The following is a 109,277-nucleotide window of genomic DNA, read 5'->3' as shown; positions in this document are numbered from 1 at the left end:
CACGAGATTTCTATCAATTACATCCATAATGGAAAGATATGGAAACGAAATGAGATGGATGATATTGATGACGTTTTCTCATACCTTTTAGCAAAGGAAATAAATGAAGAAAACGAAGATCCAGAACCAAAGTCTGTATATGAATGTCAAAAGAGACATGACTGGATAAAATGGAAAGATGCAATTCAAGTCGAATTAGATTCGCTTAACAAACGAAATGTATTCGGACCTATTGTGCTCACACCCAAAGATGTAAAACCTGTTGGGTACAAATGGGTGTTTGTCCGAAAAAGAAATGAGAAAAACGAGATTACAAGATACAAAGCTCGTCTCGTAGCCCAAGGTTTCTCTCAAAGGCCAGGAATTGATTATGAGGAAACTTATTCTCCTGTTATGGACGCAATCACATTTAGATTCCTGATGAGCCTAGCGGCCAATGAAAATTTAGAAATGCGTCTCATGGATGTCGTTACGGCATATTTATATGGATCATTAGATACTGATATCTATATGAGAATCCCAGATGGATTTAAAATGCCAGAAATGTTAAGTTCCAAACCTAAAGAGTTATGTGCAATAAAATTGCAAAGATCATTATATGGGTTAAAACAATCTGGACGAATGTGGTATAATCGTCTCAGCAAACACTTAACAAAAGAAGGATACACGAATGATCCTATATGCCCTTGTGTTTTCATAAAGAAAACAACATCCGGATTTGTGATAATCGCGGTGTACGTTGATGATCTTAATATTATTGGAACTCAAAACGAAATCCAAAAGGCATCAAACTATCTGAAAGGAGAATTTGAGATGAAAGATCTCGGGCAGACAAAATATTGTCTAGGATTACAAATTGAGCATTCTCGAAAGGGTATATTTGTACACCAGTCTACATATACCAAACGAGTATTGAAACGCTTTAACATGGATAAAGCAACTCCTCTTAGCACCCCGATGGTCGTTAGATCACTTAATGTTGAAAATGATCCGTTTCGACCATCTGAGGAAAATGAAGAAATACTTGGTCCTGAAACTCCATACTTAAGTGCAATTGGAGCTCTTATGTATCTTGCAAATTGTACTCGACCTGACATATCTTTTGCCATTAATCTTTTAGCGAGATTCAGTTCGTCTCCTACGCGAAGACATTGGAATGGAATTAAACATGTCTTTCGTTACCTTCAAGGAACAACTGATTTAGGCTTGTTTTATCCTAAAAGTTCAAAAGGTCAAATGATTGGTTTTGCAGATGCAGGTTATTTGTCAGATCCACACAAAGCTCGATCCCAGACAGGATATGTTTTTACAATTGGAGGCACCGCCATATCTTGGCGTTCTCAGAAGCAGACACTTGTTGCTACTTCTTCAAATCACGCTGAGATCATTGCACTCCATGAAGCAAGTAGAGAATGTGTATGGCTAAGATCAATAAGCCGACACATCTGTTCAAGCAGTGGGATTGACGAAAATACGGAGCCAACTATTCTATATGAAGATAACGCGGCATGTGTTGCTCAAACGAAGGAAGGATATATCAAAAGCGATAGAACCAAACATATACCTCCGAAGTTCTTCTCATACACACAAGAGCTCGAGAAGAATAAAGAGATTGAAGTAACATATGTTCGATCTTGCGACAATGCAGCCGACCTCTTCACAAAATCACTCCCTACCTCGGTATTCAGAAAACACATCCATAACATTGGGATGCGCCATCAGAAGGATCTATGACTGTTCATTCAAGGGGGGGAGCTTACGTAGTTGTACTCTTTTTACCTTACTATGGTTTTCCCCATTGGGTTTTCCTGGAAAGGTTTTTAACGAGGCAACAAAGACGTTAAGCGAGAGCGGATAGTGACACCGGCCCCCAAGGGGGAGTGTTACGAAAGTCAAAAGCAGCGGCCACCGAAAATGTTGAAATAATTAAAGATGTGGGTCCCGCTGCACTATTTGCACAGTAGATTTTTTCTCTATATATACGATCGAGTTCGATCGTTTAGAAACACACCATTTCACTCTTCTCTTCTCTCTAATAATAATCTTTCTATCAGTGTTAAGATTTCTACGGGTATAAAATTTTGCCCTTATTTAAATTTTTGCGATACAAATAAATTCCAGTTCTTTTTATAACAAGAATATTCTAATATGCGATCAGATTCAGTTTAGCGATCTCTAGTTGCGAAAAAAATAGTTGTGATTCATGATAAAGGGCTTCTTGATTTTTAGCTTCGGTTGATTCTTGCACACGAAGCGAAAGGTACGACCGCTAACTTGTATTCTTTAAAGGTGTCCATCTCGTAACTGGCTTTTTCTTCCATGATTTTATTACTTATGGCTCAGATCTGCTTCACCCCTGCTGTCTTTAAGCTTAAGATCTACTCTCTATTGAACTCTCCATAATGTCCCAGATACGCATACCACCACAGCGCCAGAAACGACTGGTGGTTCCATTTTTACGCTCTCGCCCTTTCTAAGGTGCCTCTGCGGCTTTTCTTTTGGAGGAAATACATACACTTTACATTTAGGGTATCTAGGCTAATGAGCTCTAATAAGCCTCTACTTAGTCTAAGAGGGTCCGGCTTAAGATAGACAGATACGGGTGGATTCAGATTAAAGTATCTTTACCTTTTGTATATTACGATCCATCTTCAATAGAAATAGTTGATATTTTCTATTGTTTATCATTTTTACATATAATCTTCTGTCTAATACAAACTATATATGTATTGTTCTTTTTCTAAACTGATTTACATAAATAATAAACTTTTAGTTTATACATAATTTAAAACTTATCATAAATGATATATAAAACATCCATATTTTCAATTATTATAAGAAAAAGTACTTTTTGAAAATCCTTCAGGTTTATATATAGGGACATATAAATCGACCATCTAAACATTACTAAATCAATTTCTAAATATTTCATGGATTTCATACATCTTTGAGTAGAAGTTTATTACAAAAAATTTCATCTACGATATGTACCAGTTAGAAACTATTATTTTGTTATTATACAGTCACAAAGTAAAACTAACTTTTCCATCACAAGTTCGTAATTAAGTGTGACGAGACATACAGTCATAATATGGTAACAGATGTTAACCAAATGTTAATTTGTCACAATTTTGTCATTGATTGCGACAAAACTTAGATACCATTTGAATCATCACAATATTGTGTCGAAAAAGCTACTCATCTGTGACACAAAAATTTGGTCACCATAACGTATCTAAAATGTCATAAATTTGTGACAAATATTTTTTGTATCAAAATTTAGTCACAATAACATCATTTTCTTGTAGTATTATGAGCTGAAGAACCTTCGTTCCAAGATTGATGGGAGCTACAATGAGCTCAACAACAAATTTTCACATCTTACTTCTACAGTCAAAAATTTAGAGAATCAGTTTGCTTCCATGAACATTCACCAGAATCGCCAGCAATGATCTTTACCTGGAAAATCTGATCAAAACCCCAAGGAGACCAAAGCTATCACCCTTAGGAGTGGTAAGCAGTTACCTCCTACAACCCTCACCAGGGATGCTGAGAAACTAGGTGAGGAGGTGGCCATCAACTTAGATGATGAAGTGGTGATTGTTGATGAGAAAATCAATGATGAAATCTTGGAGAAGATTGCGGAAGCCAAAGGTAAAGGAAAGGTTGGGGAAGAGAAGAAAACAGTGAAAGATGGTGAAGTTGTTGCTCCAGCAAGTGAGAATTCTTTTGTTCCTCCTCCCTATGAACCCAAACTTCCATTTCCTGGTAGATTCAAGAGGCAGCTGCTAGAGAAGTACAAAGCTCTGTTTGAGAAGCAAATGAGTGAAGCTCAGGTTGCAATGCCCATCATCGATGCTTTCATGTTGATTTCTCAATACAACAGGTTCCTGAAAGATGTTGTAGCTGCAAAGAAGAAGGAGATGGAAGGCATGACGATTCTTACCCATGAGTGCAGTTCCATCATTCAGAGGCTTGATGTTCCAGAGAAATTAGAGGATCCAGGATGCTTCACACTACCTTGTGCTCTTGGACCTATGGTATTTGAGAAATGTCTCTGCGATTTGGGAGCTAGTGTCAGCTTGATGCCTTTGTCTGTTGCAAAGAAGCTTGGATTCACTCAGTACAAGAAGTGTAGACTCTCTCTGGTGTTAGCTGATCGTTCGGTGAAGTACCCTGTGGGCATCTTAGAGGACCTCCCTGTGAAGATTGGAAGGTATGAGATACCTACAGATTTTGTGGTGCTTGAGATGGGTGAGGAGCCTCAAGACCCATTGATTCTAGGAAGGCCATTCTTAGCTACAGCAGGAGCTATTGTTAATGTGAAGGAAGGCACGATTGATCTCCATTTCGGTAAAGAGAACATCCTCCACTTTGACATCAAGGGGAAAATGAGAAAACCAACTGTGTTCGGGCAAGCCTTCTACATTGAAGAGATGGACACTCCTGCTGATGAGCACCTTGAAGAGTTACCACCTGAGGACGACGAGGAGGGAGCATCTCCCTCTACTCATTCCCCATAGAAGGTAACCCACTACTTTCCCTTGTATATATCATTTCGTTTTTGCATATTAGTTTTCTCTTTTTGGGTATCTCTCTCTCATTGACAACACATAGACTGTGTCATTTAAGTTTGGGGGAGGTACCAAGTATTTGATCATGTTTGCTTTGATGTTGTTTCATTGAGTCATGCATTGCATACCTATTTGCATTAAAAAAAACCATTTAGGTTGCATTTACTTGCATTGGGAGCAATAATTTGAAATGCCTTGTAAAGAACATTACTTTGCACCTGAGTAGCTTATGCACCTCTCAAAAAGACTTGTATGCTTCGAGCCTTGAAAACTCTTCCTGAAACTTGTTGATTGCTGAAACTCAACCTTTGAAGCCAACTACAACCTTGTTTGAACTGAACGAACTTAATGTTTCTTGCTTATGGTCCCTTGTGTACTGAGTCATGGATATACACACTTGAGTTGTCACATCCTTTATGCCAATCTTTTTGACAAACTCGAGTGGTACACCATTCCCAAAACCCTTCCCTCGTTTTGAGCTTTCATTATTTGATGAGTGAGGCCTTTTTCAGAAAGCCTTACATGTGCATAATGTTGAGAGTATCGGGAACGACAATGATGGGTCTTCATTCTTGCTAGATTAGGCACTCTATTGTCTAGCTATAGGTGGGGGTGAGTGTTGTGACTATGGTTTGGAAGCATGAAAAGTTCGAAGGAAAAGAATAGACTCTTTGTGTTTAAATGGATAATCTTATTGGAATTAATAGATACACGTCTAGCTCGAGTTTATGAAAAGTCTTGGCCCCTGAAAAAAAAAGAATATAAAAGAGAAAAAGAAAAAAATAATATATATATAAAAAAAAAGAGAAAAAGAAAGAAAAGGGGGCTAGCAAAGTTGTTTAGAGCTAAGATTTGTTTAGAAGTTGAGAAAATCCTTTATAGATTTCAAAGAAAAAGAGTTTTATGTGCAAAGTATTCTTGGGATCTTTTGGTGAGAGATGAGAGTTGGGTTTGACATTGGGAAGTGATTGTGTAACTTGTATGTTTGGGAAAGGGTAGAACAATGGAGATTGAGCATTGTATGCATGAGTTGGTCCCTTTCTTAGATATATTATGTGCAATGTCAAGGCTACTTGTTTTGAGAATAAACCACTTTAAAAGATCATGGATTTTGAACCTCTTGACCCACTTGAATAAAAGTCTTCCCTTGCTCAACCAAATGATTTGGACCGATTGACCATTTGCAAGAATTCACTTAATGTTTTATGCTTAATGAATGTGAGAGTTGGTTGATTTGAATGTGTGGATGCTTGATGATGAGTATAAGGGCAAAAGGAGTTGAGATAGGCCTAGAAAAGCGAGAGTGTAATAAGAGAGTGTGCTCAGGTTGGATTAGATGTTGAGTTGAGTGCTAGTTGTGTTTCTTTTGGCTATGAGCTCCCCACCTTAAAACCTCTCTTCCTATGAGTTCTAGAAAGTTCACTTGTGGACAAGTAAAAGAACAAGTTTGGGAGAGTTGATATCTTGCATATTTACATTGTTTTATCCATTTATTCATGTGCATTTTCATCATATAGATTAGGATTTAGTCATGTCTAGGTTGCATTTTGCATACATATGTCTCTATTAGGTATTGGAGTACCACATGGAGTTCTTGGAGATATTTGGGTGCGTTTGGAGCTCAAAAGAGGTGATTAAGGTGATCATTGGACGAGCAATGCATGAGATCGACCTACCGGAGCGACGCCATGAACTCGCTCGCCATTTACGCTTCGGAGCGACCTCCTAGAGCGACAAGGCGAAGTCGCTCCAGCTCCTAGAGCGACCTCACCACAGCGACACCCAGAAGTCGCTCGGGTTGTGTCGATTTGAGAGCGACGAACAAGCCGGGAGCGACCTCCTAGAGCGACACCCGAAGGTCACTCGCGTCTATGGTTTCTGAGCAAGCCGGGAGCGACGTCTTCAGAGCGACACAGCCAGGTCGCTCGCGAGGAGACGACCCGGGAGCGACGTCTTCGGAGCGACACAGCCAGGTCGCTCGCGAAGAAACGACCCGGGAGCGACCTCTCGCAGCGACGTGCCGAGGTCGCTCCGCATCGTCTATTTGGTCGAATTTATGATTTATCAAGGGCTTTTTGGTCATTTTATTATGCACGTTTTACACTTTCTAAACCTATGTTTTAAGGACCTTTTGTAGCCACCGAGGCAGGAATCTCCTTTCTGGAGAACAACTAGTAAAACTTCTTTTGATTCAGATTTCATTGTTTTCATCTTGTGTTCTTGTTGATTTCTTATCTATTTCTCTACATGATTAATCTGAATTCCAATATGGGTTTAAGAGGAATCATGGAGATTAGTGAGTAATCACCTTTTGAATTTATGGGTTAGGGAGATTAAGGGTGATTAGGTTAGTTCTAGGATGTTTTAGTGTAGATCATTCTTGTTCCTTGCTAGTAGAGTATTCATAATGCATCTTCTGAGTTGGCCACTCAAAAGTTGATCAATAGGCATTTTCTACCCAAAAGGTGTTTGATGAAATGCCTGAGACAACTCTCCTAGGCTTTTAGTATACTTTGCCAAAGACATTTGTTGTTAAAGGTGCTAAGATAGCTAATAGACTTGCTAGTAATGATTGCTTTCACATTATTCAACCAAAGACATTTGATGTTTGAGATATGTTAGCAAATGAGCATTCATCTAGACATAGAGCTTGCTTAGAATTGTGTCTAGGCTTAAGGTCGATAGTTTGATTGATCATTTGCCATCCTTAGTTCGATACTTGATCACCCAAGGTCTAATCCCTATGCCCATGAGTTCTCTTTTCCCTTAATCAAGAAAGTATCATTCTGTAATTGCTTTCTAGTATTAGTAGTAGTTTAAAACCCATCTAAATCATTGGTTGCACTTAGATTAAGTGAGTACTTGCATTCTCGGTGCTTTGATATCCCTCAGAATTGGTTCGACAATCTTTTATACTGCAACATTTGTCTTAGGAGCCTTGAAAAATCCTAACATCAAACTCATACACTTCAAACTTACCAACTCTCTCTGTCTGGTGATAATAATCGGTAAACCTCAAGATTTTGAAGCTATAACATGATTTGTTCTTGTTTCCGTATCCTAGAAAACACGTTTGGTACTCGGTGTAACTGTTAATAGGTAGCCTTGATTGGATCCACCTGGTTTGACCAGTACAAGGGTTCCAAACCACAAGTCTATTGTCTTTGGTCGTGCATAACAATAAACCTTCACAGTGAAAGGTTTTATATATCTCGACATCTTCTGAATCCTTTAAGCTCAGAAGTTTTCCTGTAAACGTAATCAATTGATCATACCTATTGTGGATTCCATGGAAATCAAAACTGAATGAATAAACCGATTTATCTTTCTTTAAGACCATCTGTGTTGCTGCTTTGCACAAGTGATTCTTGATAAATTTGTAATCTTTGAATAAAGCGTTCCATCGTTTACAAGTGAATCGCAACTGCTTTACAGATGTGGGAGGAACCCTAGAAAGTATTTCTGATTCCAATTCCCATGGGAGACTGGGGATCACCATTATTGGTTTCTGACCTGAACTCCCAAGGAAGAAAGAGAGAGGAGAGGATAGAAGAGAAAAGAAGAAACCATAATATTCTTTTTTTGGTAAACTAGCTTTGTAATATTCACCGTAGGTATATACTTTCTATGTACAATACAGAGGGTATAATAGTCAACGACATAAGAGCATTATTATTAGGGGTTTTTAGGGTGGAGTTCTTCTATTCCGCTAAGAGCCGGTTCTTAGTTTTTTTAGTTAAAAGATAAGAGACGGGTTCTTATATTCTGCTAAGAACCCACCCTAAGAACCTGCTCTAAGCTTCCCCGAAAAAATAGCAAAATGCATGCACAATACTACATGTTGGGGTGGAGAGTCGGTGATATATGTCTCCGCTTTTGGACCGAGAGATGGGTTTGCCTGAGAATGGGAAACTTCGAATTAGATTCCATATATTTCGGTCCAGTTCAACTGTAGTTGTAGTAATTTGGTGACGTGGCATGAAGATAATTTCTGATTGGTTTTAAGCTGATGTGGATAGACTCACATTTTACATTTTCTCCTTTTATTATTGTTAGATTTAGTTAATACATTGAGTTGATTTTTACTACCTTACTACGCTTCAGAATTTGGGTTTGGGTTTCAAATTCTTTCTTTGAAAAGAGTTTTTTTTTTTACACTTCAGTCTTTTAAAAGAGTTACATTATGATTATGAAGTAATTTCATTTATAGGTTTTACATTTCGCTATTATATTTTTTTTAATATGGAATACATCATCATATAATCTATGTTTTTATTACAAATGATGATAAACTACTTGTAATATATGCATTATTATATTTTAAAGAAAACATATGTTATACTAATGAAAAAAATTACGACAAAATTATTTCCATAACATTTGAATTGAGGGATAGTTTTGCATGTACGACATTTTCAGTGGACATGTTTTCTCTACATATACGACTACAGCGAGCAATTATGTTTACAATATTCTAAAATTTTTGATAAGTTTGTATCCTATAATTCGTAAAAAAATTGAATCTTATTTGTTATGTAGAAACCGTTTAACTTTGACCATTAGACTAGTGTTTCCACAAGTTTCTATTATATGAGCAAAGTTATGTTTTTATACCATTAATTCAATCTAAGCTACGCCCAAAGCATTATATATGCCATCGTGGGTTTATAAGTTTTATGTAGTGTTGTATTTTATAAATCTGTTTTTATTTTGAAGTTACACAAACTCTTTATATCCATCCTATCGGTCACTAATAATTTCATAGATTACGTTTCCACCTTCAGTTTATCGTTTGTTCTGTGTAACTCATGAAACAAGGTATATTTGGTTTATCTAGATGTTTATGTTCTGAGAGATAATGTCAAAACTTGAAGAACATACGCTGAGAATTGCTCTGCAAGACCTCCGTCTTGATGAAGGTGACATATGTTACTGGTGATTTAATTCAAGTCACTACTAAAATTAACAATGTATACAAAATCTTTATGTATATGATAACTTTGCCGGCTCAGAAACTCATAACAATGGTGTGTTTTATCATAAAAACTTTTATGTGTTGTTTGTTAAACGATTCACAAATGTAAAGACTGTTTAGCTGAGGACTGAGATCTCTGCGGAATACATAAAAACACAATTTACACAATAAAAGTAATAAATTGTGAATTGGTGTATGTTTGCAGGTTCCTGGTGCAGAAGGAAACTTTGTGTTGATAAAGGACGCATATTACAAGAAACCAGACATCTCAAAGCTTCCATTTCCAACGTACTTAGCACCAGAAGATGAGGATCCATCAGTATTAGAACCGTTGGTAGCAGATCTCGGAGAAGTTGACCCATTTATGTTGGCAGAGTGATGAAAAGGACATGATCTTGATTTTAGCTTTATTTTTTTTCATTCTTTTACACGCTTGTGGAAGACAAGAAATGGAGTCACAGAGCTAAAGCTTTTTTTATTAATTTATTTAGTTGTTTGGATGCATAAAATTCAAAACGATAAATATAGAGAAATTTAGTCTCAGCATTTTGTTGATTCTCGATGCTTATGAGCTTGAAAATAAGCAATGAATAGACAGAAGTTATGTTTGGCTTCGAGATCGTGCAAAGAGACATTGTTTGTTCTAAAGATTATCATTAAGATATAAGTAGTTTGGAAAAACTGAATCCAGTGGAAACTAGAGCTGTCTCGGAAGCAAGACCAAAGAGAGCGAGGATGATTCATTTCAGTCACCTTTCGTCAAGCAAGAAGATCAAAATGTATACTAGATGATCAGTTTCATGGTCTCTTGTCCAGTGCCGTGACTACCTCCACACCTCTGTTGATGCAACTGATGTAACGTTTAAGTCTTTTCAAGTACCTTGACAAAGCTGGTTGAAGACACTTGTTAGGAAAATGTGGTGCAGGTTACTACACAGAACACGTCTATGTGCAAACGGTGAAGACCATCATGATGCTTACTGTGATGTGTTTAACGCTAGGATCTGTAGCAAGCAATGTGTACTTTACACTAAAAATAGAAAATTGGATTAGTATTCAAGACAACGGATAGATGATAATAGGACCCAAGAAAAGGTTGGCGCTGCGCTGTCGTAAGGCCCCGTTTTGTCATTTGTTAAACTACCGAATATCTGTCTTTTTTAAAATTAAAACTAAATATTAATATAGTTTGAATAAAAAAAAATTAAAAATTGAAAAAAGAGACCAGTTCACCTGACAGCTTCTTCTTCTTCTTCTCTTTCCCTTTCTTTCACGCTCTCTCTGTTTCATGTCTAAGGGCTTTGATAAAGTCCTAACCTTTTATCTAATTTTTAACTTCTGTTTTCTTCTCAAAGTTTGTTTCTTTTGTTTGGATGCGGTAAAGCTTTTGTTTTAGGCTTCTCCGGCTGAGCGTTTCTCGTCGGAATCTCAATATCTCCGGCGACATGGCTTCCAATCTCCCGATGAGTCCTCAATTGGAGCAGATCCATGGTGAAATCCGTGACAATTTCCGAGCCCTCGCGTATGCTTTTCTCCTTTTTCTCATTCTCTATCGTGGTTACAGTGCACTGTGATGATATGTTTTGAGTATCTCTGAATCTCGTATGCTGAGTAAAATAATATTTGTCGGTTAGAACCTGAGTGCTTGTCATTATGATAGGATTTGTGTGTGTTTTTGTTTGATGAGTAATATAAGAGAAAGATTGTTCTAAGGAATTGTTCACACCATTATCTTTTTGTGTTGTGCAGGAATGGTTTCCAGAAGTTGGATAAGATCAAGGATTCATCTAGACAAAGCAAGCAGCTTGAGGAACTTACTGACAAGATGAGAGAATGTAAAAGGTAATATTGCCCTTTGCCTCTTACCATCATTCTTCTTTTTCTTTCTTTGACATGGATGAGATTCTGTATAATGACAAGGAAAAGTTACTAAATTCTTATCTCTGTCAGGTTGGTGAAGGAGTTTGACCGTGAACTCAAGGATGAGGAAGCTAGAAATTCTCCTCAAGTAAATAAGCAATTGAACGATGAGAAACAATCCATGGTCAGTTAAGTTAATCTTCCGATATATTGATGAAATTCATCAAAGACCATACATTTATTGTACTACTACTATGCCATGTATCTTCTTTAATGTTCCGCTTTGCAGCATTAATCATATTCCAGTTTGACCAATTGTTAGTTGTGTTTGTAACCAATTGGATATCTAAAGGGAGATCTTGAGTGTCACTTTGCATCTCCCATCATTTCATTCATAGGTATTTTTTTAACTTCTCTTGTGTTTGACGTTACAGATCAAGGAACTCAACTCTTACGTTGCACTAAGGAAAACGTAAGTTGCTTCTATCCTTCTTCTTTAATAAGCAGATTACTTAAATCTCCTACCTCTCCTTTTTGAGGTTTAATGATTTGGTCTCTCTGATACTCAGGTATATGAGTACACTTGGAAACAAGAAAGTCGAACTATTTGATATGGGAGCTGGAGTCAGTGGCGAGCCCACAGCTGAAGATAATGTTCAAGTGGCTTCATGTGAGTCCTCCTTATTCATGCTTCTCTATTTAGATATGAATTTTCCTAGAACACCATCAAGAGATTGACATGCTTAATGTCACTTTTATGTATAGCTATGTCAAACCAGGAGCTTGTTGATGCTGGAATGAAAAGAATGGATGAGACCGATCAAGCCATTGAGCGCTCAAAACAAGTAAGTCACAAAAACAAGTGTTATTCCCTTTCAGCTATTGTTACTATACCTTTTGGTAACACTCTTGTTCCTATTCAGGTGGTGGAGCAAACACTCGAAGTTGGAACTCAAACTGCAGCTACTTTAAAGGGACAGGTAATAAATAATGCAAAGCAATCTCCATCTCTTTCCTTGTTAAAATCTTATGAGTAAAGTCTCAATCATTGAAAAAATATTGCAGACGGATCAAATGGGGCGAGTGGTTAACCACTTGGACACGATTCAGTTCTCTATCAAGAAGGCTTCGCAGCTAGTGAAAGAGATAGGAAGACAGGTGGCTACTGATAAATGCATAATGATGTTCCTGTTTCTCATTGTATGCGGTGTTGTAGCCATTATCATAGTGAAGGTACTTTCTTTGCTTTGCCCATTCCATTGAAAGTTTGTGATTTTACTCGTTAGAGAGTTGTTGTAACTCTTGGTTCTTTGGTCTTCAGATTGTACACCCGAATAACAAAGACATAAGGGACATACCAGGATTAGCTCCTCCAGCACAATCAAGGAAGCTATTATACTTGAGGAATCAAGAATATATGGGAAAATAGAAAATCTTTGTTTGTATATTTAATTCACTTTGAATGAAAGGAAATTGCATCTTTGAGGTTCTATATAATTCATCTGCATTGCGCTTTTTTTTTTTCATTTGTTTACAAAATGGCGTTGTGTGCTTTGATAGTTGCCAAGGCTTGGGGGGGTTATTGATGTTCCATGTTCCTCTGTGTTTTGTTTTAACGTAGTCATTTAAATCTTGGTTTTTTGATTGGAGGGTGAGTATATTGTCATCTTTTTGTCCCTGTTTTCTTCTCTCTTGTATAAAATTCAGACCAAATGTCATACTCTTTCTCTCATTACAAACCTTAGACACGAGGGACAACGGTCTAGGATGGAGGTATGTAGAATGAGAACATTTCAAAGTTCAAACAGGAGAAAAAACAGATTTGTATCTGAAAACATGGAGAAAGTGTTCACCATTAATAGGTAACAAAACGGTACAGTTTCGTGTATATATATATATAAATATACTTTTTTTATGAGAGAAATAAAAAGGATATTTCACGAATTTACACAAATCATATTCAACCAAAAACAAATGAAGTAGTGATATAATGAAGTGTGACATCAATAAGGGATGTTCCTCTGCGGAGTCTGAGGAGCAGAGCGAGGAGGATTGAGAAGAGGCTGAAGTGCCTTCACTACTATGCTCATGTTTGGCCTGAACTCTGCCTCATATTGCACACAAAGCGCAGCTACAGCAGCCATCTGATCCATACCAAGTCATAAAGAGACAAACCCAAAACCATACATCAATATTGTAACCTTCTCTACTGAAAAAGTGGTAGTATGAAAAAGTTACCTTGGCAGCAGCTTTGAGAGGATACTCTCCGTTTAGTCTTGCATCAACGCACTGGTTCACGTTGTTTTCACTCAGTTTAGGGGTTGCCTGAAGACACAAAAATTAGTTTTTACTTAATAATGACTTTTGCTTTGTACAAAAGTTCTTTTGATTTGAATAAACTCAACATTTTTTCAAAAAACAAAAAAAAGTTTTTGCTTATAGGGAAAGAGGCAGAGCTGCACTAAGCATTACCCATGTCACGAGACTCTGCTGTCCTCGTGGTAAGGTATGATCAACTGGTTTACGACCTGTGAGGAGCTCTAGCAGAACAACTCCAAAACTATAGACATCACTCTTTGTGCTCAACGTTCCTGTCATTGCATACCTGAAAATGCATAACCAAGAACATGTGTTTTAAGATTCTAGTTTGGTCAGTTAAAAGAGATGCAAGGCATGCAACAAAGATAGAAAGTAAAGGGGCTTACTCTGGAGCGTGATAACCAAAGGTTCCAAGCACACGAGTTGAGTGAAGGCGTGCAGCCATGTCAGGGGCTTGATTAGACAGATCGAAATCAGCAATCTTGGCAACATCATCTTCAAACATAAGTACACTGCTGGATTTGATGTCTCGGTGGACAACATGAGGGTTTGCCTTCTCATGCAAATACTCTAGTCCTTTAGCAGCACAAACAGCAATTTTTACTCTCTGGTGCCATGACAGAACAGGACCTGGTTGTGCTCCTTTCACACCTTTTTTACCTGCACCAACAAAACTCACCAAGTTACATAAGTTAAGTGGTGAGCATCTTCCTTCCACTATAGTATTTTTTTAATACTAGGAGGTTAACGGCCTAAGCCCCGTTATCCCGCTGCACCCGAAACTCCAGTTGAGTTAATGACCTATGGTCCTTCGACTATAGTTTCACATGTCAAATTTTTATTGAATCTATGTTTTACATTAGTGACTTACCATGAAGGATATCATGAAGAGATCCATTAGGAGCATATTCATAAGCAAGAACACGGAGTGGGCCATCAACACAATAGCTAAGAAGTGAAACAACATTATCTTGTCGCAATCTCGAAACCATTGAAACCTGTTAAAGATCTTTATGTCAGTAAGTATAAAAACAGTTCATTAAGGCCAATATCTATGAGATGAAGTCCCAACATCTTACCTGGGAGAGAAATTCTTGATCCGGTTGCTTACTGGAATCAAGTTTTTTAATAGCAGCTGCCTTACCGTTTTTCAGAACACCATAAAACACTCTTCCATATGAGCCTTCACCAATCAAGGACTTTGAACCATAGTTATCGGTAATATCCTTTAGTTCATCTGCTGGAATGGCTGGTACAGAGATAGGCTGCATCTGAACGACTGGTGGGTTCTTGAACGGTTCAACCCTTTGATGGTGACCATCGTAACCTTAGCAACAGTTGAAAAAGTTTGTTATAACTTAGCCGCCATAAAGGATGAAGCAGTTGAATACAAGGGTGACTCATAATTAAACTAAACTACCTGCTGTGTTGTACGCTGTCTTTGGTCCTGTTTCATTAACTCTATAGAAATCATCATCGCCACAACAACCAAAGCAGCTCATTATGCTTCTCTCTTACACAAACTTGCAAAACTGCAGAGCAAGAAGAAAAAATTAAGCAAGCAAGTTTTGTTTCCAATTATAGAAATGTTCAGACATAGTCAAACAAAAGTTTCCAATTATAGGCTTTAAGCAGAAACAGAGACATAACTATCGAATATCAAACGGAAAACTTTTTTTCAAGTTTCATCATTATTAACAAAAAAAAGTATAAATTCATATACATGTATACATAGTAAAGAATATATACTTTACTATGCTAATAATCATAACCGCATAACTCGATCCCCTGACTCGATCAAGATCCATACACCAACACCGTGGTGACCATTGACTAAGAATAACACAGGTCAACGACCGTAACCGACTTTCAGACATCATCTTAACGGACATCAAACCGAAACTTATGTAAGAACATCCGACTAAAGTCTCGATGTACGAACATAAAAGGAAAGACTCAAAAAATGAAAGTTCACGAGAGTTGCTCAGAAGAAAGAAATCGTTTACCTCTTCCAAGAAAACCACAGAAGAGCAGAGACTAGTCGAATCTTCAGATGATGGAAGAAGAAGAAGCTATGGATGATATTCTATCTTGTCCGTAAAGGTTTGTGAAGCTTAAGTCTTAAGAAGAGAGGCACACTTTTCTTCCCGGCGGAAATTTACAGTAAATGATTATATAGGGTGGAGCTGACGCGCATGATAGCTACTTTCAGTGGTAGTCTTGTCAACTGTGTATTGTTTTACTGTTTCGTGTTTAGAGGTCAATAGTCTTAATCTACTAATTAATTAGCCATTTGGTTATAATATAATTGTTGGAGGGTTAAATATTATTTAATACTAACAATTTGATTTGGCGGATAAATAAACATTTCACATAATTTCATAATTGATCGATAAAATTTTGAAATTAACACACAGAAATTCAATTGTTTATATATGTTGTTTTATATAGTGGATCATATCATATAATAGAATCAAATAAATCTTATGTTGACTTTTTTGCGTTACGTAAACTATATAGTATATATCTCTTACTCTTTTTGTACAATTAGTTTTCGACTGGTACGTCTTAATATATAAAATTTGAAGATTATGTATAGTACTACTATATGATTGAAAAAGGAATATAATAAGGTTGTAAGCTATATAGGTCAAGATGTAAAGCGAGTCTCTCTTGGCCATCATAGATGAACGTGTTCTTTGTGGTATTTGGTCGTCTGTCTACAAGTCAACAACCACTTGGAAGCTTTCGCGTCTGTCTCACCTCAATTTCCACCATCTTTTCTTTTTCTTTTTGGTACCTTATTTTTTGTCAAAGTCTCATTTTGGTGTGAAGTTCAAAATCTTATGCATGCGGCTTGTATTTATTTGTTTGAATACAAATAATTATTTTAGGGGATATATAGCACAAGAGTGTTGCCGTTGAGAGAAAAACGCCTTTAGAGAGATAAAAGAAGTAAATCGTTTTCTGATTTCAGCTTCCGACCGACGACGGTGGGCTCCTTAAGTCACGTCATCGGTTGGGATTTGTTTGTTTTTGTTTCTTGTTTGATCTTTGGTTTAGTTGTTTATCTTTTCGTTGGGCATCAGTGGTTCTCTCCTCGTTTGGAGCCGCATGTCCGGTGTTCTGTTCCAATATTGCACCTATCGTGGAGTGGATGACTGGCTTTTGACTCTGGGGCCGTGCCGTTTCTTCTTCGGTGGTGGTCGCCGGCTATCGTATCTCTCGGAAGTGCTCGGGCGGTGTGACGGTTTTTTTTTCGTGTTTGGTGACCTGAGTTTGGATGAGATCTCGATTCTAATCAATTGAAGCTCTCCAAAGCTCAGTTGTTTGCGTGGTGGTTGATGAATCTCCTAAACCTTCAATACAGTCGTTGGAGGTGGTGGTTCGGTGGACGTGGTCAAATTCCCGGTTGTTTCCGGAGGTCAAATGATCCGGTTTGTTCAGGTTTGTCGATGAAGACGCTCGTAGCTCGTGTTCTGGTATGATGTCGGTGGAGTGTTGTTTGCAGGTCCCAGCGGCGAGATCAAACTGAAGGAGATGGTGACGTTTCAACAATTAGCCACATGTCTTTTTTTTTTTTGTGTTTGTGTGCAGCAAGTGGAGTTGATGAGTGGTTGAGAGTGGATCACTATCTGTTTTTCTTTGGGCTTGAAAATAGTTGAAGGCCTAGTTGGCCTTTGTTGTTCTTGTATATTTTTACTGATTTTTAGGCCTTATCTTTCTGTAGTCTCTATTTCGTCTTTGAGCCTTTATAAAATATTACTATGGAAAAAAAAGTATTTATTTGTTTGAATATTACTGCAAGATGTAATTTTGTTTACTGAATATGGACTTGTCTTCTTCATTTGGAACTTTTTACCACAACCCACACTAAACAAAACTTGAAATTGAAAAAGTAGTTATAACAACAGAAAACCAAACAAATTGAAAAACCACAGAACCAAAAAAACATCAAGAACAATCCGGGCTGTGTTTGTTAACTAGTTACCTATATGGGCTAGGGCCAGAGGCCATAAAAGTAATAAAATGTTTCTAAAATGAACCCAATCAATCCTTTATTTCAGATTTTACTTTTCCATGAGTAAGCCCACTGTCAGCTAAACAAGCTTAATTATTTCATTGATTTAGAGCCCTACTAAGTTTTGGCCCATTGTATCCATATTTGGAGTCTAATAACTCAAAAAAAATTGGCAAGATAATTTAAATATATGTTATAACTAGGGGGTGTCCGCGCTTCGCGGAATATTGTTTTATTATTGTTAAAAGCATGATTTTTTTTTGGATAATGTAATTATGTTATCGTTTTTATTTGTTAAGATCATTATTTGATGTTTTTAGTTTGTTATGTAGTAGGTGATAAGTTAATATATTTTGTTTGTTTTTTTTTGAATAATGTGTTGATGTGTGTATAGTACTTGTTAGTAGTCAAATGACCATCTAACGTAAACTAATATTGAATTTCAATAACTTTGCATCTACGCATTTGTTGATTCTAAGATTAACGGTTTCATCGTCAAAATTGTATTATATTTTTTTCATATTTTTGAAAATTATAATTTTTAAGATGTTTTTTGCCCTCTCCCCATATTTTAAACTTGAGCCCTCACCGTCTATGTATTTCGTTATATTTCTTGTGTGCGGCGCTTCTCACCATCACCTGAAAAAGACTCACATTTTTCTCTTGTTCTTCTTGCCTTCTTCACCTATGAGATTATATGGTATTTGTTGCAGATCGGGTTTATGAGTTTTCAGTTGTTCGGTTGCTTCCCACGACATTGTAGGCTGTTCCAGTCAATATTGATTGCTCCTCTTCTTCCTTAGATTTCAGCTGATGTTAGGAAGTGCATCTCCTTGGTTGGGTCATAATTTATTCGTCTTTGATTTTGTATTCCTCGTCGTTGGCTTACCGTCAATAGTCTCTGCTCGTTTTGGTTTTCAAGATCTAGTTTTTGGTGTTTTGACTTCTATGCTCTCTTTCATAGCGTGAGGACGGCTCCATAGTTTTCTGATTTCGCTCTGTCTCCCTTTCCCTCTTTATTCTTGCATCTCTTTGCAGCTTTTATCGCATCTCTCGTGGCTCTCCCTTTCACCATGTCTGCCACTCGAGATTTGGATAATGTTTTCGTTCGTGTATGCTATGTGGGCTTGAAAAGTTATTTCTGGTCTCAAGTTTAGTCTCTGATTTTTTGGTGGTTGTCTTCCATTCTCCCTCTCTCAAGTTGTTTCTTTTCTTTCCATGTTTTCCTTGGTATAGGTGTGCAGAGTTAGTCTCTTGGAGCTTTGGTCCCTTCTATCCAGAGCTTTGTGGTTTTTCAGTTGGATGTCGTCTTGTATGTTCTTGTTTAGTCTGTGAGGTGTTTCTTACTTTTTAGCTACTGGTTGTGATTCCGGTGTTTTAGGCATATATTTTTATGCTTTTTGGTGGCTTTGGCCTTTCAATTATTATTCTCCCTTGGTCCGCTTTCTTAGTTTATGTGTTGGTTATCTAGTTTCTTATTCTTAATTTGATTATCTTATGATACTAATAGTGAAATAAATATAATTTGTAAATGAAATAATAAAAATTAGTAAAAATAATAAAATGATGAAAAGTCTTGCTATTTTTAGGTGTGAATAAATTAAATATTTAAAATATATTTATATTATTTTATTTATTTCTTGAATTTTAGAGACCAATAAGTGTGAGAAGGATTAAATAATACACAATTAGAAATTGAAGGAGAAAATTGCAATAATTTAAAAGAAGAATAATTTAAATACAAAAAAAAAACATGAGGACACATGTCAATAAACCCCCTTCCACATGTCATAAGAAGGGAAAAAGCCAACTTTATATATAGATAGATATCTAAATCTGATTATTCGTGGAGTAGGTTATTTTATGATTTCATACTGCATCTAATATATGCTTAATTCGTCTAAATCAGCTAAGAATTGAATAGACGTTAGCCATTGGATCACCACCAGTTAAATACTACTTTGTTTGTGAGTGTCTATTTCCAAGCTCAAATAAAAAAATCTCACAAAAAAAGGAGCTAAAAAATCTCACAAATGCGTTGCAGATGACCTGAAAAAAAGCGGATTGTGATCTTCCCTAACCCCAAGAAACAAAATTATTGGCGTAACTGTTCATTTCTGCCTTGGTCTAATTTGACACCCTAGCCGACACTAACAAAGAGAAAAAGAGAGAGAGAAATGAAGAATTCTATGTTGTCTTTTTGCTTGTGGGCCAGTGGACCCATCACTAGAAAAGAGTAAAGAGACAGCCTGTGTATGCATCTCTATTTTTCACCCAAACCGGTTTTCCCGGTTATTAATTACAATCCCGTTCTAACACACCGACACAAACCTCTTTCTCTATTAACTTCTTCACGATCTACTACGATATCAAAATCATTAAATACAGATTTACATATGCTTCAAAAATATCTTACAATTAAAAATACGATTTTGCATCATTACCGATCTTCTTCTTTAGATGCTGCCTTTAGTTGTACTTGCACGCGGTGGTCCAGTTAAGCAAATCCAACGGTTGATATTCCCTCCCTTTTACAGATCTAATCTGAACCGTCAGATACCTAGATCTCATTTTCTCTGAAGTCTGAACATAGAGTACACAAATGAAAATGGGAATGAATCTAGACGAAATTACAATCTTACACCACCTCATTGGCTCGTGTATATAAACCTTCTCTGCTCTTCCTTCTCCTTCGTACTACCACCACCACATCTCTCAAACGGTATCCGTTACTATCAACCTTCAGGTATGCAGATCTTGATTCGTTCTTACGTTTCTGAACTCTAGATCTTGTTATTGATTACGTTCTTGTTTATTAATACTCTGTTTTTCTCTTCAATACTCTGTTCTTTCTTTAATACTCTGTTTTTTTTTTGCTTGAACCAGACAGAAAGATGGAATCTTTTTTGTTTACCTCCGAGTCCGTCAACGAGGGACACCCCGACAAGCTCTGCGACCAGATCTCCGACGCTATCCTCGACGCTTGTCTCGAGCAAGACCCTGAAAGCAAAGTCGCTTGCGAGACATGTACCAAGACCAACATGGTCATGGTCTTCGGCGAAATCACCACCAAGGCTAACGTCGACTACGAGAAGATCGTCCGCAAGACTTGCCGTGAGATCGGTTTCATCTCCGACGACGTTGGACTAGACGCTGACAACTGTAAAGTCCTCGTCAACATCGAGCAGCAGAGTCCCGACATCGCTCAAGGTGTCCATGGTCACCTTACCAAGAAACCAGAGGACATCGGAGCTGGTGACCAAGGTCACATGTTCGGTTACGCCACCGACGAGACTCCCGAGCTCATGCCGCTAAGCCACGTGCTCGCGACCAAGCTCGGAGCTAAACTCACTGAGGTTCGCAAGAACGGGACTTGCGCGTGGCTGAGACCTGACGGTAAGACGCAAGTCACCGTTGAGTACTTAAACGAGAACGGAGCTATGGTCCCTGTCCGCGTCCACACTGTTCTGATCTCGACCCAGCACGATGAGACCGTGACCAATGACGAGATCGCAGCTGATCTCAAGGAGCATGTGATCAAGCCTGTGATCCCGGAGAAGTACCTTGACGAGAAGACAATCTTCCATCTCAACCCATCTGGTCGTTTCGTCATCGGAGGTCCTCACGGGGACGCTGGACTCACCGGGCGTAAGATCATCATCGACACTTACGGTGGTTGGGGCGCGCACGGAGGCGGTGCTTTCTCCGGGAAGGACCCGACCAAGGTCGACAGGAGTGGTGCCTACATCGTTAGGCAAGCGGCTAAGAGTATTGTTGCCAGTGGGCTAGCGAGGCGTTGCATTGTGCAGGTCTCGTACGCTATTGGTGTCCCTGAGCCGTTGTCTGTGTTTGTGGACAGCTACGGAACTGGGAAGATACCAGACAAGGAGATTCTTGAGATTGTGAAGGAGAGTTTTGACTTCAGGCCGGGGATGATTTCGATTAACTTGGATTTGAAGAGGGGTGGTAATGGTAGGTTCTTGAAGACTGCTGCTTATGGTCATTTCGGAAGGGACGATGCTGACTTCACCTGGGAGGTTGTGAAGCCACTCAAGTCTAACAAGGTCCAAGCTTGAAGAAAACTTGAACTAGTTTAGTTCTCTCAGGTCTTGCCTCTGTTTCAACTAAAGAGATGGGTCTATTCTTTTTCCTTTTTCAATATAAGCAGTTGAGAATTTATATTATTATTATTTATTATCATATGTTATTGTTGTGGTAAGAAAGTTAAAAGTCATATTTTGTATTTCTTGTTTCTTTTCAGAAGAGAATTTATATAAAAGATTATATTCAATATTATCATCCTTGTATTCATATGTTATTGTTGTGTTAAGAAAGTTAAAAGTCATATTTTGTTCTTTCTTGTTCCTTGTATGGTCAAATGTTTTGGCTAATGAGTGATCAGAGTGCACTAGTGATTCCATGAACGCAGACATCAGCTTCAACGAGACAAACATCTTTGAGCAACAGACCACTACTTGGCTGCGTGAAATAAACCATTGATACGTATTTAACCCATCCGTTCTCCAAGCTTGATCCACTGAACCATTTAGTAACTGTAAAACAAGACACAAGTTTAAAGATCAAGAAATCAACATATTCACATATCAAGAATTGAGTTTGTGGTTGTTACCTTTCCCTGCAATGTGTCTGCCTTGAAGCTGATCATATATTCTTACTGTAAACTCTGTGAATATTTTTGTACCGTCTGAAACAGTTTCAGGATCTGCGAGGATCAGATAGATAGAAAGATGGGTTCCTGTTCCTTGCTTTGTTCCCGATGGATAAAGCCGTATTTTCCTGAGTTTAAACCAATGTTCAAGAATTTTTTAGGTGGTGTGATTATAGGAGATTAGTGCTTAGTCGGGGTTTATGCACCGCCTAAACCATTTTTTCTAGACTCACGCCGCTTATACGGTTTTTAGAACACTAGTAAAAGCCATTTTGCATCAGCCCACAGTAACGGTTTTGTGATTGTTACAGAGAGAAAGTTGTTACCATTTTCTATCTCCAGCGAAGAAAGCGTTTGAGTCATAGCTTTCATTGTCTAACTTAGAGAAATTCTCAATCTTCCATACGTGCTTTGAGCTAGTAGCATCTTTAATCATTGATAAGCATTCTCCTCTCCCATTTCTTCTCTCCTTGGAAACAAATACATCAGCTCCAAACATGCATGTGTCTTCCATAAGATAACCATTTGATGCATTAAAGAAGGTAGCTGTAGGGATGAACTTATCGAATCCCCATTCACGTTTGACCGTGTGGAACCGTCTCTCCTTCCCTGCAACATGAAATGCATATGAGAGAAAGACAGAGAGTCATTTATAAAGAAAGTGTAAAGAAGCTACAACAAGTCTACCTTGTAGAATCAAGTAACTATCTTTGTTTTGATCTAGCAAATACAGACGGAACACAGCCGAGACCTCCCAGCCTGGACCCAAGGAGCTAGAGTCAGCCAAAGCCAAGTAAACAGAAACATGATCTTTTATATTCTTGCTCTTGTTTCCATTTGGATACAGAACCAGCTTCCTGCAAGCAAAACCACATGATATGATGATTAATTTTTTTAACAAGATAAGGTTCGTAAGATAATTAATTAAAGAAAGAAGAAGACATAAAGTTGTGTGATAATGATGGCATTACCATTTGTAGCCTCCAGCTTCAAAGATCTCGGTTTCATATCTCTCTATAGCATGCTTAGTAAGAAGTGATAAAGACTCTATTTTGACCATGTAATGCGTTGGCGGGGCATCAGAAACAGACTTTATGATATCTGCAATGATTCTCACAAAAGTTACCTTTATACTAACTAAAAAGGAAAATGAATTCAATTACACTCTTCATAACAAAACATAACAACAAAAGGTGGTAGAAAAATATCATGCAAAGGTAAACACATGGTTCATATGCACATATCCATACAAACATTAATCTCTCCTAATTCAGTCAACTGTATTTAATCAAATAGGTACGTATTAAGAAATATAGTGGAAGAGGTTAGGTGATAATACCATCATGATCACCGAAACTAGCCATGTGAAGATATGCAGAAAACCAGAAAGGAAGCTAGTGAATATGCTGATAAGTATCATCAAACTGTATTAACTTTCTATTTATATGTTGAAAAACAAAAAACAAAAACTGTGCTTAGAATAAACAAATATGCTTTGCTTGAAAGGATTTAGCCTTTGCCATGCATGTAATCTTATTCTCCGTGCAGTTGCAGAAGGAAAAAGCAAGAGAATATGCATAGACTACAACCCAAACAACTATCAGTATTCCGGTTTATCCGTATATTTCCGGTTAAATACACTTTTAATCTAAATTGACAGGGTTTTAAACAAACCGGGAAACCGGTATTGTATTGTTTCCGACAGACATGGCCACGTGGTTTGATGAGAAAAAGTCTCCGACCACAGTGGTCTGGTGGTCTCTCGTGTCCGCTTTTCTCTCTTTCCCCTTCGTTTGATTCGAAAAAAAATAGAAGCGAACGAAAAAAGCAGTTAGTGTGATTAGTCGACGATGGAGACAGAGACGAAGACGACGCAATCATACAGCGAGCAATGGTACTGGGACGAACGCTACACGAACGAATCCGATCCCTTCGATTGGTACCAGAACTACACTTCACTGGCTCCTCTCATCAACCTCTACGTCCCTCGCCGCACTCACCCCGTCCTCGTCATCGGCTGCGGGAACTCAGCGTTCAGCGAAGGAATGGTTGACGATGGGTACGAAGACGTAGTCAGCATCGATATCTCCTCTGTGGTGATCGATGCGATGAACAAGAAACACTCCGACCGTCCTCAGCTCAAATGTAACGTCTCTCTTTTTGAGGGAGAAAGTTTTGTTTTTTATGTGTGTGTATGGATCATGATGTGAAAAAAAAAAACAGATTTGAAGATGGATGTGCGTGATATGAAGGTCTTTGAAGATGCTTCTTTCGATGCTGTGATTGATAAAGGTATCCATTGTTTTTTTTTTTATCATTCCCAGTGCGTTGTGTGTTTCATGTAATAACATTGTTTGGATGTTTTGTTTGTGTGTTATGTTTTTTCAGGAACCTTAGACTCTATTTTGGTGGGTGATGATGTTTACTTTCTTATCTTTTTTTTTACTAGAGAGTCTGATCCTTTTTTCATGTTTAGTGTGGGAGCAATTCGAGGCAACACTCAACGCAGATGCTTGAGGAGGTTTGGAGGTACTATTTATATCCACAAATCTATGTATGGGGGGGTGAATGTGTTTTATTTTTCTTTCTTGATCCTTTTTCACATAATAATGAAGCAGTTGATGAATAACTATAGGGTACTCAAGGATAAAGGAGTCTACATTCTGGTAAAGTCTTTGAGGTTATGGTTATGTGTGTTTCTGTTTATTTAATGCACATTTGATTTTAGATTACATATGGAGCACCGGATTACCGTCTTAGGTTGTTTAAAGACTCACGCTCTTGGACAACGAAGCTCCATGTGATAGGTGAGTTGTAATTCAGTTACCATTATTTGTGATAACGTTGGATGAAAGTTACATGTTCTGTGCTAAAACTTGCAGACAAAAGTTTAACCGATCATCAACCATGGGAACTGACAAAACCTATTCCTCTAGATGCTGAGGGAAGTTCAGTGGAATCTGCACTTGGCAAAAGCCCTGATGTTCATTACATCTACGTTTGTATCAAGGTGTGTAGTTTGATGCTTTTAGCCAAGTTGATGTTTCTATGTCGGTGGATACCATTTGCATCTGGCTTTATCACATGACTTAACCCACTCTTCAACATAGATCATGCAACTCGGTCTAAGTTTCTACTGGTGTCTTTTGTTCGTTCATTTTGGAAATTTTCTTATCTCTCAGGATGAGTCGTTGAAGAGGGAGGCAGACACAGCTTGAAGTCATGAGAATCTTTTTCTGCTCGTTGCTTATAACATTTAGGTCCTACAAGGACTTGTCTTTGTTGTATTTATGTGCAACAGTGAAGACGATCCTATCTTGGATTCATGTTTACTTTCTAATTAGAGGAGGAAACAACAGTTATATTTTTAGCATTCTTGGCTCAATTTTGGTTGCATTCTTACTCAGGATATCATATTAGCATGCCTTTTCTTAAAATAGATAACTTTCTAGCCTATCAACTTTATATCTGCAGATAATGTTTTTGTTAAGAAAGCCCGTGTTTATGTAGAAAATCTCACAGGCAAAGGCTCCTTTTTAGACTTTATTTCGTCAAAATCAAATTGTAATGATTTTCGAAGTATCCATAACCAAAGTGGAAGAACTGTATGAATCGATTTGAAGTACAGAACAGATTGATCATCAATGTTATGAAACATTGAAGCTAGTTGTCACCCGATGACAAAACTCTTTTATTAAAGCCAAACTAAATGCAACATTAGCATACAATGAACCAAAGAGAGCATGACGATGAAAGTCAGGAACAAGGCTGCATCAGGATCTCTGGCTAACCTTGCGTCCTGTTAGCTTCTCAGACTCGAACAACATGTGATTGATGAGTCCACGAGCAGCACTGCCAAATACCAACACAAAACATTTAAGTCATTCCCAACTTTTCAGATAAGACGATAAAATTCCAAGAGTGTGTGATCTATGCAGCGGTGATAGGAAAAGGGAAAACACTAACTCATCCTTTAACTTGTGAATCTTCTCGGGGTCGGTCTCATTCATGTGTTTCTTAAATTGCTGCCTCACCATACCAACCACGAGCTCAGTGTTGTGTTGCTGCAAGTCGCAGCGGAGTTAACAGAAAAAGAGGTTTATTAATAATCTATTGCAGAAAAGCCAAAAATATTTCTCATGGAATCAAAACAGAAGTGCAGACAGGAATATTAGTCTCAAACTTGTCTGGCTACATCATATCGATTACAAACGGTTTGGACTTGAGTAAAACTGCAGTCTAATATGCAGAAGACCACACTCCTCAAGAAGAGTATCAACTCTAAATAACCAAGTGACTAAAAAGTGAAGCCATGTGAGCTTAAAAGACTAAAGAACATTGATGAACTTAATCAACATTCAATTTTAGTTTCTTTCAGGTAATCAACTACCGTACTAGAAACAGGAATGACAATCATACCAAAAAGAATCCCACTGTACGCGCAAAAGAGTGTCCTAATGTGACTACAAAGCAAATTCGTCTTATAAGCTCTACAGAGAAACAAATAATTGAGAGGAGAAGGCTCACCTGCTTACCAATGAATGTAGCTCTACGAAGACATTCTCGGTACAACTGCCCATAAGAAATAGCATTAAAAAAAAAAAAAACAACAAGTTAAACAGAAGACTGTAATAAAAAAAAATGAAAGAGATGAGACTGACCCTAACGACATTGTTAGCAAGCTCAGGAGGCAAAGAACCTTGTAGGGTCGGCATTGTGCGTTCACTCACTAGGGGTTTATTTTCCTGTCACAAAAGATTCGATCAGAAACGTTAAGTCTGTACTCGTCGCCGAGGAACAAGCTTTACTCCACTCTTTCAAAATTTGAAAATGATAGAAAAAGGCGTTATTTTTATTACGAAATCTTAACAACTACGAGTAAACAAGCAAAACAAAACAAAATCAAATCTTTTTGAATGGAAGGCATCATCATCCACCACTGAAGTAAACAAACAAAATAAAATATGAATCTCTCTGCTTGTGATATATAGAAATTGGATTGAAGATAATATGCAAATCCATATATACATGAAATAAATATATAAAAGTATTCAAACCAAATAGACGGAGAAAGACAAACAAATCGATCGAGTCTTACCGGCAATATTTCTGATAGACGGAGAGAAGCTGCAGTCATTCAATGGTGACGCTGATGAGAGAGCTTGGGGGTTTCCAGATTTCTTAGGCCGAATATAGAGGCCCATTAATTTATCAGATTATAGAAAACTCTACATACGGCCCGGCCCATAACCAAGCAAACACAAAAATATTCAAAAATATCTCAGCCGTCCATTGGTTAGGTTATCAAACATTCCCGCCTAAAATCGGAACCGTCTCTCATTAACTCTTTTAACTAAAACCCTAGAACTCTCTTTCTCGCATCTGCATCTGCATCCGGTGTTCAGGTCAGATTTCTTCTTCAAGTCCTGCCTCGGGAGAGCTAAACCCTGACTCGTGTACTTGCATACTGCTTTTTGCTTTTGAATTTCTGTTTATATTTTTACGTCTTAATGTGTTTCACCAACTCATCATGTCTCTCGGGAGAGCTAAAGCCTTGACTACTACAGATCATGTATATGTGTGCTGCTTTCTTAGGTATTTCATCCCCACATTCTATAGGGTTTATTCTCTTAGTTTTGTGAATCTACCTTGGTGTATATGTCTGCGTCTTATTGCTTATATACACTGTACGTACTGCTTCTAGTGTCTATAGATATAAAGTTGTTTCTATATTGTTTTCAGTTTGTGTTAAAAGTCTGAATGTATAGTGGTATCCTAATAATAATACTTCCTCATGGGGATTCTCTTCAGGTATGAAGAAGAAACAAAAGCTTGACAACGACTCTGTCGATGAGAAACAAAAGCCGATGAGGAGGTGGTGGAGAAGCGTCGTTACAGATCTATGGCCAAGGTTGCCATCGGCAACTTAATCAACCCCACCCTTGAGAACTCTGCCATCACCGAAATGGTACACATCGTCTGCCCCACTTTCTCCCTCGACACTTCCAAACTCCACAACGCGATTCTCCAACTCTACCAAGAAGGCAAAGAGAAAATCGAGAAACTGCTGAAGGACGCACAAGGGAAGCTAACCCTCTCTTGCGAATGGATGGTTCTCGGTGACTGGAAATGGACTAGTGAAGACATCGTCGGTCCGATTCTTCACCAGGATTTTATGGTCATTAGCGTCTACTTCGCCGATGAGGATTTCAAGATGAGGAAATGGATCTTGGCGTACCATCCTCATTCTCCTGAGGATATGAAACTGAAAGACGTTTATCTCGATTCATTAAAGAACGTTGTTACTGATTACGAGATTGAGAACAAAGTCTCTACTCTTCTTGTCCCTAACAGTGTTGATCTTGGTTTGGATGGTTTTAGTAAATGGATAGAAGAAGAGGGAGGGAGCAATCAGATCAACCCTAACGTGTTCCTCATCTATTGCTGCTCGGATATGTTCAGGTTGATGGTTGATGATATGTATAAGGACGTAAGAATATCATGTCTGATGGACCGTGTCAGGATTTTGCTTGGTTGGGAGAGTGATGGAAGATTGTATCCTACCCATTGGACTTACACGTTGAATAAACTGCAAACGGCGGTAGATATGGAAGCCAAAGATGTGTTTGAAGATGATAAGTATGATTACTACGATTATCCTTCCGATGAAGAGTGGATAAGGATTAGAACTTTTTGCAAACTCACTGGTTGCATTTATAAAGTGGCGAAAGAGCTTTTTGATGGGGAGTATCCAACGGCTAACGTCTACTTCCATCTCCTTGTGGAGCTAAAGGTCATGCTGAGAGAAGAGGTCAAGAATGGGGATGGTGATTACTTTCTTGGTAAAGCTAAGGAGATACTGGAGGGGTTTGATAAGTATTGGAATGAGATGTTTCTTGTGTTGGCTACTGCTTCTGTGTTGGACCCTCGGTTCAAGTTGAAGTATCTAGACTTTTACTGCTCAAAGAGTAGTGATCAAGGTTCAAAAGCTGAGACTGTTGTGGACTACTTACGCAGTCTATACTCTTGCTACGCAGCTAGCGATATACGTCCACTACCGGAACGTGCAGCTGAGCCAAGTCCCCGGTGTATTTTGTATATGTTCGGAGACGAATCAGAAGAAGAGGAAGAGAAGAAGCCTGACGGTTATGGGGACTTTGCTTTCTTTCAAGAGTATCTCAAGTTTGAAGGATGTTGTTCAAGAGAGTTTCATGAGTCAGAGCTTGATTCTTACTTCAAAGAGCCTGTTTTGGAGTGGAGGAAAGACTTCGATGCACTGAAATGGTGGAGAGATGAGAGCTCAAAGTACCCGATCCTCTCCCGATTAGCTCGTGACATTCTCTCGATTCCAATCTCTCGTGGCACGTCGAACCGTGCGTATGTTGCTGACAAAAGAGAGTGTCCTGAGTTTATTGTCGCATTGGAAGGGAAACTTCTGAACGCCATGATGTGCGGCGAGAGTTCTGATATGGCCAAGTCGTTACTAATAAACATTAGAATGCTATTGTCTTCATGAAAACTCAATAACTCTTGTTTTTCATTTCGTTTTCTCAGTACAATGTTTTTCCCTTGAAGCCTTTTTCTTTCCATAACTAAAATGAAATTTCTAAAATTGAAAAACTAATATTTTACAAATTTTCTTAAAGTATATCGGACATTAAAACACATAAAATTCCAAATATAATATTTTTAATCACATCCGATTAGCTACCGTCCGATTGATTCACCGTCTCTATGATCGAACCACGGAGATTTAAAAACAATCCTATAATTGATCGCCACGTAGGTGAGTTAGCATTCCCCCCTAAACCATAAGATATTAACATTGAAAATCGGAAAATTCTCAAAAAAAAAAAAAAGAAAAACATTGAGAATAGGAATCGTCTTTTTTATCTCAACCCTAATCCTATCTCTCCTTCCGTCTCCTCACAGAAGACAGAACAGCAACCCCTTGCTATGGACAACACTGACCTCGCATCCGATTCAGGTTCTAATCTCTTCTTCCTTTTCATCTCTTTTGTCTCCATATAGCTTTCTCTTCTCATGATTTTGTACGGATGTAATACCTAGTTTTCTAGGGTTTATTCTAGATACCCTTGCTTTATTTTTGTCATAGTATGATGGTATTCTGATACTGCTTCTTTGTTAGATATGATGAAGAACCAAAACTCGGACGACTCTACCGACGATTTCGAGTATGATTTTGAGGACGATGAGGAGAATGAGACAGATGCTCACAAAGCTATGCCGAACTGGCTTCAGATCAATCCGATCACCATCAGGAAAGAGATTCTTAAGCTACACGAAACACAAAAAATAAAGGCCAAGAAGTTTCTCAAAGACTTCCAGGGCAAGCTAACCCTCTCATACGAAGGGATGATTAGCGCATCCGCCAGAGATTACACCTGTTTGACTGCTCACTTCATCGACGATAACTTTAACGTCAGGAGCTGGATCCTCGGCTTCACCACCGGCGCTTCGATACCACTAGACGACATCTACGTCTACCACTTCAGGAAAGCTGTTCAGGACTTGGAGGTTGAGGACAAAGTCTCCACTATACTATGTGACACCCGCCACTTTCAAAATATAATAAATTGATAAAAGCGGAAATAAAATAATAATACAACTCAAATAATAATAATCTTCATATAATATAAAAGTCAATACGGTAACAAAAGGCCAAAAAAGCCCAACATCGATAACATCCGAAATATAAAATACGATATAAACCGAAAGTCTGAAATAGGAATAACATAGACGATAAAAGTCCAAAGGCCTAAAGGCCCGATAAAGATAAAAGCGGTAAAAGCGATAGAAGCCCAAAAGCCCAATAGCACCGGTCCGATAATCACTCCTGCTCATCGGTCTCACCTAAAAGGGGGAAAGAATGAGGGGTGAGCGACAGGGGAATCGCTCAGCGAGGTATGGGATGCTACCCCGAAGTCCATGGACCCGGACATAGCACTCCGAATAAATATAATTTAATTCTAATGCATGTCAAACACAGTACCTAAAGTACTCAAGCAACAAACAATGGTCCTAGCGAGGTGCGCACTCGCCGCCCACTAACAGGCCAAAACACTACCGAAAAGGTGCTCGGTTCATACACACACCGAAAAAGTGCTCGGTAACACACGCCCGTAGACGATTTATCGACACTTCCAGTCTACGGCTCAACCGGTCGACTAAAGTTGGCCGTGACCTCCATACAATCCGGCATACAGCAGTCCGACTCTGTATCCGTCTCCAAACAAAAACAATCCTAGCTAAGAATTTACATTAAGTGAAACAATCAATGTTGAATCCTCTAACCCCCTAGTTCCGGTTTATGCAAAGAACCTAAAACTAAACAAGCAATGACAGACTCGATTTCACACAGACGGAACACATTAAAATAAATTATACTTATTCGAGGTCCTAAGCCGAATAAGAGGAGTTCGGGAATAGACCCTCACCTTAGCAACAATAAGAGGTGGTATCTATGAACTCCAGCTGCTCAAATGGACTCCAAATCTGAAATCAGATCGAAATTTCGAGTCAGAATGCCTTTCGAACGGTTTAAAACGGGTATTTACGGAAAAGTCAACCCGCTGGTCAAAGATTAATTATTTAATTAATTAATTAAATTAATTAATTAATTAATCCGGTTTTCCCTAACCGATTTCCAATTGATTTTAACCGACCGGTTTAACCTAACCGAATCGAAATCGATTTAAACCGGTCAAACCACCGGTTGACCGAGTCACCGAGTTGACTCACCGGGTTGACTCGGCCGAGTTGGCGAGTCGCCGGCGAGTCACCGGTGTCGGTCACCGGCGGCGACGCGGCGGCTTACCGGAAAGTCAACGGCGGCAACGGCGGCGAGGCGGCGAGGCGGCGGCGGCTTCTCGGCGGCGGACGGACGGTGGTCGGTCACGGCGGCTCCGGCGAACGTTGGTCGGAGACGGCGGCGCGTGGCCGGAACTCGCGGTGGCTCCGGCGGACGGCGGTGGCGCGTGAGTTTCACGCGCGCGCCGAGGCGAATCTTCGGGAGGTGCGTGCGGCTTCGTACGGGCTCCGTTTGAGGCGTGGTTGGTGTCTACGGCTTCGTCTCGACGAGAGGAACACGATGATGGCCTTGGATGTACGAGATGATCAATGGTTAGGAAGTTATGGGTGATTTACTAAACGGAAAAGAAAATGAGCTTAAGGAATGCGGTTTCCGGCGGTTACCTAGGGCGTTTATCGGTGGTGGCAAGCTGAACGTGATCACGGCACACGGTTGCTCCGGCGACGAGCTCAGGTGAGCTTTCTCTCTCTTTCTCTCTCTCTTTTCTCTCTCTCTCTCTCCCTCCCTCTCTCTCTCTTTCTCTTTAAAGAAGTTGGGGATGGTGGAGATGGTGGGTGTGGTGGGGATGGTGGAGATGGTGGAGATAGTGGGGATAGTGGAGGTGGGTCATTACAATTCTCCCCCACTAACAAGGAATTCGACCCCGAATTCACGTCACCAAATTCTCCAATGACACCTCGAAACAGCTCTGGATAATCAATCCTCATTTGGGGCTCGGACTCCCAGGTATCCTCCTGAATTCCGTCTCCCTCCCAACGAACCTTGATCAACATGGTCATCATTCCACGATCTGCTTTCACTTGGCGATCCAATATCTCTACTGGTTGGCACAACCCACGTAACCCTTTGCCAAGGTTTCTAGGTGGTTGCTGCAAAATGAGCTCTGGCTCTCTCACTACTTTCCTCAAAACGGAAACATGAAACACGTCATGGAAATCTGATAACTCTCCTGATAAATCTAGTCGGTAAGCAACTGCTCCAATCCGCTCCAAAATAGGATATGGTCCCATATATCTCGGTTTAAGCTTCTTTAGCTTCCGAGTCTTAGATCCTCCCTGAAATGTCCTCATTTTCAGGTATACTAGGTCGCCAACTTGAAACTCCAAATCTCTTCGCCGTTTATCTGCATAACTCTTCTGACGGTCATGGGCTTCCTTAAGCCGCATCTTGAGCATCTCAACCTGTTCGACTGTCTCTTGAACCATGGCTGGTTCTATCTCACGTCGCTCTCCCACTTCCGTCCAACAAAGTGGTGTGCGACAAGGCCTACCATATAGAGCCTCATATGGTGCCATCCCAATACTCGAATGATAGCTGTTGTTGTAGGCAAACTCGGCTAGAGGTAGATACTTCACCCAACTACCTTCCCAATCTAAAACACAAGCTCTGAGCATATCCTCCAAAGTCTGAATAGTCCTCTCTGACTGACCATCTGTTTGCGGGTGATAAGCCGTACTCATATGAACTTTCGTCCCAAGCGCCTTCTGGAAGGCTCTCCAAAACTCAGACGTGAACTTTGTATCCCGATCCGATACAATGCTGACCGGAACTCCATGCAATCTTACAATCTCGCTGATGTAAGTCTGTGCTAGCTGATCAGCTCTGTCTGTCTTCTTAACTGCTAGAAAATGGGCTGACTTCGTAAGTCTATCCACGATTACCCATATGGCATTCTTCCCTCCTGATGTAGTCGGCAAACCCGTCACGAAATCCATAGTTACCATGTCCCATTTCCACTCAGGTAATGGCAGGTTTTGTAATAACCCGCTAGGAACCTGATGCTCGGCTTTAACCATCTGACACGTCTGACATTGCGATACAGTTGAAGCAACATCTCTCTTCATACCAGGCCAATGGTAATATCGCTTCAGATCCCTATACATCTTGGTATTTCCTGGATGAATCGAGAAACTCGAGTGGTGTGCTTGCCGTAATATCTCCTTTCTTAACAACTCATCATTGGGCACACAAATCCTGTTTCGATACATGAACATCCCGTTGGTGGCTGTATGAAAACCAATACTCTCCATCTCGATCTGCTTACGCAAAGCTTCATCACTATCCTGAGCTTTGCGTATCCTCCATAGTAAGTCTGCCCGCTCTACAGCCTCAGCGCCAACTGACTCTCCCTCTACAGTAACTGCACATAATCTTAGACTAGCAAGTGTCCCAGTAAGCTCCTGGACCTCTTTGGTTCCCGATATATCGCTTCTGCGCCTACTCAAGGCATCCGCCACATGATTGGCTTTTCCCGGGTGATATGTGATCTCCAATTTGTAGTCTGCTAACAACTCCATCCATCTACGCTGCCTCAAATTCAAGTCCGTTTGCGTAAATATGTACTTCAGACTCTGGTGGTCCGTGAAAATCTTCACCTTCTCTCCATACAAGTATGACCTCCAGATCTTTAATGCAAATACAACTGCTGCCAACTCCAAATCATGAGTAGGATAATTGGTCTCGTGAGGCCTCAACTGTCGTGATGCATAGGCAATGACCTGACCTTCCTGCATCAGTACACATCCCAATCCGGTGCCTGACGCATCAGTGTAAACATCATATGGTACCCCTGGCCTCGGGAGTACCAAAACTGGCGCATGGGTCAGCTGTCGCTTCAACTCAGTGAAACTCCCCGAACATTCCTCTGTCCAATCAAACTCGGTGTCTTTTCCTGTTAGCCGTGTCATTGGCTTTGCAATGCTAGCAAAATTTTTGACATACTTTCTGTAGTATCCTGCCAAACCGAGAAAACTGCGGATCTCCGTCGCATTCTTAGGTGTCGGCCACTCTGAAATGGCGCTAATCTTCTCCTGATCTACGGCAACTCCTGCTTCTGAAACCACGTGACCCAAAAATCCAATCTTCTTCTGCCAAAAGCTACACTTACTCAGCTTGGCAAATAACTGATGTTCCCGAAGCTTACCCAACACAATTCGCAAATGTTCAGCATGCTCCTCTCTACTCCGAGAATAAACCAAGATGTCATCTATGAAAACGATCACACACTTATCTAAGTGCTCACGGAATACATCATTCATAAGCTTCATGAACGCGGCTGGTGCGTTCGTCAACCCAAATGGCATCACCACAAATTCGTAATGTCCATAACGGGTACGGAATGCCGTCTTCCGCACATCTCCCTCAGCTATCGCAATCTGGTGGTATCCCGATGCCAAGTCAATCTTAGAGAACCATGAAGCTCCCTGCAACTGGTCCAACAACTCGTCGATACGCGGGAGCGGGTACTTATTCTTGATGGTCACTTTGTTCAAACCTCTGTAATCTATACAAAGTCTGAAACTCCCATCTTTCTTCTTCACAAACAACACTGGTGCTCCCCACGGTGACGTGCTCGGCCTGATAAACCCCTTATCAGATAGCTCCTCCAATTGTTTCTTTAACTCTGCCATCTCAGTTGGTGCGAGACGGTATGGAGCTCGTGAAATTGGTGCTGCTCCTGGCTCTACTTCTATTGTAAGAACGTCCGCTCTAGCTGGTGGTGGCCCTTTTAAAGGCTCAAAAACATCCTCGTACTCGGCGACCACTGGTATATCATGCAGCTTCTGTTGACCGTCCTCCTTAACCATCGAAATGGTTGCCAAGAATCCCTCTGCTCCACTTTCCAATAACTCTTCTGCACGCAACATGGAGACGATAGAAATTTCCCGGTGTGTCTGAATTCCCTCGCAAATGATCTTTCCTTCTTCTCTAGGGATATTAACTCTTGCCTTCGGACAATCCAAGACTACTCGATGTCGCGACAGCCAATCCATCCCAAGTATAACATCGTAGGAGCTCATCTCCATCTCCGTCAAATCTCCGAGCAACTCGACTCCTCCAAGTAGAACTGGTACATCGTGATGAATGCCAACTGCACCCAACTTCTCCGTGCCGGCAGTCTGGATCTGCTTAGCCTTCGGTTCAAAGACTCCACGAAAAGACCAAGACTGGACTAAGCGCGGACTCACAAAACTATGAGAGGCTCCCGTGTCGAATAAGGTATAAGCTGACTCTCCTCCAACTAAAACCGATCCTACACGAGATTTTTACTAACTACACATGACAACCACGAGCCAAAATACCCAAACACAAACAAGTATGGAAAAGACTCATACCTGCTATCGGCTCAGCTCCCTGAGGATCTCCAACCGCAAACACACGTGGAGCGATGGCTAGACGCTTCGGTGGTGGTGGAAGTGCCGCATTGTCCTTCCTCGGGCAATCTCTGATGAAGTGACCTGGCTGACCACAGCCAAAGCAAACATGTGCCGCTGCTGGTGCTGCTGGTGCTGCAATCTGTCTGACTGGTGGCGTATCCAATGGCCTAGCTCGACAAAACTTCGCAATGTGTCCAATCCTACCGCAAGTAAGACACCTCATACACTGCCCACTGTGACTGCGATGGCAACGAGGACATATCGGTAATCCCGACGGGTCCCCTGCTCTCCTTTGAGACTCTGGAGCTTTTCCAGACTTAACATGAACTGCTTTGGCGAGTTCCTTCTCCTCCGCCAAGCCTGCCTCCTGCTCGGCAGCTTTCTCCACCAAATCTCCCAACCGGTGGTAAGTGACTACGCGACACCTGTTACGAATCTCCACTCGCATCCCACTCAAAAACTTTCTAATCAAGTCTTCTTCTGAAATGCCCACTCCTGCAAATCTGCGAAGTTGGTTGAACACAACCTCATACTCCCTGATAGACATCTCTCCCTGGCTTACATGCTCGAACTCGCACTTCTTCCTATCCATCGCTTCCTTCGGAAAGTATTTCCTATCGAACTCTCGAATGAAATCAGCGAAAGTAAGTCTCTCTGGCCCAAAATGGCTCAATCGTATTCCCTCCCACCATATAAGAGCATCTCCACGAAGGTACTGCATAGTCAATCTGAGCGACAACTCTGGTGGACACTCAATAATCTCCAGCTTCCGCTGCAAGGCTAACTTCCAATCGTGTGCAGCTACAGCATCCACTGTCCCGCTAAAATGCTCCATCTCCATGTTTCTCATCTGACATGTCAGCCTGTAGAACCTCTCATTATAAACCGGGTAAACATGAGGTCGCGGTGGTGGTGGCGGTAGATCCTGAACACCATGAGCAAACTGCTGAACTGGACCCTGCTGCAGAGGAACCTGTGGAAGGGGAACCTGCTGAACGGGATCCTGATGATCATGCTGAGCTGGAATCTGCTGATCTTGTTGGACATGAACCAGTGGAACTTGCTGAACCTGAATCTGCGGTCCCTGCTGAACGGCAGCCATCTGACGAGCAACCTCCTGAGCAGCTACTCGGGCGGCCTCCTGAGCGGCCTGCCTGGCTGCCTCCTGGGCAATCTGCTGAAGTGCTTCCTGAGCGGCCTGTCTAGCGGCATCCTGAACCATCTGTCTCAATGCATCCTGATCAACTGGTGGAGCCGCGGGTGGTGGAACTGCGGGCTGCTCATGCTCATCTACATTGTCTCTAACGGCTCTGGCGGTCTGGGCACGGGTGGTTCTTCTCCTTGGCGGCATCTAAAAGGAAAGCGAAAAGTTAACTTACGCTGAACTTTGGATACCAACATTTTAAGGAGCAGTGATATCGAACGAAAAGGTGCTATTTATTTTTATTTTCAAAATTCCCAAATCCCCGAAAATATTTTGAAATCGTGTAAAACCGTCAAAACCGAATAAAACCAGGTCTCCAAAAATCGCCATCCCGGGTCGGAGCCGGGACGGAACCCGCTCTGATACCAAATTGTGACACCCGCCACTTTCAAAATATAATAAATTGATAAAAGCGGAAATAAAATAATAATACAACTCAAATAATAATAATCTTCATATAATATAAAAGTCAATACGGTAACAAAAGGCCAAAAAGCCCAACATCGATAACATCCGAAATATAAAATACGATATAAACCGAAAGTCTGAAATAGGAATAACATAGACGATAAAAGTCCAAAGGCCTAAAGGCCCGATAAAGATAAAAGCGGTAAAAGCGATAGAAGCCCAAAAGCCCAATAGCACCGGTCCGATAATCACTCCTGCTCATCGGTCTCACCTAAAAGGGGGAAAGAATGAGGGGTGAGCGACAGGGGAATCGCTCAGCGAGGTATGGGATGCTACCCCGAAGTCCATGGACCCGGACATAGCACTCCGAATAAATATAATTTAATTCTAATGCATGTCAAACACAGTACCTAAAGTACTCAAGCAACAAACAATGGTCCTAGCGAGGTGCGCACTCGCCGCCCACTAACAGGCCAAAACACTACCGAAAAGGTGCTCGGTTCATACACACACCGAAAAAGTGCTCGGTAACACACGCCCGTAGACGATTTATCGACACTTCCAGTCTACGGCTCAACCGGTCGACTAAAGTTGGCCGTGACCTCCATACAATCCGGCATACAGCAGTCCGACTCTGTATCCGTCTCCAAACAAAAACAATCCTAGCTAAGAATTTACATTAAGTGAAACAATCAATGTTGAATCCTCTAACCCCCTAGTTCCGGTTTATGCAAAGAACCTAAAACTAAACAAGCAATGACAGACTCGATTTCACACAGACGGAACACATTAAAAATAAATTATACTTATTCGAGGTCCTAAGCCGAATAAGAGGAGTTCGGGAATAGACCCTCACCTTAGCAACAATAAGAGGTGGTATCTATGAACTCCAGCTGCTCAAATGGACTCCAAATCTGAAATCAGATCGAAATTTCGAGTCAGAACGCCTTTCGAACGGTTTAAAACGGGTATTTACGGAAAAGTCAACCCGCTGGTCAAAGATTAATTATTTAATTAATTAATTAATTAATTAATTAATTAATTAATCCGGTTTTCCCTAACCGATTTCCAATTGATTTTAACCGACCGGTTTAACCTAACCGAATCGAAATCGATTTAAACCGGTCAAACCACCGGTTGACCGAGTCACCGAGTTGACTCACCGGGTTGACTCGGCCGAGTTGGCGAGTCGCCGGCGAGTCACCGGTGTCGGTCACCGGCGGCGACGCGGCGGCTTACCGGAAAGTCAACGGCGGCAACGGCGGCGAGGCGGCGGCGGCTTCTCGGCGGCGGACGGACGGTGGTCGGTCACGGCGACTCCGGCGAACGTTGGTCGGAGACGGCGGCGCGTGGCCGGAACTCGCGGTGGCTCCGGCGGACGGCGGTGGCGCGTGAGTTTCACGCGCGCGCCGAGGCGAATCTTCGGGAGGTGCGTGCGGCTTCGTACGGGCTCCGTTTGAGGCGTGGTTGGTGTCTACGGCTTCGTCTCGACGAGAGGAACACGATGATGGCCTTGGATGTACGAGATGATCAATGGTTAGGAAGTTATGGGTGATTTACTAAACGGAAAAAGAAAATGAGCTTAAGGAATGCGGTTTCCGGCGGTTACCTAGGGCGTTTATCGGTGGTGGCAAGCTGAACGTGATCACGGCACACGGTTGTTCCGGCGACGAGCTCAGGTGAGCTTTCTCTCTCTTTCTCTCTCTCTTTCTCTCTCTCTTTCTCCCTCCCTCTCTCTCTCTTTCTCTTTAAAGAAGTTGGGGATGGTGGAGATGGTGGGTGTGGTGGGGATGGTGGAGATGGTGGAGATAGTGGGGATAGTGGAGGTGGGTCATTACATACTACTCCCTAACCGTGCGGGTTTTGATGAAAAGAACGTTGATGCGATCAGTAAGTGTATGGATAGTCCGGTTTCAGTGGTTTACTGTTGTGCTGATCTGTTTCGGTTAATGATTAACGATCTGTACAGCGAGTTTAGCTGGTCGTTGTACGAGGACCTTCGCATGTTGGTTGGATGGGGAAGGTTGTCATCAACCAACTGGAACGTGAGGCTGTACCATCTTCAACAAGCTGTCGGTATGCAAAAGGAGGATGCGTTTTCCAAGGACGAGGTTTACGATGATTATGATAAACCATCTGATGAAGAATGGGTGAAGATTCGGACGTTTTGTAGACTCGCTGGTGTCATCTATAAGGTTGCGGAGGAGATTTTTGAGGGAGGGTATTCGACGTCTAATGTTTATTTTCACCTTCTTGCGGAGCTGAAGGTGATGTTGAGGGAAGAGGTTGATAGTGGTGGTGATGGTTATTACTTTTTGGAGAAAGGTGAGAAGGTGTTGAAGATGTTTGATAAGTATTGGGATGATATGTTTCTTGTTTTGGCTACTGCTTCGGTGTTGGATCCTAGGTTTAAGATGAAGTACGTTGATTTCTACTGCTCAAAGAGTGATGAAGGGTCAAAAGCTGTGAGTGTTTTGGAGTATCTACGCAATGTGTATGCTCGCTATGCAGCTAATGATATCTTTCGCAAACCAATATACCCGGTTGACTATGAAGAAGAAGATGCTGATGATGAGGAAGAAGAAGAAGACAAGGAAGAGAATAAGCCTGATGCATACGAGGATTTTGTTTTGTTTAAAGAATATCTCAAGTTTGAAGGAGGACGTTCAAGAGAGTTTCAAGAATCAGAACTCGATTCATATCTCAAAGAGCCAGTTATGGAGTGGAACAAAGACTTCAAAGCGTTGGAATGGTGGAAAGAAGAGAGCCAAAAGTATCCAATCCTCTCACGTGTAGCACGTGACATTCTCTCTATACCGATCTCACGTGCCACTTCGTACGATGCTTATGTTTCGGAGATAAGAGAGCCTCCTGGGTATGTTCTTTCTATGGATGCTAAAGCTGCTAACGCCATGGTGTGCGGCAGAAGCTGGTTATCGCTCATACCAATTTGATGTTGATGGAAAAATTGGTAAGATATTTTCGCTCTCCTTATTAAGAACTTAAGATGCTTTTCTGTATCCTTCATGAAACTTAATAACTGTTTCTGTTTTGGTACTTTTGTTTCCCGTTTCTATAGCAATAGCATGTTCTCTTTTGAAGAGTTGTCTACACAATCGTATTCTTGTGAGAATTAACAGTCTCAGTGATGACTTGATGCCCATTTCTTACAGACTTGATGGTATAAAGTTAATCACTGGATATTGTGACAAGGTTTATGAGTCTAAATCTCACTAGCAAGATAATACTTTACAGTAAAACTTACGTTCTGTTTAGGCATTTGCATAGAAATTATAAACCTGTTTCTAGACCATGAAGTATCATATATAACTTGAATTATTAAGGTTTTTAATATCATGATTTGTTACTAGGGGTGAATCAGCCGAATTCTAACCGACCCAAATCAAACCAAAATGTATGTCTTTCAATTAAAGGTTTTATCAATCCAGATGAATTGATTTAAACCGGACCAAAAAATTGAAGTATTTATTTAATTAGATTAATTAAATATATTAATAATATTAATTTTTTTAGTAAAACATATTTTGATTACTTTAATTTTAGTGTAAGTTCAGGAACAAAAACTACAAAGAACAATTTAGGAATTTTGCTTAATTTATTTATTTATACTAATATACTTTAGAACGATAGATGATTTTATTCAATTGTTATTAATTTTGATGTTTTAATAAGTATATTTTGTACCCTTCTTCAAACAGATACATAAAATATTTTTTATTTTTTTTGTAAGGACGAAAGAGAAAGATGTTTGTCTTAGCGATATCTTCTCCTTCAACCACTCTCATCAGACTATCAAAATAAAATGGGCCAAATCGTTCACCGGTTCGAAAAATCCTCTGCCTGAGTCAGAAGAGGCAGAGCAAAACCGGTACCAGAAAATCTTGGATCCTCCCAACAAGTCTCTCGCTCTTTGGTTCAGGCTTCGTCTTGGGTCCTCTTCTCGATGGTCTCCACTCACGTGTCGATCTCGTGGTTTACAAAACCAGAGCTATTCAAATCGGTCCTCTTCACACCAACATCTGGGTAACTTGTTCCTCAAGAACCCATCGTGACTTTTGAAATCATTTCACAAAACATTCTTAGGCAGCTTTTAAAGGCTATATTATATCTTCATGTGAGGCTGACCTTAAAGATCAGAAAAACGTGAGTGCTTATCCTATATGCAATTTGTGTTTGAGAGAATGTGTAACACTGGTAGCGTTTTCTCCAACGTTTTGACGTCTTGATTCTTTTATGATTCATTCTTTTACATGATAGTAACAAAAAAACGATTAAGATGTCATTTTCTCTTGGTGTAACTACTTATAAATTAATAAAGTTATTGAATTCATAGCCAATAATAATGCTCATCATGAACATATTTGGAATCAAATAATACTGTTGATTTAGTTTACAAATCTAGAAATACGCATGTCACTACTCTCACTTTAAAAGTCAACAGTTAACTATTTAAGAAAAAACTAGCTGAGAGTATTAAAAATGTTATAGTATTGCCTTATAATTGAGATTATAGAATGTCAAAGATCTTTGACAACAACTAGAAGAAACTTTTGAAGGGAGGTATCATGAATTGCAATATAGAATTCATATTTGAGGTTCAAACTAAAGTTTGAAATGTACAAGAACTGCCCCACATTAGGTAACCGGAGATTCATAACTTACATTTCATGGATTTAAAAGCAATTTCTAATCTCCATCTCGTTGTTTGCATCTTGAGCATGAGGATACAAATGTTTTGGAAGCAACAAGGGAACACATTTGAAAAAACAACAATGTAATCATGAAATCGCAATTGAAACTTGGATATGGTATATTTTGAAGTGAAATATCAAAAATGGCATTAGAAAAACCAAATTTGTTTTCTGATTTAAGTTCATAATGTTCAAGAAACAAATTAACAATTTTAGGGAAGAGCAACTAGATTCAAGATCATTAGGAAAAAACAGATCAACTAATTGGTTTATTTAATTAAATAAATCGTAAATATTCTTGTTAATAACAAAATTGACTTTCGTAGGCTTCAATTGGTGACAATGAAAATGAATGAAATGAATATAAAAAAATTGAACAAAATATCATATAAGGAAATGAATTGAAAAATAGAACAAGATATGGAGGAACAAACATTCCTTATCAATTTTAGAAGAGAAAAATACTTCTTCATTAATTCATCAATATATGAGGAACGGAAAGTGGTAGGGTCCATGTGTTTTTAATTTAACAAAAAAATCAACTTAATTGGTATCAATTTTGAAGAACAACAAACCCATCATCATTTTTTTCCTAAAATGTAGTAACCAATTGAAGCCGTAATGTATTCAAAATAATTGTATGAATCAATGGCACATGTCTATGTCATTATTTAATTTCAAAAAAGATTTTAAAACCCACTTCTTCCGTATAGACAAAACACATTCACACGAACAATAACAACAACATAGAGAATTTCTCATTTCGAATAATCTATTGTTTAAAAAGAAAAGATTATCGTTTTGTGTGTGTGTTTAAAGTAAATTTCCTTCTGGTTTTTTTTTTTGATGCAAGATAATTGATGTACTGTTGTATCATATGAATCTGATTATAGTAAAACCCTTGTTCGGAAACTCGCTAGGCGTAACGCGTGCGGCTGATCAGCGCCTAGCGAGTTATCTAAAAATCGGAAATAAATCGGGGAGTACTCGGGGATTTTTAATAGGGTTTTAATTTTCAATAATACATATACATTACTTTTGTCGATTCCAAATATTATTATAGTTTAGGTTAATGAGCTGCGTTACTCCATTTGGACCTGCCAAAACATGATTTGACTAAAAAATGGTAATATTTTATAATTTTTATTTATTTTGTTTTGTAAAATACGAAAAAGATGCAGATGTCGTCATTTTCTTTCCTTCTGCAACCAAACCTTCGAATCCATGGTTCCCAGTTTATTCTTTATTTTGTTTTCACTTGCTTTTCTTGATTTGTATACTACAATTACTTGAGATCTACAAATACTAACAATTTTTCAGAAATCTTTTAGGTTCCAAAAACAACATTACGCAGCCGCCTAACATTATACCACGTTCTCGGCGGTTAAAATACGGGCTACAGTAGAATGCATCCGAATTGACCAAACTCGCCACGGTGACTACCTGCTTCACGATTTTGCGGACGATTACTCGGCAACTCGCCCGCTTTTTAGAACAAAGAGTAAAACCATCACACTAAAAAAAAGTTATCTTCTCTTTCTAAATAAAGTACTGTTCTTCGTTCACATATTTTTGGTCTCAATTGTTGTTGTTTTAGTTATGTTGAGTAAAACTGTTCACATCAATTTAAGGTTCAAAGGATTGGAAGCAAAACCTGTAATCCCCTATATATTAATTGAGAAGCATTTGAAAAATTAGAACTTTAATTTTGTATTAATTAAAAAAAATCTCAAATCCTAGGTGGCACTCTAAATGCCTTCTAAATTTCATTTCAAAGAATTCTAGAGCATCTAATATAAAGTATAATTTAATCTAATGGTGTCACATTATTCCATAATTATATACCACTAGAGAAATTATATTAACCTAAAATATAGGAAGTGTGTATTCTTTCCTTAAATAAAAGCTACGGAATTACCTAATATGATCTACATATATATGACAATTAATGATTATGAATAATAAAGATTTGATAACAATTTATGCATCATTCTTCATTTTTGTTTAAATTTATATTATTAAAAAAAATTAAACAATCACATTAACCATATAATAAAAAATTAGATTTTTTCTTATATGTTATATTTTGAATTTCTTAAAATGACTTTAAATTACAAAAATGAGGAAACCTTATATGTTATATATATATATATATTTTTTTTTTTAAAAAGACTTTAAAATACAAAAATGAGGACACCTTATATGTTATATTTTTCTTATATGTTAGAATTTTCTTATATGTTATATTTTGAATTTTTTTAAAACGACTTTAAACTACAAAAATGTAAGTTTTCCTTAAATATACGACTAAAAACATTAAAATGACATGTATCAATTCGATGGTTGATTTGAAAGCTTTCAAAACCATTTGGAAGATAAAAATCAAAATAATTTAACTGTGAAAACAATACTGTTCACTTTTTTCAAGAATGTGTTCGATGGAAAAAATAAGGTTTTTATGTCATAATTTGTTTAATGTCCACTAGAGAACATTATATTAACCTAAAATATAAGAAGTGTGTATTTTTTCCTTAAATAAAAGCTACAGAATTACCTAATATGATTTACATATATATGACAATTAATGATTATGAATAATAAAAATTTGATAACAATTTTTGCATCCTTCTTCATTTTTGTTTAATTTTATATTATTAAAAAAAAATAAACAATCACATTAACCATATAATAAAAAAATTTGATTTTTTCTTATATGTTATATTTTGAATTTTTTAAAATGACTTTAAATTACAAAAATGAGGAAACCTTATATGTTATTTTTTTTAAAACGACTTTAAAATACAAAAATGAGGACACCTTATGTGTTATATTTTTCTTTTATGTTAGATTTTTTCTTATATGTTATATTTTGAGTTTTTTAAAACGATTTTAAATTACAAAAATGTAAGTTTTCCTTAAGTATACGATTAAAAACATTAAAATGACATGTATCAGTTCGATGGTTGATTTGAAAGCTTTTAAAACCATATGTAAGATAAAAGTCAAAATAATTCAACTGTGAAAACAATACTGTTCACTTTTTCAAGAATGTGTTCGATGGAAAAAATAAGGTTTTTATGTCATAATTTGTTTAATGTCCACTAGAGAACATTATATTAACCTAAAATATAAGAAGTGTGTATTCTTTCCCTAAATAAAAGCTACGAAATTACCTAATATGATTTACATATATATGACAATTAATGATTATGAATAATAAAGATTTGATAACAAGTTTTGCATCATTTTTCATTTTTTTAATTTTATATTATTAAAAAAATAAACAATCACATTAACCATATAATTAAAAAACTAGATTTTTTCTTATATGTTATATTTTGAATTTTTTAAAATGACTTTAAATTACAAAAATGAGAAAACCTTATATGTTATATTTTTTTAAAACGACTTTAAAATACAAAAATGAGGATACCTTATATATTATATTTTTCTTATATGTTAGATTTTTTCTTATATGTTATATTTTGAATTTTTTAAAACGACTTTAAAATACAAAAATGTAAGTTTTCCTTAAGTATACGACTAAAAACATTAAAATGACATGTATCAATTCGATGGTTGATTTGAAAGCTTTCAAAACCATATGGAAGACAAAAGTCAAAATAATTCAACTGTGAAAACAATACTGTTCATTTTTTTAAAGAATGTGTTCGATAGAAAAAATAATGTTTTTATGTCATAATTTGTTTAATGTCCGATCCGATCAACCCATGATGTATTAATTATAGTTTTGTTCCATTATTTTTAATAAAAATTGATCCGATCTATCGGAAAAAAATTATATAATAACAACAAAAAATATTTTATATATATAAATAAAATGATCAAATATATAAAAGAAACTATCGATAATATATACAAATAAACTCACCATGCGCAAGGCGCATGTCTTATCCTAGTACATAAGTAAATAAGAGCTGCTACATCAAAACGACTAATCAACAATCCTACCGAAAAGTTAGCAAGGTGACATCTTTTCTTTTGCTGTCGAGACCGGTTCTCTGAAATAAGCATCAAGCTCAGACTCATAAAACTCTCTTGAACATCCTTCAAACTTTAGATACTCTTGAAAGAAATATTGTGCTTTAATTTGCATGGAAATTTATTAAGGAGGTATTTATTAAGTTGTATCGAACCGAACGTATTAGTTCCCTTTCGTCTAATTAGGTGGTTCGAACATAGTCTTTTGTCTTTTCATTAGGATGTCGAAGACACACGGGTCCGGTCGCCGAAGAGCTTGGGCCGCTTTAAAAAACATTGCGAGGCCTAACTATATTCTAAAGCCCACTTAATGGCCCAGTTACATTTACAAACCGTGGTCCAGCTCATGTAGGGTTTCCGCATCTTCAAACTGGTAGGAGGAACCGTACCTTATATGTCGGAATCAAATCTTGTAAACGCATAAAGAGAAAGATTTTGTGTTTTTTTTCGAAATTGAAGCTTCAGGTTATGTAATTTGTGAAATCTAGGAGAGGATTCCGATCCCGATATGCTTGCAAAAAGTCCAAGACGAAGAAGGATTTACCTCAACGATGAGTTGTTGGGCAGAGGAGATGATCTCGTCGTCTCCGGTGAAAATTTTCCCATCTGGTTCAAAAAAGCTGAACACTTTATCCAAGGATGGGAGGAAGGAGACAACGAGTGTGGCCGATCTTCCAAGGGATTTGGCAGAGGAGGTGTTCTCCAGGCTTCCGGTGACATCTCTGAGAGGAACAAGATCCACCTGCAAAAACTGGAACACTTTAACCAAAGATGAGAGCTTCTTCAAAAAGCACAAGCACATGGGCGTACAAGCAGCATCAACGGTGGTCATGGTGATAACCTGTCAGGGTAAACTCACTAGCCTTGACCATTCAGATCGAGTTGATATATCACTGGTCTATCACTGCGACGGTCTATTGTTATGCATCGCAAAAGACTTCGCTAGCTTCGTTGTCTGGAATCCTTACACGAGCCAAACCTTGTGGCTCAAGCCCCCAAGTCCTCACCCTAGGTTGGACTGGTATTCCTATGCTATAGGATACGAGAACGGCAGCAAATCATCATGCCGCAGCAGCTACAAAATTTTGAGATTTGTTGATCCTCTCCGCAATGGATTTGTTGAGTATGAAATCTACGACTTAAGCTCTAATTCGTGGAGGGTTCTTGATGTCACTTCCGAGTGACATGGCATATAGATTTTTATGCACGTGGCGTGTCTCTCAAGGGAAATACTTATTGGTTTTCTCGAGAAAGGTATCCAGCTAAACCAGCAGTTGGAGAACCATTCGAGGTTGCTGATTTCTTGATTTGTTTCGACTTTACAACCGAGAGATTTGGTCCGCGTCTTAGCCTGCCCTTTCACACTGGGTTTGAATGTACGGTAACTCTTTCTAGTGTTCGAGAGGAGCAGCTTGCCGTGTTACTTCAGGTTGATTACTTGTTGCGTATGGAGATTTGGGTTACAACCAAGATTGAGCCTGAAGATGTTTCCTGGAACAAGTTGTTCTTAGCAGTGAATATGGAACCATTCTTAGATTTTCAGTTTGGAATGTCACAAGGAAGTTTCTTCCTTGACCAAGAGAAGAGAGTCGTTGTGGTTTTTGATAAAGACACAGATATGCGTTTCACTCGCAACATAGCTTATGTCATTGGAGAGGGTGGATATTTCAGACAAGTAGATCTCGGAGAATCTGTAGAATATCATCGTCCTTTTGGTTGCTCATATGTTCCAAGCTTAGCCCAAATCAAGCAATGAGACAGACCAAAGCGGAAAAACAAGAAAGAAGAATTAGATTGTTTATCAGTTCATCTGCAATATCCAATATCTATGTCTTCTTTGGACCAAAATAAGTCAGTCAGACAATATCTTTGTTCTGGAGCTTTCACATCCCTTGCACTAAGATCGTATTACTCTTGATCAACTTAAACTCTGTGTTCTTTTCTTCTTTCATATTTTGACTTATCCCTTAAGAGTTACATATCAGTTGGACTTCTCCAATATCGGAGGAATATACCGTTTCCTGTTTTAAGATTCTAACCAGTTTTCATCTCAGAGGGCAAAAGTATCCACCTGAAAATAAAATCTGCGCCGCAAGAATCGATTTGGATCTTTGTTTCTTTGAGTTTCCAAGCCCGAAGTCGTCGTTAGCAAGAAGCTCTCCCGCAATTGCAGGTCGTTTCCCCTTATTTTGGATTAATACTTACAATTGCGGGAGAACTATTGTATAGTAATAAATGTACACAATATTTCAACGTCGTCGTACAATCCCCTTCCACACGCAATGAAAGTTCAATACTCGTTTCCACACAAACCGAACTAATACCTACAAAAACTGGTTAAATGTTGGTTATTGTTCTCTAAACCATAAACTTAACCAATGACTAACTTAACTAACCAAAAATGACCCGATTAGAGAATATAAACCATATTAAATCAATAAACCAGACAAACCCAAGCTCATATTTAAGAAAATTAGAAACCCTAAAAACCTAAATTATTTGTCTCTTTCGCCAAGAACGTCGTTGATCTTCTGCTTAGCTCCATTCAGGTAAGTGTTCGACAATTATCTCTCTCTCTCTCTCTCTCTATCTATCTCTATCTCTCTTTGTCTCTGTCGTTATTGTTTTGTCTCTCTCTGGTATTGACTCAGTGTCTCTCTGTTTTGCAGAAATCGACAATGAAGCCATAGACTGATATTTTATGGGTTTGGAAAAGGAAATCTCTTCTCTAAACTTTTAGATTTTAGGGTTCTAAAAAATGAAAGAAAAATCGATTTTGGGAGTTTTTAGAAGGTTTCGGGTCGGGTTTAAATTGATTAGTCGGATCTTTATTTGGGTCTGGTTGTACCAGTACCAACTGATATGAACTGGTTTACTATCGGTTCATGTTATAAACCATCCAAATCTCGGTTTGTGTGGAAACGAGTTTTGAACTTTCATTGCATGTGGAAGGGGGTTGTTATACTTCTGTGGTGTGCAATTACGACGAGGTTGAAACATTGTGTACATTTATTACTATACGATAGTTCTGGTGTTGTGGAAATATGTCGTATTTCCCCAAAATAAATGACGAAACAAATCGGCTATTATTGCCCCTACAAAATGATTCGTTTAACCAATTCACTTAAATTGTTTAGATAGTTTTCCTGCAAGTGAAAATTTCACTATGATATTTTATTGGTTCATATGAATATTGATAAATAAAATGACCTACGATAATTTCAGCAAGAAAAAAAATCACTACGAACTTAAAAAATATATATATTGGAAGTATTAATAATGTAGTCACATTGACATTTTGAAATTGACTAATTCTTTTAAAAATTTGTGTTTCGATGTATCATCATCTCTCAGTGGCGAACACTATATATATACCAAAACAAATTTCAATCTTACCGCTTGTTCTGATTTGCTTTTTGAAATTATCCTTTTGTTGAAACTCAGACCTTCTAAAAAGTCTCATCTCTCCAATGTTAACCCGTCTACTTTATTAGGGGGTAAATATATATAGATACGTTATTGTTTTAATAACTCATTGCTTGCATGTTTATAACTTTATATTAACTAGAGTTATGACCCACGCTACGCGTGGGTTTGTTTTCTATATTTTGGTTTTACTTATATTGATTTAATCTTTAGCTAAGTGTATTTTCTAAAATGTAATAAATGTTTTTTTTACCAAAAAGTGTAATTAATGTATTGATTATTACGTAACATTTTTATTACTTAGTTATGTTGAAGCAATATAATATTTATTTATTTATTTTTTCTCATTTCATTTAATTTAGTCATATGTTTTTTTATCTTATAATGTTTTGTTACCTTGGTTATTTTCTTACTATCTTTAGTATTTTTGTGTCTTATTTAATCACATTTTTAAGTAAATGTCCTTTTTTATAAATTTAAATATATAAGATTTAGCGCTTTAGTAATTTGTAGATTTTTTGAACGTCTAGTTAATTATGTTATTACAACGATGCAAAATATTTTCTGAGATTACATAGACAAATTATACCTTGTGGATGTATAATTGTCTTTTTTTTTTAATTTTTGTTTTAATTATGCTATCACATTACATAGACGATTCTAAAGCCGACAATTTTACAACCTTATGAGAATACACGTCTGACTACACCATTCTGAGCCGTCCTATGAGATCCATATTCGATGGTACACCCGGACCATCATGAAGATCTCTTGTAACTATTTTCTCCATAATATACATAATTTGCATCCCGGACTGACCTCCGAGTGTAGAAGCATTAATGAATCTTTAATTAAACTATTAGACTAAAGGGCTTCTACGGTAATTCATAGATTTAGAAGAGAAAATTATATGATTTTAATTAAACAGAAAGCTGAATAGACGAAACTTATACCTTTTTCTGGAAAATTTCATTTACGTAGAATTTGAAAAACAGTAGAATACATACATGCAAAGAGTAATAAGTTTGTAGTTATAACTTGCAGCCTTGTCCATTTTGTTACCATATTCTTTTCCTCTTCAATAAGAGAGTTTGGGAGTACTTGTAAGGCTTCATTTTTTGAAATATATATGTAAATTTCCGTAAAACTGATCAATGGTTCTATCTTATATATTAAAACATAAGTCATAGCCTTGATTCATGTATGATTTTTTAAAAAATGGACCTAATGGACCTATTCCTAGAAAGTCATGTTACATTTAATCTCTAATTTTATCATTTAAGTTTTGGGCCTACCAAAAATTTTTATTGGGCTATCAATAATTGAATTTAAACAATAGATGATTCATTGAATTTATAGATAGTATAAATTAAATAGATATAATTTAATGTTGTAATATTATACATCCATATGTTAATTATTTAAATATTTGTCGATGCTAACTTTTAAAATTATAAAGATTTTTTTAAATAACAAAAATCAGATTATCTAACAATGATTAATCTTTACTACCTTAAACCAATGAAAACAAATTTCAAACTATATAGTTTATTTTAAACATTAAACAAAACTAAATGTTTAATTATTTACTCGATAATATAAATCTATGAAGGGAAAAATATATTTTTTAAAAAACTTTCTAAATTTGTGAAATGTTACAATATCTTTGAATATGACAATAAAATAATATTTTGCTAATATTTATATATATAGTTACGATTTTAATAATGAAATAATAATCCAAAAATATATATATTGAATAAGATACAAATACATGTGAAAGTTTGAAACAATCTATTCAATGAAAAAAATATACCGTAAATTTATCATGTTTTAAAAATTGATAGACACATATATATTATAATATATACCAATTTAGAATTGAAAACAAAATGTTTATATAAAAATAATGAAAACAAAAACCCGGGCGGTTGCGTGGATCGAGATCTAGTTTGTTTTAATTGTTTAGTTAGCAGCAATCCTCAATTCTATTTTTATACGTAATATTATTAAAGAAAAAGATTTTTCTATTCTAATATCTGTAGTATACTATCCAGTTTAAAATTTGAATTTGTTTAAGTTAGATATGAGTTTGATGATACTTTTACTTCATATATATGAATGAAAATTAATGATAGCTTTATATATAAAGTTTTCTTTAAATGTACACATTATTAAATATGCTATTTGAACTTTTCTTTGTGTATATATAGGATTAGATGTATGATGTCCCATGATGACTTGTTGACTTGTAAAAGAGGTCATAGTTTTGGTAAAGCAGGGTGCACAATTGAGAGGAATCTAAAGTTTTTGAAGATAATGTGAGCGCCCAAGAACGGGAAAATTAATTTTTCCCTTAAACATTTTAGCAGAAAAAAGAGAGCAGAGAGATGTCTAATAAGGAACTCGCGTTTGTATGGTATGAGAAGGGTCTAAACTTCGAGATCAATATTGTTGTAGTGTGATCCAAGTTAATGGTCTGCTCGCCTCTTTATTCATCCAAACGTCGACAACAAATGAAAAGACACGAAAATAAAATAATGTAAAAGGTGCTGATCAAAATAACAAACATAAGTCTTACTTTGTATTAAAAATTTAAAACCCAACTTTTAAATTACGAAAACGCAACACATGCTTGGAAGGAGAGTGCCTCAATTTCACAACTCATTATTCATTATATAAAAAAATATGAAAAACAGAGAGTTCAAAAATAGTTTGGATAAAGTTATTCTATACTCCCTCGTCATTCTCGTCCTCGGTGTTGCAACTATCGTTGCTGCTCCAGTACTTCAAGGTAGATCTAGGCGCCGACGATACTTGCCAAGCTTCTCATTTGAGTAATTCATATAGTACTGCACAGTAAATAAAAAATAATGTGATCCAGCTAAAGAACGTAATTTGCATCAACATTACTCAAAAGCGGAGTCTTGAAGATCTACCAAACTCCTTCATATCTTCAATGGTACTTTCTCTGGTAAGCAAAGAACTTCAGTGACTGCAACAACAACAAAACTGAGTAACGATCCATTCAAGCGGGGTTTACAAAAGAATTCTCTCAGTCAAATTAATGATAGGAAAGTTTTTTTCGTTCATTGTACTTATACCAAGTCGCTGAAACAGACTTTTGTACGCTGTTCTTTTCCTCAAAAGATTATGTGCCATCAGTTTTGGTGAAGGATGTTTGTATTTCTCGCCACCTGAAATATATATCTGAACGTTAGTGTATATTGAACAAAATTGTTTTTACCCTAGCCCCGCTTAGCTGCATATGCTGTGTTGTGATTTTCTCTAAGGCCTCTTGAACTGCCCTTCATCAATACATCCTACACCGCACGAGAATGCAATTTGAACTTGGGATCCACATCATCAACTTTTCTTTACATTTCTGCCACTTAAAGTGACTTACTGAATTATTCAAAGAAGATATTAATTTAGGTCACGCCTAGGAACTGGTACCTTATGGCTTATGTCTCTGCTGCTACCTCCCCAGTTAGTCAGTTACAGAGTTCACTACCAGTTTTTTAGCTGACGTACTCCTTTAAACACCATCTGTTGAAAAGAAACTTATGGTCAAACTTGCAGCTAATACATGAAAACATTCAGATTTTAAATAGAATTAACCAAGCATAAAAATATCTTTGTATCATGGGAACTCCAATATATATGGTAAAAGACAAAACTTGTTCATAGACTCATAATTAAAGCAAGAAATTTTTAATGTAATATGATTTTTACTGGTTCAGAGTTAACACGTCTCATGATCTTTACAGCTATTTATATTAATTGGTAAAAAAAGCTCGAACCTTTTGGGACGAAACCGACTCCAAGTCATCATATTATGTTCGAAGAATCTGAAAACAATTAAAAGAAGGAACCACAGAACCATGATTTGTAAAATGTATAGCCCAAAGGTGGCAACTTTGCAGAATTAATCTAGAACCAAATTATGGAAATAAAAACCCAGAAGGTTATCTCTAAATTCAAAAAGAATTTATACCTTTACACAATAATTGCGTTTGGTAGGGGGCGGAGATGGTGGGATTAAGAAGTGTTGGAGGAGGAACCTCATATCACCACAGCAAGAACTTCAACAGCTCTACTTGTTCTAAAACTACCAACGGACATAGATCGAGCTTGTGAACGATTTCAAAACCATCAAGCTCCCTATATATATCCAATAAAAATCTTAAAGTATAGAGTAAAAGGAAACTTTGCGGTGGATTTAAAATATCAAAGCTTTGTCTTCTTTTGTGGAGGTTGTAAATTTTGCTTGGGTGAAAGATTAGATGAAGAAATTTATATAGGAGGAGAAACAAAGAAGGTGAAACGAAATCATGAAGAAAGGAATAAAAACATAAATGAATGTTTTAGAGTGGGTTGATAACGGTGAACTGCAGAATCTTGAAAAGACGAAACGGTAAAAACGAAGGAGAAGAGTCGTAAACTATCAATTGCAATGAACCTGAGGTCTGGGAGAGATAAGTTTGAAATGGGCCAATTCAAAGCCCACATGAATGGTCTCTATCGAATGAAAGATGAAATGACGTGGCGATTTGGAAGCTTCTGATAGGTTGATTTTCTTAACCAATGTGGCATGGCTAGAATTTGAGGATATCCTCCTTTTAATATTGTTAGATTTCATTTACTCTGTTACTCTGAAAATTTGAGTGAGAAGGTTTTTTGTCTTTTATGTGTGTGTGTGGATAATGCGAGAAAAAAAAAACAGATTTGAAGATGGATGTGCGTGATATGAAAGTGGTTGGAGATGCTTCTTTTGATGCTGTGATTGATAAAGGTAGATTGTTTGATTATTTCCATTGTTGTGTGTTTCATGTAATAACATTGTTTGGATGTTTTGTTTGTGTGTGTGTGTTTTTCAGGAACCTTAGACTCTATTTTGGTGAGTGATGTCTGCTTTCTCTTTACTTAGGCTATCTCAATGAAAGTCTGACCTAGGCCTGGGCGTTCGGCCGTCAGTTTCGGTTTGGTTGATTTGGATTTTGGATTTTCGATGTAATGCTCATAAGTTCCATTCGGCTTTTATTGATTATCATGTCGGTTTCGGTTCGGTTCCTTCCGGATTTGGTTCGGATCGGATGGTAACCGATATTCAAAATCGTCCAAAAATACATTTTTAAACCTCGAAATGGACAAAAAAAATTTTAAAATATAAAAATAATTCACAAATCTAATTAAAAATTAGTTAAAATATCTAAATTAACTAAAAATTATTCAAAATAATAAATAAAACAAACAACAAAAATATTTTGAATACTCTAAAATATTTAAATCACCTTAACATATATAAAATATTAACATATTTAACTAATTACGGATATCTTCGGATCTTAGTATGGATTTCGGTTCGGGTTATAACCAAATCCCAAAGTATTAAGCTCATAAGTCCCGTTTGGATATTTTTGTATAACATTTTGGATCCGGTTTCGGTTTTTCCGGTTCGGATTTAGATATGTACTTTGGGTTGGGGTAAAAATGCCCAGGCCTAGTCTGACCTTTTTAATGTTTAGTGTGGGAGCAATTCGAGGCAACACTCAACGCAGATGCTTGAGGAAAGTTTGGAGGTAACTATATGATCCGCATTCTATGTATGACGTGAATGTGTTTTATTTTTCTTTCTTTTTCCTTTTCATATATAATGAAGCAGTTGATGAATAAACTATATAGGGTACTCGAGGATAAAGGAGTCTACATCCTGGTATAATCTTCGAATTCGAGGTTTCGATTATGTGTGTTCTGTTTGTTTATTTGCAGATTTGATTTTTTAGATGAGTTGTCTGTAGATTACATATGGAGCTCCGGATTACCGACTTAGGCTGTTTAAAGACTCACGCTCTTGGACAACGAAACTCCATGTGATAGGTCTGCTATAACTTAGAAACCATCGTTTGTGGATTCGTGTCTTGTACAATATTGGTGGATAAAAGTTCCATGTTCTGTTCTTGCAGACAAAAGTTCATTAGAAACGTCAAAATGGGAACTGACGAAACCCATTCCTCTAGATACTGAGGGAGGAAGTTCAGTGGAATCAGCAATTGGCAAAAGCCCTGACGTCCACAACATCTACGTCTGTATTAAGGTGTGTTGTCTGATGCTTTAGCTAAGTTGATGTTTCTATGTTTGTGGAATACTATTTGCATCCGGCTTTATCACATGACTAAACCACACACTCTTCCACATAGATCATGCAAAAATCTTATAACTCGGTCTGAGTCCCACCTTTGTCTTTGTTCATTTGGAAATTGTCTTTATCTCATGAGGGAAGCAGACTCAGCTTGAAGTCATGAGAATCTTTTTTCTGCTCGTTGCTTAGGTCCTACAAGGATTTGGGGTTTGTTATATTTATGTGCAACAGTGAAGACGATCATATCTTGGATTCATGTTTTACTTCCAAATTAGAGGAGGAACAAAAGTTGTATTTTAGCATTCTTGGCTCAACGTTGGTTGCATTCAATATTTTAGCATGCCTTTTCTTAAAAATAATTTTCTGGCCTATCAACATTATATCTGCAGATAATGTTTTTGTTAAGAAAAGCCTTATTTAGTCAAAATCAAATTGTAGTGATAACCAAAACCGGAGTGGAAGAACTGTATGATTCCAACCATGAACCACTTGATCATCAAAGTTTGTAATCATTGAAGCTGCTCGTCACTCGATGACAAACTCTTTTATTAAAAGCCAAACTAGCTGCCATTACAAGACTACAATGGAACCAGACAGGAGCATAACGAAGAGAGTCTGCAACGAGGATGGATCAGGATCTCTGGCTAACCTTGCGTCCTGTTAGCTTCTCTGACTCAAACAACATGTGGTTGATGAGTCCCCGAGCAGCACTGCCAAATACCAAAACATAAACATTTTGAATCATTCTCAACTTTTCACATAAGACGATATCCCATGAGAACTTCGTAATATATGAAGCATATATCACAAGTTACAGCATTTACTAGAGGCTAGAAGAGAAAAAGGGAAAAACACTCACTCATCCTTTAACTTGTGAATCTTCTCGGGGTCAGTCTCATTCATGTGTTTCTTAAATTGTTGCCTCACCATACCAACCACCAGCTCAGTGTTGTGTTGCTGCAATACAAAAAACAGAAAAAAAAAAAAAAAGAGGTTTATTTACATACCAAACCTTTAACCTAGTGCGGAAAAGCCAAATCTTTCTCACGGAAACAAATAAAAAGATGATGAGAGGATTATTATTCTCAAACTTGTCTGGCTGCATAACATCTATACAAAGGTTCAGACTTCACTTGAGTCAAACTGCATTCTAATATGCAGAAGGCTACCCACTCTAAAAGGCACATAAGAAAACACAAAGTACAATGAATAACTAAATGACCAAGGAACATTGATAAACTTCGATCAGCATCCAGCAAATTTTTTTGCAATTATTCCATTATCTAATCATTACCATAGTAGAAATATGGATTACAATCATACCAAACACTATACCAGCGAAAGCAACAGTGTCTGAATCTGACATATTAAAAGCAACAGAGAAACAAATAGTTGAGAGAAGCCTCACCTGCTTACCAATGAATGTAGCTCTACGAAGACATTCTCGGTACAACTGCCCATAAGAAGAAACAGACGAATACATCAGTACAAAAACATTTTAATCAGGACACTGTAATAATAAAAAAAGAATGAAACCGATGATACAGACCCTAACAACATTGTTAGCGAGCTCAGGAGGCAAAGAACCTTGTAGAGTCGGCATCGTGCTTATTTTCCTGTAGCAGCAACACAAGAATCGCAATTATCGCTCAGAAACCTATAAACCCTGAAAAGCTGTAGTCGACGAAAGAACAAGCTTTACTCTTTCAAGCCACCATTTCAAATGAAAATGAATTTTTTTTCAAAAAAAAAAAGCCTAACAATTAGGCGTGAAAAAAAATCATAGCTTTTTTGAATAAAACCATCATCAATTGAAATACCAATCTGAATCTCAGCTGGGATCGTAAATAATATGAAATGAATAGAATTATTCAAACCAAAATCCACGGAGACGGATATTTAGACACAAATAGATCGAATTCTTACCGGCGATATAGAGAGACGGTGAGAGAGAAGCGTTCAATGGGGGCGAGAGTTTGGGATTTTCAGATTTCAGACTTTCAGTTCAGGTGTAAATAGCTAACGGGCCGAAAATAGAGGCCCATTAATTCATCAGATTAATCGAAACGACCTCAGCCGTCCAAAGGGACAGTAAAGACTCCAACTCCTTCAGAGACTCTACCCCAGTACTAGCATTCCCGCCTAAATCATAAATAAGAATCGCATCGAAAATCAGGTATTGTTTCTTCTTCCCTGTTTAGTTTCATCAAGTCATGTCTCTCCTGAGAGCTAAATTCGGACTCCTACTGATAATATACGTGTGCTAGTTTCTCGTTAATGGATTTTACCCCTAGATTCTTCTAGGGTTTATTCTCTTCCTTTTGTGAATCTATCTTTGCGTATATCTCTCTCTGCGTCTTATTGTGTATATGTTCGTTCTCTACTGATTCTAGTTTCTTCGCATACATAAAAGGTTGTTTCTCTGTTTGTGTTGAAGTCTGAATATAATGATCTCCTAATATACTCTGTTTGTGTCCTGATTGTAGTGTCTTAATGAACATAAAATTTGTCTGAACGTATTTCACAATGTTTATCCCCGAATTCTAATGTTTATTCCTTTTTATTAACTAATTTCGTACTGCTTATAGGGGGGATCTTTTTGGATATATGTTTCAAACTGATTCTAGTGTCTGCGTATTATATATGTGTGTATTAGGTTGTGTCTCGGTTTTGTGTTATAATCTGAATGTATATTGATATCCTAATACACTTTGCATATCATGTGGACTCTCTCTCTTCAGGTATGAAGAAGAAACAAAAGCTTGACGGTTCTGTGGATGATGATAAACACAAGCATGTGGTTGATTCTCCTCCACATGAAGAAGAAGAAGAAGAAGACGAGGAGGTGGTGGAGAGGCATCGTTACAGATCTATGGCCAAGGTTGCCATTGGCTACTCTATCAACCCCACCGTCGAGAACTCAACCATCACCGAAATGGTACACATCGTCTGCCCCACTTTCACCCTCGACACTTCCAAACTCCATAACGCGATTCTCCAACTCTACCAAGAAGGCAAAGAGAAAATCACCTTCTAAACGTTGTATCCTACCCATTGGACCTACACGTTGGATAAACTGCAAAAGGCTGTAGATATGGAAGCCAAAGATGTGTTTGAAGAGGAGAAGTATGACTACTACGATCATCCGTCTGATGAAGAGTGGGTAAGGATAAGAACTTTTTGCAAACTCACTGGTTGTATTTATAAAGTGGCGAAAGAGCTTTTTGATGGTGAGTATCCAACGGCTAACGTCTACTTCCATCTTCTCGTGGAGCTAAGGCTCATGTTGAACCAAGAGGTTAAAAATGGAGATGGTGAGTATTTTCTTGGTAAAGCTAAGGAGATTTTGGAGAGGTTTGATAAGTATTGGGATGAGATGTTTCTTGTGTTGGTAACTGCTTCTGTGTTGGATCCTCGGTTCAAGTTGAAGTATCTAGACTTTTACTGCTTAAAGAATAGTGATGACGGTTCAAAAGGTGAAGCTGTTGTGGACTACTTGCGCAGTCTATATTCTCGCTACGGAGCTAGCGAGATACGTCCACTACCAGAACGTCTACCCGCTCCCCGGTGTTTCATGTACATGTTCGAAGACGAGTTAGAAGAAGAGGAAGAGAAGAAGCCTGACGGTTATGGGGACTTTGCTTTCTTTCAAGAGTATCTCAAGTTTGAAGGATGTTGTTCAAGAGAGTTTCATGAGTCGGAGCTTGATTCTTATTTCAAAGAGCCTGTTTTGGAGTGGAGCAAAGACTTCGATGCACTGGACTGGTGGAGGAATGAGAGCTCACAATACCCGATCCTATCCAGAGTAGCGCGTGACATTCTCTCGGTTCCTATCTCTCGTGGCACGTCGACTCGTGCGTATGTTGCAGACAAAAGAGAGTGTCCAGAGTTTATTGTGGCATTGGAGGGCAAGCTTTTGAACGCCATGATGTGCGGCGAGAGCTGGCCAGCGACTTTGATATGGCCAAGTCGTTACTTTGAAACGTGAAATGCTATTGCCTTTACGAAAACTCGATAGCTCTTGTTTTCATTTCGCCTTCTATGTACAATGTGCTTCTCTTGAATTTTTTTTTTTTGTTTGCTTAACTAAAAATATTCCTAAAAATGAAAAACTAATATTTTATAGATTTCATAAAATTTGTTTTGTTAAGTATATAGAATAGTAAAACACACGGATAACGAACTGCACAAAACATCTAGAAAAACACTTTTGAAATGTTGCATGGAGCTGGTGAGAAAACTCTCCCAGACACGAGACCCAAGGTAAGGAGCTCTCAAGTGACCAGCGGGGTAATACTGCGACAGTGAAAACTACATCCTTTCCACGAAAGAAAAGAGTCCAATGGCTTCTTCACCCACCCTCCTTGAAAACCCTACTTCCTTTCCCTAAGTGGCTTCCTCCAAGTTTTCAAACTACATTTGGATACCTCATACCCTTAGATCTACAAAGTTCCTCAAAAAAATTCTATCAATCTTCAACCTCGTTTCCTCAAGCTAACACAAGCACTACCACCTTTCCTCCTGCAATCACCCAAGTTGGTAACATCTCACCCTCAGTACTTCGAAGTCTCAACCATATCTCTCAAACCCAAGAAGTCAGAAGTGAGCTCGGAGTCGACCAGCTACTCCTCCAGCTACGGACTATCTTTCACCTTTCTATCTCTCTAGCGCTGCTAAGCACTCGGAAAGCTTGGCTCGAGAAATGGCACCAAGGTTCACGGAATTTGAAAAAGGCAAACACCACATGAGTGAGGAACAAGCAAACAAAATCAAGTGAATCAAGGCCCCCAGCCTTGATACCACTGTTCTCATCAATGACAATGCTCTTACCCTGATAGGGAGGCTCACTAACCCCCACGAGCAGAAGATTTGGGTTCTCATCCAGTTCCTTCCACGGAAGTGGAACCTGCGAGGACAAGCAGTGGGGTCAAATCTCGGTCACAACTGTTTCCAGTTCCGTTTCGAAAGAGAAGATGACCTTAAATGGATCCTCGACAATAGACCTTACCACTTTGCGTTCTGGATGGTCATTCTTCAGAAGTGGGAATTAGTTATCTCTCCCTCCTTCCCTTCCCTGATCCCTTTCTGGATCAAGATAAAAGGACTCCCCCTACACTACTGGCACAAAGACATGATCTGCAGAGTAGCTCAAGAACTGGGCTTCAGGGAGAGCCCCGAGCTGACAAGGACAACAGCAAGGGTTAGGGTTCTTATCGATGGTCTAAAACCCTTGATTAAAGAATCCATCGTCGAGTTTGACTCAGGAGAGGAAAGTGTAATCACCTTAGAGTATGAGAAGCTGGAACAACATTGTTCTTTCTGCTTCTCATTACTGCACCTGAGGAAAATCAGCCCTGAAAAAGCAAAAGACGACATGACTAAGACGATGTTCTCATCTACAGCTCTCGCAGAAGGCTATGGAAAACGGCCTCCACCAAAGATTACCTCAGAAGAATAGGAGACCTCCCTCAGAGCACCGCCTCTCGACTAGCCCACACATGAGTTTGGAACTTCCCCATCGTGACCTCGTGACCAGTGATAGGAGCATGCATGTGGAAAGACCTTTCCAGGAAAGAGTTGACAGACATGGTAATGCGTTTGGTGAGAGGATCAGTACAAAACAAACACGAAGCCCACCCCTAGAGAGAACTACAATGGCTGAAAAAACTTCCAACCAAACCGGGAATCATTATCAAAATCAAGCAGGCTCCCTGAAACATGCCTCTCCCTAATATGCTCACAACAGAGATCTCTCGAACAGGCCTGGCCACAGAGGCAGACACTTATTTCCACAAAAAAGCTCAGGCCAATGGAGACCAAAGCAGCACCTTGAGCCAGAAGCAACATCTAGCAGAGCTGTAGTCCCTCCAGAACCTACATTGAGCCCACAGATACTGAGGAGATCAGCGAACACTGAGCCTCAAGTCAACCATCCCACAATGGAAACTATCATGGAGGATTTACACGAAGCAACGAGGCAGTACCTTAGATGTTCTGATCTAGTGGAAGCGGCTGCGAGAAGATAGCGAGTACTACATAGTGATGTTGCAGGCTTAATGGAGGAAACATCAGCGAGGCTTCTAGCGATGACAGCGCATCAAAAAGCTCATGTTACTCGGGGGGGGGGGGGGGGGGGGGGTTCGATAGCAACCCCAACACCCCACCCCCAGCTCATGGCAACACTATTCAGACTCTACTTTTTCCTGACCCTTCGGTCCAGACGAGCCCCTAAGGAGGGGAAGCCGTGGAAGAGGATACTGAACTCGAACCCCACTACAGAGGCGAAACCCCAAACCGAACTACCTTAACCCTGACAATGAGACATCAGAAAACAATGAAGATGAAGTCAATTATCATTAGCCCGAAGGTGGAAAAGGAAAGAGAACAAGAAGTAGAGCTGGTACCTTTCCCAAGAGACACTACAAGAAAACAGGCGGATTCTGATGGCCGAAATCGTCGGAAATTCGTCGGAATAGACCGATTCCGACGAATTTCTGACGAACCCGTCCGTCAGTATCGTTTCGTCGGAAAAAAAAAATTCGTCGGAATTTCGTCAGAACTTCCGACGACTTTCTGACGAATACCGAGAAACGTCATTCTGACGAACTTCCGACGATATTACGATGCGGATACACGAGACCAGAGTTCATCGGAAAAACTACGTACCGACGGAGAACGTTCCTCGGACACTTCCGACGTAGAGTGTTCCTCGGTGCATTCCGACGAACCTCGTTTGTCGGAATTTACCGACGAACCTCGGTCGTCGGTACATTCCGACGGATATATGTCCGTCGGTATATTCCGACGACCACTGTCCGTCGGTATATACCCATTTTTTTTTCAAATTAATTTTGCATTTTTATATATTTTTTGATATTAATAAATTTAAAAAATCAGAAATTTAAAACTAATAATATTATAAAATTTAAATTCATAAAAACCGAAATAGGAAAAAAACATTCATAAAGTTTAAAATTCATACAAACCGAAATAAAAAAAAAACATTCCGAAAGTTTTAAAAAGCCGAAATAAACTAAGATGAACTCGAAGACATCAAACGATCTAGCTTCTGCATAATCTCGGTGTTGAACTTCTTCTGGGATGCCAACTCAGCAAGGATAGTGGCATTCTCCGAACGGATAGTGGCATTCTCGGAAAGGATAGTGGTGTTCTGCTCCTCCAATGCCCCAATCCGTTCATCTTTGTCATGTAGCTCCTCGAGAATCATGGGATCGGCATACGGAGCTTGTGAAGAAGATGCCGGATACGAAGAAGCACGACGGGCCAACCCAACTAAACGGCCTCCTTTCCTTTTAGGAACCGCCTACAAAAATATTTGAAGTAAGTAAATAGGGACAAGTAAGTAATCGACATTATTAAAAAAATATAATAATAAAAAAAATTACCTTTTCAACCATCTCATTTATTTGCAATAGAGACAGGTTGGTTGAAGCTCCCGTGGAGTCGCCGTCATCAGAGAGAGGCTGAGATTGGGAAACTATTTCAGCTTCCACCAAATCAACTACACCTTTGATCACGGGGTCCTGAATTTGACCCGTCGTCTTGTTAGTGTGAGCCACCTTAATGAGTTGTAGACGATCAACAGGATTACCGTCATTTGCTTCGATCTAAAAAAACCGCCATTATTAGCCAAGAAATATATAAAATATTTATTTAAAAAATATAAAGATAAATAATAATAATAAACTTACAAGTTCATCCTCCTTAGTAGACATAGAGCAAGCGCCGAGGTTGTGCACATACATACCTTTCCCGCCACGATCGCTCTTCCGGTTCCTGGAGTTCCTAGAAGACGTCTCTGCAGTTTCTTCCTTCTCCCAATGAGCTATCAACTGCTACCACACCGACCCGTTGATGAACCGTGGCTTCTTGTTCTTCTGCCAAACTGTCTTCCACGAGTTTATCTGCTTTGGGTAAGAGTCCATGGCCTTTTCGTTGAATTTCTTACGGACTGTTCCGGAGTGCCAGTTGAACTCTTGCTACAAAAGAAACACAATTTAATAAGTAAATATATTTAAAAAAATGTTCAAACTTTAAAAAAATGAAGAGTTACTATACCGCGAACTGACGAAACCACAACTCTCGTTCGTCGGAAGGGATCACACTCCACTTTGGATATCCAAAACGGAGCATGGAGTACATCATCTGGTTGATGCTCCGGCTAATGCCATTTTTCGACTTGGTGAACCTTTAAAAAAAATACAAGTTAGCAAGTTAATTAAAGGAAAAAATATAACGGTACAAATAAAAAAAATACTAACCAAGTGCTATGGCCTCGTCGTGGGTTGGTTTGGAGAAACGGGAGATGCTCTCGACCTGGTTGTTGAACCAATAGATGAACCGGCATGACCCCCGGATCCTGTTGAGCAGCAGCGTGAGGGGCAGCGTGAGGGGCTGAGGGAGCTGGAGCGGGAATATATGCGGGAACCGAGTCATGAGACGATCCCGATGCACGGGAACTGCTCACCGAACTACGTCGAAGACGGGCTGCGGTGCGGGCTTCATCCTCGGCCCTAAGAAAAAAAAATCAACCCATCAAACATATTTTCAAATCATTTCTATTTTTAATGTTTTCATTTATATATTTACAAAAGGTTTTATAAACGTTTTAAAAAAAACTATTAAACCTTTTATATATATATATTATACAAAATTATAAAAATTTTATAAATATAGAAAAATGTTGTTAAAAATTTATAAATGAAGAAAAATGTTGTTAAATATTTATATTTTTTTAAAAAAAATGTTTTATTATACATAGTTTATTAGTGGAAACTTATAAAAAATTATAAAAATTTTAAAATTTTTATTATACATGATTTACATATATATATATATATATATATGTATAGAAAATTATAAAAAATTTATAAATATAGAAAAATGTTGTTAAATATTTAAAAAAAAAATTAGAAACGTTTTATTATATATATTTCATTACTGGAAACTTGAAAAACGTTTTAAAAAATAAAAAAAACGTTTTAAAAAATCACAAAACGTTTTTAAAAATCAAAAAACGTTTTTAAAAATCACAAAACGTTTTAAAAAATCACAAAACGTTTTTAAAAATCAAAAAACGTTTTTAAAAATCAAAAAATGTTCCAAAAAAACTAAAACAACAATCCAAACAACAATCCTAACTTATATATCCTAAACTATCCATTCAATCCTAAAATTTTCAATCAAACAACCTAAAATTCGAGATCAACTTCCAAAACCCTAAACAATTGATAAAAAAGAAGGTTTGGGATGATTCTTACATGATTTGGGGTTTGGGGAAGAGACATGAGGGTGAGGAGAGGATTCGCCGGTGAAGAGAGGTGGAGAAAGGCCGGAATCGCCGGAGAGGGGGAGAAATCGCCGGGTTGTGAGAGAGAGGCCGCGGAGAGGAGGAAGAAGGAAGAAGAAGGGTTTTTTTTATATCCGAGGATTCCGACGGACACGGGTTCGTCGGTATTCCGTCGGTATAATTAAAATATACCAAATGCCGATTCGCGAAAATTTTCAAGCGGTTTGGTTCTCCCGGGCTAATTGAAATTCCGACGGAATGTGTCCGTCAGTATTTTCCGACAGACACATTCCGTCGGTATATTCCGACGGAATTCCGACGACTTAGTGTTTAGGGTGTTGATTTCAAGTTTCTAAATGCAAAATCCAAATCTTTGATAATATATATAGTATTTGAATAAAGAATTAACAATAAAAATGTTTTATAACACGATTTTACACAACAACATTTTTTGTAGTATAAGCTTATATAAATATGATTGTATAAGTATATAATGTTAAGATGAGATGTTATGAAAACAATGATATGCATACATAAATATTTTAATGAGTTGTTATATTTGAACGGTTGCGATCTAATACTATACTAAACACTTATTATGTGTTATTTTCATAGTTTTGGCATCTAAATTTATAGATTTTTATGATTGAAACTTAATAGAAAAACATGTCGTCGGTATTTTTCGACGAAATACCGACGAACTTTCCAATTTTCAATGAAACCCGTTGTCCTCGCTATGTCGTCGGTATATTGCGAGGGATTTCCGACGGACCATAAAAAAAAAAAAAAAAAAAAAAAAAAAAACTAATCAAAATCTTCTGAATCTTCATCAAACTCCCCAACCTCGGCTTCCGGCTCTGAATGTACGACAGCATCATGTCCAAACACAGTCAAATTCTCAACGAGTTGAACATTTTCCAAATCTTCAACTGCCTGGGCGTTGCTGGTAGACTCTGGTTGCAATGGTTCATCATCATCAGAAGTTCCATCCACTCGTCCTCTTGGGTTGATTTGCGTTACAGTAACCCATGGATCGTCTCTGTACGTCACCCGAGGGTAACTGATGTAGCACACCTATACATATCAATTATACAAGTATTAGTAAAATATATAACATTAATTAATTATATTGGTAAAAAATTATGAATAGCTTGACATACCTGATCAGCTTGCGAACCAAGAATGAAGGGATCATAATATTGAAGTTTCCGCCGCGAATGAACTGATGTAACACCAAACGCATCAATCTTCACTCCTCTATCTGGGGTGGTGTCATACCAATCACAATAGAATACTACACAACGCAATCCAACCATTCCAGGAAATTGGATTTCCAATATTTCTTTTATGTTGCCGTAGTAGACATCGTCACCAGAAGAAGATGAAACACCAGCATCATATGTTGTCTTAGAATGACCTTTCCTTGTGAATGCATATCCTCGCGTACAAAATTTAGGATATGATTTGACCACATAGTTTGGTCCCTGCACAAATTCGCGTATCCAATCATCGAACACAAGACCTCTGGCCAAACCATCATTCACCTATAAATTAAAAACATATATGATTGCAAAATTAATTAGTTTATATATATTAAATTTAAACTAATCATTTGCATAGGGTAATATGATATATGACTCACATAACTACAAAGCCACGCAGCAAATCCTTTATCTCTAAGTTGTCGAAGCTCATCTTCTGTTGCATGCCTGTGAGTCATACGCAACTCCGCCATATATACACTATATACAAAATATTATCAATATGAAATAAAATTATTGAATATTAATCTAACAATAAATGAATAAATATTTTTACCTCTCATATTGTAGAACATCTTCACAGTTGGTGAGCAAATATGTTTGCAAATGAGCGTGCTAAGTGTCCGTAAGTCTCCGCTTCGTGAATTTTCCACTAAGTCGTCCTATTTCCTTGAACATGCTTGGGACAGTAACATGATATGTTGCTCTCTCTCCTTTATCATCATGCCGAGCAGGTCTTCGGTGTTTTGTATGCACTTCTGGTGGAAAATAATTTTCAGCAAAGATTGCAGTTTCTTCATTGATCACCTGTGCCACTATAGATCCTTCCACCCTGCTTTGATTTTTGACCATCTTCTTCAGATGATGCATATAACGCTCAAAAATATACATCCATCTGTACTGCACAGGACCACCAAGTTCCAATTCTCTTGCGAGATGAATAGCAAGATGTTCCATTACATCAAAGAATGATGGAGGAAATATCTTCTCAAGGTTGCACATGCTGACTGGTGCGTTTGTCTTCAAATTATTAATACCCTCTTCAGTCACTACTCTGCTGCATAAGTCGCGGAAGAAAACACTAATCCCTACATAGATAAAAGACATAATTTTCGTAAGTATTAAGTTTTTATAAGCATAATTGTTAAATATAAAAATAAATTAAATTGTAAAAATATAATATACCTGCAATTGCTTCATGAACATTACGTGGCAATAATGCTGAAAAAGCAAACGGAAGGAGGCGCTGCATAATTACATGACAATCATGACTCTTCAAGCCAGTAAACTTTCCTTCGCTTCTATCAACGCAGTTTCCCAAATTTGATGCATATCCGTCAGGAAATTTCACTTTATCTGTAATCCAATCAAAGAACTCTTCTTTTCTAGCACCATCTAGCCGATAAATGGGAAAAGGGGCCGTACCGTTCTCATCAACGTGAAGTTCAGAACGATCACAAATATCGACTAAATCCAACCTTGACTTCAAATTATCCTTCGTTTTACCTTGGATGTTAAGGACTGTGTTCATCAGATTATCGAAGAAGTTCTTCTCAATATGCATGACATCTAAATTATGCCGCAATAGATGACTCTCCCAATATGGCAGATCCCAGAAAATACTCTTTTTGTGCCAGTTATGTAGCTCTCCAACCGCATTGACTCGAATGTTTTCATGTCCACCTACATCTGGCGTCCTTTCTGCATCAAAATACCTAAACTGCTTCAACAAATCTTTCCCACTAACTTCCTCAGGTGGACCATCAAACACCTGCTTGTTCTTCGTAAACGAAGTCTTACTCCTGCGGTATGGATGATCAGGTGGTAGAAATCGTCTGTGACAGTCAAACCAACACGTTTTCCTTCCGTTCTTTAGTTGGAAAGCATCTGTGTCATCTTGACAATATGGACATGATAGCTTCCCATGTGTTGTCCATCCAGATAACATACCATATGCTGGAAAGTCACTTATTGTCCACATAAGTACTGCCCGCATCTGAAAGTTTTCTTTGCGCGAAACATCGTATGTCTCAAAACCATGCGCCCATAGTTGTTGCAACTCATATATTAGTGGTTGAAGAAACACATCTAGTGATCTTTTAGGATGATCTGGCCCGGGGACGAGAATTGAGAGAAACAAAAACTCTCGTCGCATGCACAAGCTCGGCCGTAAGTTGTACGGTGTCACAATAACTGGCCATAGAGAATACTGTCTTCCATGCTTTCCAAATGGGCTGAAACCATCAGTAGATAATCCAAGATAAACATTTCTTCTCTCTTCCGCAAATTCTGGATATGTTGACTGGAAATGTTTCCAAGCCTTTGCATCTGAAGGATGTCTAATCTCACCATTTGTGGAATGCTCTGCATGCCATCTCATTGCTTTTGCTGTGCGCTCACACTGATACAACCTCTTCAATCTTTCCGTCAAAGGCAAATACCACATTCTTTTGAATGGGATCGGAACTCTTCCCCTCGTCTCCTGATAACGAGGTTTCCCACAAAATTTGCATACATTCCGTGTCTCATCCGCTCTCCAGTAGATCATGCAGTTGTCAATACATACATCTATCACTTCATACGGTAGTTGAAGACCTGCAACAAGTTTCTGAACCTCGTAGTATGAACCCGGTGCAAGGTTATCCTCAGGTAGAATACCTTTGACAAAATCAGTAATCGCATCCATACATTCTTCAGCCAAATTATAGTCTGTCTTAATACCCATTAATCTAGTTGCAGATGATAAGACTGAATGACCATCTCTACAATTTTGATACAAAGGTTGTTTTCCTGCATCCAACATGTCAAAAAATCTCCTAGACTCGGGGTTTGGTTCTTCCCCTCTATAATGATCATGTACCATCTGCTCAGTACCTACACCATAATCTATATCCGTTCTAGATTCTTCTAACCTAATATCAGGCTGAGGTTCACTAACAGGCTGAGGTTCGCTAGTACTACCATATTCATAACCAGTTTCCCATGAAGGTACCAAACTTTATAATTACGTGAAAACCCTTTCATATACAAATGAGTCCAAACATCAAATTCTTTTATAACCTTATTATTATTGCAAGAAGAGCAGGGACATCTTAACATACCACTTTTTGCATCCGGTTGCTGTTGAACAAGCCTCATGAATTCTCCAATCCCTTGAACGTATTCTTCCGTAAGCAAATTGGTGTTCGGATCCAAATGAGGTTTATCCATCCACGAACGATAATAAACTTCTGAAGACATGATTTTCACGGAATTGTTATGACTAAAGAGAATGAAGAGAGAATGAAGTGTGAATGAGTTGAATGAGGAGGGGTTGTATTTATAGGAAATTGCTTACGGACCTCCGACGACTTTCCGACGAAATTCCGACGGATGTCAAGCAGTCCGTCGGTATTCCGTCGGAATTGTCCAATCTCAAACGGCTATACAACGGTCATATATATTTGTCGGCAACGGTCACGTGGTTCGTCGGAATTCCGTCGGAAAATACCGACGGAATTCCGACGACTTTGCTGTTAATCGGAATGTCGTCGGAAATTTGTCGGAATGTACCGACGAACTTCCGACGACTACAACGGTTACATTTTTTATCGGAATGTCGTCGAAAAGTCGTCGAAAAATTCCGACGACCCATGTTTCGTCGGAATTCCGTCGGAAATGGCCGACGGAATTCCGACGACTTAATTTTTTTGGATTTGGTCGGATATTTGTCAGTATTCCGTCACAAATTTCCGACGACCTTGGTGTCCGTCGGAACCTCCGTCGGAATTCTGTGTGTTTTCTTGTAGTGAGAGCAGGAAATTGACAACTCACGTGAAGACACTGAAACCCTCTTGGAGTTTCAAAACAAAGTGAGACGCCTAGGGTCAAGATCAGGCAGAACAAGATTACGAAGAAATTCACCAAAAATCCTGAAAGGTGCCAGCTCAAAGAAGAGAAGAATCTCACAGTTGTAGAACTCACCCCGTCATAAAAGAAGAACTCCGTCTGGAACCTCATCAAAAGGCTCTACTAAGGAAATCTCCTCAAATAAAGTTACGTCTTCAGCCCCTCCTTTCTCGAACCCGCCAATCCAGTTGATCCCAGCCATGTCCAAGAAAAGCTCAGATTTTCGGTTTCCCCAAACCCGGGCTCCTTAGTAGTACTGAGCTGGAACTGTTGTGGGCTGAGGAACCCACAAACAGTCCAGCGGCTCAAGGAGATTCGAAAGAAGAAGACTCCTGATATCACCTTCCTGATGGAAACAAAAAATACAGAAGAAACAATTAGAAAGGAACTCCACTGGTTGAAAGAAGAAAATAATTTCATAGTTTCCCCACATAGTTCTGGAGGTGGAGGTTTTCTCCTCAGCTCGAAGAAAGATGTGGATGTTAGAGTCCTTTCTTCATCACAAAACTTTATTGATACAAAGATTATCTCTAAAGGCACATCCTTCCTAGCTACCTTTGTCTACCGTGAACCAGACCACACAAAGAGGAATGCATTCTTGTCTACTCTATCTGCCCTACATCCTGAGCCCAAAGGACCATGGTTTCTAACTGGCGATTTCAACGAACTAATTGATAACAGTGAAAAGAAAGGAGGCCCAGTTAGAGCAGAGGGTATCTTTGGAGCCTTTAGGTCCTTCCTGTCTGAAAGCGACTTATTTGACCTTAAACACTCAGGAAACTATTTCTCTTGTAGAGGCAAACGAGGAAGCCATCTAGTGTGTTGTCGTCTGGATAGATCTTTCAGCAACCCTGAATGGACATAACTCTTCCCCTCCTGCTGTTGTCAATACCTCAAGTATGAAGCCTCAGATCATCGCCATATTCTCTCCTACCTATACACCAGAAGGAAGAAAGGGCTTAACATATTTCGCTATGACAGACGCTTGAAAGACAGCAAAGAGATTAAAGCCTTAGTGAAAGATATTTGGACATCGTGTGCGTTCCTTGGAGTAGAAGCTAGATTGGCTCTGTGTAGAAGAGCAATCTGTAAATGGTGTAAGCTGTTCAAGGAAAACAGTAGAAAAACAATTGAGGATCTTCGAGAGGAACTGGAAACACAAATGACAAGTGATATACCAAATGAAGACAAGATCCTAGAGATAAATAAGAGCCTCCTAAAAGCTTATCAATATGAAGAAGCTTACTGGAAACAAAGGAGCCGTCAGCTCTGGCTAACACTAGGTGACTCGAATTCAGGCTATTTCCATGCAGTCACTAAGTCTAGAAAAGCAAGAAATAGACTCTCCGTGCTAGAGAGATATGATGGAGTACCTCTCTTCGAAGAAGAACAGCTATCGGCTCTAGTTTGCTCCTACTACGACAAGTTGTTTACAGCAAACCATAGAGATAACAATGAGGATATCATCTCTCGGTCCCTCAAACCTTGCGTGAAGCCATAATGGAATAACTCCCTCATCATAGACCCGTTCCCTGCTGGAATTAAAGATGCTCTATTTGCCATCCACGCAGATAAAGCGCCTGGTCCAGACTGCTTCTCTGCGAGTTTCTTTCACACCAACTGGGAAGTAATTGGCCCCTCCATCATTTATGAGATACAACGCTTCTTCTCAACTGGTATTATGCCCCCTAGTTTAAACGAAACCCATGTCAGGCTGATTCCTAAAATCCAAGGTGCAAAGAAAGTTGAAGAGTACAGACCTATTGCCTTGTGTAATGTATACTACAAGGTGATCTCGAAGCTCCTATCACTGCGCTTGAAACCAATCCTTAAGGAGATCATCTCAGAGAACAAGTCTGCGTTTATCCATGGTAGAGCAATAACAGACAATGTGTTAATTACACATGAAGTGCTGCAGTACCTGAAAACCTCACAAGCAAAGAAGCAATGTTCAATGGCAGTTAAAATGGACATGTCTAAAGCCTATGACCGTGTTGAGTGGGATTTCATAGCACAAGTAATGTCGAGGCAAGGTTTTCACAGCAAATGGATAAATTGGGTGATGCAATGCATAACATCAGTGTCTTATTCATTCCTAATCAACAACTCAGTCTATGGAAAAGTTCAACCTCACCATGGCATTAGGCAAGGAGACCCGATCTCTCCCTATCTGTTCATCCTTTGTGGTGAAGTCCTCTCATGCCTGTGCTGATTAGCCGAACTCGATGGATCTATGAAAGGAATTCGTGTGGCCAGAGGTAGCCCTCGTGTCAATCATCTGCTCTTCGCAGATGATACTATGATGTTCTGCAATTCTTCACAGGAGAGCTGCCTCGCCCTAATCCAAATCCTACATAATTACGAAAAGGTCTCAGGTCAGAAGGTCAACATCTCCAAGTCTTCAATCACTTTCTCAGTCAAAACACCACAAGAGAAAAAAGACTCAGCAAAAAGCATCTTAGGCATTGAGAAAGAAGGAGGAGCATGCAAGTACTTAGGTCTGCATGAGCTCTTTGGGAGGAAAAAAAGATTTATTTACCTCGATAGTGGATAGGATCAGACAGAGAGCCTCCAACTGGTCGACTCGATTCTTATCTTGAGCAGGCAAGCTCACTATGCTCAAAGCTGTCCTCACGGCTATTCCCACCTACCCCATCTCATGCTTCCAACTTCCTGTAAGCCTCTGCAAAAGAATTCAATCTACTCTTACTCGCTTCTTGTGGGATAACTCAACATACAAGAAAAAATGTGTTGGGTGGCCTGGGATAAGCCAACCAAGCCCAAAGCTTCAAGGGGAATCGGACTACGAGATATTCAACTATCCAGTCAAGCCCTACTGGCTCAAGTTGTGTGGCGAATCCTAACCTCTCCTAACTATCTGCTTGCAAGAGTCCTTACCGAAAAATATTGTCACAAAAGGAGTTTCCTCGACGCTCAGCTCCCATCTGTCTGCTCGCATGGCTGGAGAAGTATTTTCCATGGCAGGGACCTTCTTAAGGAGAACCTGGGAAAAGCCATCGGAAATGGTCATAATACACGTATCTGGAAAGACTCATGGATCTCTCTCCATGAATTCACAAAGCCTATGGGGCCAATTCATGAGTCTGCACTCGATCTAAGGGTCTCGGACCTTCTCACTGATGACCTCCAATGGAACAAGATAAGAATTCAACAGTTCCTACATGAGTTCAGCTCGCAGATCCAATGCATTAAACCAAGTAAGGTAAGGGCAGAAGATGTCTTTGTCTGGCTCCCCCTTGATACGGGAATTTACTCTACCAAGTCATGGTACAACACGCAAGCGAAACAGTGCTTGTCTCCGAGCCGTCCTCTTGCAGCGCCCACTCTCTCCCAACCAAACCTGGAATTCATTTGGATAAAGGATGTGTGGTGAACTAAAACAAGCCCGAAGCTCAAGATCTTCATCTGGTCCATTATACAAGAAGCCTTACCAATTGGAGCAGAGTTACAAAGAAGGGGAATGACTTCTGCAGCTCTCTACCCCCGCTGCAAGGAAGTTGAAACAGCGATGCATATCTTTTTCCTATGTCCCTTCGCTAAAGAAGTCTGGAACTTCATACCTCTCAAGTCAACAGTTCACATAGCTGAGGACATAGACTTCAAAATCGCAATCCTTTGATTCCAACAAGCCACCTGTCTCCCCCCGACAGGGATTCGATCTCCTATCCTCCCTTGGGTATGTTGGTCCCTCTGGACAGCCAGGAATAGGCTCATCTTCGAAGACAAGATCAATCATCCTGTGGAGATAGCAACAAAAGGCTTACCAGCGGCCTAGAATGGGATCAAGCTCAAGAAGTAGAAGGATCAAAGACCAAGTCTCACCCACCAATCGGTCTTCCACCACCGCAAACGGAGGACTCGAGACCCGTAAACCCTTGCTTCATAGACGCTGCTTGGGACGCCTCTTCAAAGAGAGCAGGTACCGCATGGAATTTGATCGGAGATCCCCCGCTTCTGACCCAGTCAGGCTCCCAGATCTTTGAATCAGTTAACTCCCTTCTTATGGCGGAATCACTCGCCATAAGGAACGGCATCGAGATCTTGCTCCAGTCCGGAGTGCATGCAACAACGATCTTCTCAGATTGCCTAACGCTCATCAGAGCAATCACCACCAAACGCCAGATCAAAGAGATCTATGGTGTCCTCCAAGACATCGCCAGTCTCTCCTCACGATTTGCCTCTATCAATTTTCAGTTCATCTCTCGTTCTCAGAACAGAAAAACTGATGCTTTAGCTAAACATGTCTTAAAAACCCATTGCTGTTTTCCTTCTATTTAACCTAGGCCTCGGACCCAAAACTCTTTTTTATTTTGCTTAATATATCCACTCGTTGCTAAAAAAAAAAAGAACAGTAAAACACACAAAATTCTAAACATCCAATAACTGGTCGCCACGTATGTATGGTTAGCAATCCCGCCTAAATGGTAAAAAAACAAAGATATTAACATTGAGAACAGAAAGTTCAAAAAAAGAAAAAAAACATTGAGAAGCGGAACCGTCTTTTATTTCAACCCTAATCCTCTCTCTCTCTCTCTCTCTCTCTCTCTCTCTCTTCCTTCGTCTCTCCCCCACAGAAGACAGAACAGCAAACCCTTGCTATGGACAACAGTGACCTCGCATCCGATTCAGGTTCGAATCTCTTCTTCCTTTTCATCTCTTTTTGTCTCCATAGAGCTTTCTCTTCTCATGATTTTGTACGGATGTAATACCTAGTTTTCTAGGGTTTATTCTAGATACAGTTTCTTTTTTAATGTTCAAGTGTTCGTCTGTATGCATGATAGTATTCTGATACTGTTTCTTTGTTAGATATGGTGAAGAATCAAAACTTGGACGATTCCGAGTATGATTTTGAGGACGACGATGAGGAGGAGGAGACAGATGTTCATAACGCTATGCCGTACTGGCTTCAGATCAATCCAGTCACCATCAGGAAGGAAATTCTTAAGATATACGAAACACAAAAAATAAAGGCCAAGAAGTTTCTCAAGGACTTTCAAGGGAAGCTTACACTCTCATACGAATGGATTCTCAGTGGGAACGAATCAACCAGAGATTTCGTCTGTTTAACTGCTCATTTCATTGACGATAACTGGACCGTCAGGCACTGGATCTTAGGGTTCCTTACCGGCGCTTTGATACCTCTAGACGACATCTACGTCTACCACTTCAGGAAAGCTGTTCAGGATTTCGAGATTGAGAACAAAGTCTCTACTATACTACTCCCTAACCGTTACGGCTTTGACGAAAAGAATGTTGATGCTACCAGGAAGTGTATGGATAGGTCGGTTAACAAACCGGTTTTTGTGGTCTATTGTTGTTCTGATCTTTTCCGGTTAATGGTTAACGATATGTACAACGAGTTTAGCTGGCATTTGTACGAGGACGTTCGTATGTTGGTTGGATGGGGAAGTTTGTCATCGACCAACTGGAATGTGAGACTGTATCATCTCCAACAAGCTGTTGATATGCAAAAAGAAGATGCGTTTTCGAAAGACGAGATTTACGACGATTATGATAAACCTTCTGAAGAAGAATGGGTTAAGATTCGGACGTTTTGTAGACTCGCTGGTGTGATCCATAAGGTTGCGGAGGAGATTTTTGAGGGTGGGTATTCAACGTCTAATGTCTACTTCCACCTTCTTGCGGAGTTGAAGGTGATGCTGAAAAGAGAGGTTGATAGTGGAGGTGGTGATTACTTTGTTGGGAAAGGTGAGAAGGTGTTGAAGTTGTTTGATAAGTATTGGAATGATATGTTTCTTGTTTTGGCGGCTGCTTCTGTGTTGGATCCTCGGTTTAAGATGAACTACATTGATTTTTACTGCTCAAAGAAGGTGGACAGTGATGAAGGGTCAAAAGCTGAGGCTGTTTTGGATTATTTACGTGATGTGTATGCTCGTTATGCAGCTAAGGGTATCTATCACAAACCAATATGCCCTGTTGCTACAGTTGACTATGAAGAAGAAGAAGATGATGATGAAGATTATGGTGATGAGGAAGAGAAGGAGAAGCCTGATGCATACGAGGGTTTTGTGTTGTTTAAAGAATATCTAAAGTTTGAAGGAGGATGTTCAAGAGAGTTTCAAGAATCAGAACTTGATTCCTATCTCAAAGAGCCGGTTTTGGAGTGGAACAAAGACTTCAAAGCATTGGAATGGTGGAGAGAAGAGAGTCAGAAGTATCCTATCCTTTCGCGTGTAGCACGTGACATTCTCTCCATACCGATCTCACGTGCAACGTCGTACGATGCTTATGTTTCGGAGATAAGAGAGCCTCCTGAGTATGTTCTTTCTATGGATGCTAAAGCTACTAACGCCATGGTGTGCGGCAGAAGCTGGTTATCGCTCATACCAATTTGATGTTGATGGAAAAATTGGTAAGATCTCCTTTTTTTCTCTCCTTATTAAGAACTTCAGATGCTTTTCTAGCTAGCCTTCATGAAACTTAATAACACTGTGTTTTCGTTTCCCATTTCTATATCAGTAGTATTTATTATTTTTTTGAAGAGTTATTGCACAATCGTATTCTTGTTGAGACTTGAGAATCTCAATGACAACTTTGATGCCCAATTCTTACGGATTGCATAAAGAATATAATCACCAGAGATTGTAACATGTTATAAAGGTTTCTAAGCAAGATAATAAATACTTCACAACAAAACCTTACGTTCTCTTTAGGCCTTTGAGGCCATCTTTTCAATAATCTTCATCTGCATTTCTTGAATTTCATATCATCTGTAAGTCTTCACTTTGTATATGGTTCAAAATATCTCTCCTTCCTTTGATACATATATCTTCATGAATTGGTTGGTCACATTCTTATGTATATACAATTACAAAACCATGAAATATCAATTATATATTTTGAATTATTAGAGTTCTCAGTGACTATGATATGTTACCCTAGTTAATTAGCATAACTTTCTTCATAATCAAATCTGGTAGAGAAAACCAAATACAATCTAATATGATTTCACTATTTGATTGATTTTTATTGGTTTATTCATAATATGGTCATTTGGTTCAGTAATTCCCGACCAGCTACGTTTCCTTATATCTCTGTTATGCTTCTGTTAATCACCATGTTTCATGAATGTCGACCAAAAAAATATTAATCGTCAACATATTTGGAATTAAATAATAGTATAATACTGTTGATATACAAATCTAGAAAGACACTGGTCAATTCAGCTGTCGCACTAAGAATGAAAACATAAAAAATAATTGCGTGATTTCTTTCACACTTTAAACTAAAATTTTGTCATAAAAAAACTTTAGTCATCAGATCACTAAAAGGAACAAAACCGGGTCAACGTTTCATTCACATCACCAAGATAAACATGCCAAATAGGAGTATTTGATAATAAAATAAAACTACTGTAAGTATTATTTTTCATTTAGTAACTATTTTTATTTTCAACTATACCTATTTGCTTAAATCAAAATAAATGTTTCGTTTTAGTCACTTTTGCAATCTCTGAAAAAATTCAACAACCTAAAATCTATTTTAATTGGTGATACACACAAAAATCTTATCCCGCTTATTGAATAGATAATTATATAAAATTAATACCACAAGAAAAAAGTGGAGAAAATTAAGGTGAAATCATTAGTAAGCAATCGCTAATTTGGATGCTTCTTGATAATTTTGTTATAAAATTGCATTTTATTAGAAGTCACTAAGCGTAAAATGTGTTTAAGTAATCAAGTCCATGGATATTTGTCTTAATAATGTGGACATTCCTAAACAATAGAGAGAAAGAGAGGAAAGTATCTTCTATATAATTTAATTGCTAATTAGGAGCAAGCACTCCTCAAATCTAAGAAACCACATAGCCGCTTCTTGCACACTCAAGGCAATGGCTTTCTCTTTCGTCACAAGAAACGTGTTTTCAGTCCTTCCTCTTCTCGTTATCCTAACAATCACCCCTCAGTCTTCATCTTTTTCTCCGACTGACAAAGTCACAACGAAACTACTTAACCAACTCTGCGCAAAACCGCCAATTGATAACATTACTTTCTGCGTCTGGCAAACCTCTTATGCTATAACCGTAGCTCTCGACCTAGGTGGTCTTGTCGATATGGTCCTCGAAAAGACGCGAGTGTTTGGCAATATGAATCTGTCGGCGATGAAAGAGTTAGCGGCGGCAACAACGACTGATCCGTATCTCAAAAACACATATGAGATTTGTGTGATAGATTATGAATTAGCCGTTACAGCGATCGAGGGAGCTCAAGTGTTTGCGAGGTCTAAATCCTACGCGCTAGTACCTCAGGCAGCTTCTAAAGCCTTGGATATCATATCTTCGTGCGAGGCTGACCTTAAAGATCTGAAAAACTTGGGTGCTTATTCTATACGCAATTCGGTGTTTGAGAAAATGTGCAACATTGGTAACGGTTTCTCCAACGTTTTGACGTCTTGATTCTTTTATGTTTCATTCACCTGCATGATGGTAACAAACAAAAGAACTATTAAAATGTCATTTACTCTTGGTGTCGCAACTTATATAATAAAAATAAATCCATAGTCAATGTGATCTTGTTTCTATTAGAAACAAAATGTTTCACATCGGTAGTTGGAAAGGATCATAAGCAATATATAAGATAGATGGGTTAATCCACTTATCACCGATTGGTTTTAGGTTGGAAGTCCATCTAGCTTAACATTGTATCAGAGCCCGATCCATACAGTCCAACCTGATCCACATTGATCTGGCTCAAAGTTGGCCCATCTTTGCCCGAACATTCCGAAATTGACGGTCAAAGGAGTCATCATCTCGAGGGGTATTAGATACAAAGTATCCCACATCGGTAGTATCCAAACTATCAACTGAACCAAATATGAGAACCTTCAACCAAACCACACAAAAGGTAAAACCTCATGCTCCTCGAGGAAACAACAAACAAAGCAGGGCTAATAGCAATTTTATTATGTTTAACCATATGCACCAGGAGTGTTACAAAAAAAAAAAACACTATCGGCACCTGGAACTCATGTTCATTGAACATGTCGATCCATTCTTTCGGAATGAGTAGAATGGGTCACGTACATGTGTTTTAGTTTTAAAATTGTTACATACCCAAAATTAATATGAACCACCATCAATTTCGTTAAAACTATGTTCAAATTCGAATCCGAAAAACTAAACAAAATCTGATCCGAAAATGTATTACTGAACCTGAACCAAAATTAGTTAGATATTCAAACAGATTCAAAATTTTAGTATCTAGATAAACGAAACCAAACTCAACCCAAACCAAACTTTTTCACGTATTTGAATATACATGAATATATTTATATACTTAAACATAGTGATTATTTTTATATTTAATTTCTAAAAATATCCAAAATATATTAGATGTTTTTAAGTTTTTCAAAATACTTGGAAATATATTCAAATACTTAAAAATACATTTCTAAAATAGCTAAACGATATTAAAAATACCAAAAATACTTAAAATATCTATTGATTTTCTATCCAAATATTTAAGCTAAACCAATTTTTATGTTACGTTTAAGTATTTTGTCATACATTATTAAAATTTGAATGTTATATATTATTTTATTTTTAGATTTTGAGAAATTTAAATTTTATATAAATATTAATTTTTAAAAAGTAATTTAAACGGGTTATCCAATTCTGAACCGAACCCAAAACAAAATTTATAAATACATGAGTAGGGCTAAAATATGTAACACCAAAAACAAGAAATCAGAATAAACTCAAACCGAACTATCCAAATGTTCATCTCTAATCAAATGTAAAACATGTTATCGATAAAAAAAATGTATATTATTTCTAATAATAAATTACAATACATTAAAAAAAAAAGCTCATTCCGCGCCCTGCGTGGCTTGTCATCTAGTTATAGTAAAGCCCATATTGGCCCAGATTCATTTAAACAGATCGTGGTCCAGCTCATGTCGGGAACATATCTTGTAACCCTCAGAGGAGAAAGATAATTTATTTATTTTTCGATAAAGAAGCACCTTGCTAATCAAGCAAAGAAGGGGCTGACGTCTATGGCCGATCTTCCAAAGGATTTGGTAGAGGAGGTGTTCTCCAGGCTTCCGGTGACATCTCTGAGAGGAGCAAGATCTACCTGCAAAAACTGGAACACTTTAACCAAAGATGAGAGCTTCTTCAAAAACCACATAGTTGAACAAGCATCAACGGAGTTAACGGTTGTCATGGTGATAGAGTTTCGAGTTTATTTGATGTCCCTCATTCTCCACGACCGCCCATCGATAACCTGTCAAGGTAAACTCAGTAGCCTTGACAATTCAGATCGAGTTGATATATCGCTAGTCTGTCACTGCGACGGTCTACTGCTATGCATCGCAAAAGACTTCGCTAGCTTCGTTGTCTGGAATCCATACATGGGCCAAACCTTGTGGCTCAAGCCCCGAAGTCCTCACCCTAGACTGGACTGGTACTCCTAAGCTATCGGATACGTGGAGAATAGCAAATCATCATGCCGCAAAATTTTGAGATTTGTTGATCCTCTCGGCAATGAATTTGTTGAGTATGAAATCTACGACTTAAGCTCTAATTCGTGGAGGGTTCTTGATGTCACTTCCGACTGGCATATAGATTTCTATGCACGTGGCGTGTCTCTCAAGGGAAATACTTATTGGTTTTCTCTAGAAAGGTATCCAGCTAAACCAGCAGTTGGAGAACCATTCAAGGTTGCTGATTTCTTGATTTGTTTTGACTTTACAACCGAGAGATTTGGTCCGCGTCTTAGCCTGCCCTTTCACACTGGGTTTGAATGTACGGTATCTCTTTCTAGTGTTCGAGAGGAGCAGCTTGCCGTGTTACTTCAGGTTGATTACTTGTTGCGTATGGAGATTTGGGTTACAACCAAGATTGAGCCTGAAGAGGTTTCCTGGAACAAGTTGTTCTTTGCAGTGAATATGGAACCATTCTTAGATTTTCAGTTTGGAATGTCACAAGGAAGTTTCTTCCTTGACCAAGAGAAGAGAGTCGTTGTGGTTTTTGATAAAGACACAGATATGTGTTTCACTCGCAACATATATAGCTTATGTCATTGGAGAGGGTGGATATTTCAGACAAGTAGATCTCGTAGAAGCTGTAGAATATCATCGTCCTTTTGGGTGCTCATATGTTCCAAGCTTAGCCCAAATCAAGCAATGAGACAGACCAAAGCGGAAAAAGAATATGAACAATACGTTATTTTTCAGTCAATCTGCAATACTCAATATCTCTGTGTTCTTTGTTCGGGAGCTTTCACATCTCTATTCTTTGGTACTAATTTGCTTCATCGCAACATTATATAGGTCCCAAAGACTTAAGAAACAAGTCACCACCACAATCAAAAAAGTAATAAAAGGGGAATATGAGCTCCATTGAGCTTATCCACCTCAGCATGGAAAATCAACCAATGAAAAACTTTTTTTTGCCACACGAGTTGGACTAAGAAGATTGTTGTGTTCTGGACTAATTATTTGTAATTGTTCTATGCTATGGGCTCTTCTACTGTTGTGTAATCAGGCCCAAACGTAGTTAGGTTTCTCCTCTTTTTCGATGTCTAAGCTCCATAGAAGAATCTCGTGCCTTTTCAGACATCTCCGAATCTACGAATCTGTAACGGCTTCATTTATCCTTCATCTGATACATTAATCTTACCATTAACTATGTTTGAACCACTCCCCTCACTCTCTCCCAGAAATCTAAGGTAACCGATTGAAGCTCTGGCTATAAATGTGTTCTTTGCCGATCGTTGCCTCTCCCACTTTTTCATTAAAAATGTATTCGGTTTTCATTTAACCTGAAGCTTTTTTTTTTTTCAGATTCAGTGCTCCGAGATATTACCAGAGGATTCCATCAGAGACAGATCATAATCGGTATCCGTTTTTAACTGATTTCCCTGAAGTTTTAGCCTTCGCCACTGATCATCGGATGTCTGTTTTTTGGGTAAAATGTTCTCTCCTTGTTTTAAGTTTATCTTACCATTTGATGAACACTATGAATACTGAATAGAGAATGAACCATTTATATTAATAGTTTTTTTTGGGGATCAAATATTAATAGTGTTTTAGTTCTATTTTTCTTAAGGTATGGTGTTTTTTGACCTGGCAGATATATCTGAAGAGGCTAATGTTATTGCTATGAACCTTAACAAGAAAAGTGAAGCACATTCTGTCTCTGGTTGGTGGTCTACAAGAATAAGGTAAACCTCTTGGCGCCAGTTTACATTGTAAAACAACTGTTTAAGGTACCTTACTCCAAAGCTCAGGTTTCCATCGCAGTTCAGCATATTGGACATACTCTTCTCTTGAACCATGGGTGCGTCTTTACTTATTCCATTCCTTAAGCCATGTAATTTCCTATGGAATATCCTTAATGTTACATTGTGTGATGCAGACCTGACGTTGAACAGATTCTATAGATAAATGCATCAATATAGTTAGTCTTCCTTGCTTAGCATAAACGTAACTTTTCTTTCAGTATGATTTTTTTTCTTCATGCGTAGAAAACTTAACTAATCATTTCAGAATATTTGATGGTGTTTTTTCAATTTTGCTTTCCTAGCTTTCATGTGACCTTTGTTTTTTTTCTTTGCAGGAAGAGCATGACTGCTGCTGTTTGTCACACATATAGAAAGAAATGTTGGGGTGTTACAAATCCAGATTTGATTGACCAAGTGAGGTACTGATAAAAAAGGTTTCTCACCTTATTGGATTAAAATTTCATTCATAATTTTGTATACCAATCAATTTTTAAAATATATAGATTGTCTTCATATGTATAATCCATTACTGTTAAATATCTTATGTAATTCAAATTTATCTTAACACCCCCTAGCTGATCACTGAGCTAACAGTTATCATCATCACTTGATTGCTTCTGATCAAGGTGCATCTGTTGACATTGTGCCATCTCTAACATCTCACAAATGAATCAGTACCCTTACAAAAACATGGAATAACCATCTCCCCTTTTTCGAGTGTGGTTCTAATACTTCTAGGCTCATGCGGTCTTCATGAATGATATGAACGAGTTTGTGATTGATTCGATGGTATGTTCTTCCCTCTCTGTTAGTAATATATATACTAGCTCCAAGGTCTAATTTAATTTGGTTCATTGTTATAGACACTAGGGCCGGCGTCCGCGCTGCGCGCGGATTACATGTTTAATAAAAATCAGGTGAATTAAAATTGTGTGTTTTTTGGTTTCTGAAAGGATAAGTTAAGTTTTGTTTTTTTATACAGGGGAGAAGTTCGAAACGGTGATCATTTTTTTTTAAAAAACAACTGTAAGTATGAATAATAAATAGTTTTGAGGAATTCGATATTTGAATGAGAAAATAATCTTTGTGTGTGACAATTTAATTGATGTAGGAAGTGGTAACGTAAATGTTTTAAAAGTTGACTGGTGGTGTTTGCTATGAGGCTTAGGATAGCAGTTTATTCCTCTTTTGGAAGCGTTGAATGATATCAATTTCGTTGTTAAAGTAGAAGCGCGTTCCAGGTGTTGCTGTGAGTGATAGTTTTTCTGAAAAAGGCAAATATTTGTTAGCATTTAGTTTTTTGTAAAGTTTATGTTTAGTTTATTACCTTCATGTATCCGTGGAATGATACTTGTGATGATTACGACTTGTTTTTTCCTTGTTGATATGCGATTTAACTCTCTGAAATTAGATGCCTCCTTGTCCCATAAAGTTAGACGTACCAATTTCGATCTACAAATAATTATTGTATTAGATTTTGTTTAGTTGTAAACCAATTATTACTTAATAAAAAGTTTGTACCTGTCTAAACGTAATCCAATGATGATTTTTGAATCTGTGTAGTGGTTATATAAATCACTTCCTTGGATGAGGCAAATGCGGCCAACAACATCTGTAGGAATAATTTGGTTGTTTGGAAAAAAAATTAGGATTTATTTTTGTGTGAGAGAGTTTTTGTTTTTTTTTACCTGGTAGGAAGTTGGTTTCACTTGCTAAGCTGATCAACTGGGTGTAGCGTTGTGGCCGGAATATGTATGAAGGAATCGGTGCAATGTTTTCTTGAATCAGTGTAATAGTTGTTGTTTCTTTGATATTGATTATGTATGGTTGATCGGTAAGCCTGTAACGTTGGTTATTGGGGAGGAGATTAAAATATCTAATGTGATAAATTTTTCCTTCTTCGAAGCGTTGGTACATTGTGTCAGACGTAGAAATAGGTACCTTCCCCTCCATTTTTTGTTCCTATTTAGTGGTTAGAAGCAATCATTTGAAATATAGTTGGAATAATTAAAAATATGAATTTTAGACAAACCTGGATGTCAAGACATATGAAAGTTGTCCCTAGGAAAGCATCTTTATTTTTGTGATTTGTGATGGGCCAGACCCTAAGGATCCTAACGATTATTGGATGAGGTTCGAGGGTGTTGTCCTAATTGCTTTGATCTTGTGGTGCATGTGCTACATAGATAAGAATGAGAATTAGTATTTTTTTGGCAATTTTGTTTAAATTTTTTTTTTTGAAGTGAACATAGTTAGGGTGTGTTTTTTTTAAGTATTGTCATGGTTTTTTTTAAAGTTTAAGTAGGCTGGGCCATAATTATAGGTGGTAGTAGTAAATTTGTTGGGTGGGTTTGATAGTAGAATTTAGTTTTTTATAGAAATTTACAGGGACTGTGTGTGAAATGAGGGGGTTTTGTTATCTTGGGCGTACTATTTTAAGATCAAAGGGAACTTAGGCGGTTTGCACATTGTTATAGAAAACAGTTGAAATAAAAAATTGTCTGAAATAATAGAAAATGCAAAAGAAAATAGTTTGAAAGTTGAAATAAGTAATGGGATGGGCTGGAAAATTTTTTAATCTGGCCCAACAGCAAAGAGACGGAGACAGCAATTTCGTGAGCGAAACCGGTTAACGGGCTGGGCTGCAATTACGATTTGTTGGTCTGGGTTACCAGTGACGTGGCAGAATGAATGGCTGAGAATATTTTGCCTATGTGGCATCCTTTATAACATCCAAAATTAGTAGCTTTTATATAGTGGGATATTGAACATGTGCATGTGATCACTATCTAAGTCTGAAAGTGGAGGTGACAAAACGTGGCGATGGAGTCGTTGCAAATTGCAGCAGGACATAGAGTACAATACTGTTGATTTCTTCATGAAGCTTCTCCAGCCCTGAGAATGCCGAATGTTTTTCTTGGTTGTGGTTGGTGCCTGGAGGGACCGGCACCAAAGCGATATTCAGGTTGTGATTTTATGAGGTGATCTACCCTGGAAGATATCGTACCGTGTCATTTTATTAAAACATCACAAAGTTTTATCTGCTGCCTCTTTGTTTGTGCTTGCTTTTGACCATCACCTTATATGCAGGAGCACTTCACATATCGATGATATTTGTTTAGCTATGTAGAGATCTTTACTCTTTTGGTGATATTAGATCCTTTAATTATTTATTTACCAAAAACCTCTTTATTCGAACTGAAATGAACTAAAAGGTCATCCACTCAGTCTTTCATGGAAGCTATTTATAAGCATCAAACCATTTAATTAGAAAGAAAACAAAGACAATTTTAATGGCTCCGGAGAAGTGTCCAATATAAACACAGATTCCATTCTACTAAGAAGCTATAAAATAAGGAAGAAACCTATTAAATATAAAATCGAGGAATGCTTTGAGGAATTTAAGTAACAAAAAACAAAGGTAATTTTTTCAAAATGATGAAATCTCTGAGAGCTATTGCCTTCACTAAATCATTACAAAGCACTTCTATATTCAGGCAGTTCATGTCTTGAGATGGGCGCATATTCGACATTTATCTTTTTATGAATGAAGCAAAAAAATCCATTCACAATATGACCCCTACAAAAAGAATAAAATCTTATCAAAAGAGAAAATATCTAATTGTTTTTGAAATTAGAAAAACTAATCCAATTATATATAAAAATTATGTTTCATCTCATTCATGAGTAATACACTTAAGTTTAGTATAAAACTTAATTAAAAATATATTCAGTATAATTTAAATTTATTTATGAATAATTGGTCCGCAAGATTTCAAAATATTTTAAATTGTTTGGCCTTAAGTAGATCTATTGAAAAAATGTATGTATATCAAAATACAATATTGATGGTCAAATGTGTATATAAGGAGGCTGTAAATATCAAGCTAAGCTTGACCATTTCAATAGAAAACCAAACATTTAATATTCTACAGCCAAACAAAATATTGATCAAATTAAATCAAAATTTAAATTTGTTAATATGTTTTAATCAATCAAATTAGTTTAGAAGCAAAAAATTTAAAAATATATCCACCACACATATAAATTAATAAATAATAAATATTAAATCAATGTAGTAAAAATGTATATTAGGATATCTTATAGAAAATCCAAGTCAAACTTAAGAATATATACATGCCAGTGATGCCACAATATTAATAAAAATTTATAGATAACGATTTTAAGATAATAAATAAACATGATTATTTAATTTTAGAATCATTTAGGTTAATTTGTACCGAGTTAAGCTCCAATAGTCTTAAAATATTTAGCTCAAAAAGCATATATTACTATTTTGTTTACATAGATTGGTCCCGGTGTGTTTTAGGGTTAAGTGAATTTTGGTTTGGACTTTAGTCCTAATTAATTTTTTTTTAAAATTAAAATCATTATAAGAATTTTTAGTAAAATATGTTAATAGCTTTATCCGATTAGCACTTAAAAAATCCGAGAAGATAAAACATGTTAGATTAGCTAGAAAATGTGATTTAATATTTAGTTAATGAAATTTTTGAATAAAAACAATGTTAGAATCACACTCATAATCACTAATAGAATACATTTAGATATACCACAGTACAAACATAAAACTTTAATCACACAATTAAGAAAATATATTAAAATATTACACATAATCTCATGCAAATTGAAGAAGAGGACGTATTTCCATTTAAAAATATAAGTGAAATGAATAATGAAAATAAAATAGTACAATATCATAAAATATAGTTGATAACAAATAAAAATTCAAACACGTAAGAATTATAAGAAAGTTCAGATGTTAACAAAATAAATATAATCTTAAATAAAAATAACCTTAGAAAACAAATATTTATATATTAAATGTAAAGGTTTTTCAAATCTTTTATAAAATTAAAATATGTTTAATATAAATTTATTTTGTTTTAAATTCATCTGCCCGTAGGACGGACCAACCCCTATATTTCTTAAATACAAAACTATAGACTAATTATGTGTGTGGGCAAACAACACACATAAGAACATCTCCATTATGAAGTTTTCAAAATTTTAATTTTAAAATTTAAAGGCGTTCTTTTCCAAAAACAAAACTTCAAACTTAACTTCAAAACTATTTGTATTTTATACAAAAAAAAATACGTTTTAGAATAATAAGATTCATAACTAGTCACACCGAAAACATATATATATACTTTTCGATTAGGAAGATTCATTAACTATACATCTGAAGTTCCAAAGATTTTAAAAGATGAAAATGATAAAGATGATGATAATAGTGACGATGGCTATGATGATGAGAACTGCGATGGGAAATATTGTAGATAAGACATGCAAAGAGACACCACTGACTACACTCTTTGTCTCTCTCTCTCTCCTCAACTCCGATCCACGTAGTTCCTCAGCTGACATCGTCGGCCTCGGTCTCATCCTCGTCGACAAAATCAAGGTCTCTCTTACATAATCTTTTTTTTTTTAATCAGAGAGTATTTTATGGCTTTGATTTTGTAACAATATAAAGTTACATAGGGTGATTACTGAGCCGGTTGGAGACTGAAACTATTAACAAACAAACATATAATTTTTATAGTTATTTTGGAACCGAAAATATATACATACGAATTACTAATACTATGAGAGTAATAGGTGGATGTTTCATCTCATTATACCCAAGACTTCTGACGATAATTACCAGACCTCTGGTGTTGAATGTTGTAGGCGCTTGGGACAGAGACTATCGGCAGATCAACGTGGCGTACAAAACTAAACCGATGCTTAAGCGGGTGTTGGATGAATATAATCTAAGATACAAGACGATCGTAGAGGCCAACGTCCACACAGCCATTATTGCTATAAAAGGAAACCCTAAGCTCGCCGAGGATGCAATTGTCGACGCTGGCCTTGAAGCCTCCGTCTGCGAAGGAGGGTTTCCCAAAGACCAATCTCCTTTAACCGATTTGACCCAGAAAATGGCCAAGATCTGTGATGTAACCAGAGCCATCGTCCGAATGTTTCTCTGAACAATCCTTTTTAAAATATATTAAAATAACAATAACAAAAATATTCCTCGAAGCTGTTATCTTACTAGAAAAATATGTTATGGAAGTGATAATTAAATTGATAAAACCATCGATCTAGACTTTACTTTACTTTAACCGGATAAACAGAGTCAATTAAGGTCGTTCTCGTACCTTGATTTCTGCTAAACTGGTAATACCAACATTCACGGGATACACCAACATTCACGAGGCAGACTGACTAGAGAAGGCAGCCCCACAATATATACTTCTGTTATAAGTAAAAAATATTTAAATCAGATGAAAAGGTAGTATAGTGTGAAATGTATCATGGTATCTTCGTTTCATGTGGAGCGACTCACAAAGGGCCTAACCTATTCACCAATACCAGTATACCACACAACATCTACTTTTCTTTCGTTCTTTTTTTTGGCCAACAACCACCACATATCCATGTTTACGTATATGAAAATTAAATATTGATTAGTCAATAATATTGATTAGTCAATATACGTATGCCATACTAATACTCACAACAAAGTTTATACTCAACAAAGTTTGTCACGGGTGAAATTGTAAGAACAACTACATAGACCTAATAATCACTATTAAGCAAATCTATCTAAGCTTCATATCGATATAAAACGAGTCATATGTGACATTGTGACGGCACGTAAAAAGCATCCGTCTTGGTTACTAAAAGAAAAACTAAGAGTTGTAGCTTTTAACATTTACTAATATGTAGTATATAACAAATTTAAATAGCAACTATATAAGTCTAGAAACATAGGTAGCTAGTAGCACTCACAACACACAAGTATTAATTTAAGTTATTACACACATCAATATTCTTCTCACTTTCTTTTCAAAATTCACCATCGCCGACGATGAAGAAATCCTCCGCCGTCACATCACAACCGTCTCTATACCTCTTTCTCCTTCTGCTCCTACCGTTGCAAGCTCATTCCTCCGACGACCTAATAGACACAGTCTGCAAAGAGACGCCGTTTTGCGACCTCTGCGAAGCCTCTCTCCGCCCTCTCATTCCCTCACCCTCTGATCCCAAATCTCTAGCCTCCGCAATGGCCAACGTTGTTCTCGGTAACATGACCGATAACTTAGGTTATATCCAATCGCTGATCAGACATTCTAAAGATCCAGCTGCGGAGCGAGCGCTGGCTCAGTGCGCTGAGATGTACCGGCCGGTGGTCCGGTTCAACATTCCTCAGGCGATCGAGGCAATGCAGCGAGGGGAGTTTGGATTCGCGAAGTATGTTCTCGGTGACGCCGAGAAACAAACTGATTCTTGCCAGAAACGGATCAATAGTACCATGGCCGACGATGAAAGCTCGGCGGCTCTTACGGCTAGGAACCAGCTGGTTAAGAATCTTTGCGACGTGGCCATTTCTGTGATTAAATCTCTAATGAACAGTCATTAAGAATCTTTGTTTCCTTCCCAAGTAATAATTATTTATTTGTAAATTATTGACACGATATTTACCATAATAATAATTCACTATAGAAATTGTATGTTTCTGTAATTCTGTTACAGCAGTATTCTTACATTTTTTTAATTTATTTAGTTGGGGAGTATATATGGTGACTTAAACTATCAACAAAAAAAACTAGGAGTTGGGGGTTTTAATATTGGGATTATTGGCCAAATGACTATATTTTGGTGATAAATCAAGGAAGTAGCTATGATTTTGACGTAATTCATTGTCTGACTTTTGTGCTTCCTTCCATCCGGTTATACTCCATCAAGTAACAGATTATCGGTTCCATATTATAAAGTAAACGACGTGGCATTTTCTGTGGCATCATAACAATCACATAACATACGGATCACGTTGTGCAGCTGTATTCAACACATATGATGTAAAGGTATGAATCGAGAGGAGTGGATAACAGTTGTAAGTGTGTCAGAAACAATTATAACCTAACGACGAACTGAAGATGACGACAAGTATATTCTATACCGATTGTATGAGTTTCCATACTATGTACCATATGTGGAATAGTAATATTATAAATGTAGTTCTAAGTAAAATATGGTCTTCATAATTTCGCTACAATTAAAAAGGTACATGATGCAAGGAAAGTACGTAATGCTTTACCCAAAATCAAGCCAAATATTCCATAAATAAATTTATCAACCACACAGAAATAAACTAAAGGCCAAATAGTATGGAAATGTAAACTCTCGGTAAATTACACAAAAGAATATGTAACGTAACCCAAATTTAATGGAATGTGGGCACATTGTGTTTGTTGTACGGAAAACCTTGTGACCTTCTATTTTGGTTAAATGAAATGATGTCAATGTTAACTTCTGATAATATATGTCCGTTATAAGGTGAGTTAACGTTTATGACGTATATAACGTGAGAAGGTCTATTCCATATAGAATACACGATGTAATTTATCTGAAAACTACTATTCCATATAAAATATACTATGTCATTTATATACTAGTTGCATACATCCATGATTGATTTACAAAATCTAATGGGGGGATTGGTAGAAGAACACTTGACACTAAACACTAAACAAAAATTAGGAAAATATGAAAGTCGGATAGTTGGTGACAGCTACTCCTAATGAAAGAGTAGGAGGATCCCACATACTGAAGTCGATTTACTAAGATATTTTCACTGTGTAAATTTAAACAACTGGTGTAGGTTAATGATTATAAATGTGTGTATAGGGTTACGAACACATTTGCACCATCCATTACGAGAAGACTTCTATACTATATACAATGTACTATTTAAAATGATAATATGTGCATACTAGAGCAAAGATTGAGTAACATGAAATACAAAACTAATAGGAATGGTAATTGAACACTTAACAGTAAACACTAAACCCCAAGTTAAGGAAATATAAATCCAATCCATAGGCAGCCCAAATCTTCAGGCAATTAAATCCACATGCCATAATACTGGAGACATATATTTACATTCCTCATGAGCCACATGAAATACAAAGCTAATGGGGATGGTAAAAGAACACTTGATAGTAAACACTAAACCCAAGTTAGGAAAATATAAACCCCAATACATAGGCAACCCAAATCTTTGTGAAATTAAATCCACCTGCCACAATACTCGAGACATGTATTTACATTCCTCATGAGCAACATGAAATACAAAGCTAATATGGCTGGTAATAGGACACTTGACATTAAACACTAAACCCAGGTTAGAGAAATATAAACCCCAATCCACCATAGGCAACCCAAATCTTCAGGAAACTAAATTCACATGTCATAATACTAGAGACATGTATTTACATTCCTCATTAGCCACATGAAATACAAAGCTAATGGAAATAGTAATAGAGCACTTGACAGTGAACACTAAACCCAAGTTAAGTAAATATAAACCCCACTACATAGGTAACCCAAGTCTTTGTGAAATTAAATCCACCGGCCATAATACTGGAAATAGTTGTTAACCCTTTTTTGCCGGTAGGTTCAAAGCATGTCTCAAACAATCTAGTTGGAAGGTCTAACTCATCCATACCAAACCTGGAGAATGAAAAGTAAGAGGGGCAAAGAGTGAGGACGGTTCACACTGTAATATTCAATATAGAAATGAATTATGAATCAAACAGAATAAGAATGGGTAACGAATGGAAAGGCATATGATGTAAAAGTACGATTCCATGTAAAATGGAATAATGTGAACCTTATACTATTCCACTTAACATGACATATAGCAACGAGATATACTGATACGGGCATACGATGAAACATCTATGTATTGCAGATGCTATTCCACAAAATAATCGATATTTCTACACCATGAACTATGCACCACAGAGACAAAAACCCCAATTCAAGCATAACTTAGAATAAGAACATCAGAGAGGGAACCACAACCGACCACAAATTGCAGCAAAGCAAAACATAATAGCAAGCGATAATATCCTCAGTGGAATAGTTGAATGGGATAAGTATACTATTACATTTCAAATGGAAACCGGATTCAAAATATCATACTATGTGTACCGACTGAGCATTTCTAAGCAATGATATTCCACGCATCTTCCCCTAAATTACTACACGACTTATTTCGCATCACCGCTATAAAGATCTGAGAAGAAATTTTAGTAACCATAATCTACGGAGAAACACCGAGAACTTAGTGGGAGAGACTAATTCCGAATCGGGGATGATCAAATTCACATCAGCCGATGATACAGACCTAGAAACTATAACACTTTGATTATGAGACGAGCACCAAATTGAAAGAAAATAAGCACATAGGACGACACGGAGAAGAGAATCTACGACAGAGAAGGAGAACTTACGGGGAGTTCAGAGATCTGAGAAGAATTGAAGGGGTGAAGTTGGGTAGAAAGGGTTTCTTACTACCGCCGTTAAGACCCTAACCAAGAACTGTAATGCCGAAGAAGATTGAAAACAGAAGACGGAGGAGCTGGAAAAGATGTTGATTGCATGCAGAGTGGAGGCGATGGATGAAAGCGGTGCCGGAGACTGTTCGACTGCAGCAAAATTACCATAGAAGTTAAAAAGAGAAGATGTGAAGAAGGGTGAGATAAGAGTTACTTTTGTGGGGTGAATAATTAAAATATTTAATTATTTTTGTATCAGATTGAGCCGGTTGTTTTTAAAGGTATTACAATATTATTTTATATTTCTAACAGTGTCTATAAAATCGTTAGGTTAAATAGTTACACGGTGAATATCGTTTTTTTTTTGTGGTTATAGCCCCAATTTCCTTTTAATATTGGGACCACGAAGCATCCAAAGACAGCAACGCAACAGAAATAATCGACGTTTGATATATACACACACGTGAAATCACATGTTCAATTAATTTCGCACAGCATTAAAAGTGGTCTCTATGCTTAGTGGGAGTGGCTAGATACAGCCACATGGATTCTGTTTCCAAATATATGCTATTTTAATTAATTGATTTCAAATTTCAACTCCAAGCATCACTAGCATGTGATTTAAATATTTTTAAAAAACTATACCGATAATGATGATTTCATATTTTTACGTTTTGATCTCATTTAAGTTTGAATACTTGTTTACATTCTTTTTTTTTTTGTCACTGACTTCTTTACATCCGTTAAAAGACACAAGATCCTAATTTGTATTACGGTTCTATAGTAGCACATGTAAAAAGGTACACCCTTAATAACACAATAGTAATTTTATTATTTGTAACTTCTCTTATTTTCTCAGTTCAAAAAAAAAAAAAACTTCTCTTATTTTTACTTCAAGAAGAATATTACAAAACTATAGTTTCATAGCCGCAGAGAAAGCAGCCGCTTTTGCCCTAAAACTTTATCGGTACGAGTGTACGGTTCACCGACAATGTAAACCGATAAATGGTTTGACCAACCAGTGATGAACCTGTCCAGGTCTATCCCTTTAGTTTATGCTTCATTGTGAAACTCTATTCATCTTCTTTCCATTCTGCAAACCGGAAACCGGTTTTAGTAAACTGCCAGCACAAAAGATACGATTAGAGATTATTTCAGACAAAATAAATTATGATTGCTCTTAACCAGACAAAGAAACAACGACATACTTTGGTAATCTCCTTGCTAAAACCGGACCGGTATAACTTCCACCCGGTTCACTCGCCGACGGGTTTCCCGCATGCTGAACCGACACAAAACCACCATTGGCTTTTCCGGTGCCGGAGCTAACGGCTGCTCTTGGCGAAAATCCTGAATATTTCAGTAAAATCACACGTAAGATTGATTAAAATTAACCAACTATAGCAAAACGCAAACGCGGTTAAAATCAAAGCACACCTTGGATAACGAGGACGAAGAAGAAAATAGCGGTGAGAATCGAGGCCAAGACATTGCCTAGAGAAGAAGCCGCAGACTCAGCTTTGGCCGCTCTCGATTTTTTCAAAGCTCTCAAACGCTCGACCCTCGCGCGTTTCAGCATCGCCAGTTCAGCGATCTCCCTTATCAGTTTCATATCCGCTGCGTCCAGCGACGGTCCACGCGGCGGTCGAGGAGGCTTCGACGCAGATTTCTTGCGTTTCTCCTTCCCCCATCCCGGTTTACTGATCGCACATTGAACCGGACTTGCATCGTTTTCTAACGAACCGACAGTTTCTTCTCCGGTTTTTACCGGTTTGTTATCCGGAGACATCGGTAACAGTGGCTTCTCCGGAGACTTTGCATAAACATTGTCGCAATCAACGATTCCTTTCTCAAGATCAACATCGAAATCGAGACTCATCCCCATGAACTCACCAGATTAAGACCAGAATCGAAGTTCTGAAAACAATCTCTTAGTTCTTGAATCTGTAATCAAGAACAAGATCTGTCCCCAGTAGAGAGGAAAGGACACAAACGCATACGCTTGTGCCGCCTTTAATAGCCAAAGCTAATAAAAAATTGAATTACAGCTAACGCCTTGTCCCCAAAAATAACCAAAAATCTGCAATAATAAAATCACAAACTTTAATTTTCATTAATCGATAAAGGAAATACTTTAATGCTTAATCATAATGCATAATATGGATAATTACCGAATCAAAAATCACATGGTATAGATAGAAAAAAGTCAAAAACATTAAAAGTAGAGACTAGATTAGAGGATTAAAGAGACAGAAAGTGTTTGAAATTTGGTTTATATTTTTATTCAGATACTGTCAAAAGTAGGTAACTTTATAGTGCATTGATTCAAATTAAATGTTTTATGAAAATATATACTTAAACACAGCTGTGTTTTTGCGCTTTTCCGATGCCGTGACTTTTAGGGGGGAATACATTTAAATTAATAAAAAGGAATTAAATAATTTCACTGAATTTATTACGAACCCAGAAATTAACTCAGAACTACTGAGTGATGAGTATATGAATGATGGATGAAAAAAAGGAAAACCAAAAAAAGAACTTTAAAATGTGAACGAAACTGGTGTGAATGAAATAGAAAAATATTTGAAACTTGTTTTTGTACCTTGAAACGAAAGAGAAGGAGACCTAGATCCGATAGTGACGAGATGAGCTGAGAGACCGAGGAGAAAATGGCGGATTACTTGTCCCACTTCAGACCGATTCGTCGAAGTTTCCAAAAATATTTTCTTCAGGAGGAGAAGGAGAGATCGAGATATATAGATGGTATTATTGTGAGATATTCTGGATTTTAACAACGAAATAAAAATTAATAATCTGATAGTTTTAAAATTAAGATAAAAGGACAGCAGATTTGAATTTGAAAACAGATATAGAAATGTATTGTGTTCGGACATGTGTTGGTTGATGTCCTAAATATAGCTGAGATTACGCATGTGAGCTTTTCTCCAGCAGGGAAGCTTCACGTCACCGACGCACCGAGATGGGCCAAATATTATTTTATTCCTGTTTGATCCCTTTATTTTTCTATTTCTTATGAGCTTGCACCCGTAAAATATATTGTGGCCCTTTCAACTAATTATTTTCTTGTTTTTTACAGAAATTACATAAGCTTCTACAAATATTGTTCTTTCCTACAAATATTTTGTTTTGAGAGTGCTTTTGTTTTTACATAAATACAAAATTCAATTTTGTAATTTTTGTATGAAATTACAAGAAACTCAAGACGAAGACAGAATCGGGTAGACAGAGACAAATATGGCGACATACATTGTCCTTAATTGAATAAACTTGGGCCCAATTTGATTACTATAAATCTATCTGTCCCAGTTTACAAATATCTGAAAATGACGACTTCAACGAGAACCGCTATGGAATAAAGAGATTAGGTCCGTTAACTAACAAAGCCTTTTCAATTAACCTCCAATCTCTTGATTACTATGAAGTAAGAACCATGCCTAAAGAGAAGCTCGTCAACGTCTTCTTTGTCTTACCAAATTCGTCAACAACCTCGTTTTGTTTACACTTTTTAATTATTCTTCTCATTTAAAAACTCATAAGTCAAGTTAAATCCTAATCAACATTTTCACATTATAGTATACTAGGAAACAACCTTGCGCGAGTGAAGAATAAACGTAAATTGTTTAATTTAAATGTTGGACTTATAAAATTGTGTTAATTTTTTAGTTATTTAACATAGTTTTAGTAGATTAATAACTTGTGTAATTGAAAACTTATACAATAAATGAGTGGTAAATATATATGCATATAAAAACAGGAAAATATTATTATATGTGTTTGAAAATTAAACAGTTCTAGTGTAGCATTGTAAAATTAAGAAACGTAATCATTCTTAAATATTTTTCCTAATATCTTTTTTTTTCTTTACAAGAAATAATGACTTTACTTTCTTCTGCCTGGACAACACTTGCATTTATAATAGACTGCTAAATACAAATGATGTATTTATTAAAAAAAACATTTTTTTGTATTTTATTTACTTTGTTTTTTATTATTAGAAACAAAAGAAAGAGTATAACAATTGTTAGTCAAAATGTATTGTACATCTTCAATATTAATTGGGTTTCTTGTTGATTCATGTGACCGTTAATCTTGTTGAAGTTGAGTTATAAACTTATAATTAAAAGAGGTGACTTTAACATTGAATTTGAAAACTTTTCCAATTTGTTCTGATAAGAAAGAGATAATTGTGTTATCACATGAATCATTATATGATTGCTCCTGCATTTTTGTTAATTTTAAACATTAGCATTTATTTATACATTATAGTGTAATAATATTTATAAGTAGTACCCTTACGTAATTTAATCAAGTCTGTTGAATATTTACCCATAATCCTTGTCATTTCTTTATTGAATGTGGTTAATAATGCATTATTTAAATTATTTTCGACAATAGTCTATGTTTTATAGCTATTATAAATTACCATTTTATTATTAATCTGTTGAATAATAAGTTACCATTTTATTATAGCTATTACGTAATTTAATCAAGTCTGTTGAATATTTACCCATAATCCTTGTCATTTCTTTATTGAATGTGGTTAATAATGCATTATTTGAATTATTTTCGACAATAGTCTATGTTTTATAGCTATTATAAATTACCATTTTATTATTAATCTGTTTATTATCTAAGTTTAAAAAATCTTTAGTACTCTTAGTTACTTTAAGATACCAACAATATCCATGTTTGTGCATTTTTGCAAATAAACTTTCCACCCACTTTTTGAAATATTTTTGCACAACGATGACAAGATATGTAATTTCATCCATTTATTGAACTAATTTCCTTATTTTTCTTTCAATGGTAAACTCTTTCTCCTGACAATAAATGGAGTACAACATATATTTTTAATAATTATGAATATTTTGATGTTTTTAAAACTCATATGTGAGTTTTATTAGAATAAATAATTGAGATACCTCAAACAAATATCCAGAAATGAAATTCATTATTTATGTTATTTTGACAATGTTGTTAAATGTGTTGATTACATTGTTTTCCAACTTCACTTGTGTTGTAGGTGTTCTGGGTAGACCACAAATTAATTAATTGGTTATATATATACAATCATATCTAGCCAATTAATTAATATGTTTGAATTCAATTTATATTCATTGGTTACTTTGAAGGATTGAATAGTACCCAAGCGATCATCTCTATATATTTTTGAGGCTGACATTGTGTTTAAATAAAGATATCTCATTTTCCATGTTTATAACCATAATTTTATTTATTGTTTAAAATTTTAATTTCTATCTAAATTAAGTATGATGATACATTACAAAACCTGAAAATGTTTTGGGATTGCCACTTGTTATTATTAGAGTTACACTTTTTGCTTCTTTATATTTTATTTGTTTTTGATAGGTATCTACCACATTGTCCCATATAGTAATATGCACTTTGCTTTCCCTATTATTTAGTAAACAATATTAAAAACGTTTAAACTTAGTGATATTATAAAATAGTAAGTATAAAAAGAAGCGTAAATATTATTAAAACAAGATTTTGAAATGTAGTAATAAAGTTAATATTAGGTTATTTAAATTTGACGCAGTAGTTTTGCAAAATATTTTATTATGTTTTTTTGTCAAACTTAAATCAAATTCTAAGTTATGAGAAGAGGTTAAATCTCGAAAATTTGATATTTTAATATTTTACTAATAAATTATTTTTCTGACCGATGTAACTATGAACTTACCATTCGAATTGAAGATCTAGGTTTATTCTTCTTTGTCCACTACTTGTATCTTTTGTGTTCAGCCTTTCTTCAATGATCACACCAATAGTATCTGTAATTAACTTAATTATTTAATACACATTATCTACATTAATAAGTTTTGTTTTTATTAATTTTTGTATTACCATCATATGATTAATTTTTGTCTACAATTTCCATAAGTTGATCATAATCGCGGAACCTAAATTTCTCACAATTTATTAATAAACCATATTGTTCAATTTGAGATATTGTTGAATCATTCAACCAAATAATAAAAGGATGTTCTGAAATTTTATAATGATCTCCAGCCCTCCATACTCACAATCATTGCATATATATATTTTACATTCTAAAGGTTCCTGAGAAAATTGATAAACGTATCAATTATAAATTGATCCCACAATAGTAGATTCCTAGATTATAAAATTTTTGAAGTTATTTATTGTATTAAAAGTAATTCAATTAAAATATTGAAAACATTAACTTTTCATCCAGTAGTAAGAAATTAAGACTTATAACCTCATTACCAATTTTAGGATTTCTTACTTCCCACATTGTCTTATTACTCTTTCTATAATTCCTTGTTCTCCACGTTTCATCTTGATATTTTCTAGTAATTTGTAGGTAGGAAGTTTGATTCCTTCCTATCCATGTTGTTGTTGTTTGTGAATTAGTGATCTCTTTTTCTCTACTTTTTTTTTAACGCTGGATAATTATGTTATTACAACTATGAGAAATATTACAGACGATTCTACAGTAGACAATTCTACCTGCCGTATGAGGATTCACGCCTGATTGCATCACCTAAGCCGCCCTATGGGATCCATGCTTAACGGCACTCCTTGTGTCATGATGCAGATCTCTTGTAAGCATTTCCTCCTTTAATTCGCATAATTCTGACTTCTTCGGGAATTGAATCTCGGACCTCTTGTTGTAGAAGCATTAATGAACTCATGGTCAAACCATTGCGGTGTAAAAAGAGTTTTCTTTGAACTTTAATTCGCATAATTCCACCTTCTTCGGGAATTGAAACTCGGACCTCTTGGTGTAAAAGCATTAATGAAACCATGATCAAACCACTGGGGTGTAAAAAGAGTTTTCTTTGAACTTTAATTCGCATAATGCTTCTTCTTTAATTCATATAATTCCGCCTTCTCCGGGAATTGAAACTCAGACCTCTTGGTGTAGAAGCATTAATGAATCCCTAGTCAAACCACTGGGTGTAAAAAGAGTTTTCTTTGAACTTTAATTTGCATAATCCCTTTTTCTCTATTTATAGTGTAAAAAGAGTCTTGAACAATTGTGTCTGTTAGTTTTGAAAAGTTGTGTTGTATTTTTAATGGTAACTTTTCATTTTCTTTGAACTTTTTAGTTATTTCAAATACATGGACTACATACATTAGTATGATGAAATACAAAAGAAAAAAAACTAATATCTAGTGTTACCAAATGTCTTTCCAACGTGAAAACGCACCTTTCACATTTGTTTTGAAAGTTATAATAATTTAAAATAACATATAAAAAAAGTTTTTTTCATCATAAAAGGTAAGTTATTTATTATTAAGTGTCCATCCAAACGGATATAGTGATTATATTATCAGTAGTAAAGAAAAATGATGAGAAGACACATCTGTTAAAATTAGAAGCACTGACACGTCTTTTCATTTTTTTATCAGTTATATTTTAATATGTTTATATATGTCTATATATTTAGACCAGATATATATATAATTATATATTCATGATTTTAAGGTTATAATAACTTAAAATAAAATATCCTCACTTCTTATTTATGCAATAGGAAAAGTTTAATCCTCTTAAGGTGTTTACTAATTTATCTTCAATAGAAAAAAAAAAGAATGAAAAAGCACATCTGCTTAAATTAGAAGCAGAGTCGTCACAACGTTTCAGTTCTTCATCAGTTATATTTTGATATGTTTATACATGTACATAGATGTTTTTATTCTAAATAAGAATACGTAGTCAAAAAGTATTTATTAATTTTTTTGGTAAGTAATAATGTTGTAAAAAGTTTTATTCTTATACAATTTAATTATTTTTTACAAAGGTTACCACGGAAAACCAAATAGGATTTTGTTAACTAATCCATTTCATATTTAAATGAAAAAAAAGTCATTGTTATGCTGGTAAAAATTAATTGTCAAGAGAATAAACAAAGAGAAATTCTTGGGTTCACTCCCTAGGGTGAACCTCTAGGTTCACCAACCAATAGTATTTGAGTATTTGATTTTTGATATCTTTTAAAAAAGGAAATAAAATTGAATATCCAAATTAGATTATATTTTTAAAATAAAATAATAAAAATACATAAAAATAGTTACAAAAAATAAATTAATTAATATTGTTAAGTCTTCAGCAAAATATTAAACCATATACCCTAAATCCTAGTTAAACCTTAAACTTTGGATAAACTCTAAACCGTTGGAAAATCTTAAACCCTAATTCATACATTAAAACTAAATTTTAATAACACTAAACCCTAAATCCTAATCACTAAATCCTAAACCCTTAGGTAAACTCTGAACCCTTGGATAAATCATAAACTTTAGGGTTTAATTTAAAATATTTTTGATTTAGAGTTTATGATTTATCCAAGGGTTCAGGGTTTATCCAAGGATTTAGGGTTTAGTGATTAGGGTTTAGGGTTTAGTGTTATTAAGATTTAGTTTTTAATGTATGATTTAGGGTTTAAAATTTTTCAATGGTTTACGGTTTATCCAAGATTTAAGGTTTATAATTTAGGGTTTGAAGTTTAGGATTTAGGGTATAGGATTTAGTATTTTGCTAATGGTTTAACAATATTTATTTATTTATTTATTTAACTATTTTTATGTATTTTTATTGTTTTATTTTAAAAATATAATCTTATTTGGAAATTCAATTTTGTTTACTTTTTTAAAAGATATCAAATATCAAATACTCAAACACTATTGGTTGGTGAATCTAGAAGTTCACCCTAGGGGTTGAACCCAAAAATTTCTCATAAACAAATATGGGCAAAAATCTATGTCTATCCCTTCCAATTTTCTTTTTATTTTATTTTATTTCGGTAGACTTTATTACTCTTCTTCTACTTTTTCTTTTCGTGAAAATTATTTTCATTTATGATTTTATATGGTTTATTTGTGATCAAACGGTTTGGTAGTTTCACAAATAAAATGAAATAAATCTTAGACTACCATGGATACTTGCATATAAAATGAAATAAATCTCAGACTGGAGTTACTCTACTTTTTTAAATGAGACTTCCAATTTTATTTGTTTGATCCTTACGTTCTAGCAGCAATAACAGCAAGGTCACTTGCGATAGTTATTATCCAACTTTATATTTTGGTTGGACACTAAAATCATCTCATTTATCACGTTGCGAGAATGGGTTGTGTCTCGTTGGATACTCTACTTCCCACTTTTCATCTCTTGGCTTTGATGCAGTTAAAGGACGAGCCACCATTGTCGTCACCAGACACAACTACAGGAGGAAGCAGCCGTGCCATCAAAAGCCAACGAAATGGTTCCGAATGATGAAGACGTGGAGGAGACAATACCAACATCAAATTCTCTTACAATGAGACTTGCATATAAAATGAGATAAATCTCAGACTGGACTAACTCTACTTTTTTAAATAAGACTTGCAATCTTATTTTATTTGATACTAACGTTCTAGCGACAACAATAGCTAGGTATGTAAAACTTGTAATACTTACTCTACTTCTTTAAAAACAACAAAACCCAGTGATAAATGTCACCGTAAACATATCAACACTTCAATAATGACTCTGAGACTTTAAAGGAAGGAGAAGAAGAAAGACTAGTGACGTTAATTTTTTTTTTTCTGTTTGTTCCCTTTAATCAACCGTTATAGAATCTATTATTATTATTTTTTTTTTTTTTTTTTTTGACAACATCTATTTTTAAACATCAATTATTAAGTGTACAATAAGATACCAAATGAATACGGAATGACATACCTTGACAGATACCAAAAGAAGAGTTATTCTTGGGTTCACCCCCTAGGTATCCAGTATCTTTTAATTAAGGAAACCAAATAACTTGGCAAATTATATTATTTTTTCAAAATAAAATTTAAAAATAAATAAAAATAATATATAAAAAACGAATTCAAAAAAAAAAAAAATGTTGTCAACAAAACACTAAACCCTAAACTCTAATAGTAAACCCTAAACTCAAATCCTAAACCCTAAATCCTTGGGTAAACCCCTAAACCCTTGGAAAAACACTAAACATGTTGTCAACAAAACACTAAACCCTAAACTCTAATCCTAAACCCTAAACCCTTGGGAAAACTTTAAAGCCTTGGGTAAACCCTAAACCCTTGGGTAAACTCTAAACCCTTAGGTAAACCCTAAACCCTTGGAAAAACACTAAACATTTGGATAAATTCTAAATTATAAATCTTAAACACTAAACTCTAAATCTTAAAAATAAATTTTTTTTTTTAAAATAATCTTTTTTTAGAACTATTGTTATTTTTATTTATTTAATTTTTTATTTTTTATTTTAAAAGCATAATATAATTTGGCAAGTTATTTTGTTTCCTTAATTAAAAGATACTAGATCTAAAATGATAACTTTCTATTAGTTGGTAAACCTAAATGTTCACCCTAGGGAGTGAACCCAAGAAAAAGTCCCAAAAAAATAAGAAAAGGAGATAGAAGATGGTTAATAAAACAACCAAGTATGTTTTTTATAAATTTCTGCTGTAAAAATTTCATTATATAGATTATGAAAAGGTACATCGAGGACTAATCTAGAAGCAATGTGTTGTTTGAGATGGAAACATTTCAGATTTTTGTTTTTTAATTGAAATTGTGAAAAACATGTTTGTTAAGGGATGCATTGTTTAAATAGATAATGAAAAAGTATGTTTTCTAAAAGATGTGTTGCTTAAATATATAATTGTTTTAAGGAAGAGTTGTCAAACATAATGTTTTGATGATATCAGCAAAAGTGTTTATGGCCTTTAGATCACAAAAAAAAAAAAAAATTGACCATTGGATTGAACTTTTTTTTTCTATTAAAAAAGATGATGTCAGCAAGTACAGAATTTGGGTTTGCTATTAGACCATCTCCAACCCACCTTTATTTTTATCTCTATATTTTTCTCTAAAATAGAGAAACTCTATTATAGAAGTGAAAATACTCCAATGTATGCATCTATAATAGAGTTTCTCTATTTATAGAGGAAAATATAGAGATATGCTATTTTCACCTCTAAATATAGAGATAAAAAGTAATTTTTCTCTATATTTTCTTCTAAAATAGAGGAACTCTATTATAGAGACATACATTGGAGCATTTTCACTTTTATAATAGAGATCTCTATTTTAGAGAAAATTATAGAGGTGTACATCAGAGATGTTCTTGTATATAGATATGTTTAGGCCTGAGACTTATTATCCGAGATCCGGATTCGATCCGAGATCCGCTCCGAAAATAGGATATCCGAGATCCGGATTCGATCCGAGATCCGGATTCGATCCGAGATCCGCTCCGGATCCGCTCCGAAAATAGGATATCCGGGGTGCCCGGATCCAAATCCGGATAGTAAAATCTTGGATCCGTCCAAACCGAATCAGAATCCGGATATCTTAATTTTTAGGTCCGGATATCCGGATCCAGATCCGTATTTTTAAAACACATTAAATTTTTAAATTTCATTAATATTTATATTTGATATATTAATATTTATACATGAATTAATCTTATAATATTATATTTTAGTTTTTACAATATTATAGACATATATAAATATATTTAAAAATATTTGATTTATATATTATATTAAAAAAATAGTATTTTTTTTTTAAATATTATTTTTAATTATTTTTACGGATCTGGATCCGGATATCCGCGGATAATAGAATATCGGGACGGATATCCGAAATCTGGATATCCGGAAACCACGAATCCGGATCCGGATATTAAGTTCACGGATCCGACGGATCCGGATCAGGATCCGGGTACCCCGAATTTCCCGGATATCCGGATCCGTCCCATGCCTAGATATGTTGTCTATGGGTCTGAATTTTGTACGTGTGATGCTTTTATGTTGTTAGTATTCCATTCCACTAGCAATGCTACAGAATCACTAGGGAGATCCAGTAAGACGGTAACGAATAGTGAAATATAGGAAACTAAAAAAAAAAAAAATATATATATATATATATATATATATAGGAAACTTCAGTTTCATTTGTCACAACGAAGCTAATAATTCTAGAGAAATCATAAGGCATGGAGGTGTCTGATTGGTAAGGAGCTCTTCACATCTCACTGACAGACAACATTTAATTTAATCGGTCCATTTTCGAATAATACCGTGGCCCCATGAAACTGACTTGTTTACACATACGCACCTTAGTATATGAATACCACGTTTGTTATCGCAACAGATAGATAAATTTGGTATATTTGTCTTCTTCTTTTATTCTCAACGGATCACTATAGTTCACTCATCATTTAGTAGAAAACAATAAAAAGCTAGTAACAGTCTACTTTTTTTGTCGTCTTGCTAGTAACAGTCTACTTATATCTAGAGATGCACCATCTTTAATGTTCTCATACCTTCCATTATTTTTATTTTTTTTTGAAAAAAGGGCTCATACCTTCCATTATCGTAGGTAGCTATGTACGTTCAACGCCCTGTATAAATCTCTGTAAATGAGAAATATTATCACATCTAGATAGAGCGAAATATGTTTTGAATGTGCACAAATAAATCTTAAAATCTGTATAAAATTCCATAACGAGGATTGTTAATCCAGAAATTTTGGGGAAACTGTGGAAAGAGACACACGTGGGGATGTTTTTTTTTTTTTTGACGAAAACCAGACCAGTCATATTCTGTCTGCCATGCCGCACCGACAAATCCTTGAAAGTTTAGGGCCTATAAATGTCCCAAACTATAAACTTAATTGGGTTGAGAAGCCCGTTTAATACATCAAAGTTGCAACTCATCAAGTCCACTTTTATTTATTTTATAATTTTTTCCTCTTGCACCATTTTTAGTTTGTGCCTCATACATATTACTTTTTTATTTTCTTTGGATAAATGGTTTGTGCATGTTATTCTTTGCGGGAACCAAGCAAATTTTCTTTATGTCGTTCCAATTTTATCGATGTCTCCAACGTATTTCATAGAATGAGTAGTAGAAATATGTATATAAATCATTAGAATTGTATACAGTGCATGGGAATGTGCATGTTTATTTATTTTTGCTAAAATTTGATGCATTATATTAAAAAGTGGCAAGAGTTATTTTACAAAAAACTCTAGTTAGAGCAAAACATTAATCCCCTGTTAAAAGTCTGATGAGCTAAGAAGTGATGAACCCATGCCCAGTCTGAGTGCTGAAGATAGCTTTAAAAGGTTTAATGAGAATGTCTTGAAGGTAATAGAGAAAACCCATCCGTTAATGAAAAAAAGCATGAGGAGGCCCAATCGCAGGCTGAGGAATAACGAAGAACTAGACGGAGACTCCAAAGGTCGATGATATCCGAATATGCAGACGACAAGGGGTTATGATCAGAGAGTTTGCGGGGACACAGTAGTCCTTGCTCTTAAGTTTAGACTTTAGAGACAGCCAAAACTGCATCATATTACTAGAGAAAGCGGTATTGACGTCCCGGAAGGATGAGATTCTGTTTTTGATTGTGGAGTTGATTGAAGACAGAATCGATGTAGACTGTCTGAAGATATTGCGGTGGAGCCTGTTGTTCCTTTCTCTCCAGAGTTCATAGATTGATGCTTGCCAAGCCAGGATCGTGAGATAACGACGTTCAATGCCTCCAGAATGGTCGCATAAATCAAGAAGAGAGTCAGTCCAGGAGTTGGAAGATAGAGATAGATTCAGCTTCCTTGCAAGAGCACCCCAAACCGAGTAGGGATAATCACAGCAGAAGAAAAGATGGCCACGCGACTCAGGTTCTCTATTACAGAAGAGACAACCTGCATCAGTTTGGAGACCCCAAGCTAGCAGTCCGTTCCTTGTGGGACAGCGATCAAGAACAAACAGCCAGGTGAGAGTTTTGTATTTTGGGATTCCTCTCTTTTGCCAAACAATATTTTTCCAAGGCACTGAGGTTGAGGCTCTCTTATGAGATTGTAAATGTGAATGTGCATGTGCATGTTTATTACCAATGCATGCCTATGTGATGTGACGACAAAAAACGATCACTTCATTGTTATACGTTTCTAATCCGTAACCTCCGTTACCACATCCACCTCCACGGCTCCACCGCCTCAGCGGCCGCCTCCACCCCCCACCACCACCGTTTCAAGACCCACAAGTTGTTAATGTGATTCCATATTCTCATGACTTGGCCATTCAATTTGAACTCTTATATGGTTACTTCAAATTTAACCATGTTTTGGACTTTGCTTTCCTTTACTCACTTTGTTCTTAACGTACTCGGTTGGGACTAACGAATATATTGTTTGATATTATGAGTTGGTAGATCAAAGATGACTTTAACGCATTGTAAAAAGACTGTCCGAGCAATGGCTTCCCATCTGAAAAGAGTAACTATCTTTCTACCACTTTATGAGTTATGCAAGATAACTCATGAAGTTTTTACGTATCACTATGTTTCGTTCAGAAAATGCATTTGTTTTTCATCAGCTGACAACATCAAGAAAGTTATTCTTAAGAGAGAGTTTTGCCACAACATATATGGTCTAAGTTAATTTAGAATCATCCTGGTATCTAGTTATTGGATCACAAATTAAAGACTCAAAGAGTTTAAAACTTTCTGAGATTAGTTTGGTACTTGGTAGTTCAATCACTGTTTGAAAATCGTATATATACAAGGATATGATCGTACAACTTACTTATAATGATAAAAGACGTAATAGCTAATAAGATAATCATCTACTATAAAATGTACATATTGGTATAATGCTAATTAGGAAAACAATGATTTTCACAACTAATTAAAATTACGATTTCTTTAACAGTATAAAAGTATTAATCAAAATACTATTTACAAAATCTTGTCTTGTTAATTACCATTTACCTGAGTATCTTGGTTCTATAGTTAAACTTCCGATTGACTTTCTTAGGGGTTCGAAAGCTTTAAAACAAGAATATTGATCGATCACTCACCCTTACCAATTGGACATCTTGATTGGTGGAGGATTTTTTTTTTCTGGTCCCGTGGAGCCTCATGAAATAGTGTCCTGTCTTATCATTATCCGCAAGAAGGTCAATACAAATCTTTTTTTTATGATCCCTAGTATCCAAACAACTTAATTACGGAGTCTAACTAGCGCTTAATGGCACCGCCGCCGAAAGCATTTTGAAGAACCGCCGATTTCACCGCATGTTAATTGATGGTGACCACACGCGGAATTAATAATCTTGCATTAGAAATCCATGGCCTGGACCAATACAAATCTTATTGACAAAGATCCAACTCAAAGTCTTACAAAAATGTACTTTAAAATAGAAAACAGTTGAAATAAAGCTATCAAATCTTCAACTGAAATTAACATAAAACTATTTTCGTATAACTTTTATATTTAGCACATCATCATTAAGTTTGACACGGCATATGTGGATATATTATTTCAACATTTCCGATTTGATTCGTTTGACAATATACTTCATTGTACTGAAATAGTTTTAGTTATTAATTTTGATATATATCAAGACGGATTTTGATTGTGTACTTTACTATACACTTAATAATTGATCGAATTTAAACCTGAGGGATCAAGTTACATGAGTCACTTTGGTGATGGCCAAAAAACGAGTGATCATCTAACCCAAAGTCCAAAATTAAAAATAGGTTCTTGGACCAATCTGTAACGCAAATTGGGTGATGGATTTGCTACTTTTTCCTTATAACAAGAATCTGCGTTGCGCAAGTTGATTTGTTTTTTCCCCCATTCCCTCCCCCCATCCCCTATGATTAGGGGTTTGGCAGTTACGACCACCCAATGGTGCCAACTGTTGAATTTGTCACCATATCTTTTTTCTTCATCTTTCCTAGTTAACTATAGGTAGAAGGCTCGATCTCTTGACAAATCATTTTAAAGATCAACATTTTCTATATTTTTTACGAAAATGGTTTTACTTCTAGTACTAACTCCAAAAA

The 109,277-nt window shown here is 37.0% G+C and overlaps 18 protein-coding genes, 2 long non-coding RNA genes and 3 pseudogenes across 28 annotated transcripts; 15 read left to right on the top strand and 8 right to left on the bottom strand.

Annotated features, from left to right (window-relative positions):
• The first annotated feature begins 10,758 nt into the window (after positions 1–10,758).
• On the top strand, positions 10,759–12,924 carry LOC106389212 (novel plant SNARE 13). Of its 2 annotated transcripts, XM_013829420.3 has the most exons (9): positions 10,763–11,071; positions 11,299–11,391; positions 11,500–11,593; positions 11,844–11,881; positions 11,979–12,079; positions 12,175–12,254; positions 12,333–12,389; positions 12,475–12,642; positions 12,731–12,924. In XM_013829420.3, exons 1-9 carry the CDS (start codon positions 10,995–10,997, stop codon positions 12,836–12,838), a joined length of 816 nt encoding a protein of 271 aa, XP_013684874.1. In that variant the 5' UTR covers positions 10,763–10,994; the 3' UTR covers positions 12,839–12,924. The 2 variants fall into 2 exon arrangements, with proteins under 2 accessions (XP_048609097.1, XP_013684874.1); XM_048753140.1 differs by having other exon boundaries at positions 10,759–11,071; positions 12,175–12,389.
• A 322-nt stretch (positions 12,925–13,246) lies between these two features.
• On the bottom strand, positions 13,247–15,964 carry LOC106389211 (receptor-like cytoplasmic kinase 1). Its single transcript, XM_013829419.3, has 8 exons — positions 15,735–15,964; positions 15,149–15,260; positions 14,808–15,055; positions 14,600–14,726; positions 14,115–14,388; positions 13,882–14,014; positions 13,648–13,734; positions 13,247–13,553 (listed from the first exon to the last, which is right to left on the bottom strand). The coding sequence occupies exons 2-8, from the start codon at positions 15,228–15,230 to the stop codon at positions 13,413–13,415; spliced, it is 1,092 nt and encodes a 363-aa protein (XP_013684873.1). The 5' UTR covers positions 15,231–15,260; positions 15,735–15,964; the 3' UTR covers positions 13,247–13,412.
• Positions 15,965–20,122: 4,158 nt separating this feature from the next.
• LOC106389213 (S-adenosylmethionine synthase 2) lies at positions 20,123–22,045 on the top strand. Its single transcript, XM_013829421.3, has 2 exons — positions 20,123–20,495; positions 20,636–22,045. Exon 2 carries the CDS (start codon positions 20,644–20,646, stop codon positions 21,823–21,825), a length of 1,182 nt encoding a protein of 393 aa, XP_013684875.1. The 5' UTR covers positions 20,123–20,495; positions 20,636–20,643; the 3' UTR covers positions 21,826–22,045.
• Positions 21,831–23,932, bottom strand: BNAC03G39960D. Its single transcript, XM_013829422.3, has 6 exons — positions 23,758–23,932; positions 23,390–23,519; positions 23,106–23,275; positions 22,745–23,027; positions 22,380–22,546; positions 21,831–22,302 (listed from the first exon to the last, which is right to left on the bottom strand). Exons 1-6 carry the CDS (start codon positions 23,780–23,782, stop codon positions 22,148–22,150), a joined length of 930 nt encoding a protein of 309 aa, XP_013684876.1. The 5' UTR covers positions 23,783–23,932; the 3' UTR covers positions 21,831–22,147.
• Positions 23,933–24,150: 218 nt separating this feature from the next.
• On the top strand, positions 24,151–25,791 carry LOC106389215 (EEF1A lysine methyltransferase 4). The gene is made up of 8 exons (XM_013829423.3): positions 24,151–24,563; positions 24,642–24,710; positions 24,807–24,826; positions 24,895–24,947; positions 25,054–25,084; positions 25,147–25,225; positions 25,301–25,428; positions 25,601–25,791. The coding sequence occupies exons 1-8, from the start codon at positions 24,269–24,271 to the stop codon at positions 25,634–25,636; spliced, it is 711 nt and encodes a 236-aa protein (XP_013684877.1). The 5' UTR covers positions 24,151–24,268; the 3' UTR covers positions 25,637–25,791.
• Positions 25,792–25,934: 143 nt separating this feature from the next.
• LOC106389216 lies at positions 25,935–27,626 on the bottom strand. 2 transcript variants are annotated; one of them, XM_013829424.3, is made up of 5 exons: positions 27,517–27,626; positions 27,080–27,163; positions 26,946–26,990; positions 26,385–26,482; positions 25,935–26,270 (listed from the first exon to the last, which is right to left on the bottom strand). In XM_013829424.3, exons 1-5 carry the CDS (start codon positions 27,553–27,555, stop codon positions 26,192–26,194), a joined length of 345 nt encoding a protein of 114 aa, XP_013684878.1. In that variant the 5' UTR covers positions 27,556–27,626; the 3' UTR covers positions 25,935–26,191. The 2 variants fall into 2 exon arrangements, with proteins under 2 accessions (XP_013684878.1, XP_013684879.1); XM_013829425.3 differs by lacking the exon at positions 27,517–27,626 and adding an exon at positions 27,476–27,512.
• Positions 27,627–27,662: 36 nt separating this feature from the next.
• LOC106389217 (zinc finger BED domain-containing protein RICESLEEPER 2) lies at positions 27,663–31,444 on the top strand. 2 transcript variants are annotated; one of them, XR_007321441.1, is made up of 3 exons: positions 27,663–28,013; positions 28,230–30,405; positions 30,568–31,444. XR_007321441.1 is itself a non-coding variant. In XM_048753136.1 (2 exons), exon 2 carries the CDS (start codon positions 28,321–28,323, stop codon positions 29,932–29,934), a length of 1,614 nt encoding a protein of 537 aa, XP_048609093.1. In that variant the 5' UTR covers positions 27,663–28,013; positions 28,230–28,320; the 3' UTR covers positions 29,935–31,444. The 2 variants fall into 2 exon arrangements, 1 of the variants encoding a protein (XP_048609093.1); XM_048753136.1 differs by having other exon boundaries at positions 28,230–31,444.
• A 4,587-nt stretch (positions 31,445–36,031) lies between these two features.
• On the bottom strand, positions 36,032–39,780 carry LOC125584523. 2 transcript variants are annotated; one of them, XM_048753137.1, is made up of 4 exons: positions 39,629–39,780; positions 39,259–39,531; positions 38,876–38,933; positions 36,032–37,758 (listed from the first exon to the last, which is right to left on the bottom strand). In XM_048753137.1, exon 4 carries the CDS (start codon positions 37,756–37,758, stop codon positions 36,304–36,306), a length of 1,455 nt encoding a protein of 484 aa, XP_048609094.1. In that variant the 5' UTR covers positions 38,876–38,933; positions 39,259–39,531; positions 39,629–39,780; the 3' UTR covers positions 36,032–36,303. The 2 variants fall into 2 exon arrangements, with proteins under 2 accessions (XP_048609094.1, XP_048609095.1); XM_048753138.1 differs by lacking the exon at positions 39,629–39,780 and having other exon boundaries at positions 39,259–39,571.
• Positions 39,781–39,809: 29 nt separating this feature from the next.
• On the top strand, positions 39,810–40,973 carry LOC106384342 (zinc finger BED domain-containing protein DAYSLEEPER-like). The gene is made up of 2 exons (XM_013824321.1): positions 39,810–40,545; positions 40,660–40,973. Exons 1-2 carry the CDS (start codon positions 39,810–39,812, stop codon positions 40,971–40,973), a joined length of 1,050 nt encoding a protein of 349 aa, XP_013679775.1.
• Positions 40,974–47,099: 6,126 nt separating this feature from the next.
• Positions 47,100–48,765, top strand: LOC106389218 (annotated as a pseudogene).
• Positions 48,766–52,024: 3,259 nt separating this feature from the next.
• On the bottom strand, positions 52,025–53,732 carry LOC111204540. The gene is made up of 4 exons (XR_002657010.2): positions 53,616–53,732; positions 53,264–53,482; positions 53,099–53,154; positions 52,025–53,011 (listed from the first exon to the last, which is right to left on the bottom strand). It is a non-coding gene; the product is annotated as an uncharacterized LOC111204540 (long non-coding RNA).
• A 1,187-nt stretch (positions 53,733–54,919) lies between these two features.
• LOC106389219 lies at positions 54,920–56,733 on the top strand. 3 transcript variants are annotated; one of them, XR_007321440.1, is made up of 6 exons: positions 54,920–54,954; positions 55,040–55,059; positions 55,688–55,741; positions 55,845–55,875; positions 55,961–56,039; positions 56,126–56,733. XR_007321440.1 is itself a non-coding variant. In XM_022697663.2 (5 exons), the coding sequence occupies exons 1-5, from the start codon at positions 55,653–55,655 to the stop codon at positions 56,488–56,490; spliced, it is 375 nt and encodes a 124-aa protein (XP_022553384.2). In that variant the 5' UTR covers positions 55,105–55,652; the 3' UTR covers positions 56,491–56,733. The 3 variants fall into 3 exon arrangements, 2 of the variants coding, with proteins under 2 accessions (XP_022553384.2, XP_048609091.1); XM_022697663.2 differs by lacking the exons at positions 54,920–54,954; positions 55,040–55,059 and having other exon boundaries at positions 55,105–55,741; positions 56,126–56,256; positions 56,446–56,733; XM_048753134.1 differs by lacking the exons at positions 54,920–54,954; positions 55,040–55,059 and having other exon boundaries at positions 55,106–55,741; positions 56,126–56,256; positions 56,491–56,733.
• Positions 56,734–56,770: 37 nt separating this feature from the next.
• LOC106385815 lies at positions 56,771–58,331 on the bottom strand. 2 transcript variants are annotated; one of them, XM_013825713.3, is made up of 5 exons: positions 58,228–58,331; positions 57,851–57,917; positions 57,710–57,754; positions 57,161–57,258; positions 56,771–57,011 (listed from the first exon to the last, which is right to left on the bottom strand). In XM_013825713.3, exons 2-5 carry the CDS (start codon positions 57,902–57,904, stop codon positions 56,933–56,935), a joined length of 276 nt encoding a protein of 91 aa, XP_013681167.1. In that variant the 5' UTR covers positions 57,905–57,917; positions 58,228–58,331; the 3' UTR covers positions 56,771–56,932. The 2 variants fall into 2 exon arrangements, with proteins under 2 accessions (XP_013681167.1, XP_013681168.1); XM_013825714.3 differs by having other exon boundaries at positions 57,851–57,975; positions 58,228–58,325.
• A 713-nt stretch (positions 58,332–59,044) lies between these two features.
• LOC106384343 (zinc finger BED domain-containing protein DAYSLEEPER-like) lies at positions 59,045–61,085 on the top strand. The gene is made up of 2 exons (XM_013824322.3): positions 59,045–59,239; positions 59,345–61,085. Exons 1-2 carry the CDS (start codon positions 59,045–59,047, stop codon positions 60,287–60,289), a joined length of 1,140 nt encoding a protein of 379 aa, XP_013679776.1. The 3' UTR covers positions 60,290–61,085.
• LOC111203690 (uncharacterized protein At4g02000-like) lies at positions 61,004–61,759 on the top strand. The gene is made up of 2 exons (XM_022697662.1): positions 61,004–61,034; positions 61,140–61,759. The coding sequence occupies exons 1-2, from the start codon at positions 61,004–61,006 to the stop codon at positions 61,757–61,759; spliced, it is 651 nt and encodes a 216-aa protein (XP_022553383.1).
• A 10,683-nt stretch (positions 61,760–72,442) lies between these two features.
• On the top strand, positions 72,443–74,155 carry LOC106384346. The gene is made up of 4 exons (XM_013824323.1): positions 72,443–72,794; positions 72,978–73,259; positions 73,366–73,606; positions 73,747–74,155. The coding sequence occupies exons 1-4, from the start codon at positions 72,443–72,445 to the stop codon at positions 74,153–74,155; spliced, it is 1,284 nt and encodes a 427-aa protein (XP_013679777.1).
• On the top strand, positions 73,644–77,916 carry LOC106384347 (zinc finger BED domain-containing protein RICESLEEPER 2-like). The gene is made up of 2 exons (XM_048753133.1): positions 73,644–75,411; positions 75,589–77,916. Exons 1-2 carry the CDS (start codon positions 75,381–75,383, stop codon positions 77,136–77,138), a joined length of 1,581 nt encoding a protein of 526 aa, XP_048609090.1. The 5' UTR covers positions 73,644–75,380; the 3' UTR covers positions 77,139–77,916.
• Positions 77,917–78,637: 721 nt separating this feature from the next.
• BNAC03G39880D lies at positions 78,638–79,201 on the top strand. The gene has a single exon (XM_013824325.3). It carries the CDS (start codon positions 78,638–78,640, stop codon positions 79,199–79,201), a length of 564 nt encoding a protein of 187 aa, XP_013679779.1.
• Positions 79,202–80,250: 1,049 nt separating this feature from the next.
• Positions 80,251–83,459, top strand: LOC106384349 (annotated as a pseudogene).
• Positions 83,460–84,235: 776 nt separating this feature from the next.
• Positions 84,236–86,124, bottom strand: LOC106389220. Its single transcript, XR_007321439.1, has 4 exons — positions 85,066–86,124; positions 84,722–84,995; positions 84,555–84,645; positions 84,236–84,485 (listed from the first exon to the last, which is right to left on the bottom strand). It is a non-coding gene; the product is annotated as an uncharacterized LOC106389220 (long non-coding RNA).
• A 1,232-nt stretch (positions 86,125–87,356) lies between these two features.
• On the top strand, positions 87,357–89,424 carry LOC106386500 (annotated as a pseudogene).
• Positions 89,425–89,610: 186 nt separating this feature from the next.
• Positions 89,611–90,607, top strand: LOC106385816 (cell wall / vacuolar inhibitor of fructosidase 1). The gene has a single exon (XM_013825715.3). It carries the CDS (start codon positions 89,917–89,919, stop codon positions 90,466–90,468), a length of 552 nt encoding a protein of 183 aa, XP_013681169.1. The 5' UTR covers positions 89,611–89,916; the 3' UTR covers positions 90,469–90,607.
• A 3,596-nt stretch (positions 90,608–94,203) lies between these two features.
• BNAC03G39860D lies at positions 94,204–96,297 on the bottom strand. 2 transcript variants are annotated; one of them, XM_013829430.3, is made up of 4 exons: positions 95,994–96,297; positions 94,829–95,471; positions 94,600–94,741; positions 94,204–94,512 (listed from the first exon to the last, which is right to left on the bottom strand). In XM_013829430.3, exons 2-4 carry the CDS (start codon positions 95,274–95,276, stop codon positions 94,452–94,454), a joined length of 651 nt encoding a protein of 216 aa, XP_013684884.1. In that variant the 5' UTR covers positions 95,277–95,471; positions 95,994–96,297; the 3' UTR covers positions 94,204–94,451. The 2 variants fall into 2 exon arrangements, with proteins under 2 accessions (XP_013684884.1, XP_022555285.1); XM_022699564.2 differs by lacking the exon at positions 95,994–96,297 and adding an exon at positions 95,563–95,729.
• Between the last annotated feature and the right edge of the window lie 12,980 nt (positions 96,298–109,277).

The sequence above is a fragment of the Brassica napus genome, chromosome C3, assembly GCF_020379485.1.
Source record: "Brassica napus cultivar Da-Ae chromosome C3, Da-Ae, whole genome shotgun sequence".
NCBI lineage: Eukaryota > Viridiplantae > Streptophyta > Magnoliopsida > Brassicales > Brassicaceae > Brassica > Brassica napus.
Note: the sequence above shows the minus strand (reverse complement) of the source record. Positions and strands in the feature narration are given on the sequence as shown.

Bases quoted from the DNA above. Each gene is read 5' to 3' on its own strand.
- LOC106389212 (XM_048753140.1), top strand. From the start codon at position 10,995: ATGGCTTCCAATCTCCCGATGAGTCCTCAATTGGAGCAGATCCATGGT. The intron at 11,882-11,978 runs GTAAGTTGCTTC...TCTGATACTCAG, and splicing joins TACGTTGCACTAAGGAAAAC to GTATATGAGTACACTTGGAA. The intron at 12,080-12,174 runs GTGAGTCCTCCT...TTTTATGTATAG, and splicing joins TAATGTTCAAGTGGCTTCAT to CTATGTCAAACCAGGAGCTT.
- LOC106389211 (XM_013829419.3), bottom strand. From the start codon at position 15,230: ATGAGCTGCTTTGGTTGTTGTGGCGATGATGATTTCTATAGAGTTAAT. The intron at 14,389-14,599 runs GTAAGTCACTAA...TTGTTGGTGCAG, and splicing joins TCTTCATGATATCCTTCATG to GTAAAAAAGGTGTGAAAGGA. The intron at 13,735-13,881 runs GTAATGCTTAGT...TTGTGTCTTCAG, and splicing joins AGCAGAGTCTCGTGACATGG to GCAACCCCTAAACTGAGTGA.
- LOC106389213 (XM_013829421.3), top strand. From the start codon at position 20,644: ATGGAATCTTTTTTGTTTACCTCCGAGTCCGTCAACGAGGGACACCCC.
- BNAC03G39960D (XM_013829422.3), bottom strand. From the start codon at position 23,782: ATGGCTAGTTTCGGTGATCATGATG. The intron at 23,028-23,105 runs GTAGACTTGTTG...TTCATGTTGCAG, and splicing joins TAGTTACTTGATTCTACAAG to GGAAGGAGAGACGGTTCCAC. The intron at 22,547-22,744 runs GTAACAACTTTC...GTTTAAACTCAG, and splicing joins TTCGCTGGAGATAGAAAATG to GAAAATACGGCTTTATCCAT.
- LOC106389215 (XM_013829423.3), top strand. From the start codon at position 24,269: ATGGAGACAGAGACGAAGACGACGCAATCATACAGCGAGCAATGGTAC. The intron at 24,564-24,641 runs GTAACGTCTCTC...AAAAAAAAACAG, and splicing joins CGACCGTCCTCAGCTCAAAT to ATTTGAAGATGGATGTGCGT. The intron at 25,226-25,300 runs GTGAGTTGTAAT...TAAAACTTGCAG, and splicing joins AACGAAGCTCCATGTGATAG to ACAAAAGTTTAACCGATCAT.
- LOC106389216 (XM_013829424.3), bottom strand. From the start codon at position 27,555: ATGACTGCAGCTTCTCTCCGTCTATCAGAAATATTGCCG. The intron at 27,164-27,516 runs GTAAGACTCGAT...CTTTTGTGACAG, and splicing joins GTCTATCAGAAATATTGCCG to GAAAATAAACCCCTAGTGAG. The intron at 26,483-26,945 runs GTGAGCCTTCTC...TGCGACTTGCAG, and splicing joins CTACATTCATTGGTAAGCAG to CAACACAACACTGAGCTCGT.
- LOC106389217 (XM_048753136.1), top strand. From the start codon at position 28,321: ATGGCCAAGGTTGCCATCGGCAACTTAATCAACCCCACCCTTGAGAAC.
- LOC125584523 (XM_048753137.1), bottom strand. From the start codon at position 37,758: ATGCCGCCAAGGAGAAGAACCACCCGTGCCCAGACCGCCAGAGCCGTT.
- LOC106384342 (XM_013824321.1), top strand. From the start codon at position 39,810: ATGGTGGAGATGGTGGAGATAGTGGGGATAGTGGAGGTGGGTCATTAC. The intron at 40,546-40,659 runs GCAAACCAATAT...TTTTGTTTAAAG, and splicing joins TGCAGCTAATGATATCTTTC to AATATCTCAAGTTTGAAGGA.
- LOC106389219 (XM_022697663.2), top strand. From the start codon at position 55,653: ATGCCCAGGCCTAGTCTGACCTTTTTAATGTTTAGTGTGGGAGCAATT. The intron at 55,876-55,960 runs GTATAATCTTCG...AGTTGTCTGTAG, and splicing joins ATAAAGGAGTCTACATCCTG to ATTACATATGGAGCTCCGGA. The intron at 56,257-56,445 runs GTGTGTTGTCTG...TGAGGGAAGCAG, and splicing joins ACATCTACGTCTGTATTAAG to ACTCAGCTTGAAGTCATGAG.
- LOC106385815 (XM_013825713.3), bottom strand. From the start codon at position 57,904: ATGCCGACTCTACAAGGTTCTTTGCCTCCTGAGCTCGCTAACAATGTT. The intron at 57,259-57,709 runs GTGAGGCTTCTC...TTTGTATTGCAG, and splicing joins CTACATTCATTGGTAAGCAG to CAACACAACACTGAGCTGGT. The intron at 57,012-57,160 runs GTGAGTGTTTTT...GGTATTTGGCAG, and splicing joins ATTCACAAGTTAAAGGATGA to TGCTGCTCGGGGACTCATCA.
- LOC106384343 (XM_013824322.3), top strand. From the start codon at position 59,045: ATGAAGAAGAAACAAAAGCTTGACGGTTCTGTGGATGATGATAAACAC. The intron at 59,240-59,344 runs GTACACATCGTC...TTCTAAACGTTG, and splicing joins ACTCAACCATCACCGAAATG to TATCCTACCCATTGGACCTA.
- LOC111203690 (XM_022697662.1), top strand. From the start codon at position 61,004: ATGGCACCAAGGTTCACGGAATTTGAAAAAG. The intron at 61,035-61,139 runs GCAAACACCACA...TTACCCTGATAG, and splicing joins GTTCACGGAATTTGAAAAAG to GGAGGCTCACTAACCCCCAC.
- LOC106384346 (XM_013824323.1), top strand. From the start codon at position 72,443: ATGCCCCCTAGTTTAAACGAAACCCATGTCAGGCTGATTCCTAAAATC. The intron at 72,795-72,977 runs GTTTTCACAGCA...TGTGCTGATTAG, and splicing joins ACAAGTAATGTCGAGGCAAG to CCGAACTCGATGGATCTATG. The intron at 73,260-73,365 runs GTCTGCATGAGC...TATCTTGAGCAG, and splicing joins AGGAGCATGCAAGTACTTAG to GCAAGCTCACTATGCTCAAA.
- LOC106384347 (XM_048753133.1), top strand. From the start codon at position 75,381: ATGGACAACAGTGACCTCGCATCCGATTCAG. The intron at 75,412-75,588 runs GTTCGAATCTCT...TTTCTTTGTTAG, and splicing joins TGACCTCGCATCCGATTCAG to ATATGGTGAAGAATCAAAAC.
- BNAC03G39880D (XM_013824325.3), top strand. From the start codon at position 78,638: ATGGCTTTCTCTTTCGTCACAAGAAACGTGTTTTCAGTCCTTCCTCTT.
- LOC106385816 (XM_013825715.3), top strand. From the start codon at position 89,917: ATGAAGAAATCCTCCGCCGTCACATCACAACCGTCTCTATACCTCTTT.
- BNAC03G39860D (XM_013829430.3), bottom strand. From the start codon at position 95,276: ATGGGGATGAGTCTCGATTTCGATGTTGATCTTGAGAAAGGAATCGTT. The intron at 94,742-94,828 runs GTGTGCTTTGAT...TGAAATATTCAG, and splicing joins CTTCGTCCTCGTTATCCAAG to GATTTTCGCCAAGAGCAGCC. The intron at 94,513-94,599 runs GTATGTCGTTGT...TTGTGCTGGCAG, and splicing joins TTAGCAAGGAGATTACCAAA to TTTACTAAAACCGGTTTCCG.